This window comes from Erigeron canadensis, chromosome 8 (assembly GCF_010389155.1).
Source record: "Erigeron canadensis isolate Cc75 chromosome 8, C_canadensis_v1, whole genome shotgun sequence".
Classification (NCBI taxonomy): Eukaryota; Viridiplantae; Streptophyta; class Magnoliopsida; order Asterales; family Asteraceae; genus Erigeron; species Erigeron canadensis.
This window is the reverse complement of record NC_057768.1, coordinates 27,853,064-27,997,242: the sequence shown is the minus strand read 5'-3', so window position 1 is coordinate 27,997,242 and position 144,179 is coordinate 27,853,064. Positions and strand designations below refer to the sequence as shown.

General features: G+C 32.5%; 10 protein-coding genes across 17 annotated transcripts in view; 6 read left to right on the top strand and 4 right to left on the bottom strand.

Moving 5' to 3' along the window:
* Positions 1-6,228: 6,228 nt before the first annotated feature.
* LOC122579663 (sterol 3-beta-glucosyltransferase UGT80B1) lies at positions 6,229-15,285 on the top strand. Of its 4 annotated transcripts, none has more exons than XR_006320679.1 (14): positions 6,229-6,662; positions 7,478-7,638; positions 8,029-8,271; positions 9,910-10,021; positions 10,142-10,312; positions 11,099-11,162; positions 12,036-12,093; positions 12,182-12,356; positions 12,521-12,651; positions 13,017-13,119; positions 13,682-13,758; positions 13,913-13,974; positions 14,080-14,229; positions 14,484-14,576. XR_006320679.1 is itself a non-coding variant. In XM_043751878.1 (14 exons), exons 1-14 carry the CDS (start codon positions 6,509-6,511, stop codon positions 14,685-14,687), a joined length of 1,851 nt encoding a protein of 616 aa, XP_043607813.1. In that variant the 5' UTR covers positions 6,238-6,508; the 3' UTR covers positions 14,688-15,285. The 4 variants fall into 4 exon arrangements, 3 of the variants coding, with proteins under 3 accessions (XP_043607813.1, XP_043607815.1, XP_043607814.1); XM_043751878.1 differs by having other exon boundaries at positions 6,238-6,662; positions 13,913-13,960; positions 14,484-15,285; XM_043751879.1 differs by having other exon boundaries at positions 6,601-6,662; positions 7,491-7,638; positions 13,913-13,960; positions 14,484-15,285.
* Positions 15,286-23,606: 8,321 nt separating this feature from the next.
* On the top strand, positions 23,607-24,485 carry LOC122610546. Its single transcript, XM_043783526.1, has one exon. It carries the CDS (start codon positions 23,607-23,609, stop codon positions 24,483-24,485), a length of 879 nt encoding a protein of 292 aa, XP_043639461.1.
* Positions 24,486-47,633: 23,148 nt separating this feature from the next.
* LOC122611142 (cellulose synthase A catalytic subunit 5 [UDP-forming]-like) lies at positions 47,634-54,703 on the top strand. The gene is made up of 14 exons (XM_043784117.1): positions 47,634-47,997; positions 48,442-48,637; positions 48,713-48,933; positions 49,324-49,432; positions 49,528-49,708; positions 49,860-50,126; positions 50,450-50,795; positions 51,040-51,177; positions 51,264-51,389; positions 51,777-51,989; positions 52,067-52,346; positions 52,623-52,819; positions 52,935-53,285; positions 53,803-54,703. The coding sequence occupies exons 1-14, from the start codon at positions 47,917-47,919 to the stop codon at positions 54,382-54,384; spliced, it is 3,288 nt and encodes a 1,095-aa protein (XP_043640052.1). The 5' UTR covers positions 47,634-47,916; the 3' UTR covers positions 54,385-54,703.
* A 10,910-nt stretch (positions 54,704-65,613) lies between these two features.
* LOC122611286 (60S ribosomal protein L3-1) lies at positions 65,614-68,872 on the top strand. The gene is made up of 6 exons (XM_043784288.1): positions 65,614-65,694; positions 65,838-65,934; positions 66,864-66,974; positions 67,054-67,358; positions 67,836-68,245; positions 68,453-68,872. The coding sequence occupies exons 2-6, from the start codon at positions 65,850-65,852 to the stop codon at positions 68,709-68,711; spliced, it is 1,170 nt and encodes a 389-aa protein (XP_043640223.1). The 5' UTR covers positions 65,614-65,694; positions 65,838-65,849; the 3' UTR covers positions 68,712-68,872.
* An 8,039-nt stretch (positions 68,873-76,911) lies between these two features.
* Positions 76,912-82,587, bottom strand: LOC122578170 (somatic embryogenesis receptor kinase 1). Its single transcript, XM_043750073.1, has 11 exons — positions 82,484-82,587; positions 81,470-81,602; positions 81,294-81,365; positions 81,054-81,197; positions 80,857-80,928; positions 80,428-80,499; positions 80,232-80,344; positions 79,470-79,601; positions 78,816-79,157; positions 78,003-78,397; positions 76,912-77,481 (listed from the first exon to the last, which is right to left on the bottom strand). The coding sequence occupies exons 1-11, from the start codon at positions 82,566-82,568 to the stop codon at positions 77,167-77,169; spliced, it is 1,875 nt and encodes a 624-aa protein (XP_043606008.1). The 5' UTR covers positions 82,569-82,587; the 3' UTR covers positions 76,912-77,166.
* Positions 82,588-87,088: 4,501 nt separating this feature from the next.
* Positions 87,089-89,277, top strand: LOC122610545. The gene is made up of 4 exons (XM_043783525.1): positions 87,089-87,724; positions 87,805-88,444; positions 88,536-89,104; positions 89,173-89,277. The coding sequence occupies exons 1-4, from the start codon at positions 87,089-87,091 to the stop codon at positions 89,275-89,277; spliced, it is 1,950 nt and encodes a 649-aa protein (XP_043639460.1).
* An 11,756-nt stretch (positions 89,278-101,033) lies between these two features.
* Positions 101,034-102,303, top strand: LOC122579717 (elicitor peptide 6-like). 2 transcript variants are annotated; one of them, XM_043751940.1, is made up of 2 exons: positions 101,034-101,613; positions 102,084-102,303. In XM_043751940.1, the coding sequence occupies exons 1-2, from the start codon at positions 101,356-101,358 to the stop codon at positions 102,165-102,167; spliced, it is 342 nt and encodes a 113-aa protein (XP_043607875.1). In that variant the 5' UTR covers positions 101,034-101,355; the 3' UTR covers positions 102,168-102,303. The 2 variants fall into 2 exon arrangements, with proteins under 2 accessions (XP_043607875.1, XP_043607876.1); XM_043751941.1 differs by having other exon boundaries at positions 101,069-101,613; positions 102,099-102,303.
* Positions 102,304-102,818: 515 nt separating this feature from the next.
* Positions 102,819-112,989, bottom strand: LOC122611050 (exocyst complex component SEC6). 3 transcript variants are annotated; one of them, XM_043784004.1, is made up of 26 exons: positions 112,909-112,989; positions 112,523-112,664; positions 111,124-111,162; positions 110,907-110,995; positions 110,672-110,762; positions 110,404-110,493; positions 110,221-110,300; positions 109,971-110,063; positions 108,469-108,495; positions 108,228-108,335; positions 107,979-108,114; positions 107,860-107,904; positions 107,710-107,765; positions 107,488-107,596; positions 107,173-107,313; positions 106,895-107,074; positions 106,288-106,371; positions 106,109-106,195; positions 105,943-105,987; positions 105,793-105,871; positions 105,648-105,717; positions 105,427-105,514; positions 105,237-105,326; positions 104,479-104,595; positions 104,330-104,392; positions 102,819-103,184 (listed from the first exon to the last, which is right to left on the bottom strand). In XM_043784004.1, the coding sequence occupies exons 2-26, from the start codon at positions 112,649-112,651 to the stop codon at positions 103,050-103,052; spliced, it is 2,271 nt and encodes a 756-aa protein (XP_043639939.1). In that variant the 5' UTR covers positions 112,652-112,664; positions 112,909-112,989; the 3' UTR covers positions 102,819-103,049. The 3 variants fall into 3 exon arrangements, with proteins under 3 accessions (XP_043639939.1, XP_043639938.1, XP_043639940.1); XM_043784003.1 differs by lacking the exon at positions 112,909-112,989 and adding an exon at positions 112,737-112,835; XM_043784005.1 differs by lacking the exon at positions 112,909-112,989 and adding an exon at positions 112,737-112,834 and having other exon boundaries at positions 112,523-112,657.
* A 16,884-nt stretch (positions 112,990-129,873) lies between these two features.
* LOC122579361 (laccase-15-like) lies at positions 129,874-136,743 on the bottom strand. The gene is made up of 8 exons (XM_043751527.1): positions 136,623-136,743; positions 135,579-136,532; positions 135,352-135,469; positions 131,691-131,876; positions 131,363-131,607; positions 131,112-131,240; positions 130,095-131,036; positions 129,874-130,019 (listed from the first exon to the last, which is right to left on the bottom strand). The coding sequence occupies exons 1-8, from the start codon at positions 136,726-136,728 to the stop codon at positions 129,889-129,891; spliced, it is 2,811 nt and encodes a 936-aa protein (XP_043607462.1). The 5' UTR covers positions 136,729-136,743; the 3' UTR covers positions 129,874-129,888.
* A 3,512-nt stretch (positions 136,744-140,255) lies between these two features.
* Positions 140,256-144,179, bottom strand: part of LOC122578315 (ras-related protein Rab7) — a 7,616-nt gene continuing 3,692 nt past the window's right edge. The window contains exons 7-8 of one of the 2 annotated variants that reach the window (XM_043750248.1): positions 143,295-143,296; positions 140,256-140,700 (exon numbers count right to left, since the gene is read on the bottom strand). In XM_043750248.1, the coding sequence (XP_043606183.1) occupies positions 140,570-140,700; positions 143,295-143,296 (133 nt within the window). In that variant the 3' untranslated portion in view covers positions 140,256-140,569. The remainder of the gene's footprint in view (positions 140,701-143,294; positions 143,297-144,179) is intronic. The other variant, XM_043750249.1, reaches the window with a different exon arrangement.

Here is a 144,179-nt window from a genome sequence, read left to right as displayed (position 1 = left end):
AAATCCGGCGAACCAGTTTTCCGGCGATATATTTTTCTCCGGCGACCCAGTCAGTCCGTTTTTTGTTCTACTCATTTTTCCGGTGAACCAGTTTTCAGACGAGGTAACACTCATTTACCTTTTAAATTGTTGTTTTTATTTTAATATATAATAATGTTATCAAATATTTGTTTGTTATAGAAATTATTAGTTATAGAAAATAAATGTTATATATGTTTGTTAGAAAATATATGTTGAAAAAAAATTTTAGAAAATATGTGTTAGAAAATATTAGTTATAGAAATGTTGTAGTTTAATGTTATAAAATATATGTTTATTATAGAAAATATATGTTAGGAAATATATGTTAAAAAACAAGTGTTAGCAAATATATGTTAGATAGTATTAGTTATAGAAATGTTATAGTATTATAGTTGGAAAATATATGTTTGTTAGTTTGATTGTAAAAACTTTGTAGAATATGATTGTTAGAAAGATTATGTTATTATAGTTAGGAATGATATGATATTTAGAAATTAATTGATTTTTAGGAAAACATTTGTAGTTAGAATTATTGTTTAAAATGTTACTCCGTATATTATTATAGTTAAAAATTAGATGATTGTTAGAAAAATTATGGTTATTGTTATATAACCGGTTACACCAAAAGATGCAGTCAATACACCCAGAACCACACCTGTAACCCAAGTTAATTCGCGAGGTTTTTTAAATCCACCGGTGAGATATACACGAAATACATGTAGGATCATCATTAGGACCATCATACTTGTAGTATTATCTTAGAAAACACTTGTTAGTATGATTGTAATTGTTAGTATAGTTGTTATTAGGTTAGTATTAATGTTAGAAAAGAAGGTTTGAAAAATAAGTACCAAAAATGTGGTCATTTTAGGTATAATAAGTTTGAAAAACAATTTTGTGTCCAAAATATGTTAATTTAATTTGCGCCTTTTTTTTGACATTTATGATTGTTTATATTATTTTATAAATTGTGTATAACTGATGTAGGTTAAAATGGCTGCCCTTCACGGCGGAGATGGTGGCAATGACCCTTCAAATTGGGGGTGGAATCCCGAATGGGGTTGTAGGCGTACGGGTGGTAAGTATATATTAATGTATTAAGCATATAAATATATGGTCTATGTATATATATATTTGTTATTTTTTTTTGTTTTGCAGGTATTAGCACAGGGAGAGTTGCTGCTGCTAACAATGATCTGGAGCGGGAGTTTCAGAATTCGGGACGCCGTATCTCTCTTATGCTGAATAACGATCTTAGTAGGTAGCAGGCCATCGGGGACCACACCAAATGGTACAAGAGCTATTTGGGGACCTATGTCGCTACCGTCCCACATAATTACGAGTCGTGGGATCAAGTGCCCCAGCCCATCAAGGATGGACCTACTGACTGGCTTATGGTATAAAACTTTTTTTTTTTACAATTTAAATACGTCATTAAATTAAAAATATGGTAGATGCTAACTATTACTACAAAATTGCAGAGACAGTTCTACTTGGAACCCTATCTAGATCCCCCAGAAACTCACCCCTTACGAGAGGTCGTGACCAAGATGATTCTTCAGGATGCCCTGAAGATCTACAGGGACAAAAAATAAAAATTCAAGAAGACTTGGTTCACCGACAGGGGTGGGTCACAGAGGCTGGCAGAATTGGAGGGTCAACCGCAGTATGGAATGCCTCCATAGGTCTGGAGTTATCTACTGCGTTACTGGACCAGCGAGCCCTGGATGATTGCTGCCCAAAGAAACACGACTAACAGGCAGCAACAAGATAATATTGTCAGTACTCACGGTCGGCAGTCATACGCTCAGCGTGAATGGCGTTACGCTGTAAGTTATACGTAAATATTTATATCCACATATGTATACATATATCGATAGAGAGATACACATACAAAAATATAACTTTGATTAATGTATATACAGGAAGATAATGATGGGCGACGTGAGGAGCCGCCTGAGTTCTATTTGCGGGCCCACATGAGACGAGATGGGACGGTGCAGAACGCAGTTAGGCCCATTTATGTAAGATCTTGCACAACACTTAAAAAAGATAATTTTTTGTAATTTTCTATTAAGTATAACTAATTGGTAGTTTTTTGTAATTTTTTGTTCATATGGTACATGAGCGGCTTCTTGATACCCACCATAGACTTTCCCAAGTGCCCAATACCTCGCCTACGCAGACATTTGTGGACGCTTTAGGGACCCGATCGGGACATACTCGTGTGGTTGGGCGTGTCGTTAGGGGAACACGTGGACTGAATGTCCCCCTCCCAGAGGATATAGAGCAACATTTCCCAGCCCAGTAGTCACTGTCCTTTAACGTGAGTGATATGTTCGCCCAGGGTAGCCCTTGGAGCCAGTCATCATTCCAGGCCGGGCTTAGCACGTCATTATCCCAGGCTGGGCCTAGCACGTCACGGGCCCTCACACAGCGGTTGGGCACTGATAGTGATAGTGAAAGTGATTAGTTTTTAATTTTTACGAACTTGTTCATTTATGTTTGTATTCATGGTTTAACTGAAGTTCGATTTCCTTTTGTAATCTTGATTTGCGTGATCTGATCATTTGTATTTTTTATGTTTGTATACCTTTGTTGATAAAATAAAATATTATAACAAGAATTATAAAAATATGATCCGAAATCGCCTTATAAAAATACAATGGGTATCAACTTTATAAAAAAAAAATATTATAAAATAAATATATGTACAATTGAAAACTATGAAAAATTAATGATTGTAAACTTGTTTTGGAACAACAAAAACTTGAACATAAAAAATATATACAATAAAAAAATACAGAAACATACAACCTATATACAACATCGAACGAATTTAATCATTTATTACAATAGGAGGCCCAGGTGGTACTCTTGGTATGTTTGCATACATCCAATTTTGATACGCTTGTTCTTGATTCGCGTACATTGATGCTAGTCGACGTGTAGGACCGGTTGCATGGAAATCCCACTCTGGATTCTTGTAAGCCATTGGGTAGTCGCCTGCTAATTTCACTGCAACAAAATGGGTTTCGCCATTTATGAGAGCAATACTTATCGGTTGCTGGAATAACAGTTGATCCAAGCCGTGATGCATCGGGAATACTGTGCGGGGGTCACGTAGGCTTACGCCGTATGACTAGAACATAACCCAAATCCATTGTTGTTCTTTGAGCCCACTCCGTCAATTCTTCAAGGGAACCGAACACCTCATCAGTTTCAAAGTCCCCAGCTTCGCATTCAAATTCACCGTCTGCATCAGGTTGCTCAAACACATTATTCGGCACTTCAATACGTACGTTTTCTGGGTCTGCCCAAATATCCTCCAAACTATCCATCTGAAACAATTCAAGTAAACATCTAGTTCATTAACTATTGATGGTATCCATACTATATATATATTTACACATATGTATAATATCTATATCTATATTCATAATATATATATATATAAACAAACGCCAATATACCAGCAGCTATGAAAACGAAATTGCCAGCGGCTATGAAAACGAAAAAGTAATGTCTGAAAACGAAAGACACAATACGCTTGAAAAGGAAAGATACAATTTGCGTTATGAAAACGACGACTACAAATAGTGTTTGAAAAAGATGATTAGTTATGAAAACGATGATTCATATGTTTGAAATTTTTTTTTGAAAGATACATTGATTCATTATGAAAACGACGACTACATATAGTGTTTGAAAACGATGGGCTGCCATCATTTTATCAAGTATGACACATTTTATCAGTATGGCAAAGAACCATTCCTGAGATGTCAGTCGGTGGGGGGCCCACTATTAGCGGCGACGTCGCCGCATATAGTGGTGACGTGGTAATCGTTTGTAGTCGTTTGTCAGTCATCGTTGAAGGTTGTCGGGGGTCTCACTATTAGCGGCGACGTCGCTGCTAATACCCTAGTCGGGTTGACCGTTGACCTGGTGGTGTTACCCAATGCCTTATATAGTCCGCTTTCTTTAAAAAAAGAAAACAGAATATGAAACGAGTCAAAGTCAAATTCAATGGTTTTTTTTTTTATTCAGGTCTGGGACAAATTTAACAAGTAAAGGCCAAAATCTGGTTTTTCAAGAGTAGTAAGGTGCAGAACAAGTTTAACCAGCTATACAAAGTTTTTCCATAAGTATTAAGGATCGTCGGATCTGGGAGAAATTTAGGGGTGTTTGTTTTCGAATTTTCCAAAATGGGTTGCCACCCAACTCCATCATTATTTTCTCCACCATTTAATCGTTTTTTATAGTCTTATTTTCTTCTTTCTATTCCCATTTATTTTCATCTCAACTATTTCAATTACACATAATTCCTCTGAGATCATAAGTTAATGTGAAAAGGAAAAAGATGAATATAAGTGAAGACTCGGGAGTTGGAATCAAGTTTGCAATCTCGCTAACTCGCCTTCTTCCCTGCGTCATTTTCTTCTACCGTTTAATATGCTTGTATACATCTATATCTATTATCTATTATAATATAATATAATATAATAGTTGTATATATATGTCACCGTTTCTTATTTGTTATTTCTTTACTACTTTACACGCTAAAAACAAAAACAAAAAAGAGAAATGGAAGATAGCCAACGCCGAGTACTGACATCTGAAAGCCTCACCCCGCACGCAGAACCAAGAATGGAAGGACCGGTATGGATAGATGTTCGGCAAAAAATTGCCAGCTCAGATCCGTGGTCAGTGAAGAACACCCATACCGGATGCTCTTATGGGCTTACTCTCATTTTTATTTTTCTATTCAGCTTGTCATTCTATAGTTTTTTTTCTTTAGATCTTGTTCGGGACTTCATTAAAAACATACATCACGAAGTGAAAATTGGTGGCTCGACCTTCAATGATAGAGTATTTTCTTGTGTCTCGGGTAACTATAATTGACACAAGTTTTTTCCAATCATTTTGCAGTCTTAAGGTTCTAAGTCGAATCTATTTTTTTGGTAACTAAATTAAATTATATTGTAATTTCTTGTATCTTGACTGCTAACATCTCGTTGGATGGTCTTTCGATTATGACAAATGACATGAAATACGGATGTGACATGTGTAAACGAGATCAATCTGAATACATAGTTATAATTCCAAATTACTGAATTTGAGTTGAGACTTGGTTATGTCAATAAACGAAATCAAGCTGAATACATAGGTTAGATTAATTCTTGGACGAGTCACGAGACCAAGTTTTTTTCAATAATACACTTGTTCTAAGATGAATAAATTGCCTTTTTTTTTCTTCAATAATCACTTGAAAGTTCGAAAATTAACTTTCATGAACTTCTGTTTATATAGCAAAACTACTTGTCAATGCTATATTGGAATAATTACAAACAACGAACACAAAATATCCAAGTGTCAAACTGTTACTCCAATCACCTTACCAACATAAACATACAATGTGACACTAAAAGATATTGTATTGAGATGATAAGAAAAGGAAAGATATATAATAAATTAATACAAAGAGGTCCACTTTAAGGACAAATAACATCAATTGGTCAAAATTTTATTTATTTATCCATTTACAAATCATAACAACAACCAAATACGGAGTATTAATTTTTGCAGGACTCACATGTTCCTCGATACACACATGAAACATAATCATAACATTTTTCTTTGTATCACACATCATAACCAATCACATTACACAACTACACCTTCTTTCATGATTTTCTTTTCTTTATTAGTAAATAGATTAAATTAATATTAAATTAAGGATAATGATATATATACCTAATCCATATGCCTAAAGATATGCATACTCCATACATCACATGACACATGTTTTCCACTAATTCTCTTTCATTATCTCTACCATTGATCTAGCCACATGGTTTGATCTCCTTTTTAGACCTATCTTTAGACATACAAATTAGTCTCATTAATCATTTTCCTTAAATTAATCTTTCTTGTTAAAGCTAGATTAGTCATATTTTATTTGTTATTATTGCTTATTAAAATAATATTTTGCTAAATTGACGGAGTGGTGGTCTATGAAGTATCTAAATTATTTTGTACTTATATTCTTTTTTCTTCCTAAAGTCCTCTGTTTTTTTCTTGCTGTTTTCCTTTGGTGGGAAAATACTGAAGGAAAAAAATAAAAATAAAGTCTGGGTATTTTAGAATCAAGTTTATTTTGTCATTTTGATACCAAATTAATAAGCTTTTTTCTTTTCTATTTATAATTTTACTCCGTGTGATTCATTTTTCGCAATTTCAGATTCAAAAAAATAAAAAATCTTGAAGTGTCTTGTTGACTTTTTTATTGACTTATATGAATTTCGAGAATTTAGGTAGTATAGAGTAGCAATTTCAAGTGGGGTTTCAATTTCCTTTAAGGGTTTTTCTGGGGTTTACTAATTAAGTGAACAAATTTAGTTTTAGAACTTTTTTTAAATTGGGAATTGAGTAGACCAGTAAGATTTTAGGGATTTTTTTTGTGTTTTTTTGAGGATTGGCAAATGAGATGGATAATGATGTAATTAGTGAGGATTTAAGTAAAGAAGCTAAAAATGAAGAATCTTATGGTGCAAGTACTTCTAATGAGGATGTTTCATCACCTAAAGAGACTTTTAAAGCTAAAGAAGTGAGTTTTAGTGCCCCGCCACATCCTCGAAAAGGTTAGTTTACATAATCTTGTTTTAGCTTGTTGTTTAATAGTGTGCAGACTTGTATAATCATGTTTAATAGCAGTTACTTTTAGCTTGTTGCTTAGTTTTTACCTCGTACGTCGCCCTGAGATTGAGTATCGTTGTTATCGTATAGTTGTATAATCTTGTTTTAAATGAGTCTATCACATGTTTGAGTCATTTGTTTCACTATTATTGCATGGTTGTATGTAGTAGCAAAATAGCTAGAAGGATCATGAAAATGATTATTTATGATCATTTTGTTGTTAGCATATGGTTAATGATATCTATGCTTGCTTGTAATGGGATTTCATAATGCTTGGTCTTTTGATGAAACAAAACTTAAGCAAAAATTGCAAGACTGGGAGATTTGAACAGAACATGCATTGAAATTACAAATTATCTGCCAAAATTGCACATTCTTGCTTGAACGTGGTGTTTTTGTAGAATCGTGTGTAATAACTTTGGTTTGGATGCAACTGCCAGCTACAGTGGCTGGCCATAACAATTCACTTATTTCATATAATGTTTTTTATAAAAATCTTAAAACTTGAAGAAGAAAAACTAGATAGAAGTCTATACAGTTGTTCACATATTATTCTTTTATATGTATTTTCCGTGTGGTTGATGGTTAGACCTTAATTTAATATGCATATTTGTGGTTTTTGTTCGAGTAGTTTTATAAGAGGCCCACTTTACAGTTGATGTTTGTCCCCAAAATAAGTTCCAAAATTTACTATGAAGATATACTAGATGTTTCTAAATAACCCTTATTTTAAAGTCAAACTATTGTTTACTTTTTGAAGTCTTGGATCATAGCATTACGGCACCTGCAAGCGTCCGCAGAAATCTTTTTCCTGAAAATAAGGAGGCTGCATATACTAGATCCATGACTGAGAGGTGGTGGACAAAATCATGGATACCAAAACATGAGCTTAAATTAGATCGATTATCAGAACGTGAAAAGGTAAACATCATATCTAAACGGAGAAGAATTTTTCCTGTTCAGGTTACCGGGGGGAAGGGGGAAGAGGGGGGGGGGGGGGGGTCCTTAGCTCAGATGTAAGGGTCCTAACCGTGGTATCCCCGTGACCGATTCCGAAGCTTTTCCATGGCCACTCTCAAGATGTTTACCTATGTAGGTTTAAAACTTAAGGTCTCTTGTGAGGACATCAGGACGCCTTACCACTAAGCCACCTTCGTAGTGGTTTAACTATTAAATCTAGCATGAACCTATATCTTTTTTTTTTGTGAAATCGTTTCATGTCTTAGTTTTAAGCTTTTCTAATATGTTGTAATTGTATATTTCTGTCTTTTATGAATGTTCTTTTGAATCTTTTCATAATTATATTTTCAGCAAAAGCTTATTGTGGAACTTGTAAAGATTCAAAGTGATGGTACAGTGGAGGTGGATATATCTGACAATGCACCTGTACCTTCAGAGTTGTTTGAATATCAAAGTATGGAAGGGGTTCCCCCTGAAATGGATTTTATTGTTACGGATTCTTACAAAGTGATTCCAAAATTAAAGATTGCAGTGCTTGTTGTTGGAACAAGGGGAGATGTTCAACCTTTTCTTGCCATTTCAAAGAGACTTCAGGTATGTCTTAGCAAACACGTTTACACGCTTTGACCAAAAAAGTGTCTTTTTCCAGAAAAATAAAGTCATTTTTTATTATTTCAAAACTAAAAAGTTGATGTGTTTATATTCCTTATCTAAGGAATATATATTTGCTAATCTCATCTAGAGGTGGTAATTTTAATCAATTTACTCATGATGAGCTAAGTTGAATAATCATTTATCTCTAATGGGTGAAATGGGCAAATTCAAAGATGAATAAGAAGTTGATGCAAAAGAAATGGATCAAATGGGTAAAACCTTTCAAATGCTTTTTTTAATGCATAAAAACCTCCTAAACCATATTATTCAAGAAGTTAGATTATCTTGAAAATAATACATTTTTTATTACGTATATGAGACACTGTTTGATATATTTGGAAATAAGTAAAACACGGACAAAAGGTGTGTCAGGTCAACTGAAGTTGTAAGAAATGTCACCCAATTTGACTCATCGCTCAACCGACCGATTTTGCCACTTCTAAATTTTTGTCTGAGCATGTGTAAAATCATCCGAAACAGTTTTCTTGGACGGCTTTTACATTTTGAATTACATGAAGGCAGTGTATGAGTGTATGACTCATTTCTCAGGTCTTGAGCAGACATATGTGGCCGGTTTGGTACGCATATGTATACTCATAGTCACATAAAATGCGGTACGCTTTGGTACGGGTACGCGGTTCGTGTACGTAATTCGCTATGTTTGACAAATTCGGTACGGAGGGGGTAGGCTCATTTCGGTACGAGTTGGTACGAAACGGTACGGTGTACCATGTATTTGGTACGATGTACCAAAAACATTAGTAAAGAAAACTTATAAATTTCATAAGATAAAGATAAAATAACATAATAAAATCCAAATGAATAACAAAACAACCATAAAGTTTCTATTTTTCCTTTGTCATTGTGAACTCTGTAAAAGGTTAGTATATATAGAAGAAACATATACATGTAAATTTAATTCTGTAACTAATATTAAATAAGTTATTTTGTTAACAAGATACGTATTACACACAAAATATATTGGAAACTTAAAAGATACACTCTTTTTGCCCGCTCAAATAAGTTCTGGAATCTTACTTTGGAAGTTGGGAAGTCAAAACGGTAATGGTTCGCGTACCAGTTCATTTGAGTCGTGTATATTAACTATTTGGTTCGTCGTACCAGTGGGAATGGGTCGCGTTCATTTTACTTTTTGGTTCGTCGTACCACCTGGTTTGGTTCACCGTACCACTAGCGATCGGAACGCTAGCAAATTCCGTTTCGGTACACTTCGTACCAATACGAGATACGCGGACCTATGAGCGTTTTATGTGACTATGTGTATACTCTTGAAAAAGCTGTAACTTGTAACCAAATCAAAGAATTAGTTATTCTAATTCACACACTGATCTTAAGTTGTTAACCTGTTATGATAGTAAATACCCTGAACGGAATTGGAAATCCTGTACGAGACATTTCTCGAATACCAAGATATTTGTATTATAATAACCATCTTTTGGTAGAAAATGGAGCGGCATATTCTTATTTTCCTTAATAGAATCCTTCTTCCGATCAGTTGATATACTGTATTATTTTTCCCTTTCTGACCAGAGTGAGTATATATATGTATATTTACAGGAGTTTGGCCATCATGTTAGGTTGGCAACACATGCAAATTTTCGTTCTTTTGTAGAGTCGGCTGGTGTTGACTTCTATCCTTTGGGCGGCGATCCACGTATATTGGCAGGATGTAAGAGGTCTTTGCGTTAAACAATTTGTACATATATCAGAGCTCGAATTAGAATCATCTTTGTAGTCTGTCCTATGCATATAAAATCCTTATATATAATCCTTTTATATATAATCTTAGATATGGCGAGAAATAAAGGTCTAATTCCATCGGCACCTGGTGAAATATCTGTACAAAGGAAGCAACTAAAGGCGATCATTGAATCTCTTCTTCCCGCATGCACAGGACCAGATTTAAGAAGTGGACAACCTTTTAAAGCTCAGGCAATCATTGCAAATCCTCCTGCCTATGGTGAGTGTATATTGCCTCCTTGAAACTTCTGCTTGTGGTTAAATTCTCAAACCGAGATAAAGACGGTGTCTGGATGTGTCTTTAAACTAGGTTGTGAAATGGTGGGTCAGGTGACATGTGAAAACGAATTTCCGAGTCGGAAGGGGTTGGCAGGATCAGGCCGACTTGCCAAAACTTTGTGTTCATTTCTATAAAAATTTCCATGTATATAACTTATTGAGTTTTTTTAGATAATAGACGAGTAATAATATATCTCCAACCTTTAAGAACCTTATTTTTATGATGACAAGATTATATTTTGCCATGGTTTTGGGCCCTTAACTATAATGTGAAGTGAATTGCCATGTTTCAATTTTTGTATCTTACACCGTTGACAATAACTGAAGTGGACACATTTATTTATAAAGGGGCTAAATTTATCTCTGGCTTTGACCCCCTATTGCGACAAGAATTCTTGATAGTCAGTTTGGAGTGTTTGTAGAAACTGATTATGGTTCTTTGATTATTAATGGTTACAATAACTCGATTTAAAGATAGCAAGAATTTGCAGTTAAAAACTGATTATTGAGATAATTGTACCTTAATTTTCCCCATGTTTATATTTGAGTTACCATATTATCTACTTTGGTCACAAAGTCATGTTGAAAATGCAAATTGAAACACTCCTTGAGTCCTTATCTAGGTTTTGGGATGCTTCAGTCGTTTACAAAAAACTCGTTTATATGTACATATTGAATACTGGAAAAGGTTAGTTATCACATCTTAACATGTTTCTTTGGTCAACAGGGCATGCACATGTAGCTGAAGCTCTTGGTGTACCTCTTCACATGTTCTTCACAATGCCTTGGACGTGAGTCTGGCTTCAATTTTGTTTAGTCTTTTACATATTACGACACTAATTTTTATATTACATATTAGCAATAAACTTGGTTGTTGGTTCCCTTTGAATTCCTATAGTAGTAATTTATTACCAGTGAATTGCTCTTCTAAGTTTGTCATGGCCTCAATTTCCTCCAAGTCAATACTGAATCTACGGCAGACCATTAGAATGGTGTAGGATAATAATACGTTTTGAGCAATAGCTTAACCTACGATTACAATGGGTTATTTCCAAGCTGAATAAGTTTTGTATAAGATCATCATACTATTATAATATTTAAAGGGGGCAGGGCTATTTGGCTTGTAAGTTATCTCAAGTAGAACAAATGGGTCAACAAAAGTATTACATCTAAAGGAACCTCGAGTCAAATGAGTAGGAGCTTACCCAAATTCCATTTTCAGTGCAATCCAATTGTGGTACTGGGGCTAGGGTTCCCTCCATTACCCTTTTTTTTTTAAGTATATTATCTCATTAATGGTAAATCCAAAGATTTAGGTTGTTTCTTAATATTTTTGTTTTGTAGTCATTATTAATGGGTTAATCATCTGTTAAATACTAACAAATGACACACACAAAAAAGAATGTTCTCGGGTCAACCCAATTCTGCCCATTTTAACCTCTTCAAAAAATGTTCACTTTCATTTCAAACTTATTTTGACCCATTAAACACCCCACCCATCTTACCACCTCTAATAATATTATAAGAAAACCCCTTCCCAAAGAAACAAGTTGTACATACAACAGCCAAATAACCTAAATTTATACTGATAAATTGCTAGTAGCTAATACCAAGAACTTATAGGTGGTCTTTTCTTAATTCTTACATATATTCTGTATAGACAGGCCGACGTCCGAGTTTCCTTCCCCATTGGCACGCGTACCTCAAACTGCTGGTTATTGGGTACTTCCTCAAATCTTGCAATAGCAAAGATTTTTTGTGCTGGTTATTAGCAGATTTTGTTTTAACTCTTGATTTTTTTTGTGCGCAGCTCTCATATATAGTTGTAGATCTTCTTGTTTGGTGGGGCATAAGAGGATATATTAACGACTTCAGGAAGAAATTGAATCTTCCTCCAATTGCATACTTTAGCATGTATCGTGGTTCAATATCTCATTTCCCTACCGGCTACATGTGGAGTCCTCATGTTGTCCCCAAACCAAGTGGTAAGACTACATTATAATGCACCAAGCTCAACATCGTACATTTGAGGTCGCAAAATGAGCATGTTGGGTAATGGCTTCAATACGGGACCAAAGTGGGTTTAGGTCAGAGGGGGTGATTTTCAAGATCTTCTTTTCCTGCTTATTTATGTGTGGCTACCATGCAGATTGGGGTCCATTGGTTGATGTTGTTGGTTATTGCTTCTTGAACCTTGGTTCCAAGTATAAACCACCTGAAGAATTCCTCCGGTGGATTGGAAAAGGAACATGCCCCATATATATTGGATTTGGAAGCATGGTATGGAGATTAAATCAGAAATTACCTTAATTTCATGCTACATTTTGCCTTCTTTCAATTTAGATCATTACTGAAGTGTTACTATGTGGAGAACGGAAATTCTGGTACAGTTTGGCTCTTAACGTCAATCTGACCAATCTTCAACTTCATAGATATGATTGCTTGCATCTTTTGGATACTTTCAATGAATTTTAAAAGTCTTCTGATATATATTACATATGAGGCACTCTTGGTATAGTTTTTGACCGTATAAGGCAAAGTTCATATTTTTTTAATAGATATTGATAATGTGATTATATGGGGCCAATGTGTATTACTCAGTTGTTGATATTAAGATAACATAAGATATTACTTGATTTTTTAAGCCTCTTGAAGATTCGGCCAAAACCACAAATATCATTCTGGAGGCTTTGAAAAAAACAGGACAAAGGGGAATAATTGACCGTGGATGGGGAGATCTTGGGACCTGTAAGTTTTTCCTCTACTTTTTATCGCTACATTTTGTCTGCAAAAAGATAAAGTTATATAGGTTCCTAGTAGAAATGGTTAAAGGGAAGTTTGGACGGCAGGAAATGACTGGTTCAGGTTAAAAGGGTTATGTTTTTAATACTGGTAAATTGGGTTGGATCGGGTCAAGTTGGGCTACCCACAAACAGATCCGTTATTCACTTCTTTTGAATTTCACATATAGTTCACGTGCATGATTCACAAATCTGTATTATTACATTAGCATTATCAAATCATACAAGAAGGTTTATTGCATTTGGATGCACTTTTGATGACTTTTGACCCATTCGATGCATTTGACTTGTGTCTTGTATGGTCAAATCTTTTAGCTCAATCTTATTTTCTGGATATAAATAACTAACCCTTTTCACTTCTTTGAACTTCATGTCAACCATCTTGTGGCTTCTAACCTTTTTTGATGTTACAAACTTTGTCATATGTTTGAATGCATACATGATGCGTTAGATTGCTGGACCTCATATATTGTTACTTCTTGACCATTGAATAAAAATTGGGATTGCAGTTCCAAATCTTCCGGATGATGTTTTTCTTCTAGTGGATTGTCCTCATGATTGGCTCTTCCCTCAATGTGCGGCCGTGGTGAGTTAAATTGTCTAAACATACAAGCTGTAATAGTCTCATTTTGTTGGTCCTTAATTATATCATATGAGGAAATCAAGTGATGGCCGTCCCATGTAATGGATGCATGATTGGAATCCTAGTAAATTGAAAATATTATTTTACAATTTTGAAGGTTCATCATGGAGGTGCTGGAACGACTGCAACAGGACTGAGAGCAGGGGTAACATATTATTTGTGTGTTTTCGTTCTGTATATAGATGTGGATGTAGTTTACTATTTTCTTTGAAACATTAATGAGTTTATATTGTTTCTATATACATGTGTGACGTGTAAATGCAGTGTCCTACAACGATTGTTCCGTTCTTTGGAGATCAATATTTTTGGGCTGATAGAATTTATCAAAGAGGATTAGGGCCAAATCCAATCCCAATATCTCAGCTTAACATAGAAGCGCTTTCAGATGCAATAAATTTCATGCTGCAGCCAGATGTAAGTAAACTGATGATTCTTTTATCAGTTGGAAATATCTAATCTCTATAGTTAATTACGTGCTGTATAATTTATTAAATTACCTCATATCGCAATATCTCTTGCACAAGATATAAAATAATTGAATATAGAATTGATTATATAACTTCAGGAGAGGTTAATTTTCTAAAGGAATTTCCATAATTAATACAATCCAACAATTATCACATAATCACATTTAAAAAGACCTGTTTAAAGTTCTTAGATCCTCATAGGTAAAAGCTCGAGCAATGGAATTGGCAAAGATCATAGAGAACGAAGATGGTGTTGCAAATGCAGTCGATACATTTCACCGCCATCTACCACCAGACATGCCATTGTCATCAACTCCACCTATAAAACAAGAAGACGGGGATTCTCCAAACCCATTACAATGGTTGTTTACTCAGATCGGGTTATATTGTGGTTGTGGTACCTAAATTTATCTTGAGATTGTATAGACAATCTACACCCCCATTTTTTTACAACTTCATTCATTTCAAAACCTGGGTATCTTTCGGCATCTCATTCATTTTGTTCATAGATTGAACACCAACGAATAATAAGGTTTATCTTCACGTGGTCATTCATGGCTTGCAACTAGATTCAAGATTTCGAGTTTTTCAGATGTTGGCGTAGGTTATATATATTGCGCATGAATAGTTGTACATTTTGAGTGATTCGATGTATTGTAGAATGTTACATCTTTTCTATGTTTGGCCTTTTTTTTCTTCTTGTGAGTGATATATGTCATATGTTATGTGAGTTACTCGTAGTCTTGTACTATGGATATTATGGCTTGTAGCTTGTAAATTCATGAGCAGCACTGAAAATGAGTCGAACTAAAGTACTCTAAGATTAAGTTGGGTTGGTTTAGATTTCACCTCAGTCTTACGTTTGGCTCACTGTGAGGGTTAAACAAAGCTCAAACCTGATTTGTGAGTAGGTTTAGAGGCTTGAGCAGCTTAACCCGAGTTGAGCTTGTTTAATCTGTATTGTACACGTATTTTTATAGACAGGAAGTATTGATTTACACTGCGATGCAACTTATTTACACGAATAACATGATTATTTAAAATCTTCTATTTTTATTTCTCCATTCAATTCAGCTTAACAATGAAATAGTTGGCAAATATAATGTTCTGAAATCCAATCTTATATTTTTTTCAATGTTAAATCTACATTGTGCTTAACTTGGTTTAAAAAAAATGAAAGATCGATATGAATGTGGCAAGTTTACATGTAAGAATTGCGGGTGCATTTGGTTTACTGTATCGAAAATGAATGACTTTCGTTAACATTAAAAAGTGTTTAGCTGATGATCCCGCGATTACAAATTAGGTCAAATCCATCAATATAGCTATACCTTAAATCCACCAAATATGATGTGTATAGAAACTTATTCTCATTACCACTCCATACATAACGTGATTTAAAATTTGTAACCAAACAATCCTTAAATAGTTAAAATAAAGTACACAATTTAAAGTGTTCATACATGTTTTGTTTTGATTGACCTGGCGGTTGGCTTTACTTGGCAAAGCAATATACTACTTGATTTTGCTCGTGAATCTTGCAGTACGTTCCTGCAGATTACTTAAGTGGAGTGAAACCCAAGTAATGCTTTACATGGGCACCTAATGAATGTACAATATACTGACAATACTGACACTAATTTATTTATGAAATGAGTTTATTTGGGCCTTTGTAGTATGATACGAAATGAGTTTTTATCAAACTTTTTTAAATTTAAGCATTGCCTGCTCCAGTTTACAATCAACATATCATCTTCTCATAAAATGTTCAATAAGATTGTATTATTAAAAATATAAGAGAAATTAAACTAATGAAAATGAAGTAGTGAAAAATGAAAACCATGTATTATATATTGTATAATTTAATAATTAGAATAATTTTTAGGAATGTGAAAGATAACTTATATTATTTTAGATCGAGATAAACGTAGTTAATTATGAACTATGTGTCATTTATAAATTTATATTCATGTAACAATAGTATAAAAGTAACATAATTATCGGGGGCAAGGGTGCAGTTGTCAAAAAGTATCGGCTCTTTTCTTTGGCTTCCGTCGGCTCTTTGGCTTCCTTATAGCATGTGTATCGCCAAACATCAGCAAGTTCCATCGGCTATATAAATCGGCCACATTTTGCCGATCCTTGTGAATGTTGGGAGCGTGCTATGTGGTCGTTTTTTTTTTGTTCTTGTGCCAAAACCAATCCCACCGGAAACCTAATTTTTTTTATTTGGGGGTTTTCGATTTTTGAGGCAAATACTATGATTTTCTTGGCTTCTATTGCCGGAATCCATGCCGGAAACGACTTGTCGATGCTCCTAACGTACAAAACCCTTTTCTGGTGAGATCTAAAACCCCTTTTTGGGGTTTCCGGTGGTCGCCAGCTAGAAACGTTCACTTTTTACGGTCAAATAGTTGTTTGGCAAGGTTGCAGTTAGCTCATTTCATTGGCTCTTTGGCTACTTTTTCGGTGACCCCTTTTTGGGATTTCTGGTTGGTACACGCTTTTCCGGTGACTCTTTTTTAGGGTTTCTGGTTTAATCGGTTGCTACATGTGTTCGGGTGACTCCTTTTTGGGATTTCTGGTTTAATCTGTTTTCCGGAACACACTTTTTGGGTTTCCAGCTAACTGCTGCTGCTTATGCTTGATTATATATATATATATATATATATATATATATCTTATTTACATTGTCGTTAATTGCATGTTTGTGACTAGTTTGGTAGTGTTAACTTAGCGGTAGCGTTGGCGGATTTTTCCTGCCGTCTTTTGTTCCATTAAAGAAATAGCTAGCCGGAAAAGTAGTATTATGCCGGTGATGATATCGTTGAACAATTAGGTTGCCGGTGTTACGTTTATATGGGCGATGATGATACAAAATGTTCGTAAAAATGGGACTCGGATAATCCAAGGCGTATCTTGGCGGGGTAAACCTTCGGGTTGACAGTCATAGCGTCTTCGACTTCCGAATTCCCGACCCTCAAATTCTGAGCCCAAGTATATATTTTATAAAAATAGGTCACTTTTATATTATTTCTGGCAACCTTTAATTTTTCTAGCATTGACATTTTGACATGTTTTTGCTAGTTTTTTTTTTTTCACTACACCATCACTTTTGACAAGTTTTGACTACTTTTTGACAAAAGCACATGGCGACCTTTGATTGGTCGAAAAAGAGCCAAAACCAAGCCAAAGAGCCAAACATCGGCTCTACACCCTTACCCTAGATCAAAGCTTCGAGTAATGTATATTTGGAATATAAATATCACTTTTTACTAGACGTGACCTTATATAATATTAGCACCAACACCAAGCCAATTGGTTTGTTTGTTTTTATATAACGTGAAAAGTGGTGCGATCTCCTATATCTCCTGGAGGTAAAGACCATCAGAGGTGGTCGACCGCATTCATAGTATGAAAGCACGTGACACCCTTTTTTTTTAATTTTAAAATTGCGTTTTTAATTACAGTTATTTCATCATATAATATTATACATTGTTTTAACCGAACTTACACAATCACAAAATAATCATATTAGAAAAAGAAAAAAAAAATCTCACATACATATCAATCTTAAAGATCGAACCCATGAATTTAAACCCAAATGCATCCGTCAGTTATGATGACTCATTTGCAAGCACGTGGCAGTGTACGTGGCACACTTGAAGGGTACACTTTCATATTACTAATAAACATTCTAAATTATATGCTCATGATTAACAGCTAAACATTGCTTTAACTTTGCTAATTACGATGTTACATTACTCTGACTCCCATTTCCAAAAGGTCATCATTGGTATCTTCATTCAAAAGTGTTTTATCTGTAAGTTTGTATAATTTATCTTGTGACACTGGTTTTACATATATCAAATTGTCTTTTACAACATTGTGTTTATAGGTTTAGTAGTTTTACCATAAATAGTTAAAATTTAGTGACAATTGTCTATTTCCAAGTAAAAGAAAAAAAAAAAAGTCTCATGATGCATTAATGATAAGTGACATATACATGACATAAATTTTATCATACAAATGATGTATTTGACAAAACTTGTTTGTAGATAAATTTGTAGTTGGAGCCGTAAATAGAGCTTGTAATTGAAGCTATTGTAGTTTTGTTGTTTTAAAATGTTTTCGATAAAAATAGCTAAAGCTTGTATCTTCTTCTATATATAGAGAGTTATATTCATCAGATATATAAGTAGTTTTGTCTTTAATTTGTATCAAAAAAATGTAGTCCTGTTTTTTTCTTGCCAAAGACATATACATAATGGTCCATATTTTAGTTAACAAACTAACATAAATTTGGTTTACATTTTGCTCTAAAGAAACGAATTTCACTTCATATATAATCAACTTTGGACCATCAATGAAACTTGAAGTTGAATTTTGCATCATTCATTATAAACCGAAATAAGTAAGGTCACACATGTGCCTATCATCAGTTTCCAAGTTCGATCTACACATTTCTAACCTCATTCATTCGATTAATTATTTCCAATTACAAACAAAATCTAAGACGTACAAACGGAGTATCCAACTAAATTTGAAAAAAAAAAAAGTAATTCATACGTTTATTTTTTGTCATGATTCTATAGTTACGTGTTATAAGTATTAGTTGTCATGATTTATAATTGCAATGTTTATATGTTTGGTCAGCTTGTTGTTTTTAGTTTTAGTAGTTGAGACTTTTCCTAGTTTCTGTACTTAAGACAATATACTATTTGTGACTTTGTGTATTGCCTCATTCCCATAATAAAATCTTGACCGCTCGATTAAAAAATAGTACGGTAATTATAATTTGATAATTAACTATTTAAAAATTATATATTGTTGATTGAGATGATATAGATATCATATATGGAAGTACTCACGGAGGATTTGAGCATGTACAATCCGTGTGAGACCCAAAATTTTGTTGGTACAATCATATATATTAATAAACGGAAAAAAATATTATAAAATGTTATATTTACCCTATTGTTATTTTTTTTTTCCCAATTCTTAAGCATATATGTTTAAAACCTAACATAAATAATGTGATTTTTTTAATTACATAGTCCATTTTTTTCATTAAAATTGTCAAGAGTGTTTATTATTATTTTTATTTTTATTTTTTTATTTATCATTATTATCCTTACTTTAAATTTAGTTTATCACTCTAAATAAACACAAAAAGTATGACCAATCATGATTTACGTTTTAGAGATTGTTAAAATATGAGGCATATTTTAGTATAGAACATGGCATTTAAAAACCATGAAACGGCCCTCGTAGTACTTTCAATCAAGATATAGATTGGACTATTGGAGGTCTAGACATGAGATTGGGTTTTGACAAGAACTTGAAATTATGAGGCCCTATAAGCTAAAAACACGATAGTGAAACATAGAACGTTACTCAACAATGACTCCAAGGTCATATATAGATATGATGCGTAAGCTCGGATGTATAACCATGTACTATATTTATATTAATGACTATGACTATTGTTGATTTGATGAAGTTGTGATGGTTTTGTCTAAGGCTTTTGTTATACGATCACGACTTGAGGTCAAGTTTTCCTTTTTATAGAGAATTGTCGGTTTGATATTTGCGGAAAGTAAGGTCGTCACCTATTATAAGCATACTACATACTAATTTTAGCAAGTCATGCATGTTTGATACAATAGCTAATACTTGTATTTATTCATCATAACTTTGTTCTTGTGGGAGCAAAAAAACTTCACTTTATTTGACTTTACTTGAATTCTTATATATATTGCTTCCGCGAACGCAAGTATTATATATGTAAGCGTTACCAAATTTAAGTTTCTGTCTTTTGGTCTTTCATCTAAGTCGACAAATCATTAACAGGTTCAACATCAAAACAAATGCACATGAGGAGTTTATGAGCTGAGTGAGACTAACATTAGTCTTACATGAAACTTGCATATTCCTACGTAAAAGAAGTGCAGCCGTTAATTAGCCCACTTGATAGAGACTCATTCATGCTTCATAAGAAAAACTCCACTGCACGTTCAATCCCTTCCTTGTATGAGTGAATTTTAGATTATTTATGATTATTTAAGAATATGAATAGAACTTTTATCAATAACAAAAAATGTAATTCCTGAGTAATTGATTAAGAAAAATGTTAAACGCAGTCTTTAGAGTTGCACTTAACGTGCATAAAAATTATACTTTCCATATCAAAAGCTTCCCTAGAATTTTATGATAAGTGTACAATTATTTAATACATGAGTTTAATAGGAGGGCTTAGTCATAGGACAAGGTGAACAACCGGCCGAGGTCTGATTTTTTAGATGGCCCATTTTTATATTTTTCTATGTGTATATATAAAAATATATGTTATTAAGTAAGCCCATTACAAGTTTTTACAATTATCTAAAAATTAAACAATCCCCCCGTCCCATATTAAATGTTCAACTTTGACTTATCAAGTCTCCTGCTTTATATCACATGTTAAATGATATAAAAATATATGTTATAGAAGAAACTTTTTGAAGAAACTTTCAAAGTAGCCTTTTGTGAACTTGTGAATGAATGTGTTCACATTTTCTGTTCACATGTGACAAACGACTATATATAAGGTTTTGAAAAAAAATTCTTCGGCAACATATATTTTTATAACGTTTCACATGTGAATGAACAAAAAAAACATGTGATCCAATATAAAATTTAGGAGTTTTCACGGTTTTTACAAAATAAATGATTCTCAAAATAAGGATCCCTATATAGATATATATAAACACATAGGTATAATATAAAGTAGGAATATGGATCATGTTAATCGGACATAACTTAGAAATAGAATTAGGTGTTTTGATTTAAGATTTGATTGCTACAATGGGTCAAGAATGACTTAGTGGATTGGCGATGATAGCGGTTAAGGATGAAATATTAGATAATATAGAAAGGATAAGTATCCTGGAATATAACAAACTTTGGACGAATGTCTATAGTAGGAAATAACTAAAGTTTTGTGTATTGTATGTAAACAACTTTAAAAAATGTTTATTGTATGTAAGAAAACATACGTGGCAACCATATAGAGGTGTCACTTGTCTGATTTTAATTGGTTGAATATATTTTCTTACATACAATAAACATTATTTTTGACTTGTTTACATACAATACACACAACTTTAGTTATTTCCTACTATAGACATCCGTTTAAAGTTTGTTACATTACAAGATACTTAGAATATAGAGAGTTGATCAACCAATTTGCTATAACATTTATCATTGTTTTATATATTAGTTTATACAAATATAATTGTTGCACTTATCCTCTGAGACCTTTTTTTTCTCGACCAAGATACATAAATCTTCAAAAATGGCAATGCACTTTAACTACAGCTTTAAAGGTTGCGTGCGTTACGGTATTTTTGGATGGCATAGAATAAACGTTTTATTATACTACCTCATTTACCAGAAGTGCAAAAGTTATAGATGCTCATTAGTCATTAGATATCATAAACTATCATGGTCTTTGTGTCCTCCATAACCAACTACACTAATCATGGATTCAAACGTTATTTAAAACAAAAACAAAATCATTAATAATGTAATCCTTCAATATAAGTTACCTTCTTTGATTCGCTAAAAGTTAATCTTTATGTCATTCAATCCAATGAAAGCTTAAAAGGAAATTAAGATCAAGCCAATTATCAATCCTAAATCAATCATAGCGAGTGCCCTTTGGAATTTGGCAATTAACACACACCTGAAAAAAGCTAATACACGTATATGGTGTTATCATTTCTTAATAAGAATTTTAAGTTTAGTTCTAATACAACTTATTAAGAGGTACGTCTAATTAATTGCAATTTGATATAAGCTAATTTGACTATGAAATAGATTTTGTGTGAACTTCCTATGTGTTTGTCCTATCAAATCGAAAGAGAGACCCCAAAGAGCCTTCTTTTGACGAGTGAGATAGATCACAATAGTACTATATTAATTTATACTTCATGATTGAGAAATCTTCTTCATTTAAGAAATTCAAATATAATAAAAGAAAAATGACTAATCCTCCTAATAAAATAGTCTAAAAATTCTTTTAACACTCTAAGAAGGTGACATGTGGTATTCATTCATTCTCTTTCCTAATATTGCCCCCTAATTTTTTCACATGTCATTATCCAATAGTTAGGAGGATTTTTAGATTATTTTATTTGGTGATTAATCATTTCTCATAATAAAAAAAATATAGATAAATTACAAAAGGTAATTCTTTTGGAAATAAATGGTCGTATGATTTAACATTTTGGGCAGATACAGAAATTAATGACACCATGCCAGCCAAGCTATCGACAAGATTCATCCCCACTTGTTTTTTCTATATTTTATTTATTGTTGTATTGTATAAAAAATAATAAAAATAATTGAATTATGTTTGTCACCATCTTCTTTAATATATACAACAAATCAAATAAAGAATAAGAAAATTATAATATACTAGTATAAAAAGAAATCTTAGACACTCAATGGCCCATAGTCATACCATGTGGTTTTTACTTCCTCTCTCTCTCATTTCACATGCTTCTTCCTGGATTACTTTTGTTGTTTTTCTTTTATTTTTTCTCATTTTTGTTATTGTTTATTAAATGATGCTTAGAATGGTATATTCTGAATTATGATTATACATGTATTTTCAGTAATACTTTGGTATTGCCTACAAAAGTGAAAACGAAATAAAATTACTTGAGTACCTAATAGCACTCACAACGGGCTCGTTCAAGCTCGTCCATTAGGTGTGCACTCGTCCTTCTTCGTTTTCAGCTCACTTGTTTCCCACAGAGACGGGATGAAAGTTTTTTTTTATTTTCTTTTATAATTAGTCGAAATTTGAATTTGGTAGCCGTTGGGTTCAAACGGTTACATTGACCACCCATGCATGCATTAAAACACCATTGACTAGCTGAAGACCCATCTTCTCCATATATATATATATATATATATGCATTCTCCATATATCTATATCTTCTCAAAAACAACACTCATCTTCGCCATACAAAATGTCTATGAACTTTTAGCAATCAACGAGGTAACGATTTCTTTAACGCGGTGCTTAACTACCCGTCGGCTCCATCTCAAGTATCCCATTTGTCACCTTCAACACCACAATATCCACCCTACATACCATCACTAAACGATTGTCAATACCAACAATGGCTACACTATCAACAATGGCTATCACAACAACAACACCCCTCAACACAACCGCCACCACAAGTCGCACCACAACCACCACCAGCCGCACCACAGCCACCACCAGTCGATGCACCCGAACCTTCCCAACCAAAAAGGAAAGTCAAACGAATGGCGAACCGCAAAAAAAGAGTTGCAGTCGAGCCATCGCTTGACTCGAAGAAAGCTTGGACTGACTTGGAGATAAAGATTTTGATCGAGTGTTGGCTTGATGCGTCTGAGGATCCAGATTTTGGGAATGATCGAACGGGTGACAGTTTCTGGGACACGATGATTGAGAACTACAATGCACAAGTGGAATATCATAGAAATAAGCACCAAATGACGTCCAAATGGAGGAAGATTCGAGCCCAAGTTGCCAAGTTCAATGCCATTTGGTCCAAGTACGATGATAACCGAAGTAGCAGAGAAAACGACACCCAAGTTATGGAAGAGGCGCGAGCCACCTACAAAGCTGAAGTTGGTGTCGCGTTTAACATGTATGAATGTTGGTTACGTTTGAAGGATAAGCCATTGATTCTCGCACCTTTCGGTGTGGATGTTTTGGGTCGTAATATGACAAACAGGAGACCGGGAGTTGGGCTGAGTGATCCGGTTAGTGTTGACAGTGATGAGGATGTTCTCGCCTATGAACCCGTCGATCTTGGAACCGAAAATGAACTCTTCAGGCCTGACCTATTTGCGCGTTCAGCTAAAACAAAGTCTCCACGCACTTCCACCTCTTTCGATGCAGGTTTAGCTCGATCATTGGCATCAGACATCGTCGCCCAACTCGAGAGGCATTGTAAAACCCGACAGGAGATTTTGGAGTCCCAGAGGGAGTCACTAGCTTTCATCCACGAGGAAGAAACGAAACGGACGATGTATTCGACACTTTCTTTCATGGGGACGACCGAGTTGGACGAGGAGGATAAGAGGTTCATCAAGGACGCGAAGAAGAAGCTGATGGCAGAGTATACACCCATCATCCAAGGTCCCGGCTGTGTTTAGTTGTTTTTTTAGTTGGTTTAATATGTTGTTTTAATAACTATTATGTACTGGACTCTATAATATGTGTTGCTTTTAAATTTTTCAGTTTAATGTGTGCTGTAATTTTTTTTCTAAGTTTTTTAAATTTTTATTAATGAAATGTGGTTTTTTTATAATTAATTGAATGGTTTTTCTTGTATTTTACCAAAAAATATATTTATACATACATATATATATATATGGGGATGAGAATATAAGGTTGTTAGGTACTTAATCTTAGATGTCGGACACTCACATATTAATTTTTTAAACCATAAAAATCATGGGGGCCCAGACATTTATTCATTAAACAATAAATAATAAAATATTAGTATGTTAGGGGTTCCACACCTAAGCTTAGGTGTCGGACAACCTTATATTCCCTTTTCCATATATATATATATATATATATTGTATTTTTAAACGTTTAAAAGTAAATAAATGGTGGGTCATAGACTAGCCCTGGCATTGTGGGTGTTTTGAAGGTTTAGTCCTTGGTTATTCTTTGGACTGATGTGGTACTGACAGGGAGTAGTCCTTGGAGAATGAGTGATCAGTGCTGTGAGTGTTGTAAGTCCCCTTTTATAGGATCATCCAATTTAATTAATCGGGTTTTCAAAAAAAGATCCATCAATCACGAACTCCTTATGATTTTACAGATTCATATGAAAAAGCTTGCGATTGATGGGTGATTTTAGAAAAATAAAAAAAGATGCTCGTTTGTTTACAGAAAATGTTTTTAAGTTTTTATTTCTAATTTTATAGAAAATGAAAAGGGTTTTTATTTTCTAGATCACGAATAAAATTTTTGAAAACACATTCTAATTAGAAAACTTGAAAACATGTTATAGATGTAAGGGGAGGGGAAGAATGAAATAGAAAATGAAAATAAAAATGGAAAACAAGAAAAAGATGTTTTCAAGTTTTTTATGAAAAAGTGAAAAACATTGTTTTTTGTTTTCTTGAAAACATTCTTAAAAAACTATGATTAGATCGCGTTTTTTGTTTTTCATGTTTTTCTTGGAAAACAAAAATGGAAAACAAGGAGTGTTTTCCGTAACCAAACGCCCCCGGTAATTTCAAGTATTAGAGACTTTTTGGTCCTTTAAGTGATTTTAACTATTGACATGTCTGCGATTGCAGTTTAAATTAATACTTCTTTTGTATCAAAATTGTTGCTAAGCTACCATTGTAATGTTTTTTCAGATTAATAGCTATCCATTATTGAAAATGGAATAAAAACAAATAGTAAGTTTTCGTTTTATTCTTGATATTAGACTAGATTGGTGCCCGCACAATGCAGCATCGGTAATGGCGACGTTGATGGTGTGGTTATTGACGAAAAAGTAATTTCATTGTTGTCGGATATGTGATGAATTATTACGTGAGATATAAAAGGGGGGATAAAATAGAAATAAGTATGTATTAAAATGGATGATAAATGTGTCATTTCAGATTTTTAAAATTAAGGAGAGGGGGGGAGTTTGTTTTATAAAGAAGTATAAATATAGAATTATAGATATGAGAAAAGTGAGTATGAGGCTGTTATGCATCTAACTTGAGTGAAAAACCTTTTACATACCAATATTTTAAAATATTTTGAATAAATGTTTGGCTCCCATGATTTTTATGGTTTAGAAAAAGGTATGTGAGGGGTTTTTCACCCAACTTAGGTGCCCAACAGCCTCATATTCCTTCCCCCCTATAGATACAGAAAGTAGAGTTAATTTCAAAAATGGTCCTTGTGGTTTTACCAAAAAATCACGTTTCATCCTTTAAATTTCAAAATGACACTGGTAGTCCTTTATACGCGGATAATAGTCACGTTTCGTCCTTTAGTCGACCGTATAAAGGACGAAACGTGACCATCATCCGTTAGATTAAAGGACGAAACGTGACCATCATCCGTTAGATTAAAGGACAAAACGTGACCATTATCCACGTATAAAGGACTATCAGTGTCATTTTGAAGTTTAAAGGATGAAACGTGATTTTTTGGTAAAACCACAAGGACGATTTGTGAAATCAACTCTATAAAGTATTATAAACATATCTATCTATAATCTATAATCTCTTATAAAACATATTGAACTCTCTTATTTTAAGAAATTCAACACTTTTTTATACCCAAAATACCCATATTTCTTAATCCTAATTCTCAAATACACCTAATCTATACTTTTATACTATCTAATAAAAAAACAGCTCTCTCTTTAAAAGTTACATGAGAAAATTATCTAAAATAACATTAATGAATAAATTACGCTGTCAGTCCTTTATCTTTAAAATATCTTCATCAATTACTTTTACATTAATTATCTACACCACTTGAATCCATCTCCACCACCAACAGTCGCTCCCACCATCACACCGTTGTCATCACAATCACTACCGCATTGCGCGGGTACCGTGTTAGTTAAAAAAAATAGATAATATAATAGACGCTGAAAAATTAAATATAAAATTGAATCTGGAATATATTAAGCAAGTTTTGACTGTTTTAATTGCATCCAATAGTTCACATAAAGTAGATTAGTCCAATAGATGCACAAATTCGTATAACTGTATTTATTTGATGTTTATTAAACATATGGTTGGTAAATCATTTATAAAGTAACTAAAATAATATGGGTTGTACCTCGAAGGCTAGAATTCATCAATTGAACAATGATACGGAATTTCCGTATAGTACAACGACTAGATTTTAGACTAGTAGAACGACTAGATTTTAGACTTGTGTGCAACACTAGATATATGACTTACGAAATTATTAATATTAAATTCTTTGATAACAATAAACATAACTAATACAAAAAAGTTAATACATAAAAGGTGAAAATTTGTAATTTTTTTATATTAATCTTGAATGGAATTTATATTGGTTTGAATTTAAGATTCAATTAAAATAATTGTAAATCGACCTTTAATTGTATATAGTGTTGGATTTTGGATAGCTATATGTGGTTCCTATTGTATTTAGAACTAGAGTTCATATTGTGTATTTTCTTTATATTAAATATTTATATTTATAATTTAATTATCTAATCTAGGGGGTGTTTGGGATTACTTATCGAAAAATGATTATACGTTTTCAAAAATCAGAATCAGATAACCAGCTGTAACAAAACGTTCGGTTGAAAAATAATGTTTGGATATGATTATGTTGTTGATATCATAATAATCTAGATAAAGTGTTTGACAAATTCATATACTTTAGAATTAGAATTCAATAACTTCACTCATTTGAACACACTCAAAATGACAAGAAAAAAAAGGACATTAGTTAAATTATATTTCAAAATTAATGTTTGTAATTATGGCTTGCAACAATATATAATTCTATTTTAAAAATCTAAATATGAAAATATTTCTACCATTAAACGAACAAACATAACTCTAATAATTGACCAATCACACATATTCACAAAAAATACTCCATTATTATATAGTATAGAAAAAAAAAAGGTATACAATCGGTTAGATGGATAAATCAAAATGATAATATAATGATGCTAGCAAAAAAAGATATGAGATTTAAAAAAACAATACTTTAATCTAAATCCTTAGTTATTCATACAATTTTCAATAAAAAAACAATCTATTTTATTGAAAAAGTTTGATGTGTAAACGAAATCAATAGAACATTTGGTCAATATAAATTTCGATTAAAAATCAAATTATAATACTAAGAACTATAAATGGCCGCTGAAAAGAGAAATCTATAGAAAGCAAACAAGAATCGGGAAGAGTGGCCGAAGAAGATAAATGTTGGTTTATAATACTCCGTAATAAATGTTTTTGAGGTAAGAAGTTTTGGGTATTGAAGTAAATTATATAGTGGGAAATTAATTTAGATAATCACGTTTCTTTGCAGTAGGAGTGGAGCTGCTTTCAGAAAACTGCTTTTTCATGGCTTTCAAACATAAATAATCGATTTTTAGCATACTTTTTCAAACACTAAAAACTGATTATTTATGATTTCAAAACGCAATAATCTAAAAATTACTCTCAAAACTCAACCACAAACACCCTCCTAATATTATACCTATGGATAGTCGACTTTTCATTTTGTTTATAAAATATTGCCATAAACTTTTAATAGTTTTTAATAACCTAATATTTGTTTTAGGTAAAGTTGTAATTATTGGATAATAGTTATCTAATTTTAATTTAATACTTATAACTTAATATTTATAATTTATGATTGTTTAATAGACTATTAGAGCAATTATGTTTTATTATTATAATAAATTTATATTCGTGTCAAATACACGGATTGTAAGTCTCAACTATTACTAGATGGGTGCTGAAGACACCTCTATGTCGATGGTGAGTGAACTTTGCAACACGATCAATTAATCTGGATGTGACCAGTTTAGATTGATCGTGTACCAGGTTAACTGGAATTAAGTATTAAGGTGACAGAATATTAATACATTGCAATAATATAAATGACGAGTATATAAACTGGTGAGACAATATGTAATTTTCAAGTGTATTTTATTTATTACTTGTTTAAATAAAATACAAGGTTGTTGCGGAACCAAGATAATACAAGAATGTAAATATCCTAACAACCCATGAATTACAATTGATCTAAACTTGGAAATTCTCCTAAACAATCGAAACACTTATAGTTGTGAAATGTTCCTTTTTGCGATTGAGAGAATATTGCACAAGTTCACCAATATTGCAGAATATATGTATTTGCAAAGTTATTGAAAATGCTTGTGCAAGGACCTCTATTTATAGTCGAAGATTGAGCATGGGGATCTCAACTTCGACGTACAGATATGGTTGACAGCACACAAAAGTATTGTTAAAATAATCCTTTGTGTGTGTTAAATAAAGTAAGACAAAAGGTTACTTTATTCAACCACTCTACATCTTTGTATCTTTATCCAAAGACAATATCATTGTCCGGTTAAAAGGATGTAGAGTAAAAAGGTCCTCCTCGTAATCAGTGTAAAGCTTTGTAAGAGCATTTACACTGGAGGATTCTCCAGTTGATTAATCTGGTAGATTGTCAACTGGGCTTCGCTGCCATTGCCAATCTCTATCTTCCATTTGTTGTCTTTGACTTCAACTGGAAGGTCTTCAGATTCTAGTCTTCTGATCTCAACTGGAGGAAGTCATCAGTTGCTAAACCTGTACAATGCAACTGGAGAGCTCCAGTTTAGTTAAAACTGGACCTAACACGGATTGTTTATAACATTTTAAAAATAATATAAATAATTAAATATATAAATTTAAATGTAAGTAAAAACAAATTTATAAAAATATACTTCTTAAACATTGAATACACATATTGTATTTCATCTTTTAAATTATTTTTTTTGTAAGCTATATCTTATATGTTGTATTTTTTTTTATTAATAAAACGATGAAATATTATAAAAAATCTTCTCATGTTGATGGCTAAATATTAATCAAGTATTTAGAGCTAAAATGTATAAATTATTGATGAAAAACAAAAGAAAAATGTATATTTTTAATAGTTTTTAATAACCTAATAATTGTTTTAGGTAGAGTTGTAATTATTGGATTATAATTATCTAATTCTAATTTAACATTTACATATATGGTTAGGGGGTTGTAGTCGACATTTTGTTGCTATAAAATGTTTAATAGTTTTTTAAAAACTTAGGTATAGAATTAGTCATGTAAATATATTATTTTATATTATAAAAGTCAATAAAAATCAAAATTTAAAATAATAATATATTTATACTCCTATCAAATAAACAAATTGTTTATAGCATTTTAAAGATATTATAGATAATTAAAAATTTTATATGTTGAATTTTTTTATATTAATAAAATGATGAAATATTATTAGGAATCTTCTCATGTTGATGACTAAAAGTTGTAATCTGTTTATAACATTTTAAAGATAATATAAATAATTAAATATATAAATTTAAATGTAAGTAAAAAAAAATTTATAAAAATATATTTCTTAAACATTGAATACACATATTGTATTTCATTTTTTAAATTATTTTTTTTTGTAAGCTATATCTTATATGTTGTATTTTTTTATTAAAAAAATGATGAAATATTATAAAAAAATCTTCTCATGTTGATGGCTAAATATTAATCAAGTATTTAGAGCTAAAATTATAAATTATTGATGAAAAACAAAAAAAATTTGTATATTTTTAATAGTTTTTAATAACCTAATAATTGTTTTAAGTAGAGTTGTAACTATTGGATTATAATTATCTAATTCTAATTTAATATTTACATATATGGTTAGGGGGTTGTAGTCGACATTTTGTTGCTATAAAATGTTTAATAGTTTTTTAAAAACTTATCATTTACATTTAGGAATAAAATTAGTCATGCAAATATATTATTTTATATTATAAAAGTCAATAAAAATCAAAATTTAAAATTAGAAAAACTAAAGTTTATTATTGTTTAATAAACTATCAGAGCAACTGTGTTTTAAATAATAATATATTTATACTTCTGTCAGATACACAGATTGTTTATAACATTTTAAAGATATTATAGATAATTAAAATTTTCATATGTTGAATTTTTTTATATTAATAAAATGATGAAATATTATTAGGAATCTTCTCATGTTGATGACTAAAAGTTGTAATAGATATTAATTAAGTATTTATGGCTAAAAAGTGTAAATTATTGACAGAAAACAAAGAAGTATAAATTAGTGAATACTAATATAATAATGTATTTGGATAATGATTATTAGAAATCTTAATTTATTCTAAATGGCTACATAAGCAAAAGTCAATTTGATAAAATCGATCGATGTGATTGGTTAATAAATCATTAGTTCAACTGTCTTCTAGTGTATATATATATATAATAAAGATAAAGATAAGATTTTTATTAAAATGAAATTCGAGATTCATCGAAAACAATTTGGATATATTTTACTCGTCATGTATAAATTCGATATATACAATACAATGTTAACCTTTTTAAAATATTATTATTAAATAGTCAATATTATTATTAAATAGTCAGTGATGACTAATGAGTAGATTAAAAAATAGGAGTTCTATTCATGCAAAACCTACAAATTTGGTGAGATTTAAGGGCTAAATCTCAGCCCTTGGATCAAAATAGATCGATGGTTCCCTTAAAAAAACACGTAGAGGGGTATTTTGATAATTTTGCATATTATCTAACACCTTAATTGTTTCTTTCCAGTTTCGAACACACACAAACACACACAGATCTCTCTCTCTCTCTCTCCACTAGTAGCACCACCACTACTACCACCGTCCTCAGGTCACCATCATGTTTCAATTTATATGGTACAACCATCGTTGCCTCTGTCGTCATCATCTCCATCATTCATCATCAATTAATCTTGAAGCTTACTTTTTGTTGTGTAAATTCTAAATATTCAAATGTAATTTGATAATATGTGATTAGATCTATTTTAACATTTGAACTTGTTAAATTTTATTAGTTATTCAATTGACTTTGTTGTTTGGTACAATATTGCATACAAGGTGTTTGATAAAATGTCTAAACTAAAGTTTCTTATATATGATTTAATATCAAATCACATTTGATTGAGTATTACATAAGGTGTTTGATGAAATGTCTAAATTAATGTTTGATAAAATGATTTAATCAACTTTATGATTCTGAATTAAATTTTTTGGTGTATAGGTTTGTGGATATAAACTGCATTTGTTTTATGGAAATGTATGAGTAACATCAAATTCGATTTGTTATTGTTTACTTTTATGTTCATAATCATATTTGATTATGTATAGAGATTATAAAGATTTTTGTTTTTGTAACTGTTTGTGTAAAATCATATTTGATTTTGTATATAGATTCTATAGATTTGTGTTTTGTAACTTTGTTTTGTAAATCAAATTTGATTTTGTATTGAGGTTTTAGTTTCTTGTGTTCTTATGCCTAGAATCATATTTGATTTTACTCTAACAATGTGAAAATCCTATATATAATGAACTATTCAAAATCAAAAATGATTTTACGCATACATTGTGAAAATCTATTCAAAATCAAAAATGATTTTACGCATACATTGGGGAAAACCTATACAAAATCATATAGGATTTTTTATAACATATTGAGACAAAACCAAATAAGTTCCATACAAAGAAAACCATTTAAAATAAAAAAAAATAATTTTACCTATAGTGTGTCAAAAGCCTATATAAAATCATATATGATTTTATTCATACATCTAGACAAAAAAAGTGAGTTCGGTATCATTAAACATATTCAAATCATATAAGATTTTGTATATGCTTCTCTACAAATAAACTTATTCAAAATTAAAATTGATTTTAAGCATACACAATGAAAAATTTATTCAAAATCATATATAATTTTACGTATAAATTTGAGACAAGGCAAATGAGTTCTATATAAATAAACCTATTTAAAATCAATTTTATGCATACAGTGTAAAAAACTTATGCAAAATCATATATGATTTTATGCATACATTGTCAAGAAAATATACAAAATTATATATGATTTTGTGTAGCACATTGAGTCAAATCAAATGGCTTCCTTAAAAAGAAATTTATTCAAAATCAATTTTGATTTTACTCATAAAGTCTAAAAACTTATTCAAAATCAACTATTTAAAATCAAAAATAATTTTACGCATACATTGGGGAAAAGCTTGTAATACGAGGGGGAAGTGTGATTACGGGGGCCTGCGGCCCGTGCTATAATTTATAGTTTGAAGTCGTAGGGTTAACCTAACGGCTAACCCTACAACTTCAAACCCTAAACTAAAGCTTAATTTCTAATAAAAAACGATTTCACATGTATAATGTTAAAAATTAATGCAAAATCATTTTTGATTTTATGCATACATTTTAGAAAAGTTGCATTTTAAAACCCTAAAAGCTAAACCCTTGGGGGCTAAAAGCTAATCCGATGGGGAAGTGTGATTACGGGGGCCTGCGGCCCGCGCTTTAGTTTAGGGTTTGAAGTCGGCTAACCCTACAACTTCAAACCCTAAACTAAAGATTAATTTCTAATAAAAAAATGATTTTACATTTATAATGTTAAAAAGCAATGCAAAATCATTTTTGATTTTATGCATACATTTTTAAAAAGTTGCATTCTAAAATCCTAAAAGTTAAACCCTTGGGGGCTAAAAGCTAATCCGAGGGGAAGTGTGATTACAGTGGCCTGCGGCCCGCGCTTTAGTTTAGGGCTTGAAGTTATAGGATTAGCCGGCTAACCCTACAACTTCAAACCCTAAACTAAAGCTTTATCACGGGGGCCTTCGGCCCCACGCTTTAGTTTATGGTTTGAAGTGGTAGAGTTAGCCGTACCCTAAACTAAAGCTTAATTTCTAATCAAAAATGATTTCACATGTATAATGTTAAAAATCAATGCAAAATCATTTTTGATTTTATGCATACATTTTTAAAAATTTGCATTCTAAAACCCTAAAAGCTAAACCCTTGGGGCTAAAAGTTAATCCGAGGGGGAAGTGTGATTACAGGGACCTACGGCCCGTGCTTTAATTTATGGTTTGAAATCGTAGGGTTAGCCTACGACTTCAAACCCTAAACTAAAGCTTAGTTGCTAATCAAAAATGATTTCACATGTATAATGTTAAAAATCAATGCAAAGTAATTTTTGATTTTATGCATACATTTTAGAAAAGATGCATTCTGAAAACCTAAAAGCTAAACCCTTGGGGGCTAAAAGCTAATTCGAGGATGAAGTGTGATCATGGGCGCCTTCGGCCCCGCGCTTTAGTTTAGGGTTTGAAGTCGTAAGGTTAGCCGTGGGCTAACCCTATGACTTCAAACCCTATACAAAAGCTTAACTGGTAATCAAATTTGATTTCACATGTATAATGTTAAAAATCTATGCAAAATCATTTTTGATTTTATGCATACATTTTAGAAAAGTTGCATTCTAAAACCCTAAAATCTAAACCCTTGGAGGCTAAAAGCGAATCCGAGGAGGAAGTGTGATCACGGGGGCCTTCGGCCCCGCGCTTTAGTGTAGGGTTTGAAGTCATAAGGTTAGCCTAACGGCTAACCCTCGACCTTCAAATCCTAAACCCTAGAGCGGGATTTAGAAGGGGCGTGGAAAATCAAATTTGATTCGGAGGGGGTGGGACGCATTCTAAAACCCTAAAAAGGACACCCCATTTCGGAGCGGATGAAACTCATTTGTTTTGTCTCATGTGTGCACAAAATCAAATTTGATTTTGTATAGGTTTTTGAAACCGTATGCGTAAAATCAATTTTCATTTTGTGTAGGTTTCTTGGTATGAGTTAAATTTGTTTTGTTTAAATGTATACATAAAATCAAATTTGATTTTGTATAGCTTTTTACACTGTATGCGTAAAATCAATTTTAATATTGAATAGGTTAGTGATACGGAACTCATTTGTTTTGTCTCAATGTGTGCACAAGATCAAATTTTATTTTGTATAGGTTTTTGAAACCGTATGCGTAAAATCAATTTTGCCTTTGTGTAGATTTCTTGCTATGGACTAAATTTGTCTTGTCTAATTGTATGCATAAAATCAAATCTGATTTTGTATAACTTTTTCACACTGTATGCTTAAAATCATTTTTGATTTTGAATAGGTTTTTTTGTATGCAACTCATTTGTTTTGTCTCAATGTGAGCACAAAATCAAATATGATTTTGTATAGGTTTTTGAAACCGTATGGGTAAAATCAAATTTGATTTTGTGTAGGTTTCTTGGTATGGAACTAATTTGTTTTGTCTAAATTATCTATACATAATCAACTTTGATTCTATACATAAAGTTGTAAAAACTGAAATCACTACAAATATCAACACATAATCAAATTTGATTGTAGACATTAGTCATAAACACGGGTAACAATAAACTCAATACAAAATCAACTCTGATTGTACAAACAAAGTTTCAAAATCTCTAAAATCTCTATAGATAATCAAATTTGATTCTAGACATAAAGTTGCAAAAATAGAAATTACTGAAATATCAACACATAATCAAATTTGATTATAGACATATACTCACAAACACACATGTAACTAAAAACTTAATACATAATCAAATTTGATTGCACAAACAAAGTTAAAATACACAAATTTAACAAATTCAAATTTTAGAATAATGTACAATCAAGTATGACTGACTGTACAATAAGTAAATACGTATATAATCAAATTTGATTTAGTACATACATTTTGGTTTAGACATTTCATCAAACACTTTGTGGGCAAAACTCATTATAAAAATTTGAAACAGCAACAACCAAAGATACAACTTCTTATCATATAAAAAATAAGAGAAAAAAAACTACAAATCATGAATAAAAATAGTTTGTTTATCCATTTTTTATATAAAAAACATAAACTACATAAAATATTACTCTAATAACATTTTAAACATCATCTTCCACTTGTTGTTGTTACTAGTGGTTTGAGATGAAGATCCAAATTGTAGTAGTGGTGGTGGTGGTGCCGGCGGCGGTCGGATATGGTGGTGGTGGTCACTGTCCATGGAGGAGAAGAGATGGAGAGAGTGTGTGTTTGTGTGTGTGTGTGTATGTGTGTGTTTGTGTGTGTTTCCATCAGGAGGAGGAAAAGAGAAAAGATTTTTTTTTGTTAATCAAATTTACATATATGACCCCCGTGTTTTTTTAATGAAGGCATAAGTTTCAATCCTAGCCATTGCTTGAGATAATCAAATGGCTATGATTTGGTCTTTAGGTTTCATGAAAAATTAAGGATTCAAATGAACATTTACCTAAAAAATAATATTATAGTCTTTCATTTTACTTTTTTTGGTAATGTTGAATTTTAAATATCAATTATTACTTGTATTACTATAGGTATAGTCTTTTGTATTACTTGTATAATGCGATAAATTAAACAAAAACAATGATATAAATATCAATTTTCATTATTACAAAACAGATGCAAATGTGTAAATGTTTTAATTATGCCTTATTATAGTATAATAATAATAAACCAACTATTCATAGAAGAGTTGACCACCAGCTGCCACTTTCTAAGAATAACTTGGGTTTGAATCTTGCCAGAGGCTGAATTAAATTTAAGTCGTTGAATTACCTTAACACTATCCCTGCTGAGGGTTATGTGGGTACCAATTCGGTACATGGGATCAAACGGTTCCTATCAATCTACCATTTTTTTAGTATAATAATAATAAAATCTTTATAAAAAAAATCATGCAAAATGTGTCATTTTAAAGGGTCATACTCACAGATTTATAAGAAAAAAACATAAGAAACAAATAAATTGTCCAGCGTTATTTTTTGGGAGTTTTAAGCATCAATACCTCAATAGTATATGGAAAAGTTACGATGTAGACAGACCTTACCATTACCTAAGTAAAAAGACTGCTTCCATTTACTATTTAAATAGTAAAAATCGTGAGATGAAGTTTTGGTCAATGTGAGATTATGTCACTTAATTAATATTCTTGCCTTTTGATGTATTCAAACCTTGACAATGTAGAAGTTTAATATTAACGGAGTAATAAACTCAAAACAGTTTTTAGCCGTTTACAACAATGCATATTATTTATATAAGGTGTATATTGTATAAATATATACTTTTTATGGATAGCAAAAAGATTTTATGCATTATTACCCCTTTGATATTATTCGACATAATTTAGTTGTATTTGTTATGAAAAAAACTCATTAATTATTAAAAATAGTAGTCTTAATACTCGTACGATGTACGGTAGCTATATAGATTGTATCATAAAGAAATTCGAATATGTCTCATACATGATTCGTGAGTATGAAATAAATTATTGTTAAGGTAATTGATTATCAAAGCTAAATTATAATATACAGTAATGATAAATATGATGTCTGTTTAGTTAGAATTTTGGATTAACCTTAATTTTTTAAAAGGACATCAAAATCGGAAATTGTAAGCATAGTTGATAATGACAAATAACCTTGTGATTTTTGATCGTAAACTTGAATTTTTGAAGTCTTCAAGTTAATAACTTATCATCAATTTATTATTAATATAAGTAGTAGGAGTTGAAGAATTGAGAAAGAAAAAAAGACAATTTATTAATGAGAACACGATCAATCGAATAAGTTTATAATGTCTTTTGTATTAATAAAGCCAAGTGTTAGAGTTTAATTTTAAATCTAATAAGGAAATTGAATTTATATACAACTAAAAAAGCTAATTTGAATTTATATACAACTAAAAATCTAATTTAAAAATATAAATTAATTAAAAGAAAACGTGTCGATCAAGAATTACGCCACGTGTCGTGTCAAAAATATGTTAATCTTATTTGAGTTTATTGGTAGATATTTTTTTGGTTATTGGTTAAATTATATTTAAATTTAGCTAATGGGTATTATTTAATGGATATATATATATATATCTCATAGACTATTTATATCATTGATTATTGACTATTGACTATTATTAAGTTAATAATAACAAGGCCCACCCTAGTCAAATGATTATAACTAATTAAATTAAATAATTAAAAGTGCTTGTTGAGACGTATTATCGAGTGTTAGTTAAAACATATACTGCAACAAGTGTTTGTTGATACATACACTCCAATTGTTAATTGTTGAATATGAATATGGTTTATTATCAACTATTAGTTAAAGAATATACCACAAAACGTTGTTAAAACATACATTCCAATTGTTATAAATTAATCAATACTATATACAAGTGATGTATCGTGATTAGATAATTTCTTAAATCATTTATAATTATTAGGGTATAAGAAAGACTTGCAACCTAACACCTATATGCATGGTGAATTACACTCCAAACCGCGACAGCTTAATGTTTTTTGATTAATTTAAATATGATCTATTTTGAAGGTTTTTATTAATCCTTAATTTTTTTTTTCTTGATATATTTGGGTTTGGACTGACAAAAATAAATTAAAACCGAAAGGATGTTTTTTTTCACAACATCTATGAGCCAACTGTCGAGTCTCTTACGTTTTCTTCCCAATTAACCAAGCTTTAATTAAACTCACATTTCCTTTAAGTTCTAGCCCAAAACGTTGACACAAAACCAAACTGATGATCAAGATAATCCAACCACAAAAGCTGAAAAACTCGAGTCCCTTCACATTTGAAGGCTTTAAACGACCGCCTGACTGTTAATTTAGCTGGCCTTGTGGCTCCAGAAAGTAATCAGTTACGCCCTCAAGTAACTAAATCAAGATTCCATAAGAGTTATAGTATTAAATAACAAAGTTTGACGCCTGTGATGGAGACGGCCTTATACAGGTTCGATCAGCTATCACCAATATGGCAATATATGTGTTTACCATCAATTTATGAGATTTACCGAATTTTAGTATTAGAGAGGATAAAACTTGCCAACTCCATCGTAAATGAGTCATTCTTCTTCAAGTGTTAGGAAATGATATAAATGAATTCTAAATTGTGAAAACAAGTCTTAAGGTGTACCTTTCTAGTTGTTCATGAATATCTTTTGTCATTGAAGCTTGTCTAAAACTAAAGATTTTTTAATATATGTCTTTACCTAAAGGCATGCCCTTAAGCTATCCCTATTCCCTAATACTATTATTTTATTTTTGTATATAGATGTAAGGATATGTAAGGATGTTTGTACGTTGAAAATAAAACTAAAGGATTTTAAGGATATGTAAAGATTTTAAGAATTTGTAAGGATATGATATGACAGCTTAAGGACGCCTAAAGACGACCTTGACATTGAAGATAGCCTAATGTTAGTACTACACCGGAAAAAGATGTTGAACTCCCCCGTGTGATACACACCACACTTGCGAACACGTTAGTCTCGGTGTGGCTCATCGGCTTGATGTATCGGAAGGATTGTAAAGTCTCATTGAAGAATTTTAATTAGCAAAATAATTGTTTGGAGTGACATTGTACCTCTAAAAGGGCGCCCGTAGGCCTATGTTAATAACTTCAAAAATTATTCATAAACCGTTTTATACATGTTTGTAGAATGTTCTACTTATGTCTCTATGTACAGGCACAATAGTAGCCTACATGGATACATCTACAGGAGGTATTGTTCTCTGTACGTTATATACAACCATTGCTAATTACCATCCATGTATTATTTTGTATTGTCTTCTATTCAGTTATAAAAAAGAGGTTATTATTGCTATTCTATTATTAGTAATAAACACCTTTATATATAATTAAGCATTGACTAAAAGATGTTTTACACAAGCGCAAAAATGGATTTAAATAAATAAAGAAACGCCTTCACTATTTACTACGAATATTATTTAAAGCATGATTGCCTTTATAGACATTGACAATTTTAATATTATTATGATTTGTCTAATTTAAAATAATTGGCTCTAAATTATTTAAGACATGTGATTGCCAAAACTTATAGGATTCCTATACATGCACCGACACAAACAATGTCGTTAAAAAACATATTCAATCCTTTTTTAATGCTACTTAAAAAACTTGCATCACTTTAGTACTCTTGCTATTACCATTATACCCTCCTAGTTTTTATAATCGATGAATCGAGTTTTTCTTTCCACATAGAATTATAAAATGTTGAAATTTTATTATCCTGGTTAATACCCATTAAATTAAAATATTATGTATAGTAAGAATAGAAGTTTTTTAAATGTAACTATCAACTATCATATATGAATTTTTTTTTAAATTTTTTTTTGTTTATTAAGGTATAAATAGTAAAATTAAGATATAATATAACGTGTGCAAAAATGTAATTTCTATGACTTTTGTCAAAAACTTTTTGATATGGATTATTCATGAAAAGAACCCTTCTATCATAGTATCATGTATTATTGAATATTGATGTAACGTTTTCTTTGCTATTTTCTTTTAACAAATTGAAAACACGGGTTAAGATAAGTTGCCTAAAGAATTAAATTGAAAATTGAGGATTTAAAAAGCAATTCTCTTAGGATTCTGTAATTTCTAAGGGTTGTTATTAGTACCTTATATGCACAAAATATAGTACTTTATACATAAAAAATCACTCCTGAATTTTCACATGACAAAATATAAATTTTAATTCAACCAAATAATTTATACCGACAACCCTAAGAGCTATCATTAACAAAACTAAAATTTTTTTTTTTTTCCAAAACAACAACATCCGGTTGAAAATTGAATAAATTTCGAATGCACCATATATGGCAAGTTGTAACTGTTAAAACAAACTCCTATCTTTAACCTCGCAAATAACTCAAGCTCTATAGTATTGTTTAACTAACCTTATTCCATCAAAACCTCAAGATTTCTATTGTTACATACTAAACCTAAACAATAACCTTGCTCCATCTCGTCAATCCAGGGTCAAAAAAAAAGGCGGATATATATACTAATAAATCAAGTTGACGTTCGGTACGTGATACCGTGGCAAATTACATGGTCGAAAGCAAAGTTTATTGAAGTCGCAATTATGGATTTGAAGAAAAAATGATAAAGATTATTTCAAGTTTATTGATGGGGAGGTGTTCAATCGTTACATGAAGTTCGTTATGGATTCGTATGAGAATATTTCTGACATGCTTTTAACGAGTTCGTTATCAATGGGAAGCACGAGATATGTGCCAAACACGGTTGGCTTTGCAGGATTCAATTTTGTTTAACTTTTTTAATTTAGTTATCTCGCTTTTATGTTTTGATCGAAGTATTTGTGTAATATGTTTATCTTTAATTTTAAAAATTAAAAGAAATGTAAATTGTAATGAGATATGAAATGCAATGTGTTATGATAGTACGATAAAATTGTGGTGAGATATAAGTATAAGAACGAGATATGAAAAAATTAAAAATAAACAAAATTTATAAAAAAAATTATTTTGGAATGAGAGATAAGATACAGTATAGTAAATCACCTAATATGTTTTGGTACGAAACCCACTTATGAATTCATTAGACACAAAAGTGGAATGGACAAATAGGTGGGTAGCAATCGACCCCATGTAACATCACATATTATTGTTTGATTGCATATAGAAATGACATTTGATATGATTACATTACAATTTACAAGTAAAACAAAAAGAATTATAAGATTTTGTTAAAATTAATTAAAAGTGTTGATTTCGACATAACGGTAAAATTAAATTACAGCAAGGATCATGATTATAATAATTAATTTGACTCTACTTCTAAATTCTAAACTAGTTTCACATTTAGAAATAAAAGAGTAATAAAATGCAAATAATGTAGATTTGATAATGATAACCAATACGCATGTTTCGTGTTTTAGTAAATAAATTATTTATATATCATAAATTGAGATATGATAACTCGAATATATGTAATAAGAAACACTAATATGCACCAAAATGAATTATCATGAACAATTGGTTTGGTCGAAATGTCGAATTTGTAATTGTGGATTTAAATTCGGTCAAAGATCGGCCACTATACCAAAGGGCGTTGCATAAAGCCGGTGCCGATAATAATCGTAATCTAAGGTAAGTAAAAGCCGAATTGAACATTGAAAAACAAAAATCCAATTGAAAATTTAAATATAAGACACAAATGATGAAGAAAAATAATAATATTAAAAAGTTCAATGATTTTAGTATTTTAAAACCCGAGTTTTTTTAGTTCGGTTGTGTAAGTTCTCGTATGAAAAATCAACAAAAACCAAAGCTATATATAGTGTTTAATTAACTTCCTACATCAATATATATAGATATATTATATTATTACTAGATTTGTTATCTATACGATTTGCGGCAAATTTTAAGATAATAGCAAAGCACATTTATAAGTTAACCAATCTTATATAATATTACATTGACCAATTATACTTGTCTTTAAGCGTAGTAACTTAGTGATTAAGGGACCTGCTTTTATCGGTCAAGTTAAAAACATCTTGAACAACATTAAATTAAAATCAATGGTTAAAATTCAAAATATAACTTTAAATTTTAACCATTGATTATAATTCAATGATCAAGATTTTCTCTGATGGAGAATTTAAGAGAATTCTCATCCGTGATTAAATTACCGGCAATACAATATGTAATAACCTTGTCAGGTTGATTATAAGATCTATACAAATAATATATATAAAACAGTTGTCATTTAATATATATAAAAATTTACTAATAAATATGTTAATAGATCGTAATGTTTGTTTTCAATTAACTTCAAAATAACATAACCATGTTTTATTATCATAACTTAAAATTTTAGCTCATGTAATTACATCTAGCAAAAAATATTTTTATTGGCCACTATTTTCTTATAATATATTTCTATTATTATTATCTTATTTTTATAAAAACTAAATGTATAATAAAATATGTTTAAACTTCATGTATTTTTTTATAAATAATTTATATATATATATTGTAAAGTTAGTTTTGATTCAGACGTGCTAGAAGCAATTTTAACCAACAAATCGCCGGACCTACAACCCCCTTCTCATGGAAAATACCTTAAGATGAAAAACCCAAAACTCGAACCCAAGACTTTAGGAAAAACTCACCTCTGGGGCCTATATAATGGATTTAAAAGATACTCCTGACCAACCCATCTAAATGGAGTTGGTTCTGTACATTAAATAATAACATTATGATTTTATGAAGTTATAAAGAATATTTGGTTGTCATCCAAATTCACTTGTAGTCGTAGTGCAAGTCGTAACCATAAATATCGATAGGCACGAGATTTGCACGTGACGTGATGCATCATGTTTACCATCATCCATATCTATAGTAGAACATTCCAAAGGTAAAAAGTTTTTAAACACTTTTTTTTTCATGTTACCTTATAAATACATTAACTTCAACTTTTATAAAAAGTAATCTACTCCAATGATAGTTTTTTCTAAAGCTTTTTTTAATTAGATAACTTTGATTTGAAAAAAAGCTTTTGCTCGACATAAAAAGCTTTTGCACTCAATGGTGTCAAGCTTTTGAAAAACTTGTATGATCCAAAAAACGTTTTTTTATTAAGCTCCATTGGAGATGCTCTAATGATAACTAGTTTATTTAATATCCATGTTATGGGGCCTCATTTGTCTTGTCAAAATGATTACATTGTGTTTGTTTAATATAAAAGTTTACAAGAAACTAAGGACTAACTTGTAGTAGATTATCTGAGCTAGATTTAATATGGTAATCTTAAATATTATATTTGATAGTTCAAGTGTGTTGTGATTAGACAAAATCCAAATAGTAGTAAGGGTTGTAGGCACAAAAAGGTTGAATGACCTAAAAGAAGAAAATGTGAAAGTCAATAAGCAACCCGTGGTAGATAATCCGAACGGGATAAGATGTGGCAATATCCAAATGGTGGTAGAAATAAAAAATAACATGTAGTAGAAAACTCGAACGTTGTGTGATATAACAAAAACCTCAATATATCAGTTGAGATTTGAAGTGGATGTGATGTAACAAAATCCCAATAGTGGTATGGAGTGTGACATGAACGAATAGCAACTCGTCACGCAGACAAGTTACTATTCATAAAAATGTGTGCAATGAACCAAAAAAAGCCGAAAGAAAAAAACAAAACGAGATGCAATATAACCAAATCATAATAATGATGCGAGAGTCCTTGAATTTAGCCCAACTGGATATTTAATGTCCCCTATGTCGTTCAACAAAATGTTGGTACCTTTGAAATGTATATTGGAAGCACTTGCCAATAAGGTGGGGCATGAAAGTTTTCTCTAGCATTTAGCTGGTTCCTCCAAAACGGTAGTGAAACTTCCATTGCCAGCCATGCCCTCGGATTGACTGTGCTGGTGACGTGATCAATCTCTACGGACGATGAAGAGGCAATGTCGTTAAGTCGATTACTACTGCTGTTAAAAAAAAAATAAAAAATAATGATGCCAAATGTAAGATCAACCAATAGAATAGAAGAGTACCACGTGAACAATAGTATTGATATCCATCATCCTTAATGATATTGTAATGTAATAAAAACCATGAATGCCAAATTGTCAATGGTTTATAGATAGAATGGTAAGATATTTACATTACTATTACTAATAGTAATAAAAACGGAAGTACGGGAGTGCGTGCATCTTTTTTTTATTAGAAATTTAAATCGTATATTAATAAAATATAACGATTTATTTAACAAAAATTCAGGTGATTGAGCTGGTACAACGCGCTGCCTTTGACACGTTTCTAGCGGGTTCGAATCCCGCCCCCTTTTTATTTTCCAAAACAATTTTTTTCTTTCCCTTCCCCATATTAAATCACAGACATCGCTATATAAATATCATGTACAACAAATAAAGAACAAAAATCTTACGGTTTTTTTCAAAAATTATACCAAAACACAATAAATTTAGTTTTTTTGAAATGTAATATTTGTTAAATTTTAAAAAATTCGTTGCGATGTGTTCATTTTATATATGTTTTGTTATAAATTTTATTCAAAACTTAATCAAATCAAAATATTTTAGTTATGATTTGTATAATTTTATGATTTATACGTTTGTGTGTCATTTGTTTTGATGAATTCAAAGACGAGTAAATATTATTTTATTAACGCCGTCCTAATATATATTTGTTTAATTGTTTAAAACGGTTCGATCAATTCCAAAATTACAAGTACGTACGAGGATATTACGATAAAAAAATGTTAAAGAGGTCGATATCAAATTTTACATGTTGTCATATATAATAAACGAAATGTTTCCCAAGGTAATGCGCGGGTCACAAACAAAACACGTTACGTCTCCCGGGGCAACACCCGGAGACAAAACTAGTTTATTCATAAAATTAGAAGTTTAAATTTTGGCTCAAATTTTAGGAATTTGTGAGGTTTTGTTGATAATCAGGCTATATGTATGTTTCAAAAACTGGATTTTGTCTATATTTACGAGTGTATGGGGTTGTTTTATTTACCATTACATTACCTTAAGTAGTCAGACTTTGACCGTTTAAGAAAAAATTTATAACTAATGATTTCCAGTTCAAATAGTTAGGATAAAGTATCTAGTGATTTTGATAATTGAAAAGTGAAGTCCCATATATGAAATATAAAGTTAGGATAAGTTCTATTTCAAGTAGATGATTTTTCTCTTTCATGATGTGCATTGAGTAATTTTGATTTGCTCAATAAAAAAATAAAATAATGTTGATATGTAGATTATGATAGATAATTTTAACTCATTTCTCTATAAACTTTTTAGTGCTCTCATTTCACGTAATCTATTAATTTATTCTTTTAGTTTCATTATTTGATTATATCAAGTGTCATGATATTTTGTTCAAATGAATTTTAGAAGAATAAATTAAATTAGTCATATTTTATTATATATTTTGTAAAAAATTTGAAGAATAACTCCTAAGGATTGTCACTAATATTTTATTAAGTTCCACTATTTGATTATATTAAGTGTCATGATGTTTTGTTAAGATATTTTTTAGAAGAATAAATTAGATTAGTCACATTTTATTATATATTATGTAAAAAATTTGAAAAATAACTCTTAAGAGTTGTCACTAATATTTTATTATATACATAAAAAATAATACTTTCTATATAAATGAATTATACTTTTTTCATAATGAAATATAGGGTAAGGTTAATGTGACAACAAAAACATGAGAGATAACCATGAGAACCACTATTTTCTCTCTCATTTTTTGCCTTTTTGATGTGTTTTTTAATTTCTATTTTTCATTTTTTGATATTTTTTATTTTTCTCTTAACAAAAACTCATTCCAAAAAAATCGTATGAGTTACATGTTGAAAACGTATGAATACGGTATTGGCGTTGCCCTTATCCGTTCTAAAAGAGTTGTCACTGAACGCATATGAGAATGATATGGATTTGATGTGTGACGATCTAAGAGATGGTGTTGGTTGAATACGTTACGAGCATAACCCTTAATTTTAAAGCCTTTGATGGTGTTTAGTGATTCTCACCAATATTTTAGTTATCACTTAATCACTTCTTTGTAATATATATATGTAAATGCATTCAAATAATTTATATATTTCATTTGTATGGTTTGAATAAGTAAGGGTTTTTTTCCATCGAAAATTCGAAATATGCATTTTTGTTTCGAGAAAACTTTTTAACGTGGATCCGGTTTAAACAATATATGTTAGACCTTTCAGCATTGAGGGGGTATTTGTGTTTGCGTTTCTAGAATAGATTATGCGTTTAAAACTACGTTTTGAAAAAGCATGTCCCTGCGTTTTCTTTCTAATTAAACGCAGATAATCACTTATTTTGCCAAACACATTTATCAATTATTTGCATTATACAAATGCAATAATCAGATAATCAATTCAAAACTCAATCACAAACATCCCTGGATCGCAACACGAGATTTTTAATCGAAAATCATATTTAAATTTAAAAACACTATATTTGATAACTGGTAATGGTAATAATTACAATTACAAATTCTTATCTCTAAACATCCGTGTGTGTATACAAAAACCCTCTCTCTCTTTTGACCCCCTCTACCCACATTAAATCCATGCCCCAAAAGTAAAAACTAAAAACCCCACCACCACTATCACCGACACATCCTCGCCACTACCGTCTGCCGGAAAACCACCGAAGGCCACTTCAACATTTCCTAATTATCAAAAAAACCAAAAAACACTCACCATTTTGTTTTAATATAAACCCCACCGACAGTCACTTATCCCAAAAGTGTTCTTAGATTTTACGCAAATTTACTATTATACCCCTTAAAACCCCACCGTACATGGTGGGTCCCATCCTTCCCACCACCACTTACTTCCTCATCTGGGCCCCACTTTCATCAACATTTACAACTCATACTTGTTTACTTTCTCTCTCTAAGTATCACTCTCTCTCATCAAATATATAGAGAGATAGAGATCTGTATGTATATGTATGTGTCCCTTCAATATTACGCGTTGAACTTTCAACCCCCTTTTTGTTTCTCTCTCTAAAACCCAACACATTTTCTCTCTCTACAATATATATAACTTATATATATAATTTTTGTAAAACCCAACTGGGTTCTGTTTTCTCAATCAAGAAAAGTATCCATCATGAATTATTTCTTTTAAAAAATCAAATCTTTTTGTGTTTAATTTTTTTTATTTAAAAAAATCTTTATCTATTTAAATAAAAATAATTAGCTGTTTACATTTCATTTTCATTCGGTAATAATAAAATGTGGGTTTGGTTTATTTGTGTTTGATAAGAAAGTGAGAGAAACATAGAAATAAAAACACACTCTCACAACACACATACATACACACAAGTGTAAAGATATATAGATATAGAAAATTAGAAATAGAGAGAGAGGGTGAGAGATAAGAAAAAAAGCTCTCAACTTTTTTGATGGGCTATTGAAGAAACTTATTTTGTGAAGTGGGTTTTTCCTAATTGTGTGTTTCAACAAGTCTTTTTATGTGTTAACTTAAGTGAAGTTAGTGTGTGTTTCTGTGTATTCATTTGAATAAAAATGGATACAAAGGGAAGACTTGTTGCTGGTTCACATAATAGAAATGAATTTGTTCTTATCAATGCTGATGAAGTTGGCAGAGTAAGTTTCGTTTTTCTGATCTGGGTTTCAAATTCTGTTTCGTTTCATTCATTATTTTCCCAAATCTTGAATTATATGTATATGTATGTATATATGTTTAAAGATTCTTGATTTGCATTTTGTGTAGCTTAATAATTTATAATTGCTTGATTTATTACTGTCGGTGGGTTGATAAAGTTCAAGACTTTATCATTTTGAATAAGAATTACTGTCCATTTGTTAGATTTGAGTGATGTATTACATAATTTGGTGAGATTTGATGGTTTATTAGCTTACTTTTGCATAATTTTGTAATTGTTTGTATTTATGTATTGGATTGTTGAATAAAGTTTATTGCTTTATTGGGATCTATGGGCTAGTTGACTTTAGTTGGGATTTTGGGAGTTTATTTCTTGATCTAAAGTTAATTTTTTAATATAATTTTTAATGATTGTGTAATGATAGGTGACTTCCGTGAAAGAATTAAGTGGGCAGATTTGTCAGATTTGTGGAGATGAGATTGAGATAACAGTTGATGGTGAGCCATTTGTTGCTTGCAATGAATGTGCTTTCCCTATTTGTAGACCTTGTTATGAATATGAAAGAAGAGAGGGTAATCAATCTTGCCCTCAATGCAAAACTCGATACAAACGCATTAAAGGTTAGTTAAAGATCTTTTCTTTTGGGCAAAAAGTTGAGTGATTTGTGTAATTAATAAGTTTGGATCATGGTTTAGGGAGTCCAAGAGTTGATGGTGATGAAGATGAGGAGGGATTCGATGATTTGGACAATGAGTTTGATCTTGCAAACTATTCGAGGAGAGATCACCATGGTGGCTCTGAGGCTGGTCTTATGATCGGTCGTGGTCCATCTAATGCTTCGGGATTTGCTACCCCTTCGGAGGTGGATGGTGCCACTCTTAATCCTGATATCCCCCTTCTTACTTATGGCCAAGAGGTAGTACTACACTGACATTCTTTTTAATTCTAATTCTTTCTATGTCAATAGCAGAGTCATAATATTGTTGAACTTGGATGCTAAAGATTTTAGATAATTACGATTCAGTGTTTTGACTTAAATGGATTTTGATTATCTGAATTTGTCAAATTTTTAAACAATTGATCGATTATCATTTCTCTAAAAAGAATAAGCATATTCATGCATTATCCCCGCAACACATTTTGTTACACTTTATCATCTGAGTGTGATTAATCCATATCAAATAGTCAGTTTCAGAACACAACGGTGTTCGCTCATTAGCTACAACAACTGTCACAAAACCATTGGTCTAATCAATATTTGTGAATATATTTGGTTAGTTAATGTGATCATTTTTGTTTATTATAGGATGATGGGATCTCAGCTGACAAGCATGCTTTGATCATTCCCCCATTTATGAACCGTGCAAAGCGTGTTCATCCTATGCCATTTTCTGATACCGCTTCATCGGTTTCTTGTGAGTATTTGGTTCGGGTCAAAGTTTAAAATTTTAATTGTTAAAATTTTCTTGGATTAGTTTTCACGTGTTTATTGCTGGTTTATATATTGTAGTGCCACCTCGCCCCATGGATCCTAAGAAAGATTTGGCAGTTTATGGGTATGGAACAGTTGCGTGGAAAGATAGAATGGAAGAATGGAGGAAAAGGCAAAATGATAAACTCCAAATGGTAAAGCATGATGGTGGCGGTGGTGGTCATGATGATGGAGAAGTTGATGATCCTGATATGCCCAAGTAGGAGCATCCTTTAAATACCTTTTGTCTTATTTGATCATAATTAATGCTGGTTGTTTTAAACCTGAGTAATGTTAGATTGGATCCTCTTAATGCTTACTTTAGATTGGTTTTATTAGTTTTTTTAATTATCTCTTATGTATGTATATAGGATGGATGAGGGAAGGCAACCACTTTCAAGAAAGTTACCTATATCTTCAAGCAAGATAAATCCATATCGTATGGTCATATTGATTCGTATGGCGATTCTCGGACTCTTCTTTCACTATAGAATTTTGCACCCTGTTAACGATGCATACGCCTTGTGGCTCATATCAGTTATATGTGAGATATGGTTTGCTGTATCATGGATTTTTGACCAATTCCCAAAATGGTTTCCAATTGAGCGTGAAACTTACCTTGATCGATTGTCACTCAGGTGGGTAGTTCCCTATCCTATTTAATTTTATTTCAGAGGCTAAATTGGTAAACAAGCTTATTTTGGTTTTTATTTTGCCTCTAACGGGTCGATCCAAGAACTTTTAAAACTTGCTTAAATTGGAAATGGATTAAAGGGGTAAAAACTCACTCAATAAGTATATGAAAATGCTTAAAGCATTAATCTTTAGTAATTTTGAGAAAACAAAGACAGGTGCTTGTGGTCTGGTCATCGTATTGACCTGTTACTCAATCCTGTCCAATTTGGCACATCTACTTTATCACCGAGTTTCTGTGTATTAATAAAAAATAACTTTGTAATAGGTATGAGAAAGAGGGGAAGCCTTCTGAATTGGCACCTATAGATGTCTATGTGAGTACGGTGGATCCATTGAAAGAGCCCCCACTAATTACCGCCAATACGGTGTTATCTATTCTTGCGGTTGATTATCCCGTGGATAAAGTTGCTTGCTATGTCTCTGATGATGGTGCTGCCATGCTTACATTCGAAGCTCTATCAGAAACATCTGAATTTGCAAGAAAGTGGGTTCCATTTTGCAAAAAGTTTAACATTGAACCACGTGCTCCTGAGTGGTATTTTTCAGAAAAGGTCGATTATCTTAAAGATAAAGTACACCCGTCATTTGTTCGGGAACGCCGTGCTATGAAGGTAAGAACATTTTTACTTTTGAGGTTAACCTATTCATCTTTGAATGATTAATTTTTCATCCATTGTACTTGGATTTTTTTTGAAAAATAAAATCTTTCCTGCAAAAATATGATATTGAAGCATTTATAGCTTTTCACATATTTGCAACAGCAAGTCAAATACAAGTTAAAAAACTTAACAGTTTTGGCCTTTCTCTTTGCTTTAGTGATTGACATATACTTGTTATGAACTATTTGAAATGCAGAGGGAGTACGAAGACTTTAAGGTTAGAATAAATGGGCTTGTGACCATGGCACAAAAGGTTCCAGAAGAGGGATGGACGATGCAGGATGGTACTCCTTGGCCAGGAAATGACGTTAGGGATCATCCTGGAATGATTCAGGTGTGCAGAATTTTTTTGATTATTTATATGAGAATGATTAAATACAAGTTAATGGCCTTATGCTAATATGGGTTGTTTCTAAATAGGTTTTCCTTGGGAACAATGGTGTCCATGACATAGAAGGAAATGAGTTACCACGTCTTGTTTATGTTTCTCGAGAAAAGAGGCCTGGATTTGATCACCACAAAAAAGCTGGTGCCATGAATGCCTTGGTATAAATTTCTTGATTTTTTTAGTTTAAACAGAGAAGGCAGACTGGCAATTTTGACCCATTGACGTTTGAATACGTTGATTCGTGTTATGCTTTAATTTCAGAGGCGTTAAAGGAATAAACTAAAAGTAACTAAAAAGAAATGGGTCGAGAGTTACCCAAACGCTTTGTTATAATCTAGTAATATATATTTTGGTGTCTTATTTTAACATAAATAATTTAGAAGATTTTCCAAGAAGCTGAACCACAAGTGTTCGGCCCAATTTGACCGTTTCAATTAATACCAAAATTACCAGTTGCCCACCTACTGCTAATTTAGCCATCTTTTTTAAGTTCAGTTAGTATACATATTTCATGGGCTGTTTCTAAATTTTCTGTTTTTGTGTAGATTCGAGTTTCAGCTGTTATTTCAAACGCACCTTATATGCTCAATGTCGATTGTGATCACTACATAAACAACAGTAAAGCACTGCGAGAAGCTATGTGCTTCATGATGGACCCTACATCTGGAAAGAAAATTTGTTATGTTCAATTTCCTCAAAGATTTGATGGTATTGATCGTCATGATAGATACTCAAATCGCAATGTGGTGTTCTTCGATGTATGTATCCCTTTGACTTTCTATTCAATCTATGTTGTAACCTTCTTGATGCATTCTAATTTCTGCTTTATATCTAGATTAATATGAAAGGGCTTGATGGAATTCAAGGGCCGATATACGTTGGAACTGGGTGCGTGTTTAGGAGACAAGCATTGTATGGATATGATGCTCCAACCAAGAAGAAAGCCCCTGGGAAAACATGCAATTGCTTGCCCAAATGGTTTTGTTGTTGTTTGTCTTCGAGAAAGAAGAAAGGCAAGGGAAAGTCAAAGGAGAAGTCGTCAAAGAAGAGCAAGAAGAACAAGGATGCACAGACACAAATACATGCATTGGAGAATATTGAAGAGGGAATAGAAGGTAAGTGATGTGTTTAAAGATTTTAAAATATTTACATCTTTAGACCATGGGAATGTATGGGTTATATTTTGGTTATGGGTTTTTTTGTTATCATATCTATCACACTAATTACTTATAAAGTAATTTGGACATAAATGGTCCACTTCTGACTCGTACTAAATCACTTGTTTTGATTCATTGTCCATTTAGCCGATTTTGACAGCCATGTGATCTCTTCTTTATTGTCACGTAAAAATAAAAAATTTGAGATGGCCCTGAAACGAATAATCTTTGCAGGAATAGATAGTGAGAAGTCATCACTCATGCCTCAAATCAAGTTTGAGAAAAAGTTTGGCCAGTCTCCAGTTTTCATCGCTTCAACACTTTTGGAAGATGGCGGTGTTCCCCCTGGAGCAACCTCTGCTTCACTCTTGAAAGAAGCCATCCATGTGATAAGCTGTGGTTATGAAGATAAAACTGAATGGGGAAAAGAGGTATGTGAAAAATCTGTTTGTGATTCATTTGTGTTACTCATTTTCATTTTGTGGTTCCGGTTTATGTAAAATAAATGTCATTTAACATTTTTACTAATTGTTATCTGTGTAATAGGTTGGCTGGATTTATGGTTCGGTCACTGAGGATATTTTAACAGGATTTAAAATGCATTGTCACGGTTGGAGGTCCGTGTATTGCATTCCAAAGAGGCCCGCTTTTAAGGGTTCAGCTCCCATTAATCTTTCAGACCGTCTTCACCAAGTTCTTAGGTGGGCCCTCGGGTCTGTTGAAATCTTGTTGAGTCGACATTGTCCAATCTGGTATGGTTATGGATGTGGGTTGAAGCCATTGGAAAGGTTTTCATATATAAATTCTGTCGTCTACCCGTTGACATCAGTTCCATTGGTTGCATATTGTACTCTTCCAGCCGTGTGTCTACTCACTGGGAAGTTTATTGTTCCCGAGGTAAGAACTTTTGCATTTATGAGTAACATTTTTATAGTCACTATAAATTGTTAAATTCTAAAAATTTATCCAATTTCAGTAATTCATTATAAAATTTATCCAAATTTGGATAATTTTTTGGGTCTTTTTCTTATCATCCGGCTTAATAGAGTTGAGTAGTTTACTGGTTTTAGTAATGATCCTCAAAGTCCAATGACCAAGTTTTCATTGGGATATGTCCTTAAGGCTTAAGCTTATTAACTAATCAATTATGTAACTTAGAGGTGGCAAAATGGGTGGGTTCGGAAACAGGTATATTTGGGTAGGGGCTGACACATGTTGGGTTGACCCAAAAAATTTATCTTAATACTGTATATTTTTTCTTATACGCCAACTTTTTTTGTTTACACCTTGGAGATTATCCACAAGCCAAATCAGCCCATCCATAAGTAAATGGATCAAAATGGCCACATCTAATTTAGGAACAGAACCCCTAATTTGTGCTCTTATGCTCATGGGATTCTTGTATCATTTGCAGATAAGCAATTATGCTAGCATCCTCTTCATGCTCATGTTTTTGTCCATTGCCGTAACAAGTATTTTAGAAATCCAATGGGGAAAGGTTGGCATAGATGACTTGTGGAGAAACGAGCAGTTTTGGGTTATAGGTGGTGTCTCAGCTCATCTTTTCGCCCTTTTCCAAGGTCTCCTAAAAGTGTTAGCCGGAGTCAACACAAACTTCACGGTTACATCAAAAGGAGGAGACGATGGAGAATTTTCGGAACTCTATCTTTTCAAATGGACCACCATCTTGATCCCTCCATTGACCCTCTTGATCTTCAACATTATCGGTGTAGTTGTAGGCATTTCAGATGCCATTAGCAATGGTTACGAAACATGGGGCCCACTTTTCGGTCGATTGTTCTTTGCAATATGGGTGATCTTACATCTTTACCCTTTCCTCAAAGGTATGATGGGAAAACAAAGCAACGTTCCAACTATCCTCATTGTGTGGTCGATCCTCTTGGCCTCAATCTTGTCACTTTTATGGGTGCGTATCAACCCGTTCTTAGACAGAGGTGGAATTGTGTTAGAAGTTTGCGGGTTGGACTGTGACTAAAGAGGATGATTATACAGAAATGAAGAATAGAGAGGCACGCTATGTTACAGGACAGATTCTTGAAATATTTATCAGTGAATGTGTGTAGATAAAAAAAAAAAGGGGTTGGGACCTGATACATTTGAAGATTGATTTTGCAAAGTCTTTTTTTCTCTTTTTTTTTTTGTTTTTAAATCTTTTCATTGATTCTTTTAAATTTGGGTAATTTTTGTGGGTTGTGAGGGATAGACTTCAAGAAATAGATGAATCTGTCTGTAATCCCAGGGAGAACATAAAGTTTAGTAATTTCGTATAATTTAATATTTTTCTTTCAGAATAAGCTACTTGTTCTTGGGTCCTTCAGCTGATATTGAGCTGTGATTTTGTTGGGTTTCATATTCATATGTTAACCAAGCTTTTGGTGTGTTGAAGTTAAACTGAATTCTGATTACATAGAGTATAAGTCAGAAACTCAGAACTACTTTTGTCAAATTTGAATATGGTCAGTCTTGTGATATGAGCATTCATTATGGTTTTTGACAAATAAATTAGAGCTCATCATTCCCTCTAATTTATTTGTTAAATTTCACTATTCGGTTTTTCATTTCCATTACCAGTACTTGTAAATACTTATGGATTTGTGTAGAATACATTTGTCATTCACTCATTTGTATTCTTAGCTTCAAATTCAAGTAATCTGTTAAACAAATTTATAGACCAATTCTAAGCTTGACCTACCAATGTTAACTTGTCATTGCCATACATAACTTACTTTAAAAATATTATAAAAAAATCTACTTTTCTAACTTTTACCTTTTAACATTCAATAATATACACCATATTAATAACTTACACTATTCTCGATTTCTTGTTGCCACCGCCACCCGTCACCACCGCCAATAGTCACCACCACCACTGCCACTACCGCCATTTTCATTACACCACTGCATTATGCGGACATATAATCACCACCAATTTTTGCCGCGACCACCACCAATCTCCGCCGTCGCCACCGCCGTTACCGCCATTCGCCACCATCACCCGTCACCGCCACCACCGCCGCCGCCATTACATCACCACCACCGTCGCCACCTCCATAACAACCGCAACGCGTGGATATCTTCTTTTTTTTGTAACTTTAAAACTCTTACTTCGTATCATATATATATATATATATACTAGTGAAAATACCCGCGCGTTGCGCCGGGGTTTGTGCATGTGATCAAAAGCAAGATTTCGTCGCGTAGGAGCCTTGGTTTGCTAGATTATACATATGGAATGTATGTTTTTAATATATTTACAATGCACGATTAGTCGATCAGAGTGTTGTTTTAGGTAGATTACATAGATGTATGTCTTTTTTGTTAGAGAAAATTTCATTAGATCACCCTGTGGTTTGCTGTTTTATCATTTTTTTACCCTGTCGTTTTTTTTATTATTACTTCACCCTGTGGTGACTTTTTGTATCATTATAAACCCCTCTCTTTAACGAACGTTAGGGTGGCTCCGTTAACCTGATCATGTGCATTGCACATGAGGGCATATTGGTCAATTTACCTCTAAACATTGTCTTCTTCTTTTTAGTTCTCTTTCCAAGATCTAACAACCAAATCAATACATAAAAATCTTCTTATTTTTCTTTCCCAAAACTAACAACCAAATCATCACAAAAAAATACCAAAAAACAATAACTATAAATTTTGAGGCACGTAATGAAATCGACCCTTAGATCTATCTATACTCCCTGATAAAGCAAATTGGCTTTAAGGGAGTAAGAACCTGATAAGTCTATATTACCCCTCATTCTAATATATATTTATATACCCATCTATCTAATTGGACTAAAATACCCTTATGAAATTCCCCTCACTCTACTCTCCCTGCCTTCTTCTTTTTCTCTCCCTCTCTTTAGTTACCGGCGAACCCCCTCCTTACTCTTTCTTCCCTCTCTTTCCTCCTCCGTCATCACCACCTCCATGACACACTCGAAATCAGACCCGCTGCCTCAACATTTCCGCCGCGCCGCCATCATGTCTACCACCATCTGCGCCGAGCCGCTATCACAACCACCACATCTATCATCATCGCTAAGTTGGTTTTTGTCGGTCTCCTTATCAAAGACCAATCACCATCGTCGGCATCATCAACGGAAGCAGGTTTGTGATTTGTTTTCTTTTAGTCTATTTTTTTTATTGACAATAAAAATTCTATTAATTTTTTTCTTTTATTTTTATTTCTAGATTTTTTTAATAAGTTTTTTTCCCCATAATTGGGGGTTTCATGTAATGGGAATTACCGAATCAGTATGTTTGGGGGTTTTTGGGGGTTTTTTTCTGACTGAGTTGAGTAAATTTTTATTCTTTTGGGTTTTGTTTTGTAGTTATCTATATATTATCAATAATGTAGTTATAGATATTATGTATGAAACTCATCTTTATGTTTATATTATGTGCCTTTTAGTCTCAATCACCAGTAACATTTATTTTATTATTTATATAGGATTAGAGGCTTAAAAATGTACCAATGATTTTCGTAAAGATTTTGAACGCTTGAAAATGTATTTGGTCATTTTCTACTAGAAAGTGACAAAGAAAGACTCAACTATAGATTGTTGTATTGGCTATTTACAACTATTAAAGTATCTCCTTATGAACTCAACTCCGTTCCTCAGGATGTTTAATGTAGATAACAGTAATGACAAATCGTCTTCGGACTATGATGAGAGCTTTGTTGATGATCTTTCTGAAGTTGAAGTTGGTCTGGGAGTCAAGTATATGTAAGCAAAATTTTGTGTTAAGTGTACTTTTTTTTAAATATACCGTGGAGTGATGTCGCCCGTTTTGATTCTTGCAATATTAGTTAGTTTATGCACTAACATACATGCCTTAAGCTTATCTAACACCAATTTCAATATAAGAGGTAACCCGTATTGAATATAAGATTTGTCTTGGACCATATGACGGTATGAGCTGAATAATATTAAAGGTGAAACCATTAGTACAATGAAATTTAATCTCTAATGGGTTGATTGTCTCTAATAAACAAAATGAGTTAAATAATGAGTTGAGTTATGCTTATCTGTAACTGTCTATAACTGGTACCTCATTTGCGCCCCCATCACCAACCCATTTGCGCCCCCATCTGCACAATGAACCACTGGTTGGTACACTGATTGCAGTAAGTCTTCCTCTTAACTAGCTTGACATTTTTTGCATCCACATTTTTAAGATTTTGTACTCATGTAGATTTCTTTTGTAGACATCGTGTGATGCATATAAATACCTCAAATCCAAAAAATGAACGTAGTAAGCAGGACATGAACCCTTTACATTGTTACGAAATCTCCTTGAGTTATTCATACTTATTATACGCTCATCTTAATTCAATGACCCTTTTGTGTTCTGCCATACAAAAATAATGACCCTTTCCTGTTTGTTATTTACCGAGAAAAATAGATTGTTCTGATTTTATTGGTAAAATATCTTCATTTTTTTTATTATTTTCGGTGTCAATTTAACCGATATGAATCTTCTAGATTCTTTGCAACTGGTTTAAAATGTAGTGTTTTCTATTCATCTGACTGTCTTAGCGTTGTATTTATTAGTTTGCTGATATTGATGATTACCACTGCCTACTGTTCTTTGTGTTCTAGATATTAAAGCTTGCAAGGATATAATACTCTATATCTTAATAATCTTTCCACATATGTAAAAGTATGATTTCTTTTTTCATGTATTAATCTATGTACGAGTGTATGCTCTTATTCTCATTAATAGGTAAAATCATGTTTGTTCATATTAGTGTGTTCCCTACTATATAAAAGCCATGAGTTAATTTGTATATTCATTCAACCACACGGTACCGTCACACTTATCCACGACTTTAAAAAAGTACCGCTGCAACGCGCGGGTTCCTTTCTAGTATACATTTATATACACATATATATGTATTTCTTTATACATCTTCAATAATCTTCTCCAAACATAATCAATACACATACACACACACACAAAACAAACACTTTTTTAAGATTTAATTTTATGTGTATATAGATCTGATGAAGAGATCTTTCTGAAAATAGATATAAATATTCTATTTTCGAATTTTGTGTATATGAATAAATATAAAGGGAAGCATGAAAATGAAGGTTAGTTTAAAAAGAGACCCAGCAAATTGATAAAAGATGTTGGTCAACATTCATTTGAAAAGGCAAGTTGACATATTAAAAAGGGTTTCTATATGAACGTAAATATCTAGATACATAAATCCAAAATATGCATCAACTTGTCACCCTCTTTTTAATTTCTTTTCTGTTTGAACGAGACCCACCAATAAAAACATGGAGACGAACGCCATTTTCTTTTCTATATGAGATTCACGGTTGCTGATCGGAGCTAATAAAGCGGTGGTGGTGTTGGGTGATGCTGGTGGTGGTGGGGTCGTTGGGATGATGCAAAAGATTGATGGGAGTGGTGGAGATCCTTCACGTTTCTTGATTTGGAAATTGGGGTGTTGTAATTTATTTGTGTTTTGAGAAATGAGTTTGTTCTTGTGAGAGAGAGATATGAGGATGGAACTGGAAATTTTGGTTACTAAGATTTGGAATTTGGGGTGTTGTAATTTACTTGTGTTGTAATTGGATAAAGGAAAAAGGGTTTTGGGGGAGAAGATAGTAAAAAGACTTGAAAATACTTTCATGTGCAATGTACATGCGGGACTTAACGGATCCAAATTAATGGCTGTTAAAGTGAGGGTTTTTAATGAAACAAAATGTCACCACAGGATAAAGTAATAATAAAAAAAATGACAAGGTAAAAAAATAATAAAACAGCAAACCACAGGGTGATCTAATGAAATTTTCTTTTTTGCTGTATTCTAATCAGCTGTCATTCAAAAGCTTGGTGATTTGTATGCCTGTACTAAACTTTTGTGCTTGAGCCCAGCAATGGTGTGGTTTAGACAATACCTGTAATTTGAAGGGAGATACTAGAGATAGAAGTGTAGTGAAAACATTTAATGGAAAATTTAAAAGTAAAATCTGATATATTCTTTTACGGGCCGTTCTTTTTAATACTAATATCATTTGTAGCCATTATTTTCAATGCTTATTGCTTATTTCATTAGTTATGACGATTCAGGTTAAATTAGACTATTAAAGTCAAGTGGCAGTTGACTTACATGTATTTAAACTAATACAATACTAACACATGAATCACTCAATAATATTTTAATTTATACTAGAATGGTGTCCGCGCGTTGCAGCGGCAACGGTCTATAACACGTTAGATGCCGTAACGGTTTATAGTGTTTTTTTTCTGAGATGCGCCAATGCAACATCTAACCGTATCTATCATTCTAAAAATAAACCGCGGATTAGGTGCAAAAAATATTGAAATAATGGAGTGCAAAAACTAACCATGAAAATTTTTTATATATACTAAAAGACAACTAACCTAACCACTTATTAACCAATCATAATTCTCAATTCTCTTAATTGAATTTTAATGATGTCATGAATAAATTATAATATTTTATATTTAACTATGAATAATAATCTAGATAACTATAAATACGTAAAAAAAAAGAGCCTATCTTATTAAATAAACATCGACTTTAGTTGAAACAAGATATATGAACTCAATCTTAAATTATTGATAACAACAAAAAGACTTTCAAAATTATATACTAATTCTTATATTGATAATGTTGTAAAACCCGTGTATTTGATACGAGTTTAAAATCTAGTAACCAATTATATAAAACATACAATTGTAGGGGAAGAGGCCAACGCAAAATAATAATAATAATAATAATAATCAAAGATTAAAATATAATACGAATATAAAAAAGGACATAATTGGTTACTAATTTCGTGAGTTATAAAAAAGTAATTATTGTTTAATCGTTTCGTGATATAATATATGACAATTAAGATGTTTTTTTTCTTATCTATAGCAATACTTTCAGCAATAATTTTAGAGTTGAATGAAGTTTTTTTTCACAATGGGGTTTCTAGGTAATTATGGATATTTTCTTAAAGGGTTATTTTGGAATTTCGGGGATAAGAGATGTGAAGGTAGTATAAATTAGAAGGGTAAACTAGACAATTCAAAGGTAGAGAGTTGAATGGGGGAATGGGTAGTTTATTTATATATAGAGTATAGATATAGATATATATAGAGAGAGAAAAGTGAGTTTGGGGCTGTTATGCATCCAACTTGGGTGAAAAACCCCTCACATAACAATATTTTAATATTTTGAATAAATGTTTGGCCTCCCATGATGTTTATCGTTTAAAAAAATGTATGTAAAGATTTTCACCAAACTTATGTGCCTAACAGCCTCATATTCCATTCTATATATATATATATATATATATATATATATATATATATTGGTAGGTTGATATGAGAATTGAAGAGTAAGTTTGATTATCAAGTGAATTGGTTGGTTAATATTTGTAATGTCATTTTCAAGATGGAATAAAATAAAAACAAGTCCTTATGTAGTAAAAGAAAATGACTATAGTTTTTGGAGAAATGTTAGGTAAAGTATGTAGTACCTATATTAGGTAAAACAGGGGGGATTATGTAAAATTCAAGGAGAGGTTATGTAAAATTCAGGGAGACTATGTATGTTTATCAAATTTAAAGGTTTTATTTGTAACTTTTTTTAAAGTGACACTACCTAAGCTTAGGTAAAGTTTACAGTACGGATCATTTTCCCATAGTTTTTATAAAAATAGATTCATAATGTAATGAACTATTTCAATCCATAAGTATTCCATTTCATCCTTCTTTAGTAGGTGGATATGAGAATTGAAGAATAACTTTGATTACAATGTGAACTTTTTGCTTGTTTTTTGTTATTGTTGATTTGATTTGAAATAAAAAATAATAATAAGAAAATTAAACCTATCATATTAGCCTTACTCAAAATCCATCAATATTGATGAATCTACCCATTTTCACCGTTCATATGTATACAACACTAGAATTGTGTTTGTATGTAAGTGGCAATAGATCATTTTGTTATTAATGGTCTACAGTCTCCTTCATAGGCCGTTGGCTTTGTATGGTGGTCGGTGTTGATGGTGTTAAAATTGAGTGATAAGGTATGATATAAAATAATTTATTTTAACTTTTTCTATTTTATTTAGTTAGATACGTGATTTATTATTCATTATTACAAGTTTTTAAAATTTAGTTGGTAAGAGACAAAAATAATGAATTTAATATAATTCGAGTTTTAACTTGTAAAAACAGTGTTAGAATAGTAGTTCTTAAGATGAAACCGAAAAACTTATTTTTCAAGGTAAATGGTTTTATCCCAAAAACTTTGTTTTGGATTTATTTGAAGTTTGAAAGAAGATTTGCTAGCTAATTAATTACTGTAACACAAAACACATGTTCATTCTTAACGCGTTTGAAAGTCAGTAGTTAGGCCCAGTTAGGATCCGGCTGAATATTGAGTTAAGATCAAACCAAGGCCCAAAGAATAGTTGGTTGATTTAGGTCGCACGGAGTAAGACAACCTTTTACACTCGAACTATGTCCTACATAAGTAATTTCTTAACGAAAATGAAGCTACATACACTTACACTGTATTCTCGAGTTTTCTTTTAAAATAAACGAAAGGGAAAGATTGGATAAGAGAGGAAATGATAGAAAATTAAAATAAAAAAAAATCATTCTCGAATTGAAAGGAAATTAAAAGAAAACAATAGTTAAATATGATAACCTGCCATGTCGAGCACTTCATCCCCAATATCCACATCTTCCCCAGCCTCTCTCTTGTTCTTCTTCATCCCCCACCATCTGCTTTCTCAACCAAAGAAACCTCCATTACACAAAACAATATATCTATACACACACAATCACTAGTATCCACAAAACCCTTTTTAATTTCTAATCTTTTTCACAAACCCACCACCATCACCTCTGCCGGCGGCGGCGGTGGTAGTTTCAGACCCATTTCACTGTTAGCTCATCTCATATCAACAAACCCTAACTTTTTGGATGAAAAAACCCGATGATTAAGATCAAAGAAGGAGTAGAGAGTGAGGAGACAATCATACACACACTTTTCCATCCAAATCAGGCCATTTTTGGCCTGAAAGTTTTTTGATGAAAAAACCTAAACTTTTCCTTCCACTTTATTTTCTTTTGGATGAAAAACTCAAGAATGCAAAAAGGTTAGATTTCTTATCTTTCCCTTTCTTTTCTTTTGAAAAAATAACTCAAGAATGCAGCGTTAAGGATTGAGATCCTATAAAGTTATATCCAACTTTATTAGTAGGTTAAAAATCTTAACTATTGATTTTAATCCAATGGTCAATATGTGAATTTGATAAGTTGAAAACAACTTAGATGATCTCTATCTCACACTTAATACTCGACCCCTTGAGATTATTCTTAATTTTTGTTATGAAGTTTAGTAGTATAAAAATTTAGTAATATATGTTGTCATGATGGTTACTAAACTCTTTACACCATCACCTCTACTGCTATTGTCTTGTTTGGTCAGAGGTTCTTATGGACAGTGGTACCATAAAAAATAAATCTTAAAGGGGACAAAACTAAAAAATTCATGAAAAATAAATATTAAAATGGGACAAAATGTTCAAAACTTATAAGAAATTTTTAAAAATACATGAAAAAATCTAAATTTTGAGGGGAGCATTTGCGCCCCCCCCCCCCACAAATGTGGTACTGCCAATGCTTATGGAAGCAGTCTCTCTATTACTGGATAGAGGCAAGACTGTTAACATCTTACGTTTCTCATTCACCGCTTGCAAAAATTGAGTCTCGTTGTTGTTTATGTTCTCACGATCGACCTAGCAGGTCATTTGTATCTTAGTATAGTAGTCGAACAAACACAGATGAGGCTTGTTTGTGTCAGTTCGTTTTAATCTAAAAAATCACGGAGCTTGATCATGTTCATCCATCTAATTTAACAAACACATGAACATTACAATCATATATTGACAAAGTATAAATAATGCTCATTTTTATTTATATTACTATGTTTATGTTTGTTTACGTAACTCATTATTTTATTACGTTACACACAAAAAGTGAAAAAGAATACATATGAATGAAATTTCCAGCCGCATCAACAAGCAACTTATGGAATTCTCATAAACATAACTCAATGAAGGAAACATATCTTCGTTAGTTAAACTTGAAGAATATAAACAATGTTTGTTCACTAACTTAAATAACATACGCAAATGAACTATTTGTCTAATGGTTCACCGAGTGTTTGGCGAATATTAGGTGTGTTTGTGATCCTGCGTATAGCTATAAACATGCTAGTTTAATATATAAACATCCTTGTGAATTAGTTGACACAATTCTCTATTTCTCTTTATTCGTTATTACTTCAAAACTTTCACCGAGGGTCCGAGTAAATGTGTTAGAAACGATGAAATGGTGCACTCAAGTGACCAAGCTTACAACTTCCAATATGGAGCGAAAACTAAATATCTTTTAAAAATATTTAGAGAGTACTAATTAAAACAATTAACTAATTAAGACACCTTTAAAATTCATATAATTATAATAGTCATATGTCTTTGGATGTTGATAATCTTAAAATGCCCATCATTTTCATTATTTTAAAGATTTGTACTTAAAAGACATATAAAATCTACTTAAAATATCTATAATACCCTTAATGAATTTGATTTAGAACATCTATCGTTATTTCTTAAATAACTACATTATCCCTTTTACATTAACTACTCATACATTAATAACCATACTGGTTGGTGTCGCCACCCGTCATCACCACCACCATCGGAGTCATTACACCACCACATCGCGTGATCATATCACATTATGACTCTAACATATAAGGTCGCGTTTGGTTTACGGAATGTTTTTCGAAAGAATGGAATTTGATGGAATGGAATTTAATGGAATGGAATATGATGGAATGGAATAAAATTCCATCAATGCGTTTGGTTGACAAAATGTAAAAGACACCTTTTTAACATATTCATTAAAATGACTTTTCTATCCTTTCTTTATATAAGTACAGATACAGATCATTTTCTTTTTTGAGTTTTTCCTTCAAATACACTTTCCCTTTTACTCCCTCCATTGCCCCAAACCCTTCTCTCTTTTTTCCGGCCATCACAAGTCGTCGGTGGCTGCCATGCTACGTTGCCGCTACACGACACCCCAATAGTCCAAGATATGTAAGTTTCCCTTTGTATCCATCTTACCCACCTCGTGACAATGTTAAACAGTTGATGACATGCACCATGTCGACGGTAGCTTCTCGCCGGAGTTATTGTTGGTATGTATATACCACTCCCACCTCTTTTCGACATTAGCTTCTCGTCATAGTCACTATGGTATCGTACGGCGTCTCCCAAATAATCTAATCGGAGTACTTGCCGGAATAAACAGTGGTTACATGTGGTGGTGGTGGTTGTATATAGAGGCTAACTAGGTGTAATAAATCGCTTCAACTATCTATGATTGTTAAAGATTAAGATAGAGACAAAAAAAATGTGTGATGGGTGTGTGTAATGTTTTGGTAAAGATGGGTATTATTGTCTTTTGATGATAAGAGAGTCATGGAATTAAAATCCATCAGCATCCCTTAAGGAATATGAATTCCTCTAAATGAAGGAATCTTTCCATTATGTGGAATTTGATTCATTTGAAAATTGCCAACCAAACATGCATAAGGAATGGAATTAGATTACAATTCCATCAAATTCCTCCAGAATTCGCGAACCAAACGCGCCCTAAATATATCTATAACATTTTATAAAGCAAAGTGACTTATTATATTTTAAGAAATTTAAGTAATTCAATCATTTTTACACCAAAAATACCTTTATTAATTCTTTTTATTTTTGGCCCCTTAACAATAATGCGTAAATTACACTATCAATAATTTATCTTTTAAAATATCTTCATTAACCTTTTATATCAATTACATTTACATCAATAATCTACACCAGTTGACGTTGCCTCCATCACTACATCATCACCGCCATGATCACCACCGGATTATGTGAGTACCAGGCTAGTAAGACCTCATATGTATGATTTCAACATTTGTACTCAGCCCACTAACATTTCCTAAGCAAGCAATGAGCCCAACAAAACTGCAAGGTTTTTTTTGTTTTTTGTTTTTAAAAAAAAGAAAGAAAGAAAAAAAACTAGGGGTGTTTTTAACATTCAACATACTCGAGGGTAGTTTTATGCAAAAATAACCGATGTGGTCTATAAATAAAAAGCGCTAGGGTTTTAGTTTGTGTTATTCACTGTGTGTCATAACCATCAGCCGCACAGCAGCCACTCAACACAGGTTTCTCTCATTCTTTCATCTTCACACTTTATCTGTGTATATTTTTCTAAAACCTTAAAAGTAATGACTGTTTTTAAGGATCTGTATTCATATAAAACATGTTTGTTTGATTAACTATTTTTGTTAATTGTTTTATAAAAAAGGTAAAAAGAAAGATGTCGCACAGGAAGTTTGAGCACCCAAGACATGGTTCCCTTGGATTTCTTCCAAGAAAGCGTGCTGCTCGCCACAGAGGCAAAGGTATTATATCTATTTCTATTTCTATATCTATACACACATTTTTATATCATTTGTTTTGTATATATATATATATTAGATTTGGTGATTATCAGTTTCTTGTATAGCTTTGTGTGTTTGTGGTATTTCAGCTTGTAGGTTTATTATTATTATTATTATTATTGTGTGTGTGTGTATATATATATATCACAACAATATAGACTTCATTCACAAAAAATATATTGGGTGTTAGAGAAACTAAAATGAAAATGATGTGTATGTGTTGATTTTTGGTTGTAGTTTAGATTGTTAATATTTGGTTTGTTTTGCAAAAGCTGTTGTTATGGTTGTATGAATGTTATGTATGTTTTTTTTATATGTATTTGTGTTTTGGCTGATAATGATAGAATTAAGTTGATGTATATACTGTATTATAATTAGCTAGTGGTCCAAAATCTCATTTTGGGTTTTTTAAAGCATTTGTTGATTTTTGATTATGGTTTTGATGTAAATTTGTTTGCATTGTTCTGAACTTGTGTTTGTATGCGATTATTCAACCTTTTTTTCAAAGTATTGTCTGTGCAGCTAAAAAGGACTTATAAAAGGTGTATTTTGTTACTTGCCGAATGGTTTGTTTATGTGGTGAGTAGTGACCAATTCGTCACATGTGAATGTCAGTGTGAGGTATACAATATTTTAATATAAGGTTTAGAATAATGGTATTTGTTGCAGTGAAAGGTTGTTTTTAGAATAGTGATTAGGTTGATGTGAAATTTTGTTTTTAGAGTGGTGATTATGCGCTAAAGTTTTTAAAAGATTGTAAGTTGTTACGTGCCCGAAAGGTGCTTTGTGAAGTTACCAATATTTGTCGCATAGTATTTTTTTTTATTATTATTATTAAGATTTAGTTGTATTGTGTAAAGTTACTTAGCCTTTTTGAATGTCTTTTGCAGTGAAGGCCTTCCCCAAGGATGACCCAACTAAGCCTTGCAAGCTTACTGCTTTTTTGGGTTACAAGGCTGGGATGACCCACATTGTCAGAGAAGTCGAGAAGCCTGGATCTAGTAAGCCAGTTATTTGATATGTTTAATCTTCAACGTTTTGGCTTTAATATATTAACTAATGTTTACCTGTGATCTACAGAGCTTCACAAGAAGGAGACATGTGAGGCAGTTACCATCATTGAGACCCCTCCCATGGTGGTTGTTGGTGTCGTGGCTTACGTCAAGACTCCACGTGGTCTTCGATCTTTGAACACTGTCTGGGCTCAACATTTGAGTGAAGACATTAAGAGGAGGTTCTACAAGAACTGGTGCAAGTCCAAGAAGAAGGCATTTGCCAAGTATTCCAAGAAGTTTGAAACTGAAGAGGGCAAGAAGGATATCCAGTCCCAATTGGAGAAAATGAAGAAGTACGGAACAGTTATCAGGGTCTTGGCTCACACCCAGGTAAAAATTCAATGTGATGGTGTCAGTAGTTCAGTCATTTATAAATACTTATCCAGAATCATTTGTGACTTGTATTGACTTATATTTTTTGTGTCTAAGCATAGTGAGATCTAACAATGTTTGACGTCGTGATTCATTTAACTTTTAATTATAGTTTACTGTTTTTTTTTTATATTTATTTTGTAAATAGTTGGATTTTAAATCTTTTGTAACTCAGTTTTTGCAATTTTAAACATCAGGTCAGTTGCTCTTTGTTTACATTTAACTTTAAAGATGAAAAATTTATCCTCTTGTGAATGCAGACTTTAATAATTATCTTAAGAATTGTGATCCATTGATGTTTGCTACCTTTTCTAATATATATACCTATCTTATTAATGTTATTTTAGCTTTTAATATACAAGTTTGTTGTCCAAAAAATATATTTTTGAGATTATACTGGTTAATCTAATTCTAGCTAGCTTATTTTATGCACAGATTAGGAAGATGAAGGGATTGAAACAAAAGAAAGCGCACCTTATGGAGATCCAGGTGAACGGTGGATCAATTGCCCAGAAGGTCGACTTTGCTTATGGCTTCTTTGAGAAGCAGATTCCAATTGATGCTGTTTTCCAGAAGGATGAAATGATTGACATTATTGGTGTAACCAAGGGTAAGGGTTATGAAGGTGTTGTGACACGTTGGGGTGTTACTCGTCTTCCCCGTAAGACTCACAGGGGTCTGCGTAAGGTTGCTTGTATTGGAGCATGGCATCCTGCTAGAGTTTCCTACACTGTTGCCAGAGCTGGTCAGAATGGATACCATCACCGAACTGAAATGAACAAGAAGATCTACAAGCTTGGAAAGACTGGTCAGGAGTCTCACACTGCCCTTACTGAGTTTGACAGGTTTGGAATTTCACATACTTTATGGTTCATATTACTCTCTAATACTACATTTGGTTTTATATTTCTCATTTTTTGGTGAGGCGGGCACTTGTTTTTGTTTTGATACATATGTGAGCTTAGTACTTGAATAGAATGATAATAATGGCGCTTCTAGTCTTAAGATTGTTACTTAATGTTTATTCTGATGTATTATAACGATTTCTGCAGGACTGAGAAGGATATAACTCCAATGGGTGGTTTCCCTCACTATGGTGTGGTGAAGGATGACTACTTGTTGATCAAGGGTTGTTGTGTTGGCCCAAAGAAGAGGGTGGTGACTCTTCGTCAGTCATTGCTTGCTCAGACATCCCGTTTGGCTCTTGAGGACATTAAGCTCAAGTTCATTGATACATCTTCCAAATTTGGGCATGGTCGTTTCCAGACTGCCGATGAGAAGCTCAAGTTTTACAATCGTGTCAAGGCTTGAAAAGGGTAACCAGATGCAAGCGAATTATCGTTATGTTAGCCTAAGTTTGTTTCAAGTACTATTTTATGTTTGAAAAGAATCTAGTTTTGGTTGGAGTTTTGATAATGATCTTGAACATTGATATGTTTTTGTTTTTATATCATCGGCATCTTTGAAACAAATGGTGTTTATGTTATTTCTTTATGTTGCTGGTTGATTTTATTAGGATTTAGTTTGGTATTTGAAAGGTTATATCTTGATAAGTGATGAAGATCCAGTAGGTAGAAACCTTGACAGTTAAATATAAACTTGACATGTATAAGCATTGGTGTTTAAGAATGCCAACACTGTAAACATTGTCTGTCGAATGCATATAAACTTATTATAAGCACAAGTAACAATACGTGCGTGAGTGAAGTGAAGTCCAATATTGATGAATCTGACATCAAAAGCTTAGCATTGCCAAGATCCGACAATGAGCAACTTTTTTGAGTCCAAAAGAGGTCGTACTACTCGATAAAGCTTAGAGCATTTCGTATGGTGCTCTTTAATGTATGAATGATTGTCTGTGAATGACTAATCATGACGGTAAGTATATGTTACTTCCCTTGATACGTTTTAGTAATACTGTTAGATTACCACCATATATCTATAAAGCTTCACGATGTTCAAATGGCGTGTTTGTACAAGTGTTGAGTGTACCAATCTCTTCGATAGCATGGCAGCGAGTTCATACTTTGGTAATCCACTACCACCAGCTACTCTTTATAAATACGTATAAAAATGGAGCTCACTTCGAATCACAACTTCCGACGATGATAGTGATGGTGATGGCAGCGGAGGAAGGAAGATTTCTTTTTTTTTTTTGGGTTGGGTTGGGGTGGGGGGTGGGGTGGGGGGGGGTTCATTTGGTTATAACCCTATATATTTATATAACCCTTTTCACAGGATTTCAAAAGACCCGTAGCACAATTTATCTAACATAATATATATTATAAATAAAAGATAAACAATAATAGCTTGCCTCATATAAGTTGTCATCTACGGTCTTGCATATGATATCGTACAATCACATTCTTAGTTGAAAGTACTTCTCATTATATACCACAAATCAGACAACCATTTATAAAATTTATCACCCATTCGATTACATAGATCTGACTCCGCAAGCTTCGTTGCCAAAAAACATCTTTTAAAGTTGCGGTTGCAACGAGCAAAATTAAAGTTAGCTTTAGTAACCAATAAACCAAAGGAAAAGAACCATGTTTGTGTTCACAAGTACTTATCCAGATTAAGTCTAGAAATTAAATTGTATAATCTGGGAACACTGATGATCTATAAAGTGGCTCTCCAGTAATTCAAATTAGACTTAATCAAAATTTTCAAGGATTTTTCAAGCACAAACTTGTATAGATAAAAGCTTGAAAATCCTTGCATAATTTGTAAACAAATAGGGGGAATTTGTTAGGTTCAGATTTACTGGACTCGCTCCAGACGTGATTGCTGGAGCCCTTTGAAGTTTTTTCCAGAAATTATGTGAAGACTAGTGAACAACTTACTTGTACAGGAATCTGGATTCCACCAGTCAAGATCTTTCCACTGAAGAACATTCTCACTGAAGTCGAAGACTGAAGTCTGAAGAAAGAAGTCTAACAAATAGCGGAGCTCACTGAAAGACTTACCAGATCTCCTGACTGGAGTCCTTGTCAGTATTCTAGACCTTACAAGTCTGAACACTGATTACGAGGAATTGACTTTATGCTTTTACATGCCTTTACTCGGACAATCCATGTGTCCTTTGTTATAAGCCTTACACGCATGTAAAGGTGGTTAGTTAATTAGAAGACAAGTCACTATCATGTGACTTTATTCTTGTACTTTAATCAATGTATTTAAGGAATTAAAGTAATTTCCTTAAATGCATGTAACCATATTTGTACGGCAAAAAGAATATTATATCTATTCTTTTTGCCTATAAATACCAAGTCACTTCCCTCGTCCAAATTTTTGGTGCTTTTGCTCAAATACTCTCGATCTAAACAGTTATACTTCACAACTCTAAGTATTTCGATCAAGGAGTTTATTTAGCAAAATTAGATCACTCTTGTTCCACAACAACCTTGTATTTTGTTTAACATCAATAAATAAAATACACTTGAAAATTACATTGTGTCTCACCATTCATTTTACTTGCTTATCTTTATATTCCTTAAGTATGTATTACTTTATATATATTCTTGCATTTATATTTATTGTAATACTAGTCCAATCTAGTGTTTACTTGACATTTCATACTAGTCCTATCTAGTGATTAACTGACTTGTTGTATTCTAAACTTGTGGGTTAAACCATCGAGTGAGGGACTTCACATTGTTCCACTCTGAAAATATCCATACATTCACAACGCGGAGTCATAAATGATGGTTAACATGTGTTGGCTTAAGATTTTCAAGACGAACTAATGTGGCCATATTTTTTGTTATTGAAGAAAAAGCCACAACGAAGCTCAAACTAAATTAAAAGAAATAATAATAACAATAACATAAGAATTTAATGTTAAAAAATAATAATAATGATTAATTATGTGCAAAGTATATAAAAAAAAAAAACCTTTTGTAGTTGATCGTAGCTTCTTTTTTTGTTGTTGTACGTGAGTTATATTATAGATTACCAATAAAACCGAAAAGTGTAAATTAATTATTTTTAAATTGGGTGAAATTGTAAATTGGTGATGGAAAACCAATAAATGTAAATTAATTATTTTTAAGTGTAAATTGGTGATGGAAAACCAAAAAATATAATTAATTATTTTTAAATTGCGTTAAAGTGTAAATTGGTGATGAAAAATCAAAAAGTGTAAGTTATTTTTTTCTAAAATTTGGTTAAAGTGTAAATTGGTGATGGAAACCAAAAAGTGTAAACTGATTGTTTTAGATTGGGGTTAAAGTGTAAATTGGTGATGAAAAACAAAAAAGTGTAAATTAATATAGATTAATTAGAGGATTAATAAGGATGGAGGATTAGGCTAAAGGAGAGGGATTGTTTTAGATTGGGGTTAAAGTGTAAATTAGTGATGGAAAACCAAAAAGTGTAAATTAATTTAGATTAATATTAAAAAAATATAGGATTAATAAGGATGGAGGATTAAACTAAAGGAGAGAGATTAGGAGTATCAAGTGTACCCTCAACCCCTCTTTTAATTATATTCTAGATGTCTAATATATTAAAACATAACTAATGAAACAATAATACATTTGAACATATACTACACCTTTGAATACTTAGGTTAATAAAAAGAAACTTAATTGAAAAATAATATTTACAAAACAAATCTACATGTGGTAATAATAATAATAATAATAATAATAATAATAATAATAATAATAATAATAATAATAATAATAATAAAAGTACATTAAAAACACAAAAATAAAAAAGATGAAATAATAACTACGCAAAATCTGACATAACGACTAAGGACTAATGCCACGTAGGAGCTAATTTGAAACATAGTTTTAATTAATAACGTAGTCGCACAATTAATATATAAAGTAAATTACACTTTTCGTCCCTGAATTTGGCACGTTTTTCACTTTTGATCCCTAAACTTTAAAAATTACAATTTTGACCCTAAAGTTGGCCAATTTTTTCAATAATCGTCCTTCGGCCTTACGGCGTTAAAAAAGGGCCGTTAACGTACGCACGTGCTAGACACGTGAGGGCACTAATGTCATTTCACCATACACCGAGGGACGAAAAGTGAAAAAATAGCTGTCTGAGGGACGAAAAGTGAAAAAATAGCTACTTTAGGGACGAAAAATAAAAATCATACAAATAAATTTATTCTTCCATTGTTTCTTTTCCGATGGAATTTTACGACTAGACATTTATTTCCGCTTACCCCCACGCCTCTCCAATCACCACCGCCTAATAACCACCAACAACAGTCGCCGCTACCGGCCACCGCCGTCTGTAACCAATACCAGCCACCGCCGTCTATAACCAGCACGAGCCACTGCCACCCACCGCCACCTCTAGCCACCACCGCCTATAATTACCACCAGCCACCGCCACTACAATCAACACCAGCCACCACCGCCTACAATCACCACCAGTCACCGCTGCCTACAATTACCACCAAACACAGCCGTCTACAGTCACCTCCAACCACCGCCGTCTACATTCACCACCAACCAACCGTCGTCGAATCACCACCAAGCAACCGCCGCCACCTAGAATTACCACCATCCACCGTCCCCTTTTCAATTAAAATCAAAATTTAGAAAAGAAAAAAAAAAAGATGACTGACATGTTTGAACTATAATTTGTTTAATTGGTTGTATTTTGAATGCCATGAATTTGAGTAAATGATTTTGTTTGTGGTTTAGATTTGGATTCAAAGTCTAGTTTTTATTAGGTATCATCGGAAAATAAATGTCTAGCCGGAAAATTCCATCGGTAAAAATGATCGGAGAAGATGATCGGAAAAGAAAGAATGGAAGAATAAATTTATTTGTATGATTTTCATTTTTCGTCCCTCAAGTAGCAAATTTTTCACTTTTCGTCCCTCAAGTAGCAAATTTTTCACTTTTCGTCCCTTAAGTAGCTATTTTTTCACTTTTCGTCCCTCGTGTAAGGTGAAATGACATTAGTGCCCTCACGTGTCTAGCACGTGCGTACGTTAACGGGCATTTTTTAACGCCGTAAGGCCAAAGGACAATTATTGAAAAAATTGACCAACTTTAGGGTCAAAATTATAATTTTTAAAGTTTAGGGATCAAAAGTGAAAAACGTGCCAAATTCAGGGACGAAATGTATAATTTACTCTAATATATATACATGTAAAATTGGTTAGTTTAGATAGGCTAGAAGAGACAAAATAATATGAGAAACGCTAAAATGACTAGAATTACAAATACTTTCCTTACTAACTCATGTGGCATATGTGTGGTCTTCCATGTCATCACATATGATTTAAAGTTAATTAACCAAGGTTAATAAAAATAACGACTATTAAAAAACGGTAGATTGATAGAAACCGTTATATCCCATGTACCGAATTGGTACCCACATAACCTCCAACAGGGATAATGTCAAGGTAATTCAACCACTTAAATTCAATTCTGCCTCTGACAAGATTCGAACCCAAGTTGTACCTAGAAAGTGACAGCTGGTGACCAACCTTTCTATGAATAGTTGGTTAAAAATAACGACTATTGTTAGATATATCTTTCTCATTCCCCCATTATGTAATATCACGTGAACATGTCAATCGTAACTTCTTCTTTCCCATTCTGTAATGACTATAACTATTATATTATATTATACATATATATACGGTATGGTATAAACAAGTGATTTGAGCCATCGTTAATTCATATACCCATGGTTAATTAAAGTGAATCGGAAATCTGCAAACACTCATCTTTATATGTAAATAAATGGCTACTTGATAATTGCCTTGCTCGAAAACCTTTATTCCCTGCAATCGTATACTTCAAATCACTATTTGGTAATTCATTCACTTCTTGTAAGATCCATGGTTGGTATCAACCAAGTAAACAATTGTGTAATTTCTTCAAACACATTTCTTCGATCCATCAATAAAACTTCAATATAACAGATTGAATCCTCTTATGATAAGAAATATAATTTCCACTAGTAAAGTACCTATTGCATTAACAAAATATAAAAGAATATTATACTATATAAAATAATTTTTTTTGTTTGTAATAAAAGATTAAGAACTTTAAATAAGCATTTAGTGACCTATTTTAATTAAAAATATTGTAATTATTTTTGACATCATAATTAAAATAAAGACCTTCTAAATAAAGGGTTTAGTGTGCCGAAATGCAACTAATGATGCCCAAAAATTATAGTGTGCACGAACTAACGTTTTTTTTATTGTATGCATAGACTTAGTAAAAAAGTTTAAATCATGTAACTTTTTGTGACTGACCAATAAAAACGTTACACGTGGCTAGGGATGGCAACGGGCGGGGTATGGGTCGGGTTTAGTAAATCCCGGACCCGATTAAAAATACCCGTCCCAAACCCGGACCCGGAACCGGAACCGACGGGTCCCCATTTACTTATTAACCGTCGGGTAACGGATTTCTCACGGGTAATCGGGGATCCGTTAAGAAAAATAATAATACTTTAATGTAGTTTAGTTACTCGATAGTGATTTCAATTCATGTTGCTCAGTTATTCTCTTTACTATCTCAAATTAATATGAATTCTTTATATATTCAATTCATTAGACCATTAAAAAGATGTAATGTAGATATGTCTATCAAGTATTTGATTCTGCACATAACTACATACTGTCATTACATCTTAAATGAACTCTTTTATTAAGTATCGAAGATGAATTTTTAACAGTCAATTTGATACTTATATGGTTATTAAGCATCACAGCTTCCATCTTTTGTAAACAAAGATATTAATTTATGTAATGTAATATATATATGGGTCGGGTATACGGGTTTGGGGTGAGTTTCGAGTATACGGGTCAGGTATGTGGGTTTTCACCTAAAACCGTTCCCGAACCCAGACCCGCAAAAATATTAATACCATCCCCATATCCGGCCCTAGACCCGTATACCCGGACCCGAACCCAGCCCAAAAATGTCGGATATCGGATTTACCCATCGGGTACGGGTTGTTTTGACATCTCTACACCTGACCTGTTCAAAAAAAAGAATTTTCTACGTGGTAGCTCATATGGGCTGCCACGTATACACATTGCATGATTTGAACATTTTTATTAAGTTTATGCATACAATAAAAAAAAGTTAGTTCGTGCACACTATAACTTTTTGGACATAGTTTGTTTTATTACGGCGCACTAAGCCCTTAAATTAAATTGTAGACATGCCACATCACGATTTTCTAAAAATAAGAAAATAATGTTAGGGATATCATCGACTTAATGGAAAAAATTATGTGTATGGATAAAAAATTCTAGTGTAAAAATCACCTCCTTTGGGAATCCATATGTCGATTCTATTAGGACGCGTTTGGTTCATATAATGTTTTTGGAATAAATGGAATCTTTCGAAGGAATTGGAATTTGAAAGAATGGAATTTGACGGAATGTTTTTGATTTTTGGAGAATTCAAGTGACGGAAGGAATCAAATTCCTTCCTCTATCCCTAAGGAATGAAGATTCCATCAAATGATGGAATGTTTACATTTTTACGGAATGAGATTCCTCCTCCTTTAAACAACCAAACGCACTAAGGAATGAAATTGAATTCTAATTCCATCAGATTCCATCAAAATCTGTGAAATAAACGCGACCTTATTTTTAAACAAGTCTATATGAAGCGAAATTTATGGTAAATTACGAATCTCTTGGTGCTGTTAAACCTCGACAACGCCTCGCCATTGAGGGATCATGTCTTATCTTTTTTATCATTGTCGCGGATGTTCACTCGCTCCAAATTACCAACGCACTGGCATACGTATATCATCACAACAAATTTAACTCTTTTTTTTGCCCTTTTTTTTACAACTCCAATGTCTGCAATATATATTTAGTTAACTCATATATTCACATTAGTAAAATAACTTCTTTATGGTAAACTAGTAAATTATATATATACATATATCATGTACAAGTGCCTTTACATTACTCCAAACCGGTTATTGCATCCGAGCATTGCATGTCACCCAAGTTCCATCCAAGCATTTTATCTTGTGTACGTAGCATCTCATTGACCAAGAATAATAATATACAAGAAATGATGCATCGAGTAAACCACACGATGTTCTACAACGGTGCTTCCACACTTTCATGACGTATTGTTGGTCCAAATTTGTGACAAGCTAGGAACATTAAGATTGGCAAGATGTGTCCCATAAGTTGAAGGTGGGTTCAGCCATTCCACATATTCCCGGCCACCATCTCCACAACTTTGTGGCGAATTGTATACATGAATCATTCACGACATCTCTAAAATTAAAGGAAATTTACTTGAACTTTGGCATTCGTGTAGTTTAAGAGTAGCAAGAGACTAGATTGCTCTCCAAAAAAAAAAAAAAAGAGTCTACTTGTCCAATCAGACTCAATATTAAGTTGAATCAGATCTATTGTCCAAGGCAAAACAAAAAGTACATATTTTTCTACTAAACAACTATAATTCCCGCTTGTAATGGTTGCTTTGGTTGGGTTTCACAGTTAAAACAAAATAAGCAACAATGCTATGAAACAATACCAACAATATGAATTTGATTTGAAAGCCTACGCGCGGAAATCTTTCTCCCGCAACAAAAATATAAAGTGACCAAATACTAGGCCTAAGAATCTCCCCGAACCCATTCTAGTCAATGTTTATCGACATAACTATATCCGTGAATCCAAGATATGATCCATAAGCGTTATGGTGGCCACCAGAATACAACTCAAATATACACAAACTTAACCACCATAAAGGCATAAACTAGTATCAAATAACTAACTTTGGATTTACCTTGGACCAGATAACTCAACGGCATGCAAATTCTCAGTAGAATCAAGTATCCAATCAGAATTGGGATGTGGTGCAAGATCCATTTCCTGCCGGAGCACTTCAACTTTCTGCCACTCATCCCATCTTTCAGCCAACCCGTCACCTTCTAGCATCCTCACCACATCTGACATTTTGGGACGGTCCATTGGCGAGCCTTGTGTGCACAGTAATGCAACCTGAATCAGTTGCTCAACTTCCGAATCTATGTAATTGGCTTCTAGATCAGGATCCACAAGCATTTCCACTCTCCGCTCTTTTAAAAGCCCTTTCACCTGAATCACAATCCATGATAAGCACGCTTTGGAAACATTAAAGGATTCACAATATATTTTTTTTGTTTCTTTTTCTTGGTCCTGGTTGACAAAGTCTGATTCGAAGTGAAGGTCTAAATGTGCCTTTTCAAAATACTCAATGCAATTCAAAAATATGAGAATCGAATTATTTACTGCAACAAAGTGACTGAAGCTAAGAATAGATAGGTATTTTTACATTTGCCCTCTTTCTCTCATGCGAAAAAAATGATAAGAAAGTGATTAAAGCAAATCATAGATGATTTGTCTAACCTTCATAAATTAATATTGTTGCAGTCTCTCAAAATCGGATAGTTTTTGGTCATTAAAGAGATCTACAATATTAAATAAATTTTGCAACAAAAATTTGGAACGTTTGGTATAAAAACCAGAATATTTCTGGAATTGAATCCAGTGAAAAGATAAAGAATAAGCCAGAGTGACACGTCGATAAGTCGATTTATATCTTTGAGAAGGGGCATGAGACTTGTTAAATTGCTTACCCAATCAAGTAACATCACATCATCATCATTAGCAAGTCGAGCAAGATCGAACGCCCTTTGACCCGTAATTAATTCCAAGAGCATAATTCCATACCCAAAAACATCAGTTTTTTCAGATGATTTTCCGGTGGACAGGTACTCGGGAGCAATATGGCCGATTGTGCCACGTACAGCGGTAGTAACATGTGTATCTTTGTAATCCATTAACTTGGCCAACCCAAAATCACCAACAACGGCCTCAAACTCCTCATCCAATAGAATATTTGCAGCTTTAACATCACGATGAATGATTTTCGGGTCACAATGATCGTGCAAATAAGAAAGACCTCGGGCTGATCCTAAAGCAATTCGTTTTCGGGTTGGCCAATCCAAAGGTGGCTCATTCGGTGGCCGCTCTGCAAAATGTCAAAAAACTATATTATCCAAGTAGCAACATCAAGGAATTGGATCTAGCTACACCGTACTTATCTTGTCACGTAAAAATTGCAATAACTACGATACTAGACTGACTTCATTACTTTTTAGTGTCAACATCAAAGTAGATTCACAAGCATGCATAAATCGTAATGTAAGTGATAAGTATATACTGAAATCACTACGTTCATCTCCTGAATGTCGCAAACATCAAGATAGAGACTAAATACTACATAAGCAACTCCACATCAAGGTGAATAAAATGTTTACGTGTCACAACAATCCAAGCCAACACAAACCCATTTGACCTGTTGACCCGTCCGCTTGATGCCCTAATTGCAACTTCTAGAAGTAACAATGGTATAATGCAAAGGAGAGGTCAAGGATGATTGACAATACCTCTCAAACAAGAGGCTACACTTCCATTGGCCATGTAGGGATATACAAGCAACCGTTCAGTTGGTGTCATACAAAAGCCCCTTAACCGCAGAAGATTTCTATGCACTGCCATGCTAATCATCTCAACTTCTGTTTGAAACTGGAGCTCCCCACCAGGAGTGCGCTCTTCTTTTAATCGTTTCACAGCAACAAGCGAGCCATCTGCTAGACGTCCCTTGTATACCTTCCCAAATCCACCTCTACCCAGTATGTTTTTATTGCTAAAACTATCTGTTGCAACTTGCAACTCCCTCAAAGAAAACCGTTTTAGTTGTCCCAAATGAACTTCAGGATCTTCTTCAGCTGCATAGACACATTTCAAAGTCACACTGAATATCAACCCACTTCCCTTATTAATGAGTCAATATGGGCTATGTTTTATAATAATTAAAATACAAAACATAAAAGAGAAATCAGTCGAACAGGTTGAAAGTCAACTCAAGTGTATTTTCAATGCATGCAACCTCCTAAATCACTCTCTTCACATTTTCAGATTATTATTGTAATAATAATGATTTGGCAATCATAATTAACCTATGAATTGTTTTCCAAATCGGCTGAGGGGCACATTTTTCCGCCTCTAATTCTAGTGCATGTCCAGGACAAATTACTAACCAGGTACATCAAAGAAAAATTCCTGGGGTTTTCGACGCCGCCACCATGCAAATGCAAGGGCGGGAGCAGCAAAGAGTAGAGCAGCCCCAGCAGCTACCCCTCCAGCTATGGCTCCAGTTTCGCTGTTTCCACCTGATAATATGAAAAAACATAAATGGGATGTTTGGATGTATGTTTTGATATTGAATATTTAGTATTGAATGAATAAAAAACTCAACTGTCATAATGCAGTACATATGACAACAATATATTATCATTTTTTTGTGCTTTTGAGCTTTAACTTGTAGATTTCACTCAATGGTTTTGAGGTTTGCAGATTCTGACTATTCAAGTAACAAATAAAATAAAGAGGTGGGGGAAAAATGATTCGTAACAGCTAGCATCAAACATGTGTAGTGCTTGTTAATGTGTACTTTGATAATGGTAATGTGATATTGGAACCAAGAATCAGAAAATCAGACATAATATAATGTGCTATACAAGACGGCATTTGGATGTAGTTTTACTGCTTGAATTTGTCAGTAATCACTCTTGATGGTGTTAAGCTTGGCAAAATTTGATTATTCAAATAATAGAGATTCAATAAGGGTATATAGGTAATCATATTGTTGCAGCTAGTATTAACTAAATCATTGGTCCCTAATAAAATTGACATATACATAGCAGACACTCGAAAAATCACTTTCAAAATGCATATCCAAAAACCTCTTAAAACTAGTGAGGGGTTCTTATTGTTGAAAGTAATGAAAAGTGAACAAGTACCTGGCAAAGCAATCGGTGGGGGTTGCACAAATGGTGGAGGTGGAGAGAATGGAGGAGATCCGGGGCAGGGGTGTCCCGTAACAGGGCCACAAAGATCTAGGTTGTTGGCAAAACTATGGAAAAATAAATAATATCATCATTATGATCTTGGAACCATAGAGTATACAGATTAAGCCGGATGATTTTATTAGCAAACCTGATGGGTGTAAATAGTGAGAAAGAGCCATTATCAGGAACTGATCCTGAGAGACGGTTATTTGATAGATCCCTGGATGACAAATTGACAATATAGTCATTTGCGTGGTTAAACAATGAGAAACTGCACTAAGTTTGGTCATGGCAACTAGAGATGGCCATTTCAGCCATAATGGGTCAAATGGGTCAGAAATCGCCCAAAGCTGATCTTTAATGCTTAAAAGCTGCTAGATTAATGTTCTAGAAAATATAATTTTTCACTAATGTGATCTTAGTAGGCATATTACACAAACAAATTGCAGAAAAGCTTTAACAAGCATTTCAGGTCAGCCCATATAAACAGATTATCCTATTTGACCACCCCCATTTTGCCACCTATAGTCACGCGAACAATCAAGCAAAAGCTAAATATGAAAAGAATAATACTCACAGCACTTGCAATGACGTGATGTTAGTCAATTGCATAGGGATCGGGCCAGTCAAACTATTATTGTTAAGTCGGCTATCCTTGCACAAAAACACAGCAGTCAAACGATAAAATCATTTTAACATTTCTTGTGTAGTTGTAGGAAAATACTTGATGACAATCACCAAAATATAAAAAGTTAGAGGTCCACGTAAACATACAGGAATCGCAACTTGGATAGCCTCCCCAATGTCACTGGAATGGGTCCAGAGAAACTGTTGAGGTAAAGATCTAAGCTAACTAAGTTTGTCAAATTTCCAAGATCGTTAGGGATCGGTCCAGTTATGTTATTGCTGTACAACTCTCTGTGGAACCAATCAAGAAACAATCATAAGTTCATATAACATAACTAAGCATATATGACCATATCTTCTCTAGCTTGATTCTAGAAAATGACTTACAAGTATTGCAAATTCTTCAGCAGGCCAATCTGTGGGACCAGTGTACCAGAAAGAGCTGCATTTCCTAGATCACTGAAAGTTTAACAACCAAAAGAAGTTCATTAATCTATTTACTACAAGAATGTTATGATTTTCGATGATCGTATTGAAGATAGATAAATGGTACTCAAACTTACACACGAATAACACTATTATCATTGTTACATGTGACATGAAACCAAGTGCAAGGGTTCACAAGGGTCGGATCCCAACTCTGGAGCACACTATTCGGGTCATCTAAATTAGTCCTCAAACTATGCAAAGCATCACCTGTGTAGCCACTATTATTAATAAACCTTAAACATCTTGATATACAACAATTGTATTTAAGACAGTTAAGTACCAAAATAACTGACACATTACCTAACTTTAATCACCTGATTATCATACTTTGGTACCTTCAGATATCATCAGTTAACTATACTAAAGCATACAAGTAAGGGTTTTAACTTTTAAGTACATGCATATCAGCATATGTATTCAATGATAGACCAAAACTTACAATATGTATCCCACTAAATTGTTACTATTGTATGTATCCATTTTCAAATATTGTTATTAATAGTATTTTTTAATAACAGACCACTTTTACAGATGCCACATGGCAACTTATATGGATGGGAAGTCAGTAAAGACACCACCGGATACATATACGATAGCAATAAGGAATTTTTGAAGATTGGATACACTCAACGGAATCGTTCTAAGTTGGAATCATACAATAGACTTTGTATGATTAATAGTGTAATACTAACAAACAAAAAGCAACAAGCTTTATTACCATCTAAATATTAATTCATGAAACTTAACATCAAATATTTATCACATTGTCACAAACATTGTTTAAAAAATAAGTTAACTTTACCAGCTACTAGTCAACAAAATGATACTTAAAATAAGTAATGAAACAATACTATACATACATACATACCACATGTCACATGTGTTATAATTAAACCAAATTATCAAGCAACATTAGACTATATTGATACATTTTGCAACCTAATAGCCCCTAATTTCAAAAATAGTATAATCAAAATCATAACTAAGATTTTAGTAAATTTATAAGAAAACATATACAAATAGCATATATATATACACACACAACATACATATACATACAATACATATATATATACACATAATCCCACCTTCCAAATTTGCATAAATGAGCTTCACCATGATCAAACACACCATAATAAGCCTCATCACACCTTCTTTCTCCATCACATTCATTAATCAGCACTTTTTTCTATATAAGAAAATTATATATAGATATGATATAACAATATAATTGTATATTTTATCACTTCAGATATCTACAACTATCACCACTCAGATCCAAAAAATTATAAACAAAATATAACATTATGGAAAAACACAAATTCCCACAAAAACCCTTATCTCAAAATCTTAAATTTCCTCACAATTCCATCATTTTGAGCCCAAAAAAAAACATTAAAAAAGAGCATAAATTATAAAAATTAAAACTTTATAGCAAAAATAAAATCTGGGTTTTGGTTAACTTTCCATTTGCTGATTTGGGTAAAAAATTTTTTTTATAAATTTTAGTTTTTTTACTACTGCTTGCTGAGTGTGTAATATGAGAGAGAGACAATAATAGAAGAAACTTTTGGGGCGTGTTGCAGTGGATTTGAGAACTGCTTGCCCGAACTGCCCGGTCTGACCGTGACTCTACAGTTGCTAAAACGCTTTACGGTATCTAGCTGCCCCGTAAGTACACGTGTAATTTTATATTAACAAATATTTTTTGTTTGTAAGATACAAGTGTGGGATTCCTTAAACATATGTCCCATCAATCAACAATTTTATTTTGAAGGAAAAAATGAACATACTCCGTAATTTTTGTTTTTTTTGAAAGATCAGTTTTATTAAGATCAATTATTTATTTATTTGAGTAAATTACACTTTTCGTCCTTAAAATTGACACGTTTTTCATTTTTCGGTGATAAAATTATAATTTTGACCTTAAAATTCCTAGATTTTTTCAATCATCGTCCCTTGCCAAGTGTCGTTAAGTTTCAGCCGTTAAGTCGGACACGTGCAACACACGTGAGGGACTGTAACTGTAAAAAATGACAAGTTTAGGAACGAAAACTGAAATTTACTTTTCTGTTGTCATCATCTTCATATTTTCTGGCTGACTTTCGGCGGAAAATTCGCCGAAAAACTTAAAATGCCGATATCTCACTCGTTTCTTTGAATTAGACCACGAAACCACCACCAAACTTCTCAAAGTTAGTTTCCACGCAAATCCTATAACCGAAACGAGATCCAATGAATCGGTTGTCACACCCGAATTCTTTGTACCTCAATCTACTAATCTAACTATCGTAATAACTTAATAACCTAACAATTGACCAGTTATATCGAAAACCTTACGATGAAACTAAGATGTAACTAAATCGCCAAAAATGAAAGGTAACGAATCGCTATGAAACTTGACACAATACTAGATGAATCAATAGTAAACTTGTAACAACTTTCAGAATGAGATTTCGACGTAAGGATTTCATGAACAACGGATTTAAAGTTTCTATACAAAATATAGAACAAGAGCTATAATCAACCAAATGACGAACTGTAAATTGCTTTGAACTTTTATTACATAAACTAAGAATCAGGTGACGATGATCAGAATTTTTGATCTGAAATATTTGAGTTGCAGGGGCTTGTCAGGCCTCCTGGTCCTTTCGTCCCTCTTTGCTTCCTCTTTATATATATTTCTAATTTTTCGATCTTATGTCTTTGCCCCATTGACAAAAACTGAACCCACATGAAGGTCTCTCCCCATTTTGTACTTTTCTTTTTGGTGCAGAGCTTATGGAATCATAAATGAGGCACACCATTGGTGTCTTAGTGAGGAGCACGTACACCTAATTCAACATGGACTTATTTGCGAAAACAGAAATATTGCATTCTTGGAACAAGTTAAATCGTACAGAAATATTGCTCAAAATCCATGTTATGGGTATTTTGAGTTTTCCGGCAAGTGTTGAATCTGAAATCTTTTGGTTAGGATTCGTGCGAAAATTAATTTTGAGAAGTTTGGTGGTGGTTTCGTGGTCTAATTCAAAGAAACGAGTGAGATATCGGCATTTTAAGTTTTCCGGCGAAAGTCAACCGGAGAAGATGATGAAAACAGAAAAGTAAATTTTAGTTTTCGTCCCGAACTTGTCATTTTTTGCAGTTTCAGTCCCTCACATGTGTTGCACGTGTCCGACTTAACGGCTGAAACTTAACGACGTTTGGCGAGGGACGATGATTGAAAAAATCTGCCAACTTTAAGGTCAAAATTGTAATTTTTTCACGTAAGCGACGAAAAGTGAAAAACGTGCCAAATTCAGGGACAGAAAGTGTAATTTACTCTATTTATTTTTAAGTATTTGATTTTTTTTTATACTCCTATATGATTTATTAATTCTCTTTCTCTCTTTTAACCTTCCACGTTTGTCTTTTGACATATACTATATTTATGTCGCGTAATGCGGCAGAGTAGGAGTAGTGGTGCCGTGGTGGTGGCAACAGGTGGCGGAGGTGGTGGCGATAGTGTTGGTAGCGGTGGCATTGACGGTGGTGGAGGCGGCAGTGAGAATAACGATGGTGAAAAATGTAAAAGTAACTTATATTAAAGGTGAAAGTAGTGAAGTTATTTTAAAAACTTAGAGATTTATATTGTAATTTATTTCATTAAGAGTATTATATATATAACAGATAAAGATGATTAAATTAGTGAATATAAGAAGGAAGTATTTTTTGATTTTTTAAACCATGAAAGTTTTTTTTAAAAAAAAAATGCATTTGATTGTTACAAACATAAATAATGACTGAAATTTGTCTTAAAACATTGTAGTAAATCAAATTCAGTATTTCACGATTTTTTTGTTGCAAATTCAGTATTTCAAGTTTTTAGGGAGCATAGATGTCAATAGTTTGAAGAACTCTCCACCATACGTTCTTTACAAAAAAAATTATTTAACTAATAGAAATAGCATTCTTGTCTTCTTTTCCCCAATAACAAATTCTATGTTAACGAAATATCAACCTCTACACATTTTTACTACTTGTTTAACAATATAAGTTAAACTATCTTTTTCTTGTTTACTTAAATAATATGCTAACGAAATGGGCCCCTAAATTTGATCTCGTTTAAGGCCTTAAAAAACCTTAAACCGACAGTGTTGTTGAGGTTTTAAATGAACATAAAAATTAACTAGTAAACAAAAGGTACGATTTACGAGCCTAGGATCAAGAGTTCCGTCATAAGGTTGTATGTTTTAAATCTTTTATTCAAATGAAAATGACCTATGCTTGCATACATGTGCATTTCAGATATTATGTTTTTGTGTTTTATGCTATTTTGAAATTTCATGATTTATGACATATGTGGGCATGAGAAAGTGACAAGAGCATGCGTATAAAGATTATAAATAGCCTAGATACCCAAAAACCATCTTCAATATATGAAAATACCCAACTTTTTTCGAATTCACCAAAAATACCCATAAAATCGCAAGAGCGCAAGGAGGAGTTGCGGATCGCAAGGACTCCTTGCGGATCGCAAGGTTTGTCCTTGCGATCCGCAAGACTGTCTTGCGATCTGCAAGGAGTCTTTGCGATTTTGACTTTTTTTGACTTATGGATAAGATTTTTTGTGAGATTTTCTTGTACTTGTTAGGATAAAAAGTAATCAGGATTTTCATGTACTTTTTTTTACTTAGGAACTAGCAACAACCTTTCACCATAAACAACACCATAATTTTTTTTTCTTTCAATTTGCAAAGTAAAAGGTATGTTTTTCTTAACTATAACTATTTAGTATTTAATTTAGATTTTATTTAGTAATGGAAAGAAACAACGTTTGGATAGATTTGTGTTATGGAGGGTCTTGGGAGAACATAAATGGTAGTTTACAGTATACAAACTCGATCAACCGTTCACTAAAATTGCCCGTTAAAAAATTAACTTACAAAAAGTTAATTTTACATGATGCAAAAAAGTTAAGTTTAGCTCTTGAAAGTGAGGTGAGTCTAACTTATTTGAAAAATGGTAAAGTTTACTTGATAAACGATAATGAAGATGTTGATCGATTCATGAGTTATATTGGTGTTTATGGTGATATTGTTACATTGTGTGTTGAATCTAGAAAAACTGAAATTGGATCTGGAACGGAAAGTAATCAAGTAAGTTCTTCGGCTCCCGTTTATGGCAATGCACAACAAAATAATTACCATAATCAAAATTTCATGGTTTCACAACAATTTAATCACCAACAAATTCTTGATCATTTTCGTAGTCAACCCATTCAAAATCTACAACATTACCAAAATCCACGATCTTTAGATCCAACCCCAAATCAATATTTAGACCCAAATCAATATTTTGATATTAGTCAGTATGATGATCTTAAAGAAGATTCAGATTGGTTTTTTGGTAAAAGTGAACAAGAAGAAACAGTTCATGTCGAGGAACAAGTTATTGATGATGATGATGATGATGATGGTGGTGGTGGTGGTGGTGATGATGATGATGATGATAATGATGGGGAGGATATTGATGTGAAAGAAACTATTGAACACCCATTTTTTAATTCATATAACCCTGAAAAAGATGAAAATGAAGATGATGATGAAGTCGCTGAAAAAGAAGAAGAAGTCCATGAAGAAAAGAAAAACAAAGATTGTGACAAGAGAGCTTGGGATGCTAAAAAAGAGCCACGTGAGTACTATTGGAATATGCCAGAATTACTTCCAATACCTAAAGAAGAACTGATCAAGATACCTGTTGATTGTTACACCAGAGTTGTTCGTATCAAAAAAGGTGATTGTTTTGATACAAAAGAAGACTTGAAGATAGCTCTATATACGAAATGTGTGGAAGATGACTACCAACTAGTTGTTTCAAGATCAGATAAACATCGTTTTGAAACAAAGTGTAAAATTGATCAAAAAGGTTGTACGTGGCGTATGATGTCAAGGAGGGTAAAAAATTGTGAAATGTTTCAAGTCACTACATTCATTGATCAACATACTTGTTCAAGAACCCAACTTTATCCTCACCATAGACAGGCAAACAAAAAGGTGTTGGGTGGATTTTTGGCGGAGTTAATGTTTGTGAAAGGAAGGGTATATAAGGGTCATGAGATTATGACTGACATAAATGCCCGGTTCAAGATTAATATCTCATATTCTCAAGCTTGGAGAGCCAAGTGTTATGCCTTGGAACTGTTGAGGGGGTCACCAGAAGCATCGTTTGCCCAACTTCCAGCTTATTGTCACAATTTAAAGTTGAAAAATCCCGGGTCGGTAACTCATATCAAAACAGATAGAGATGGACGTTTTGAGTTGTTGTTTATCGCCATTGGTGCAGCGGTTAGTAAATCAATATAACTTTTCCACATGTTTTTTACTTTAACTACATGTTCAAATCTAAATGATTTATTATTTTGTAGATACGTTCGTTTGTTTCTTTCTTGCGGCCAGTTATTATAGTTGATGCGGCACATCTAAAAGGTCGATATCTTGGAACGAACTTATTAGCAGTAGGCATGGATGCTAATAATGGGATACTACCAATAACTTATGGGGTTGGCAAATCTGAAACCTCTGATTCGTGGACATGGTTTATGGGGCATCTTAGAGATTGCATGGGTACGGTTAGCAATTTGACAATCATATCCGATAGGGCAAACTTAATTAATATGGCTATTAGAAGGTGTTTTCCAGATGCTTTTCATGGACTTTGTGCTGTTCATTTGTATAAAAATCTAAAATCAAGGTCTCCTGGTATTAAACATCACCAATGGACATACTGGAAAGCGGTGAAAGCTTATCGAGAAGTGGATTTTAATAGGCATATAAATCGTTTGAGACATGTTATGCCCGAGTCTGCCCAAACACTAGAAGCTATTGGGTTTGAAAGATGGTCAAGAGTGCACACTCTTGGAGCAAGCTATGGTTTCATGACATCTAATAGTGCAGAATCAATCAACTCTCTAAGTCGCCATTCAAGGAAATTACCCATAACTATGTTAATGGAGTTTTTCCGCGCATCTCTGCAAGAGTGGTATTATAGGAAAAGAAATGTTGCAGGTATTATTTGTTTAACTTTCTCACTTATTATTATTATTATATATAAATGATAATAGATTTTAATAAGTAAATTACTTCTTTAAATGTACAGAATCATTGGAACGTCGTGTTACACCATGGACCGAAAAAAAGATTGCAAAACGTGTTGTGAAGTCAACTTCTTGGAGAGTTGAACCATGTTCAAACACATTTTTTGAAGTTATAGATCATAATTTGAATGGGCTTGTCGATCTAGATGCAAAGACGTGTACTTGTGGAAAATGGCAAACTTCTAGTTTTCCATGTGGTCATGTTATAAAAGTTGCTCTTCATCTAAACCAAGATGATTCAAGTGTATACACTATGGAGTGTTACACTTCGGAAACATATCGTCAAACGTATGCCGAGATTGTCTATCCCATACCACATCCATCTGAATGGGAGATACCTGATGACTTACAAACAGTTTTGCCACCGGTTATGGACAGAAGACTGCCTGGCCGCCCCAAAAATTGTGATCGTATTCCGTCTAAGGGTGAGGAGAAGAAAAACCCGACTTGTAGTCGTTGTAAGGAATGTGGTCATACAAGGATGACATATGGAGCACTGATGCCATCACAAACATCTTTTCCTCCACCCACAGAATATGGATCTTCGTCAAAATCAAAAGTTCATTCGGCGGCAAGTAAAGGGAAATCGAGATCCCAACCAAAGTCAAAATCGACAAATAACTCCTGGTTCAATAACAGGTTCCTGTGGAAGGGGAGGTACCCGTGGAATGGGAGGTGCCTGTGGAAGGGGAGGCGCCTGTGGAACGGGAGGTGCTTGTGGAACGGGAGGTGCCTCAGAAGTAGGAATAGGTTTTGGCTCACCACATTTAACATGGTTCTCATCATTAGGAGCTTCCTTTTTCTTGTGGCGTCGTCTAAAATATTTTGTTGTGTATGGAGATCTTAATTGTTGTCCAACACGTTTGGGGCGTAAACCCCGTCGTACAGAACAAACAACAAATGCAGATGGTTGATCTGGCTCAGAATAGCAAATGTCATCCATGTCATCCATTTCCTGCAAATACATAAAGTCGAGTACATAAACCAATATCAAAATTAACGTATATTGAATTAAAAATACATAACTAAATGTTGAAATAAACTATACCGCGTCATCTAGCGCCTGTAGAGCAGTGGCATCCGCCTCCAAAGCACAAACCTTCTCTCGCAAAGAACGCACCTCGTCCCGTAATGGTCGTTGTAACACCCCGACTAAGGCGGAAAACTCGGGATGTAAGATAAAGCACACGCGCACATGGATGTTACATAGGTATACTAAATGAGTGCATAAAATAGGCATAAATAGTCGTTTACATAGTCAAACAAGCATAAGAGAAGTCATCCCACACATGTTCAATCGAGCATTCAAATAAAGATAAGATAAGTTCCCACGCAGGGGAAACGGATAGGCATATTGCCAACAATCATAAACAAAAGCATGCAAACTCCAATACCTAGCCTGCAGTCTGCTAAGAGTCCCATGCTACCTGACCTAGCCACGATTAGCTTGAATACTTGAAAGGAATACTTAAACGTGTCAACACAAAGGTTGGTGAGTTCGTAGGTTTGAGTTCATAAACAAGATGTATAAAAACGTTTTATGCCGTCAATAGAATTCGAGAGTAAAGTAGTATAATGTGGCTAGAGGCCAACTTGCACATAAGTAAGTGTTTGTATATAATCGTGCACACACAGTCATCAACATGACCGACAAGTATGTATAAAGCGAGCACACACAATCCTCACCAGGACCGGCTAATATGTATAAGCGAGCACACACAATCCTCAACAGGACCGGCTGATATGTAATAAGCGAGCACACACAATCCTCAACAGGACCGGCTGATATGTAACAAGTAGTCAGATAGCCATAGAGTAGTAAAAGCAGTTACGACATATATAAAAACATATGTAGTATTCCTTTCACCCCAAAACATAAGTAAAGAAAAAGGGACTACGAAGACTCACAGTGATCCGGTACAAGCGTAGTTTACAAGCACAGAGAATGAGCACAGATATAAGTAAGATATATCTATTTGAATCCAAGTATGTCTTGATGTCAACCTAATCACAAGTCATTGAGCATAGATGAATACATGTATTAGTTCTTGTGAGTTGTCCTTGATGAACTGATGATTTGGTCCCTTAAAGATCTTTGAACGTTTTGACTCAAAAGTGTTTGAATGGGCTTTAAGTATGTGAACTGGACTTGAACTGAATGTCTTTGAACTCACACATAAGTACTTATTGTGTTAACGAGTTGAACATGTCTTTAATAATAAATTTTAGCCTTAAGAACTCGTTTTAGTTGTTTATGGAACTCATACTTTAATGATCATGATAGAACATATCCTTAATGTACTCAATTAGGGTTTGCATTATAATTGTTGTTCTAGATCGACTCATGAATTAGCTTGATGTTAATAAGTAGCCCTTAAAGTGTTTAATCGAATGATAATGATGTTATGAACTTGGTTTGGTGTTAAATGATCATGTATGGTGTGTTATAGAATGTGTACATGTTGATTCAAGATTGCACAAGTCATTTTAGGGTCTTTGAGTTGCAAGATTGTCCTAGCTATGGTTTCAAGATCGTCCTAGCTGCTTTGAGTTGCATGATCGTCCTAGCCTTAAACTACAAGATCGTCCTAGCAGACCCTAGTTCAAGATCGTCCTACTGACCCTAGGCTAGGTCAAGATCGTCTCATTGTTTTGATGTAAAAGATCGTCCTAGGTGTCTCTAAGTCTAGATCGTTTCAAGTGTATCAAGGATGCAAGATCGTTTTAGGGCTTAAGAACTCAAGGTCGTCCTAGTATCAACCTAGCCAAGGCCGTCCTAGCTTCCAAGTATGAGGACAAGTATACAAGATCGTTTTATGAATCAAGTGTTTGAGCTAAAACAAATCCAAAGGATCAATTACCCATTAAACGTTCCAATACATCACAACACCACACAAAATCGAACAAAACAAGCTCAAGTACCAAATAAGTTGTCCAGGACGATCTTGAGGACCAAGATCGTCCTACAGAGATCGTCCCTCCTCCACCACAAGCTGAAACAAGGACTTAATCAACACACGAAGATCTAGATCGATTCTGGGACTTGTTAGAACATCAAACTAGTACACATATACATAATAACACTACCCATTAACACTTTTTACGATTTCAAGACCATGTATAACATGAACAAGGTGTGGCACATCAAGAACAAGTTTTCCCTTATTTTCAAAAATGGGTTTTGTAAATTAAAGCATGTTATGACCCAAATTTGTTCACAAAAAGGTTACTAAACACATTTAGACACAAACCCATTAGCTATTAACACGTTTTTCATTCAAAAATTGGACCAAATCATCAAGAACATAAACTTGAAAAAGTACACTTTTAATTTGATTAAAAACTCAAAATTTGTTGTTGTTACTTGAGATTTGATTTCAGAAATGTGTTTTGATTATCACAAGGATGCTAGAAGTACAAATGATTTTGGTTTAACAATCCAAAATCAAAAGATGAATTTTGTGTGTGTGAATAGAGGCTGCAAGTGTGTGTTTTTAGAGAGAGAGAGAAGAAAGGTGGAGAAGAAGGTGAATAGTAGTTTTTCTCTCAAGGGTTTCCATCATTTTCTATATATACCTTTCCCATAATAAATTAACTCAATAAATGCAAGGGCTATTTGTGAACATTTTGGACTAGATCTTTTATAGACTTCAACGTTTACGACTCGAATTCTAGTATTTCCTCGTATTAACTCATAAACTCGTCATTTAATTCAAGATTTAAGATCAAATTGACCTTCATATAAGCGTACCATTAAGTCTAAAGTATATCAAGAACTTTAATAAATTGAACTGTCTAATCGTTCCAATGGCGAATGTACGATTCTAGAAACTTATTTAAAACATTTCTATGACGGTTGTTACAGTCGTAAAGCAATCACCTCTTTCTGTGAAGATTGTAAGTCGTCCCGCAAAGCACGTATCTCAAGGTCAGTAGATGTCGCATGCTTGCCTTGTGGAGAGAGAGGAGGAGAATGCATGCGTGGCATCTTTGCTGGTCTCGTGGGAGATAATGGTGGTGGAGAATTGGGTCGATCACGGTGAAGAAATGATGATGGTGGAGAATTGGGTTGACTATTATGTTGAGAAGGTGGTGATACATCTCGGTGTTGAGGTGGATTTGAACCTTGGACCTGAAATACTGGGAGATCGACGTCATCCGCCCCTTCAAAAAAACGTTTACTAGCTTGCCACCAATCACTCGCTGCCTCACCTTCTGTTGGTATCATTGTGAGTTGTGGCTCGTCCACAATCTATCAACATATAAACAATATATACTAAGTCGCGTTTAAATATTAAGAATGCATATACCAATATAAATAAGTATTTGTATCACTTACATCATCAATCGGCATAATCTCCATCAACTTAGGCAATTTTAGTAGCGTAATTCTATCCCAATTAATTGCTCTCGGTATCACATTTTTCATCTTCTTTGCATACTTACTCATGTGGGGAAACGCTTCATAAATCCAAATCTACAACAAAATTCACATTAATTTTATTAGCTAAATAAATAATATATGCATACATATATAAATACATTGCATGGATACCTTGAATGCCCATATAAAGCCGATAAAAGTGTATTTACGCCCCTCTCCTTCCTTAAGCTTGGCCCGACTACCAGATCGTTGTTCATATACCTTTCGCCAAAGGTATGAACCCCATGGAAACACGTTGAATGCTTCCAAATTTTCGGCCAATGATAACATATCGAGACTAACATTTTGGGTTGATTGTTTTCCAGTAAAGCCAATCTCAACAAGCAGTATAACACATAGTCGAACAAAATCAATATCGCTCAACCTACATGAACGACCTTCCTGCAACACTTTCTCGAAATCAGAGACTTTTAGACCATCACCACCCTTACTGTAGCCCGGAAAAACATTAAACACCCACAATGGGCCGCGGATATTCTGAATATATGGACCGAATGAGTCATGACGCCCGAACCGTAGACCAGTCACTAAGCATTTGTCTAAAAGTAGGTTTTTGTGGGATCAATGAGCCATTTTGTGGGATTTAGTTGTGTTTATTGACCAGCTGCATATTTATTTTGTTGATTAAAAGATGTATATTGGAAATCAACAGCGACTTTAGGCTTCTTTCCTATCTTTGCCAATGCATTTATATTCAGATACATTGCATCTACATGGATAGCTGAATATTCTATGCATTTGTCTTTAATTATGCAGATTCAGAATGGATGGAGTTTCTCCTCCTTTGGCCATTAAGCGAGATCTGCATTATTCCCAACATGGGTGCAAGTATGCGACAAAGTCATACTATTTACACTTGTAAGACCTTTAGTATGCCAATCTTTGTCAGTGTGAGTGTGTGACCTATACAATGATCTAGAGCCAACTCTCTATTTATTTACTTTTTTTTTAATCTTTTCTGACTCAGGAGATAGCTATTAACATTGTAAGTAAATTAGCTATAAATATTACTCTGGGTGTGGCTCACCAATTCGATATTGCCAAAGCAGGTTTTGTACCCTTAAATACTTTTTTAAAGTTGAGATCTTTTCTAGGTGTGTGTGTCAACCATTGACCATATAATTTGGCTCCCATATATATGTGCAGGGGTCTTGGTCCTAACCTAAGAAATGGGGATAATGTAAGATCTTAGTGCTCCTGATGTACATCTCTTATATTATATTTGCATTGAGTAAGAATTCTGAACCAATATGTTAAGTTGGTTCTCTTTTTCCATTATTGTCACGCTAATTATAAATCAATGTCCTCTTGTTTGCTTTGAATGATGCATACAGTCTACAACATGTATCTAGGGGCAGCTCCAAATTTCACTGATGCTACTTATAAAAACTTCCCAAGATTATAATAACCTAACTTTCCAATCTTATTGCAGAGAACAAGGGATCTATATATTCATGAGCTGTTTACCCAATTATTGACTTTGCAAACACTCATACTTCGTGTCCTATGTTGTAAGGTATTATCTATCCTTTACTTCACCTTTTTGGAACTTGGATGGTTGGTTGAAGGGAAAGAGTCTGTTAGCCTGAGTTGGCTATGATAAATTTTGACCTTTTCAGTAATATATTATAATCTCTTAAGAAAATTATGTTGGTTTATGCAACCAGAAGGAGCATCGGCTCATGACTCAAGAATTCATGTAGCACTTTCTATGGTAAGTAACATCGAACTTTGGTGTTGTATATCACATGCTAAATTCCGTTTGTGCATTATTATTTATTGTTTTGTAGGTTCCCTGTGATAGTGTTAAAGTGTTTAAGCCAGTTAGTGATGCTACACTTAATGCAGGACATAATGAAAGTGCATCAACAAATTTGTTGCTTCAAATCATCTACCTCATCTCAGTTGATCTTGGAATGGATGAAACTCAACGTCGAAGTACACAACATGTTAATGATTGGTCTATTGAAGGATCTGTTGTGTTTAACTAATGACTTAGTTTATTCTTCTTGTCTTTCATAGGATACTATAGGGTGTTTTACTTTGAATGCCATGTTTAGGGTGACTCAGATTATTATGCATTGTAGTGATGCTTGGTTTTTAACTTGGAATGTCATTGTTACTTTCGAACTTGGACTAATTTATTGTCATTTTCCTATAAATTTGGTGTCTTTTCTTTCTTTCTTGTGAATTTGGTGTGCTCAATGATATATTGTTTGTAATGTAAAGTTCATAGTTGAAGAAAAGAAAAAAGGAAAAAAAAAACCCACATAAACTGGTACTGATTTGGCGGTAGGAGGAAGGGGGTTCCAACAAAGAGGCGGGTTCTATTGGTCAAGGAGGCGGGTTCTATTATGTTAAAGGGATCCGGTTGTTATTGTAAAGGACTCAGTTGCTTAAGGCGGGTCTTATTAACGCTTAAATAGGACTCCCCTGCATAGGACACGGCTCTAAAGCGGGTTCTATTACACTTTTTAACCGGGACACACCACACATCGTGTAGTAGTGATTTAAGTAAGAAAAAGTTGGTATGAATATAAAATATTTAGTTTGATTTCTGTTATGTTTATGGGAATTACTAGTAGCTTTATATATTACACATTCGTTATAGAATTGACACATTAGAGCCATGTCTGTGTTCTATCAAGATTCAGTCAGTTGTAACAATTTGCAGTAACGACCTGTTAGCTAATAATTAGTACTTGGCTTCATATTTATGTTAATTCAATTGCCAAATCAAAGAACCCCCACAAGTAAAATCATCAGGGGGTTCCTGATCAAATGCTTTGGCCCATATAAATATAAGTTACTTTTAATACCAAAAAGGGTTAGTTCTTTTCAGCAGGCTCTAGATTTTTTAATGAAACAAATACATTCAGATATACATATAGAAAAAGCAATGAAATCCTACCAATTTCGGTCAATCAATCAAATTTATAATAACATGTACATACAGATATACAAATTGAGGGTGATAGATAAGAAGAAAGAAAGAATAGAAACATACCAAACATCAACGATTTGGGGCGGAGGAGAGCGGTGGCGCGCTTGGGTGGTGATGGTGGCGGAAGTCGGTGGTGATTGGTGGTGGACGACGGTGGTGATTTGGGGTGGAAGAGAGTGGTTGGAGGACTGGTAATGGAGGCTTGCGATTTGCGTTTAGGGTTTAGGTTTAAAATAGAACCGGGTTAGAATATACAAATCAACGGGTCGGGTCAAACGCAAGGAAGTATTGCGATCCGCAAGCAATCCTTGCGATCCGCAAGGAGTCCTTGCGATCCGCAACTCCTCCTTGCGGTCTTGCGATTTTATGGGTATTTTTTGTGAATTCGAAAAAGGTTGAGTATTTTCGTATATTGAAGATGGTTTTTGGGTATCTAGGCTATTTTCTCATATAAAGGATTGAATTGATTTCTCCTGTTCAAAGAAAATAAAATACAAACAAAATACATATCTCTTTGGTTGCCGCACATAAAATCCACATCATTCCCATAGGCGTCCGACTTCCAACCTCTTTATAAATGCTCCGAGGTAAGCTACCGAGAAGGGCAAAACCCCCCTGAACGGCGCAACCGTTCGATCTAAGGCTTCACCTGTACCGTATCATAATTTCTGGCAATAGTGCTAGTGGCGATGGTGATGGTGGTGGTGGTGGTGGTGGTGGACAATTGTAAACACATTATGTTAAATTTCATAGTTTGTTTGGTCATTTTTCTAGTTTTCACATTAATTTTAATTTTCAAATCAACCCTTGTGAGACTATCAATATTTCAAATTATTAAATATCTTAAAAGATCGTGGATTCAATTTTCAACGAATGTCTTATAATTGTTAGACCATCTTTAACGCTCGATGTATTTCCAGTGTATTTCATTCAATACGCCGACTTTCCGGCGTGGAGGGTTAATGCATCCGGCGTATTCGTCGGCGTATTCGCCCAAATTGGTGGCTATCGCGCTAAACTATTATAAAATAGTAATATAAGTTTTAATGTTTTTAATATTATGTCTTTTGTTTTGTTTACTACTTCTATCGAATGGAAGAAAGAAAAATCTCAAAGATTTGTGAGTTGCAATTGAGAATTGGGATGTAGAAGACAATGATTCAGATGGCAAGAGGTAAAGCTTTGGTATTTGATATAAGTTTTCTTTTTACCCCATGAACTATTTTAAAATAGTAATATAAGTTTTAATGTTTTTTTACCACTTTATTCTTTAATTTTATCTATGTTATTTATTTATTTATTTTGTGTTTTAATTTTTAATTTTAGTGTTTTTGTGTTTTAGTATAATCTTTTATTATAATTAGTGAAATGTGTTTTTTAGTTTATTAAAATATGTTTTTTATTTGATATAATGTGTTTTAATAATAATAATATAAATTATGATGTGGTACCAATAAAGTGAAAATTCAGTGTGGAGGTTAATGTTAAAGCTGGTTCAGTGTTTGGTGAGTCAGTGTATTGCTGATGTGCCATCAATAAACTGAGTTTCAGTGTGGTGGGTTAAAGATGATCTTATATATTATATGATTGATGATTGATGATTGATATTTAGTTTAGAAATTTCATATATTTGGAATTTCGAACTATATAGTCAGCAGGGGGACCAAGGTTCATTGTTTTAGTTTCTTCCCTTTAATAACGTTTCAAAATCTTAGTCAACAAATGATGCTTTCGAAGAATGATTAGGGGTTTTGGAGTTTGGACAAAGTGTTGATTATAATTGTTCCACTAGCTCGAAAAAGACGTGTACGTCCAAAACACATACAAATGAGTATACACTTTAACACATGGGTCAAAGTCAAACGTTGATGGGTTTTGGACATTCTTGTCTAATGTGTTTGTTGTGATTAAAAAGAGTGTTTAGTAGGAGGGAATCATAAAGAATGAAAATGTAATAAAGAATGGAAATAGTGAGAAAGAGAATGAGTATTTGGAAAGAGAATGGATTCCGTTGTTTGGTACCCACAGAAAATAAATATATATAAAAATAAAATTTTAAATAATAATGCATTTATTACATATAACATTTTAAAAAGAAATTTTTTTTTTCCATTCTCTACAATTACAATTTGTAGAGAATGAAGAGAATGAAATTGATTCTCTCTTCTCCTTTCTCATTCCCTTTCTTCAATGTTAACAAACAAGAGAAGTCTTTCTTATTCCATTTCTCCTCTTTCCATTCCATCATACCAAACATCCATAAAATTCTATTTGCTATTAAGAAAAATGATTTTCATATAAAATTTTTAAAATATTAGCTTATTTTTTTTTAAATCATAAAATTATGACATGTGAATTTCATTCGATTTTTTTTTTTTAATTTTATTTTTTTATATGTCATCATTTTATAGTTAGAAAAGTTATTAAGTTATTGTGTTACTGGGATAAAAAAAATACTACCCCGTAGTTCGGGTTTATTATATTGGGAGTATAATTGGTCTCACGTGCTGTATTTCTCCTTCACTTCCCTTTCTCTTGTTTGTCGCTACAAAATATTCTATTTTACATATGTAAATCACTAAATTGTATGCTGATTGCATTTGGGCCTCCTCCTTGAAACCTCAACCCCCAATGGCCCAATATATATTTTTCCCAAAATAAAAAATCATCCATAGCTACTCACACCTTTTTTTCGAAAAAGAAAAATAAAAACAGCTTAGCTTTTATAACTTATATTATAAAGAGATTATTACATCTGAATGTAACTAACTATGACAAAATGTCTATGTTATGTAAAAATCTTGTAAAATATATATGTTATGTAATCAACTTTCAAATCTCGATTATTGAATTTACATGACCAATAAAAAATTTACACGTGGCAGCTTATATGGTTGCCACATATACCCGGTTACATTCAATAAGCAGGACTATTGAAAGTTCATTATATTACATAGACATTTTGTCATAGTTAGTTACATTTACAGGTAATAATCCCTATTATAAAGTATGAATAAATTCATCATCCTCGGCAGCTTGAGCAGGTTGCTCAATGGCTTGGATAGCCCCTAAAGTAATATCCTAACGTGTACTCAAGAACACAAGAAAATAGTTTTTAAATGGCCTTTTTTTCAATCAAAATTTAGTGTTTTTTTCGTGTTTTTAGGCCATAATTAAACTACAGAGTTAGGTTAAAGGTAAGCCGACTAAGAGGACTAGGAGATGTTTATAATGGCAATGAACTAAAGTTTTAAACATTATATGTTGATAAATTAGTAAGTTGTTTAAATTGTGTAATATAATATACGTGACAACCAATATAAACTGTCATTTGCAAACTTTTATTGGTCAGTTACATGATTTAAACCTTTTTATAAAACTATTAACATACAATATCTAAAATCTTATTTTGTTCTTACTATAAGCAATTTGGTTATAATTAGTTATTTAGTTTTTCATTAACCCCAAAATAAATGGTTTTTACTTTTCTTTTTGCATGGGTCAAACTACTTGGCTACAAAATGTATATGCACGGGGCGAGATGCCAAGAAGAAGAAATTAATTGTATCCTGACACCTCCACTTGGTTAGGTAAAGCCACCTGTCTTCTTACTTTATTTAATTCCCCAAATATAACCCTTTATTCCCTATTCTCTTCTATCCTTTTCTTTATCCATTAACTTTTGCTAAAATATTTTATATATTCTATTCGACTATTCGCTTCGAATAATTGTCCAAGTGATAATAAAAACTTTAAGAAGTTCATACCAATTAAGTAAACATTAGGTCATTTCGATACGAAACTTACAAAAGCGTTACCATTGAGTTTATAATTATCAAAAACTCATTCATCTAAGCTTTACATAATATATGTAAAAATTTATGAAAGCAGTTTACTTTGGATAAATGTTTCGAAATATAGTCAAATCATATGTAGTATACTTAACTAACATTTTGTTTATTTTATGTATTTTACTTCCGATTATTTGATATTCCATGCATATGACCAATCAAAACATGCAGATCGGCAACACAACATTACACGTGACGGTATATGAATGACATATATTACAAAATAGATACAACAATAATAATATTTGAAAGTTAGATATTAAATTAAGTAAAACAAGATTTAGTTGATTACATACAAGTGCCTAGAGTTGTTTTCGGTTTTACTGTAAATTGCGGGTTCAACTCTAGTGATGTGTTGTGGTTTTTTTTTTTTAACTAGTTGTAATTGCTTATGGTCAAAATCTCATAATATAGACTATAGAGTACGTGTAGGAGTTTAAATTGTAGGGTGAAGTGCTCCTGATTATTACCGACGGTGTGGTGGTGCATTTGGGGCGACTGTTGGTGATAGATGCGGTGTCGAATGATGCATATAATTAATGTAAAAATAATTGATATAAAGGGTTAATGGAGATATTATAAAAGATAAAAAGTTAAAATTAATAGCGCAAATTATTTTTTTAAGAGCATTTTAAACAATTTTTTATGTAATTTTCAACAAATGAATATTTTTCTTTATAACTTTTCTTGACTTTTATTGTATAAATAAATATATTTACACGATTAATTCTATACCTAAAGATATATATTATATTTTAAAAACTATTAAAATTTAGTTGAAATAAATGTCGACTACTCTATCCATATGTATATATATTAAAAAAAATTAGAATTAGATAATTATAATATAATAGTTACAACTCTACCTAAAGATAGATATTAAGTTATTAAAAAAATATTAAAAATTTATGGTAATATTTTATGAACAAAATACAAAGTCCTAAATTCAAACCAACATGAACTCCATTTAATATTCATTTTATCTCTCAATAAAAAAAAAGTACAATTTTCTCACTTTATATGTATTAACTTTTTGTATTAATAATGTTCACGGTTAATTGTTATCAAAGCATTTAGCATTAATGATGTCGTAAGTATCGTGTTCAGTGTTGGACACGAGTATGACATCTAGTATATAATATAGTATAGATAGGTATATATTCTCTATTACTCGTAATTCTTTTCAATGAAAGTATCAAATACTTTCTTAAGTAATCTTTGTACAATCACAGCTTTTATGTTGTTTCTCCTGAGATATTAAAAAATGGAATTCGTATTCATTAAATAGTGTGTTGTGTCAAGTTATTTCCCAAGAAGAAAATTTCACCAACCCATGCATTGAATTGAATACTATATAGTACGTCTGTATATTACTCTCATATATGGTGTTTCAAAAAACGTTGCAATCTTTACAATAAATGTTTTGCCACAAATCCAACCTAACCTTTCCATTCAATTCTATTCCCTCAAAAATTAAAAACCAAATTCAATAACATAGTCTAAGTAACAAGAGCCTTTGTCATCTGTAAAAGATAAAAATTAGTTCAAGTCTTATATATATATATATCAAAATATATATAAATATGGTTGAGGAACAAAGTGGAGTTGTGTATGATATTGGATATAGTTATGGTAACCCTTGTAGGTATATGCAACAAGTTTTTAAAAGCTTTTTGAAGTGTTTGGGGTTGGAGAGTCAAGGGGAAAGAGAAGGAAAAGAAAAAGGTGACAGAATTGATGGCGGCAACGGCGACGGTAGTGGTGGTGGTGAAGTGGTGGATGATCCAACTTTAGGTGATCCATCCACCATGGATCCTACTGATGAACCGGCTATATCAACCGTAAGTAACTTTTTTTTTTTTTAGTATTAGACTATTAGTAATATAGCTAGTGAGGAAAATATATATTATGGGGGTGTTTGGCCTAGCTTATTTTGTATGGCTTTTAGCTAGCTAATCTGGCTTGTTTTGAACTATATAAGCTTATTTAGTGTGGTTAACTGCTATTTGATTTAACCGAAAACCGGTTAACCTAGTTATCGGTACGACATTTTTATAAACATAAACGGAAAATAGCGATTATATCTATATTGCCAACTATTTTTCAACCAAAATCTGTAAAAAAAAAAGAAGGTGGAGGTGGGGGGTTAAAAAGTAGTCCTAAATTAGCACCTATCGTGAATTGGATGTTTATATTCTAGTATTCTACCATGTTAAAATTTTTTAAAAAAAGTTTGTCCCTGGAAAAAATATACCCAGAACAGTTTATTAATTAAGAGATATATTTGTTTTTATGGTTGACGTCCAATTAGACATTGTTGGTGCAGAGTATTGCAAGAAGACGTCCTCCACCAAGACCTCCGATTACCTCAGGAGGACCCGGTCAAACCAATTAGTCAAAGTCCGTTTTTTGTTTTGTTTTTCTTGCGAGTATATGTTACGTTTGATCGATTTTATGAAGATTAGGATGTTTATTTGTACTGTAAATTACACGGTTACTACCTTGGTGTAATAATTAATTAGTTTGGCTAAGATCTTCATCATTTATAAGTTCTGCATAACATGCTTTTTTTTTTTTTTTTCAAACTATACATCTCTCTTTTAATATAACCTACATTTGACGGGGCATGTTACAGAAAATAAACAAAATTAACACCTACATTTAATTTAGATCAACAAGGCTTATCGACCATAAGATCCTAGGTTTAGATCTCATAAGTGTATAGATATATAATTGTATCTTGGAGCTTTCCTTTTAGAACATTTAATAGTATCTTACAGCTTTTTTTAGAGCATTAAAATGACATCAGATGATGAATAAAAAAGAAACATGCAAAATGATGTCTACTATTCATTCGAACATGTTCTTGGCCATCTGATATCTTTGCTCAAATGGGTTGTCCAAGTAAACGTGCAAGCCGTTAAAAGTAGCATTGCATTAGGAGTGCAAGCCCTTCACAATCATTTTCAGCGACCCACTTCAACAATGCTCTTAGGCCAACCTAAATTTTATCCGTGATCATAACACAATTTTTTTCGCAAATAAATAATCAAATCATGGATACTCAATTTATGTGCTGCAAAATTCTGTTAATGTAGATTCTATATTGTGTTATCTATACTTGACTAATAAAAACATGACATACCGCCAATGATGGTTTTTCAGATAAATGAAATGTGACCGGAAAAAAAAATTAAAATAAAACATAAGACAATAAATACATACATGACGCCGATATTTGGGAAACGAAATATCATGCGACACCAATCTAAGTGAACTAATGCAATTTTCGCCAGATATTAGTGATCTTTGATGTGTTCAATGACTTCAATTTGGAGAAGACAAAACCTGCCCTTGGAGGATTTCCATCAATGAGTGAATTTTCAAATATTTCCTTGCATTCTTGTACAACCTAGTTTTGGACAAGAAACAAATTAAAGGTCATCAACTCAAAAATTGGACCATCAGTCCATCACAGGCAGAAGTCAAGATCTCGATCTTACACGACGAGCAAAGTTTTTTTATTGGAAATAAACGAAATGCTAATGAAATACAAAATGAATCGTCTTTCAAAATACAAGAAAATGAATCATCATCTAGCAAAGATTTTATGCTGCTCCATTAATTCAACCTCTAGTTCAATAACTAAATCAAGGATATACATATACTTGATTATAAAGCAAAACCAGTAATTCTGAATCCAAAAATGTATTAGGTCTTTTTCTCGTTAAAGTTTGACATTCACTCTCGAACAAAAACATCTATCATATATCTAAGCATAGAAATCACTTTTGTCCAGTTCTGATCAAATTAGCAAAGACTAATGATCCATTCAGAATACAGGGATGAGGGAACAATAATTTAATAAATCAACTACTACTAATGATCCTTAGTAATATTAATTACAATTAGAAGACAATGATGTAACTAATATGGTGAAGGAAATATAAGTACAAGTACATAACCAACATCACTGTGCAATCATGCAATTGGAATGTGTAAAAGAACATTGACATATTTGTCCATATTTAAGACAGTTATAGCATCTAAACGAAATGCAGCCCACAAAGTAGAATGTCACAAAAAAGGTAATCTAACAGACAAAGGCACTACATAATTTCTTGAGAGGGCAACATTGTCTTAACTATGAATGGGATGGATATCAGTTTAACTTTTATCTCTAACGGTCAAGTTGGTAGATTGAAATAAATTTAGGTTAAAAAGAAATAAGTCAAACAGGCTGAAAGTGGTCCAAAGTGTAACTTTCATGTATAGCTGAAATATCATATAACTTTTGTCATCCTACTTGGCACCCATCATCCATAATATATGATCTTTGTCGAAATAAAATAATTAGTCTGGGTCAACTCCACCAAAGACTTGTTTCAATTTCATGCCATACCCAATTGTCCAGTTACCCACACCATTTGCCCCACCCTGTTTGACACCTAAAATCTCTTTCCACACCACCATAGAATTGCCACTAACAAAACAACACCATAAACTTTGAAGTACAGAAGTCAAAGAAAAAAGGTGTGAATTCATTAAGAAACGTACCTCCTTTGCATCCTTTCGCGGTATTCCTTCTCGCAGTCCAACAATTCTCTCAACAACATCAGGCTGCAACATCCATAATAGCAGACTAAGTTAGCTGCTTAAAATCAGCAGACACATTAGCATAGAAACCATCATTGAACTACACTTACAGGGCAATCAGGTTGATGTTCAAGTATATGTGTGTAAACAAGTGTGAAAGTATCCGGGCTCTCGGCTGAAGCAAGCTCTCTTAAATCAATTAGTATCCTGAGTCTGTTCTCAACTTTCTGCAGGTAGGCCAAGACATAAGTCTCTAACTTAACACCAACAAAAATACCTTCTGATGTAAATCAAAAAGATCTGTCTAATGGGGCAAAATCGTTTGGGCAAGTAGGCAATGCAGTGTTGAAAAAAAATCCATTATAAGGCAGCGTAATCGCAGATTACTCACTACAAGGTCAGTGACCGAGGAGAGTTAAGCCGAATAGACCAAAAACATCGGCTTGGTAAAAGAATCGTGAAAAAGTAATTATTGATATGTCCAGGTTATATTAGGCGACCAAAAACAGTCGTTTTCAACACCTTAATTTTTACTAGTGCATCACATATGATTAAAAAACTTATATTAGTATATCACTCAAATGTAAAAATTTAACGTTTTAGAAAGAAAAAGTAAGAATCAATAGGTTTTATCCATGAAAAGTACACTTTCACTGACTTCATTTGAACCATGTCATTGTAAGCCTAATTTTTATTATATCCCTATTCGACCTATTGATAAGTATACCAGTCAAAATTGTTACCATTAACATTGTACAAAGAAATTTATTTGCTTTTTGCAATGTCTTGATAATAGATATCAGAGCAGAATATCTGAAACCTAACTCAGATTCTGGTATATCGGTCATTATCAAGGTAAGTGACTTACATTTACACTTATGTATTCCCTGAAGAAATCCATTAGAACCTCTTCATCGAGTCTCATTCGTTCAATAGTTTCCTCTTTGATGTAAGTTTTCTACAAAACAATGCAATTATCATGTTTACCATGCATCCTACTGCGAGTAAGCTATTGAATTACCTTGACAGAAAGCACAAAAAATCATCATTTATGAAACCTGAGACATAAGATGATCCACATAAACAATGACTGTTTGCTCCAAGCAAGACTCAACAAATCGTCTGAATGATCTTTCTTCGATATACCTGACAAGTTTTGTATCATCACAAAAAAATAAAAAAAGAGTAAGAAAGACTACTTCAGTCACCAATAAAATAATGCAATAGCTACAACATAACCAAAATGTAAAGTTGATGAAACCAAGACTTGAAAACCTACATCTTCACATCTGTGAAGTAATCACCAAAAGTTGCAACTAGGTATTCAGTAACTTGTCCTTCACTCCATTCTGCATATAACATACAAGTAAGCAATAGTTCAAGGCAATATTAAAAAAACAGTTGTATAATAAAGTAGAATTTACCTTTATTGTAAAGTTTTACCAGTAGTTCCTGCACTCCTGGATCATCAAATATGACATTGACGGTTTGATGTACAGCTTCCTAAATCGATTAGAGGTGGTCAATAAACAAGAGTTCTTCATAAGGCAACATATAACATTGATATAACATACCTTTGCAACTTCCAGGAAGCCTTTGCAGGTGTCTTCAAAATTTACCTGTTGCAAAAGGTCAAGACATTAAGTTTGACTAACTAGATATAGAGGCAGCAGATATAATAAGCACAGCATTTATATCAATTATAAAAAAAGAAACTGGCTTTTGGTGTCAAGGTATAACCTGCTCAGCGTAATTTTCTGTAAGGGCTTCAAGAGTGCTAGAAGCTAGCTCCATAGCAAGATCATAGCATCGCAGATTGTTGTTAATCTGTCATTATGAAAAACTAAGAGTGGGTTTCCATAGTTGCCAATTCTGGGAAAATTAATCAGCTTAAAGATGTGGGCATAAAAATTACGAACCATGGCACATATTGGTTCTAAACCAATTTCGGAAGCAGGTTCTTCAAGTCTCTTTTTCTGGGCCGCTTGGAAATCAAACATTACCTAAAGCACAATTTCAACAAGTTGCATCCAGATTCATTCCATAACATGATTCTTATCCATCCGAAGATATAGACATTTCCAAAACATAAAAGGGCAAAGAGACAAAACTGATACTTTTAGGCAAAGGTATTACCTTACTGGCTATTATTTGACAAAGCTAAACAGATTATCTTGATTTTGAAGTCTTAACTATTATTAAAAAATTTAGTCTGAAGGATCAGGTATCACATTTCAGCCCTCTCAAAAAATTTTGCATACTATTGCGATCTACGGCATGTTGAACAAAATTCTAACATGATATATGTATAATGCATATCCTCATTTTTTTGACATATGAGCAATATGGCATCCTGACAATTAGCTACTGCAATGATTTGTCATGCTACCATGACAAAATTATGATGTTGATACACTAAGAGTGGGTTTAAGACCAATGAACAAAGAATAGTTGCCCAGAGCCCCCTAAGACAAAGAATTGCTATTGTTTTGGCATATCTTAAGCAATACTAGTGAAGGTTTATACCTGAATTATGGACAAAGCAATTCTGTACAGCATGATTTCAGTGCTATTTTCTCTAACGATTTGCACTTGTTCTCCAAGAATTCTGAATAAGTCAACAGCGGCTGGAGTGTACAGCTTTCCCTCATCTGTTGATTTTGGTGGCTGTACTTTATCAGCCTCAAGGATATTCAAATACCATTTCTAATGACATTGAAAGTAAAACGCCAAAAAAAGTATCAGTAACATAAGCACTTCTATGATGTAGTAAAATAACAATGATAACACCGTTGCAAGTTTACCCTTGTTGTTGCTTGCATTCTCTCAACATATGAATCCATCAGTGGATCCATTGCACCACTCTCTGAACATACTTGAGCCAGAGCCTCATCAACTCCAAGTGCAATCAGATTATCTTGGTACTCAACTACCCACCCAGTGACCTGATTGAAAAAGAAGAGAAGAAAACGAAATATTAAGATATGCAAAGCCACATACAATGAAAGCATTCATTGAAGTTACAGAAAACTGTATGTGTCGTGACATATCTTCCAATGTCTAAAACAGAAGACAGAGTTTCAAAATTCAAAATAATTACAAATTTCCAAGCACAATACCTTTAAGATTTCAATATTTGTAATATCATTTGCACGATCACTCAACAGTCTTAACCACTGAATGAACCTCTCTGTGTACAGATTCACCATGAGTTGGAATATTTCATATCTACAAAAATAATAGCTTCGTTTATGATCCCTCAAATATATACCCAGCATACTAGTGTAACTTTAAACGAACCAACAGGCTGGAGATCAAATAGTGCAGAAAAATTAAGAAACCTTGGAGGAAAACATGGAGCCACATGATCGTATATATCCCCAAGCTCTTCCCCAATCTGAAATAACACAATAAAATGTTTAGCTTATATAAGGATGGAGCAAGTCAACTTTTTATCTTCCTTTTAACAAACAAAAAATGCACGCACATACCTTTTTCGCCTCCTCTATGGCACCTTTCAAGTTTTCAAACACAAGCTGTCAAAAGAACAAGGCTAAAATCAGATGGCAGAAAACACGATAGAAGATTGCATAATAGGTTGATTAAGTACTTCTGATAGAAGTTTGCTGAATCTTTTTTCAACAGCTTTTGTAATATTTTCATAACATTTATCCTTGTAGCCTTTTCCCTGTTTCGCCTTTTGTGCTGCAAGGTTTTTGGATGAAGCGATTGCAGTAGTAGATTTTCTGCAATTAAGAAGAAAACAACCCGACATTAGGGATGTTGATAAATTAAAAAACATAAAAAACTAGTATGAGGCATAGTGATGTGTAAAATTAATAATATTAGTAATACGTACTTGCCAGCTCTACGGGGATTTGCTACCGACGCCATTGCACCACCTCCTTCGGCCTCAGCTGCTTCTTCTGCAACTTGCTCATCAAGAATCTCTTGCATTTCGACAACCCTAAAAGTATATTAGGTAGCATGAGGTATTTTCGTTTTATTAAAAAAAAGGTTTCCAGTTGAATGAAAATACCATAATTAGAAGAACCATGACCCTTATTAAAAATAATCTTATAGATGTTTGACATACGTACCTCAAAGCACGTACAAGTGTTTGTGGGCTGCAATTAAAACAAGTGATGACACTCGTAAGTAAAAGTTACATATTAGGAAGCAACACATTAAGAAGAAATGAACATTAAAATATAAATTTAGATATTATGGAGAAAGAACTGAGTGTTGTGGAAGGCATATTAGATTTTGATTGGTCTGTAAGTACTTAAAGAAGAACAATAGATATCAAGGCTGTAAATATCAGTTATCGGTTTATTATCGGCAAACCGCTGATAAGCGATAAATAGGATATATCGGGGATATATTGGATACCCTAAAATGTAAAGGAATTTATCTAAAATTTATATATATACTAACAAATAAACAATTTGTAATGCAATACATCAATAATTAGAATATAAAACTATAGGAAAGAAAATAATTACAATTAAAGTTTCGAAATTTAAGTATCTATAGACTATATTCAAAGGGGGAAAACGGTAGTAAAGAAAGTAATTACAATTTACAACTAGAAATTAAAAGATTATTAAAGATTAACTCAAAAATTAAAGAATTAATTAAAAATTAGCTAGAAAAAATTGAATTAAAGAAAGTAATAAACCCTAATATTTGATAAAAACCCAGTTTTTTTTTTTATAAAAATTGGTCAATTTTTTTTGACCGATAAGTGCCGATATTGACCGATAAGAGCCGAGTTTGACCAAAATTTGACCAAAACGATAAATTGCCCGATAAGTCATTTTTCTTATCAGTGAATGGCCGATAACCGATATATCGCCGATATATCGGCCGATAAATCCGGGTATTTACAACACTACATATACTATCCCTGAAGATAAAAAGTTCAAACGCCATTAATATTTAAGATTTAGTCTTGACTAGTGGCATAACTTCATCTAGATTATTTGTAACATATATATATATATAAGCCATGGCACTCAATCATGTACATGTTCAATCACATCTGGGACAATAATTGAAGTGTGTGCCTACCATTTACTGATTGACATAACCTGGGGTTCTAGTGGTATCATCGAACACTCATAAGTTACCATCTCTTATCTCGAGACTTGATGAAAAAATTATCCTTGTTACGCTATCTATGACATCTCCAAAGCTGTATAATGTAATTCACAACCTACTGGCTACTGCTAGTCAACTCAATCCTTACGAAAGAATGGAACTTTAGATGATTACAAGGATTCTAAATTGCATGTGACAATTGATGACTCCACTAAGGATAATACCCGCACATATAACTATTATTCACACCATAGTCCCAACTTAGCACTAACCACTGTCTATATAACAAAAAGAAACAGAACAGATTACACAAAGAGCACATAACATAATATTTGCACATTATTACTTTTATTTGTTCATATGTGGAAAGCAGTAAGCTACAACTGACTATATATCTAAATGAAAATAAGTGGTACCTCGATAGAAGCATTGAATCAGATAGCATAGTAGAAATAAAAGATACACAGGCAATGAAGAATTTAATTGCAAATGAGCATACCTTTCTTTAGAAAGTTCAAAAAAGTTTGAAATATGTGACCATAGGGTTTGCTCAAATGTCTCCCAAGTCCGATCTACTTCTTCAAAATATTCCCTGTGATCATTCACATGCGAAAATTGTCAACCCCAAAACTTACTTAGGCTGTATCTTTGTTCAATAACTTTTACATAGAGTCATCAAAATGAAATGATACAGGAATTCCATCATTTTGATTATGAGCGGCCTTATAAATCAGAGATCCGATCCTGACCTTAGTCTGCCAACCTCATCTTTATGAGATCCTGCTGTAGCTAATGCAAACCTCCTCTTTCCATCGAGGGCTGTTAATCTCTGAATAATTGCAGGTTCGTGAAAGAGCAGATGAACAGTCAAATATCATGTTTGGTACATAAGATCATATTTTGAATATTTTGTGTAGCATTTAACCCCTTACCTCATACGTGTTAATGAGCTCCTTATCGTCACTTAAAGATTCATGGGCCGCGGCAGCTTCCACAGAAATTGACATCATCCCCTCCACATCCTGATAGTGGTACAAATAAGTTAGATTTATGCATTTGCAGTCAAATTACATGCTAGCAGTATCAACATATTCAAGTGTCACAGTATTTACAATCTAATTTCTTAAAGATGGGAAAAAATGAAGAAAAAAAGAAAGAAAGAAAGAAATAGCTCTAACATCAGTCGTTTTATATGCATACCTTCAATGTCGTGTTTAAGTTATTTCGTGCGTTGCTAAGTAGCTTAATCTGGTCATGGTTCTCAATTAACGTTTGGCATTCTAGACATAACCTGGACAAGTGAAGCATTATGAAAAGTCATAAGCCAGCTATAAATATCAAATTTAAGTGAAAGGACTATATGGATAGTCTAAAATTTAAGAGTCATGATGAATCATAAAAATGATTTCAAGTGCCATCAATTGTACATTTGTACCTCTCAATATTAACAAAGTTATCACGGAGGTGGTTTACAGTCTTCTCGGATGAAGCAAGAGCTTTTAGACCAGATTGTGCCTGTTCAACCTGCATACAAAATCCATGATATTGAAATATTATATATAACCGAAAACATCACTTCGTGATCAGCTTATTTACAAGATACCAATCAGAAATGGCAAAAGGACTATAATTAGTACAAAATGAGAAATTACCTGTTCAGCAACCATAGTACTAAGTTGTGCATCATTAGCCTGAAATGTTGAAAGAAAAAAAAATGTCAAAGATAGTATAACATCGTAGGGAAGCAATCTCTCCATCATCAGGTAGGGGTATGACTGCCTATGGTGGGACTGAGTATCATTGTTGTTGATGTATACCATCTTAGGCTCTTGGCTACGTCTTTTCTCTTAATGAAACTTGAACAAGAGTCAGATTCCTAATTCCCAGAGGAAAAACCTCTCGCAAAATGAGTTCATGATCGAATCAGAATCCCATCTAACCTCAAGACAGTCTAAATCGTATTTCTTTATCAATGGACCATACAGACAAGGCCCATGTTCTCAGGAATACAAAGCATTAATTTCTGTCAAATGGCTTAAACGCATCAAAATGTGATTGCACAGACACAATCTACAATGCAACTATTCTAGCTCAAGCTGCCATCAGGCTTAAAGCTTTCGCAGTCATCAATTCTCAATAAGCATAAGAGTAAACAGATTGGCAACACCTATCACACACAGAAGTCAGCATTACACCCCCCCTCTCTGAAACCCACTACAAATCAAGGTATGGTTACACACCCGTCAAACCAAATTTTGGGGCTCACTTATCACACAAATACTACTCAAAACCCATTAAATAAGCACTTGACACTGCCAGCACACAGCAATCCGTCCCCCTTTTTTGTAGCGCGATCGTCACACAGGTACCTCGGTGGGTCGGATCCTCGTCCCGCGCGTCCAGGGCACGGTCATGAGGCTTTCCACACCCCATACCATCCTCTCTAATCACCTAGTAGGATCATATAATGCTAAAAAGTGGAGGCTTTTGCTCAAAATAACCATCAAACCTGAGACTAAATCTACGGCAAGATGTCATGTTTCTCGAAGCATTGACTTCCCGCAAACCGCAAGAAAATGTGATTATACATATACGGAGTAATAAATAAAGGACAATGCACTAAGATTTATATTGAGCAGCACAAACTACAACTAATGAGCATAACCAACTACAACCACAATGTTAAGGAATACGCGACCCTACAATTCTGAAGGGGTTTAAGTGAGGGGTGTGATGCTGACGTAGTTGTGTATAGTTCACTCTAAAAATCGAACCCAGGACTAAATCTATGGCAAGATATACTACACAAACTACAATGCATGAAAGTCATGATGCATAACTCACCCTACACTTAACAAACATTACCAACTACGCCCACATCGTCAAAAACCGCATACTTATTTCTTACAAACAGGAAACTCTAAATCTACAACCTCCAATCACCAAAATTTCACCAAAGCACACCTTTTTCCTCTCAATTTCCAAATACCAAGTTATAAAAATCAAAACTTTACACACAAAAATACCGAATTCAAGAAAAAATAAACCAACCTGTTGCCGGGCAATATAATCGGCTTTAATTGAAGAAATGGACAATAAAAGCTCAGGAAGTGGCAACAGTTTTGCAACCTCACGAACTGCAGATTCCTTTGCTTCAATTCCAAGATCTTCAACCATCATCTTTCCCTAAATCCTAATAATAAAATATTTTTTTATGATTTATATAAAATACCCATTACAAAATTTTAATGGTTATTAGGCATACCTGATAGGTTTCCTGAAGTGGGTTATTTAGATCATAAAACTTTATACGATGATTTTGGCTGAATATGATACAAGTTTTTCTGATCTAATAATATTATTTTAGTTTTATTATATTATTTTTATAATTATAAAGTATATGAATACAAGTAAAGTATAGATATAGGAAAGGTTACCGGAAAAAATATAGAGACAACGGTGGCGCGTATTGGTGTCGATTTTGACTCAGTTATATTATTGATAACACTTTAACGACTTTAACTTGGATATGTAAAAAAAAAAAAAAACTTTTTTTCTTTCATTTTTAATTTTATTTTTATTTGGTCCCTATATTCAAGTTATTTTTCTTTTTAGTTTGATAATATTGTTCTTAATAAGTTAATTTTTATTTGGCTATTATTATCATTTAAATAAACAAATTAACATAAGTGGTGAGAACCCTATCATTAGAGATTTAGCATCGAGAATGCTCATTAAAATAAATTTATGTCCGTTGACTAATCATCCTTATACATAACCATGAGATATAATTTGTCTATATGTCTTAGACAACATTTTGAAACCTATGACATGTGTTTGGGTTAGATTCTCGAATTTAAGAGACATCTGTTCAAGTGTCAAAAACCTGACCTGACCTGACCAAATCCGAAACCCGACAGTGCAACAAAATTAAACATATGATCCCGACCCGTTATCCTATTAAACGGGTCAGCTTCAGATGGGTCTGAAACATGTCAATTGATTACCTAGTAAGGAAAAGAGAAGGAAATGTCAAATGTGTTTAAATATTTTTGATATATATTACATGTAGCAATGATTTGCACATCAAACATAACTAGAAGGATACTCGCGCGTTGTGACGACATCTGTTACAAGCGGCAGTTCAATGATCTGTCACCGGTTGAGTGAAGCGGGTGGTTGTGTAGGTGAGTGTGTGATGGTGAAAACTGTAGATGATGTTTGTGTTTTTTGTTGTGTGTCTGAGATAACGTTAGGTTAGGGGATAAGGGTATTTTGAGACATTCAATGAATTAATGGATAGCGATAGTTATTAGAGTAAGGGCATAATTGGTAATTTAAAGGCTGAAAAGTTTTTTTTTTAAAATGACATTTACGAGTATTAGATGAACTCCTACACTTACCCGTTATTACGAGCATGGTATCCGCGTAATGCGGCGGTCGGCGATGAAGGTGGTGTTATTGCGGCGACGGATGGTAACGGTGGTGGCGACACCAATTGGTGTAGGTAAAGTTATTTGATTTAAAGGGTGTTAGTAGAGATATTTTATAATATAATGAACTAATGATATAATTTAATATTAAGGGTTGATGGTGATTTAATTCAATAAGGTTATTTTAGTCAATTTGCATATCCCATTTTGTGTAAACTTTCAACATGGGGTATAATTTTTATATAGATAGATAGATAGATGGATAGAAGTATAGAAATATAGATATAGAAGTATAGATATCCAAATACAATATTTTATGCACATAATAATCGCTTAAATGATATACACAACACCGGGCTTTTCATATCATTTTCAGAATAAGGAAAAAAAAAGTTTGTCAAAACATTGGTGAAATCCAAATCCTAAAAAATAGGAGCCTGGTTTGGTGACTTTGTGGTGATCATAAAACTTGTGGAACTCAAGGCCAAAATCACCGAATAATGGGCTGATCTCTACCTATCTTTAGTACTATTTAGTTTAATTGTTTAAACACTACTATTTGGATCGATCAATATATAGCATATTAGTACTGAGCTAAACTTAGACTTTAAATCCCAATTTGATTCATCATCAGTATTCCAAAAAGAATCGAAACAGAAATGGATGGGCAGATTGACAATTCTATTAAATATGACAAACCACCATTAGATACCCCCTCCGCCAATCCACGGTATGTTTTGTTACCACTACGTATCCGTGTTCAACTCATCTAATTAAGCTTGATCTACGTACATTTAGATGGTGTCAGGGACGGGGTTAGGGCATTGTAGGCTGTGGCTAAGCTAGCAATTGGCATTAAGGGGTTCGTTTTGCTTGACTGACAAGACCGGATTTAAGAAAATAATGTTGATTCAACCTTTAGATGAAAACTTAAATAAAAAGTTGTGTTAGTTGGAGGGGCTCGACACCCTTTAATTAGTCTCCTACTAGTTATGATGGTAGATCTCAAACAAAGTTTTGATTTGTAAAATCTAATTTTATCTTCGTAAAATAACAAAAAAAAATAAAAATTGATACGTACTTTACCTCCATTCCAATTAACTAGAAAAAGGTTGACACAACATACATTATGTCTGCTTTTGTTCCCCTTCATAATAATGGAAATGTTTGCGATTTGTATTTCAGGTTTTTCATGTACATTGTAGTTTTGCATTTCATGGGTTTTGCATTCATCGCTCTATTATTGGTAGTTCGGGTTCGAATCATAGACCAAAATGAATCTCCTTTCCAAACTAATGGTTTATATATGGTTGTGTCCATTTTAGCATTATGTATCGCTGAACTAGTATATGGGATTTTGTATTTTACACACCGCTACTTACACACCTACATTAGGGATATTCATTACACCATCTTAAAAAGTACTGGTTATTTTGCGGCGATCCTTTCACCTTTCTCGCTGGTCATGGTTTTATTTGTCGCCCCTAAACAAAACTGGATCGGGTATATACTCGTATGTGTAATTTGTGGAGTCGTAGTTGCATTATGCTATTTCGATGTTCAAAAACAAGATAATTGCCCAAACCTTACTATCATTTACATGGGGCTTCTTTTTGCACCTCTCTCGCTTATGTTGGTGTTATTCATTCCCAACAACCTTAATTGGATTCCGATTTTTGTGATACTTCTATTCATTAAGATTGAGGCTGTATATACTATGTATTATGTCGTCATGATGTTACATAATAAAGAAAAGAACAAAACTTTGCAACTTGGAAGCTCATGATCAAGTGATCCAAAAAGATAGCATTCGTGACTCGTGAGGAACAACAAGCGGTATGATTCTTAGGTGTTATGTTTGTCGTCGACTTTTATTAGCAACAAGTTCGTAATCCATGGTGTATTGGAAGTGAAATTGTGAAGTTGATGTGTCATACTATTGCGTTTGGTAACGGGTCAAAATGGTGTTTAATTTTGAGTATGGTATGAACCCGAGCTTGTCGCCACTCCCCACCCAAACACTTTATTTGTCCAATTCAGTTACATGGAGTATATATTATGGTTGCTGGTGTTTGTTTCCTACTATGACTACATATGATTAAGGATTAGTTTCCTGGAATGTAAACTATCTTTGACCGAATGTCTATTGTAGGAAAAAATAAAGTTATGTGTATTGTATGTAAACAACTTGAAAAAATGTTTATTGTATGTAAGAAAACATACGTGGCAACCATATACAGGTGCCACTTGTCAGATTTTAATTGGTTGAAACGAAATTCTTACATACAATAAACATTATTTCAAAGTTGTTTACATACAATACACACAACTTTAGTTATTTCCTATTGTAGACATTCGTTCAAAGTTTTTTACATTTGAGGAAATTAATCTCTATGATTAAAACTTGGAATTAAAGAACTTTTAGCACTGACAATACATACAACTGAGGATGTTAATTAAAGCCGGAAAATGTTAGAGCTATTTACAGACTTACTTAAATCTATTGGTTACCTAAATTCTACATTCAACTACAATAATAAAAAGTATCATTAAAGATTTGTTGGTGTGAGACTGCTTGGTAATTCATAATGCACTACTCCATAGATTAGACATTGTGTCACGTAAAGTGAACCAAGCATATGTAGTGGTATCTGCAGCAAACAATTTAATCATTCATTACACGCACTCGTGATCATTATATTTACTCTAAACAATATACACGTACGGAAAAGACAAACTGAATTACTTGATTTTGGCAATTTTGCAATTGGAGAGAATGACTTACAATAATAGACTGGTTATATGGAAATATTCCATATAGCACCCAGCAAATCCCATTTACAAAAGAGCATATGATTGAAGAGAGTGGCATCTTGTTTACACGTACTTTTTTTTTCCACCATTACTTCTCTCTACACAAGGACAAAAGGAAAAAATTATTATGTCAGTTTATACATATCAGGCCTCTCCCTAAGTTAGAACTAATTTTACTTCTTCCACACCTCTTCTACATCATCTTTTCTCTCTCTTCATCCACATCTTCCACAATCACTCTCTATAACCCCTCTTCCACACCTCTTATTTATTTTATTTTATATTTAAACAAAATATTAATAATTCAACATTTATTTAAAATTAAACATTACAATACATAATTAAAAAAGTACAGTTAATGATTAAAACACGAAATAGATAATAATGCTACGATTACTCATATCCAACACATGACCACCAACCGAAGTTCGGCTTCAGTCCACAAATGCCTCGGCATTTTGAAATGGAATGGTTATGGAATGGTTTTATGGAATGATTTTTTGAAATGGTTTTTTGAAATGTTTATGGAATGGTTTTTTGAAACGGTTTAATGAATGATGTATGGAATGGAGTGTGAAGATAGTATATATAGAAGAGGATTAAAAAAAAAAACAAAGAAACAAGTCGACCGTTGCATATATTTTTAAAAAAAAAAGTTTTTTTTTTGGTTTTTGGCGTTTTGCGGACCAAGCAACTCGTCAACACTCATCGATCGAACGAAACGACTTGAAAGAAGGAACCGTCGACGAGCTCACTCCCTATAGAGTCTTCGTCGATGAAGCGTGGAAAAAGCGGTCGTCGAGTGAGCGGCCTTACTTGCATGATGTCTTCATAAGAGATATACCCTATCAAATACAAGAATATAATTTATTATTATTTTAATTGGCACTCATTCCAAAATGTTCATCACACTTATGTGAGTTTTGACTTTTCTTCGATAATTATGTCAAATATTCGGGGCTAATCTTGCAAAAGAAAAAGGAAATCTTATCTTAATATATATATATATATATATATATATATATATATATATATATATAAAACATCTTAATTTTATCTTAATTTTATCTTAATATATATTATAAGACAGTTGAACAAATGATTTATTAACTAATTAAATCGTTCAATTTAATCAAACTAACTTTCGCTTATGTCATCATTTAGATTAACTATAAATTAAAAATCTTAATAATTATTATCCAAATATATTTTTATATTATTATTTATATTAATTTATAGAAAAAGTCTCATTAATTTACACTCTTTTTTTCAATCAATAATTTACACTTTTTAGCCCTGAATACTTAATTTATATTTATTGTTAGCCATCAACTTGAGAGGATTTTTAAAATTTTTTTTAAAAAGTTACAAAAAGTATTTATATTTAATTTTTTAAAGTTACAATTGTCACTCAAATCAAGAGTCCTAATTGTTATCAAAGAATATGAAAACAATTCTAATTGTTATCTAATTATCATAAGACATGTGATTGATAAAAAACCTATTCGTGTTATGGGCACGCATTATGATCAAATACATATACTTGAATGTCAGGTACAAGATCACAAGTATGTTTATATTTTAATTCTTAAGTATCTTTCATAATAATATCACATTATGAGTACAATTGGTTTCAAAAAATCCTATAATAGAGAAATTATTGTAACATGTGCCTTGTGAAATGACTACGACAAACAATTCCATCAATATGTCTCAGCTAATAATGACAGTGACGAATATGTGATTATTGCACTACAACTTGCAAAATATAAAACTTAAAACAGTATATCTTCAATATTGATAAATGTACGAAAATCTAATATTGATAACATCGTAGTTCTAAAATCTAGTTTTACACTATATTCATTTTATTGAAATATACTATTTTCAAGCAAAAATATGGTAAAAAACTTACAATCAACTTATTTATCTAGCTTTATAAAAAATGCAAAACAAATTAAATGTTAGTGAGTTGGATAATAAACGACAAAATGTAAAAATGTAAGGGGCACATACCATAACTACGCAAGGAAAATAACTCGTCGTGGATTGTACAGTCGAGGCATAATGCCGACCACAAGGGACCTGACGTGCTCTTTCATAGTCAGCAGAACAGAGGACCGTCAGAACAGCAAACAACACAGATGAAATAGAATTTCCAACACATACCGCGAGCTTCCCATTGTTTAGGTATTGTAGCGTTACTACAACCCACAACTCACCAATTTGAAGATGAAATATAACGACTTCAATTCTTCCAGTCTCATACTATCTCCAAATTGATGTTCTGCATTATACAACACATATTTAATTACTACATCTTACAATCAGTCAGCGTAAGTGATCACGTTTACTTACTTTTAATTCCCATTTTTTGGTTTTGAAAACAATATATTAATGTCAAAAGTGTGTGTAAACTTTTATATTTAATTTGTTACATCATTTTTATGGATACTAATTATTAATTTATTTTAGACAAATATCATCGGTTGTAAAATACTTTTAAAATATAATAAAGTGTGCTGATAATAATAAAACTCATGCATACCATCACACATTATCCACTTAAAAATATAGTCTAAATAATAATAATAATAATAATAAATTATAATAATAATAATAATAATAATAATAATAATAAAAGACAGATTATTTTACAGGAAATTTCATTCAAATCAACCCATCTGTAAATGGGTTATAATTATATATATTAATTGCTACCACAACTAAGAGAAAAAAATAATTTTAACTATTGATCTAAACCATTGAAATTCATAATCAAAACAATCTTAACCCTTAAAATTAAAAGTCAACTTTGTTATTTTATATATGGTAACCATTTAAATACTATTTAATCTACACTTTTTGAATCATGTATACTATATACAAATAAGTTACTTACCTACGTACAATTAGCAAATTCTTATGTTTTATATTTTTATATAGAACGACACGTACAAATTACCAACGGATTGAAAATATTTTGAAGTTCAATATTTTAGAGTGAGTCGAGCACTTTAGAATATTGCAAACAACCTTAATGTCTGATATGTATGGTGAACATTTGAGTTTCATGCTAACCGATAGATTATATGTATCATACGAGTGGTGTACCCTTACAATGCAGCGGTGGTGGTAGCGATGGGTGGAGGTGACGGTAACGTGTGGTTACTAATATAAAAGTAATTGATGTAAAATGAGGTAGTGTATTTATTTTAAGGATTAAAGTAAAAGAATGTATATTGTAAATAAATTTCATTAAGAATACTATAGATCTATACCCGGTCGGTGACAGGGTCAACCCACCAACCCATATGACCTGAAGTCAACCCGCCACTATCAATCCATCAAGTCATATGACTTGAAATCAATTCACCTATCCATTTAACCCGTTAACCCAATTTTTTAGGTTGGTAGTTGAGTTTGGGTTTACGCCTTTACGGATTGACATATTTAGATTGAGATTTCAAACTCAATATTGATATCAGGTCGGGTTTGTGTTGGATATTATCAATCCGTCAACCCCAATTAATTATTTTATAACTATACTTATATTTGTTTTAGTTACTATTTTAAATAAAGTTATTTTCCCGTGCATAGAAATTTTAAAGTTGACAGTTGATGAAGTCAACCATCGTCACCCTCACCCGTTTTTCCTGAGTAAAAGTTTATAAGCATCATTTTTAAATCTAAGTTTAAGTCTTTTGACAAATATTCACCATTTTACGCATTTCATGATCCCAATGTACAATTAGTGCTTGGGTAACAAAAGAAACCAATATATGTATCACACATTGAAACTCGACCGAACCAAAAATTCGTCCTGAAATCGTCATAGATTTTTAACCCGCCAACCTAATTTTCTTGGATTGGGTCCGAGTTGGGATCTTAGTTTTTTAAGTCGACCTGTAAACCTGAACATTTAAATTTAATTTAGTTATTAATTAACGTCGACCTATATGACCCAAATCCAACTCATTTAACCTACAACCCCGCCAACGCACTTTACCCAAAAACAACTTAATTGACCTACCAACCCGTCAACCCACTTTACCAAAAAATCAACTCATTTGACCTAAAACAAACTCATTTGATCTGTCAACCCACATGACCTAAAAAAACAAACTAATTGTAATTAATTAGGTTAACTCTGGTCAAGTATAAATTTAGATTTTTGTCTCAAAAATTTTAGTGGTTGGTTCACAACTAACTTTGCGCCATAAATAATGTGTTATTCTATACTTCTATTATTTGCTTTAAAAAAAATATCTCCATTATTTTAAATGGTTATATTCTTTTATCATTTTATAATTATAGATTTATATTTAATTTAATTATTATTCTTTAAAAAGTTGTTATCATGATATTTTATTCATATATAGATAGATAGCCATCAGACAATTCCATAAATATATTGCACACCAAATTTCACTTCAACGTATATATTAAACAGACATTACAACAAAATGGGTTATTTGTCCACACATATTTCTTCACACTTCATTAGAAGTGTGAAGAAATATGTTAATTTATTCACAATTTAAATTGTGTAGAAAAAGTTTATATTTAAAAGTGTGAATAATTTTCAAAAATCATAATTTCTACAAACTTATAAATGTATTAATAAAATGTTAACACTTAGAAGTGTGAACATTTGTCATTGATTTTTACACTTAGAAGTGTGAAAATTAATTTGTAACACCTAATTTTTTCACGCTCCTCTCGCATAAAGAAATTTACCGTTCCTCTCGTGTAAAGAAATTTAATGTTACAAATTGACTTTTTACATTTCTAAATGTGAACATATAAAATAAGTGTGAAAAAACTAAAATTTTTAAATTTTTTTCATATTTATAAATGTGAGCTCTTTATATACCTTTTTAAGTGTGGAAAAGTGAACAAATTTTTTCACGTTTTTTAAAGGTAAATGTCGACAAATGACATATTTGTTGTAGTTAGTATTAAATTAGTATTTATTTAAATACAATCAAATTTTCCATATATTTTAATTGGACTTTATATGAACTCTTTTTATTTCATAGCTAATAAGCAACATAATTTTGGATAACATAAATTTATTATGGATGCATTTTTTTTAACGCCAACTTGATGCACCATAATTATCCACAATTTATTTCTTAATGACTAATTGGTTTTTTAATTATGATGAATGCCTTATTTATATAATTAACTATTAAAGTTGACTTTTAATTTTAATGGTGGAGATTAATTTCTTGGTTTATTTTCAACGGTTTAGATCAAAACATTGTTTACTTTTTTCTCTTTGTAGTGGTAGCCATATATATATATATATAATTTGAGATATCCCATGGTTCTTACCAAAAAATGGTTATCAAAATAAGAAAAATTATATATATATATATATGTTGTTTCTAACCTGGTCAACGACCGGGTATAGATCTAGTTATGCATTTGTTAGGTGAATTGTGGTGATATATAAGAGGTTGGTTGGTAGGTTGTTAGAAGATTGAAATGAATAACAACATTTCCGTTTTAGTTGTATAAACTGCTTAAATTTAGATTGATCAACTATTTAATGAATAGACTGATGCGTATGATGTAGGCTTGTAGCATGAGAAAAGTAATAAAAGTCATGCAACTTTTTGGAAAGTTTAGACATCTTAGCCGAGATGGAAGCATGTTTCTTTATTTCAATGAGAAACCCTCAATATTATAGATACATACATATATATAGTAAAACCTTTATAAATTAATAATGTCGGGACTGAGGTTTTTTATAAATTTATCGAGATATTATTATATCGATAGATTAATAAATTATTAATTTAAAGATGTCCAAACCTTCAAAACTTTCCTTTTTATTTTTCATTTTCAATTTATGTTTGCACATTAACTTGTCAAGTGCATTGTTTTAAATTAAAGATAGTTCAATATACATGATATTAGATTTCTCACTACAAAATGCCCAAGGATAAGTTTTAAAATCACATAAACTATGGCTTCCAAACTAAAAGGTGTAAAGAAATCAATCATGACCAATTAACAAAGAAAACTGTTATACAAGTATAAGAGAGATCATTAAAGGAGTACTCAACAAGATTTGGTGTAGTGGGTTGACAAAACTTTCGATCAGAAAGTTAGTCAAACTACAATATCAAAAACTCTCAAGAGATCATTGGTAACAACACTTTACAACTTTTTGTTACAATACGAGAAGACAATGCCTCAACTTTTAAATGCAATGAGAAAGTTTAAAGATAACTCAATACATATTTCAAGTTCCAAAATAAACTAGTGACTATAGATTCATTTTTTACTAGACAATGTTAGAATTTTGAAATATTTAAGGAATTATTAATTTATAGTTTTATTGGGACTAATATATTTACATTGGGGTTTCAAAAAAATTATTATCTTATTATTTTATTGATTGGGGTTTAATTTTGTACTGGTCCCAAGTTGGGACCGGACAAATTATTAGTTTTATCGAGATTATTAATTTATCGAGTATTAAATTATAGAGGTTCTACTGTAATCATTAACTAACTAATCATGTCATTAAATACTTATTTTTCTTCCTAATCATTAAATATCTCATTAAATAAACTCCATTAATTATCCTTTTTCTCTTTCTAACCATTATTACATAAAATAATTTTTTTTAAAAATTTATTTCATTAACACAATATATATATATATCTTTTAATAAACTTTTTATTTAATAGTTTATATATATTTTTTATCTTTATATATAATTGTGTTAGTGATATTAATAATAAATTTTCTTTTTCCATAAAGATCCAAAAATAACATAAATCATAAAGAAATATTTAAAAAACAATACCAAATACAATAACATTAATATATCTAATATATATATTAAAACTCTTTCATGCAGACAAAGTTGATCATATAAATATAAACGTTGTATATATAGACGAAATAAAAAATTAAAACTTACAAACTAACGCATCTTAGTATATGAGAGTACTTATATTAGGTCCTTTTTTTTATTAACACAATTAATTTTTTCAAAACTTTTAATCACCTATACATACATATGTATATAAATTTCACACCGACAGACTCTTAAATTGGAAGCTTTGGTCTTAGCTTTGTATTCAATCCAATAATTTTTCTCATGACTTATAATAATAATAATAATAATAATAATAATAATAATAAAAACATAGGATTTATATAATTGGATTATTATTTTATCAATATATATAAAGCTATGTAACTAATTTTAATTTTATGTATTAAATGCAATGTTTGAGCATATTTAATATGATGTAATTTAATGTTAATGTTTGATATAAAATTTGTTTAAATAGCAAATTAAAAATATAAATGAACAAAAAATTTGATTAAAAATTAATGCTATAGGGTTTACTTAGTAAATGGGGGTTTCAATAGAATATCCCATTCCAATGGGTATTTTGTAATGTGTTTTTCCATCATAAGATTTTGTATATTGGATATTGAAAAGGGCATAAGAAGTTGCCTTATATCAGGACTCGTCCTTAGAAATATTAATCTTAATTAACGTCACATCATTAAAAAATCATCTAAAGACTAATCCTCTTAAATGCAACCTTATATCATGAATCATTTTTTGGATTCACCTCTTGTTTAATTATACTCTCACAAAATTTAAAAAAATAAAAAAAAAATGCTTAAACAATTCGTCCATGAAGGGATGAGCAGAGAAGGACAAGTCCAACTCCGTTGTCTTATGGAGAACGAGTCCAAAGACAAATGAGGGACAAAGGCATAAGACAGCTTCTAATGATAGTTGAACAGTTAATTTTATCTATTTAGACGCCGTCTCTAATAATAGTCCAATGGTTTTGGATATATGCCTTTCAAGACTCTTTAATATTGTTACCATTGAAGCATCTTTCTAAAGACGTCCTTAGGTTAGATGTTTTTACACAAGGGCATCAATTGCCAGGTAGGTGGCCTAAAGTTAAATAAAAATTGGTTTATTTAAATTTTGTGTAATTGGTAGAAGTTGAAAAAGAATTTACTGAAAATTAAATTAGGATATTTGTGATGTTAGAGATCGATGAAATGTGAGTTTTTAAGATTTCTAAGGATATAATTTGAGAGATAATTTGGAAGTTAAGTACAATATATTTATAGGTTTTAGCAAAATTAAAGTAAAATAAATAAAATCGGAAGTTTTTCTTCACTGAAAATCACCGTGCATCATGAAAATCATCGTGCACCAATTGCTTCGTGAATCTTCGTGCATCAAATTAACCATGACTTAATGGTCAAGATCTTATCATAGTTGTTTTACTTTAATACTTGTTTTACAATACTCAACCCATAGATTTATATTATATTTTACGAGAGATGGTGTTCGCGCGTTGCGGCAGTGAGATGGTAGGGTGATAGGTCAAGTCATATAGTATGATAGCCAAATGCCTTAACCGTACGGGCTTCGCTTTCGGATTTAAAAATTCATCGAGAGTATATCGAATGACATCTCTAATGAAAGAGTATGAAATTTTAAGAACACTCATACTATTTTTATAACTTATCGATATACGGTTTTTGAAATAAAATATTTTGAATGAATTAAAGGAATAAAAAGATTTATAGATGAGAGAGAAAAAAAAACGAATAGTTGAGATTTAAGGTTATTATATGTATGTTAAGTAGAGATGTTTAAATTAGTGAATAAAAAATATAGGTATTTTTGATAGTTCAAATTATCCTTTCTTAAAAAAAAAACACAAAATGCTTTATAAGATAGTATTATAATGAATACGAAATATAAAGTACATAATACCGTTTCGAACAAATTGTAAACCCAAAATTGTATTTGTCATTACCAATGAAAGTTGTCGCAACTCTCTTGTCTCAATAATAATAATATACTCCCTACGTCTTATATTAAGTGTACTAGTTTGACCTTTTGAGTATTTTTCTTTCAACTTTGACCGTAAATATTTTTGTTTATGTTATATAACACTTAATATAACAAATATGAATTGATTGAGTTTTAGATGTATTTTTCATTAATATAACGTTCATCAATTAATACATAACACAAACAAAGATATTTACGGTCAAAGTCGGAAGAAAAAGACTTCACCAGTCAAAATAAGACAATTAAAATGAGACGGATGAAGTATCAAGTTGTATCTAAAGTTTTTGGCTAAGATTATAGGGAGTGAGCGAATGACGTCCTCCAAGTTATCCTCTCTTCGCTACCTAGTCACCCCTAGAGCACTCTGAAAGATGATATGGATGGATTTTTTTATCCCCCATGACCAAATTTGGTCGCCAACTTGGCATATATTCGTCAACTCTTCACACACCTAATGACCAACACTTGTAGGCTGCCATATTGCGTAAGTCCTCTAGGCTTTTTAACTAGTATGCTTCCTACACGTTTATATGACGCCACATGATGTAAGTTGTTAAATATGACCGTGATATACAAGTTTAAAACAACAAAAACAAAAAATGAATAAAGATTATATCGCTTGGATTATTTCACAGTAGTCACTACCAGATTAAACCTACTTGTGGGTATTATACACAAATGATTTAATCTGATCAGATGTGAAATGTACAAGAACAGAACTTGGATATTTTCGTATTGAGAATACAAGAGAAGAAAGAATAGTACATATTTTTGTAAAAAGTTTAGATATATAGATAAAAAGTAGGAAAAGTTGTAACTGTCTACAACTAAAACCGTCCATAGAAACCGTTCCATCCTTTTATCCATATTCCCTTCACAACATTATTTTCCTCTTCTCTTTATGCTGCCAAAGAAATAATGCACATGCCGTCTGACATGTTTTGTCACATTCGACTTATTTACGAGAAACAAATGAAACCATAAGCCATGTACCTTGTTTAAAACAAAGTATATAACTAAAATTTATATAAATATAACCAAATATTATGTATATAAATCGAATAACATTGAATTTTATTATAATTAATCAAACATGCACTCCACATCTCCTAGCTTGTTAATTATAGATAAAATTCACTTGGTCAACGAATCAATCCAATATCACTAAAATCATGTTAGTTATATTAAATAACCAACATAAGTCCTCCATTCAAAGAGTAGACTCACTCCGAATAGTCTAAAGTTTGTCTTTCGAGAAGGCCCAAAACCACGTTATAGCTTAAGATTGTTTTTCTGATTGAAAAAGATAAATTTAGTCTAAATTATTGATTGCTTTGCTGATTGAAAAAGATAAATTTAGTCTAAATTATTGGAAAAAGAGATGTTTGTCAATGTTACTTGTGATAAGTTTGGAAATGACGTTTTTTGTTTCGCCAAAAAGTTATAAAAATAAATATAAGTCTTACGTCTCAAAAATAGTAAAGTGGACATTCAAAATGGGATAGAAATAATAGTACATTGTAGGATTTGTTTTTGCCTAAAACCCTATGTACTATTAAGGTTATCCTTTTTAAATCATCATATTGTTTATTCTCTACTAAATCATTAAAATTTGTCGAATAGTCTCATCTAGAATTGGATTAGAAAGAAAAGACAGGAATTGGATTAGGTCATTTGATTTCCATACCTTGTTGATTGCCACGTGGATCAGACCTAGAGTCCTAAATGAAACAATTTAACAACTTTTGATTACTTGGGATGAAATAAAATAATACCCTAGCCTGGAAGAGAATAAAAATACATGGGGTTATAGAGGAACAACTCATATATATGGAATTGTGACTCAAAGTATTAACTTCAAGGCAGAAACGACATCTTTCCATGTTGATGTGAGTTAGTGAGTACTGGCCTTAAACATTGAATAAGAGCATATATATCACTGGAAAACTTGATGTTTCAATTCTCAATTGCCACTTGAAACTTATATAATAATTGACCCCTTGAGTTTTGAGTAAAAACTTGCACTTGAATACTATTTGATACTTTAACACCACTTGAGAATTCAAGACTATATTGGACATGAAGTTGGCAAATATGTTTGATATTCTATTAGCAAAAGCACAAAGTGAAAATCCATTCCATGTGTCGTTGGAGGGTTTGACATGCATTATTGCAGCATCAAGCTTGAACTTTAGATGGTTTGGGGTCATGCAATGCAAGGTAATTGTATATTGTAAGTTATAGATAATTAGATGTCAGAAATTTGTTAGCGAAAGTTCACATTGTGTATCTAAGCGTTGTCACACATGTATTAATTACACTATTTTATTTTCGAAGGGCTGGATTTGCCGTTACTTTCAGTTACAAATTTGCAGCCTCTTGACCATACCCTCAATCCCTCAAACCCTTTCTCCTAAAATCAAATCATTCTGCTTCAAACTTGTGGCAATCTCGTAATCCAATTTTTATATGCACAACCACTCACTAGATTAATAGATAGTCTATAGTGGTGACAAAATCTTGAAATGTCGTCTGATAAACAACAATTAAAAAGTAGTACATAATTTAGAGGCTACAACCCCAACCATTAATAGATGGATTGGTATTTGAGAGACTTAGATTTTATAGTTTTTGTTTCAAAACCAGATATGAGTAAGATGCTCTGGGCTAGAGAAGGTTTCACCATAAATAATTAGGTTTCCTCCAACATTGGAGTTAGGTATATAAAAAAAAAGCAACTCAAAACGAAATTTAGCGTTAAAAAAAATATAATCCATAGGGATTGATGTGTTTGCAAAAAAAGAGAATCATAAAGTCCTGTTATTGACCCACACCTAGTAAGGTGATATCGGTGTCGCCTTTGTAGATCCGGTCTTAATAGCAAATTTAATTTTACTAATAATACTACCTTTGTAGGGCATTGTTGACCGTGACAGAACTATGATTTGACATTAAGAGGGGTTGGTTTTTTGAATGACAACGAGGGATCGAAGAAAATAATGTTAGAATTAACCTTTATAATGAAAGCTTAAATAACAAGTTATGTTAGTTGGTAGGGGCTGAGCACTCTCTAGCCCCTTCTAGCTCCACTTCTAATTGTAGCTAGATACAAACAGTTTTTGATGTGTAAAATATAATTCTAGTAATCTAGTAAGATTACAAAACTTTTGATACTTTACCTCATACCAATCATAACTGATGAACATGTTTGCAATTTGTGTTTTAGGTTTTTCATTTACATTGTAGTTTTGCATCTCATGGGCTTTTCATTTATCGTTTCATCAATGGTAATCCGGGTTGGAATCATAGTCCAAAACGAATCTCCTTTTGAAACTATTGGTTTATTTATAATTGTGTCCATCATGATACTATTTGATGCTGAACTAGTACCTGAGATTTTGTATCTTACACAACGCCATGAGGGATGTGATTCTCCAATACTACAATATCCGGCAGCCGAGTATTCCAAGTGAAATTGTGAAGGTGATGTGATTATACAATTGGGTTAGGTAACGGGTCAAAATGGTGTTTTTGAGTATTGTATGGGCCCAGTAGGCTTGTCCCCAAACACCTTATTTGTCCAATTTCTTCGTAATAGTGTAACTACTAGATTTAAACAACTAATTAAGGATCACTCTCGCAGCTTTCAACCCATTTGCTTATTAGGTTTGCCATTTAACGAGTTAATCAACATGTATATGTAAATGGGTTGAAATTGACATCTTTATCCAAATGTTTACTGGTCCCAAAAGTTTCTACAGGCTTGCTCTTGCTCATTCTTGTGATTCTACATATAACAAGTCTCTCATTTCCAGTGTCCAGTCCTATGGACTTGGAAATAAATAATTTTTAGTACTGGAAACACCTACAACAGAGGATGTTGAAGGTGTAAATGGTAAGAGCTACTAAGAATGAAAAAAGACCATTATTGTATAGTGTAGTCAGTACCGTCTTCCAAAGGTTCAGGTATTGTCTAGCTTGCCGGCTAAATAAACTGGAAGGTTTTGTTTCATTAACTTGAAATTCGGGGTCGGGTCAATGTACATAAGGGGATAACTGGAGAATGCACATTGTAGAGATTGACCAGAAACACAAAAAGCTTATGGTTAAAACTATTTAGATATTTTCTTGAACTTATTAGTTACTTAAAATCAACATTGAAGTACAATAATCCTTAAAAAAATCACACTAAACAAACATGATTTGGATACATAATTGAATCAACTCTTCATACCTAAAAAAATATCACAGAATATGAGTAATTCTTCTTTTAATCAAGTATCAATTATGAAAGGTGCATGTCATTAGCATGGTGGCATGTGGCGTGGCGGCGGTAGCATATGCTCTTCCGTTCCATTTCCATCCCTAACAATGAATACTGTATTCATTCCCCATGTAAGGTGGCGTTCCAAATGACAATGCATAAACCATACCCCTGTTATAAGATAAATATTAATTATCTGATATTTGTTGTAATTTGAAATAGTGTAAGAAAATGATGTTATCATACCAGGGTTGTGAGCCTTGAACCGGATAGCAGCCCACCCATTTATTGGAACAAGTACAGTGCTCCGAAATGGAGGGTCTACTAGGTTATAATTCAACGGGTCCTTTTTGGCATCGAAGTTGCCAAACCCCCAACCGACGACATAAAAGTTATATCCATGTAAATGCATAGGATGATCAAGCCCTGCAATCAAATTGGTCCCTTGAAAAACCATTTCTATAACGGAATCGTATTCTATCACCCTCACTTCAGTGGCCCGCTTAGGTGTTTGTAGGATCAAGGGTAAATCGTTACCAGTAAAGTTGTAAAATATTGGCGGGACACTAGGAAATCCTGTCCCAAACACGCCATTTATGTGATTATAGTATGCTCTAAGTATGTCGGTTGATGGAGACACAAAACTAATATTGTTCATACTAGCTGCCAATCTAGTACCATTTGGTCCGGCACATGAATTGTTTTGACATGGAAACATGTTTATAGAAACGGTTGAAAAGATTTGCATGTCATACTTGTTTAAAGGGTATTTGAGAGGGTCCAAGATTCTTAGATTACCAAGAAAGTCGAAAGCTGCAGTAGTGTCATTGTAATATGGTAGGGAAGGAAGCAGAGGAGCCGTGATGTTGGAAACAGAACCAGCATTGTCGTATTGGACAATGCCGGTTGTGGTTGTGTTATCAAAAGAAATCTGAGTGCCCGTGGAATATGCTCTAGCTGCCATGTAGTAGCGGCCGCTTGCTTGATTTGCTTCAAACATGCAATCAAGCGTTTGGCCCGGCGAGATTACTACATATTGTTTGGTTAATGGTTTGGTGTAGCTACCATCTGCTCCCACGACGGTCAGTGTATGATTTGCAATGGCAAAAAACAGGACTTCATTCATTGCCGCGTTTACCATACGCAAAAGATACCTTTTCCCCTGTGTCACATTTAACTTGAAGGTATCTGTAGAAAGAAATTTATCAAACAGTTACAAAAAAATTGTCCGAGCATTCAAATATGTGAAATTACTAAACTAACCTTGGCTTGAGCATGGATATAAGTCACCAGGTTGACCATTGATAGTATAGGCATCAGAGTCTCTTGGACCACCTCCTGATGCAACAAATTCCTCAAGCACTTCCATTACATCTTCTTTCCACCACTCACCTTTCAAATTTTGATTAATGGTAAAATCATTGGTAGGTTGGCTTGTAAATACTATTTTGACCTTTATGTTAAATATGAATAGAAGAAGAAGTATTTATGTTAAACTATGTATATATGCACACCTAAGATTACGGGCACTTCCTGATGGGGTTCTGGGAAGGGGTAGATTGAGCCCGACTCTGGTTGCACGACAAGAGCACCATGAACCGTGGCTCTAGACCAGTCACTATGAGCATGCCACCAAATTGTGCCAATTTCCATAGATAATATGATCTTATAGTAAAATGTGTCGCCTGGTTGAATCGGACATTGTGTAATATATTCAGGACCATCTGACCATGGATTCCTTGGTTGCTTTACTCCATGCCTGTGATGTATAAATCATACCATTTTATGATATCCATATACATGAATAAATATTATGAAATCTTTTTTATGAAGGTTAATTACCAATGAAGAGTGATGTTGTATCTTCCATAGTTATGGAGCTTGACATAAATTGTTTCTCCTCTATAAGCATACAGTGTTGGTCCTGGGAATTGCCCGTTCACCGTTAAAATGCTTTTCGTTTCACAAAGGCGCGTGTATGATGCTTCCTTCACCTGCATAATCACATGTATATACAGTATATAAGTTCTAATAAGGTGTACATAATTACATTTTCGACGTAACAATTGCGTCTAAAGAATGACAAGGAATGTGAACTTTTGTTTGTTGACTTGAGAAATAATACATGTACTTACAAAAAAATCATGGTGTCGAACCAATGCATCAGATGAATGAATGAATTTTGTTACATACAAAAGGAATAATAACAAGATTTTGTTTCTTGTTGAAGGCAGCATTATTGTGAAAGGTAAGATGACCACAACACATCTTCAAAAGAATTCGATCATGCGAATTTATACAAGACTTACATATACTTTTGGCAGCGTAAATTCAACAAAGTAATGTGTATTTGTCGATATATTTCATGGTTTCATTAATAATGGTCCTTACTCCTTACTTTTAATAGTTGACTTAGTACACAGTCAAACAATACAAAAATAAATTTGTACGTACGTAGTAACTACTCGTATTAATTTAGACTAATAGTATAAAACATTCGACAAATTAAATGTCTTTGAATTTAAAGTTATAGAAACAATGAAATCACTAATTTGCCCATTGATTTAACAAACAATATAACATCAACTAGTTTGTTAACAATAAAAACACTACTACTACATATATAATTGAAAAGTCAAATTTAAAAGTTAATAGACTTTTGGCTCTTGGCAAAGAAGAACGTACGTCATCAACTCAACTGCCTCTATTAGCTTCAAGTATAATCTTTTAAGTATAGATTTCTGATGGATTTCTTACACATTGCATATGTATATAATTCTAGCCACTGAAAAAGGTTCATCTTACCAAAAAAATGGTCAAACCTTTCAAGTTTTAGATAACGATCAACAAGGTCCAACTAATTAGTTAAGCTAGCTAGGCTTTATAACAAACTATATATATTACCCAAAGGTTCTTTTTTAATAAGCTAGGTTCAAATCGATCATTTCTGATCCGTCATCTGATAACTAAATTAAACTTAATGGCCTCTTCACCAATAAATGGTGTCTGCATTCATAAAAAGTAACCCAGCCGCTTTTTATAGGTTTTGCTTCCTAATATGGTCTTCGACGGTATATAGAGGAGATTGATCAGATGTAGACAGATTATCAAAGGTAGAAAAAGACCTTCAATCTTGCTGATAATAAAGATCGAGTATTTGATCTCTGTCTCCAGAAGTAAGATTTTCAACCACTTGATCCAACCCATTTGGTTTAATTGATCTCGGCATTCATGCATTAGTTGAATGGAATACTTGTTTTCGCAAATAATATTACGGTCGTAATTATAAGTGGTGACACAAGTTTCATGTTATGCTCACATCCTTTAAAAACAAAAACGCACAAAAAAATTTTTGAAAAAAAACATCATTGGATGATCTTTCTAAAAATTCAAAATCAAAAATACTAGTGTTAAAGAAAATTTGTCTTTACACAAGTTCAAACTCTAAATTTTTATGCATTATTATATCGTTCTATAATCAAACTGTTATATTTAATTTATATAAGTGATCATAAATAATGTTACTTGTTACGTAGAGATGACTTCTATGCCTCTTTTGCTATGAAAGTAATTAATTAAGTCATTATGTTATCTGTAAATTTGGAAAATTGTATATTTGTGGAGTTATTTACTCTTACTAATCAAACATAAATAACTAAGCAATAATATTAAAGTTTAAGTTTCGAAGATAGCTATAACTATCGACGAATTGTTTGGCTAGAATTTAACAATAGAATTTGCTTAATCTGTACCCAATTATAAAAATTATCACATCCTCCATTTTTAAAAGTAGTTATAAAAAATTACATATAAAATTACTAAATTACCCTTAATAGACACCCACTATGGAAATAGTTTTTATAAAATATCAAATTTAATTACCCTCAATGAATTAATTTACACCTTAAAACTAGTTTATTTTAATAATTAGCTAATCAGCTCTTCAACCCGGGACGCTATTAAATTTTTAAAACCAAAAAGTCTACACAAATATGTATGTAATTTGTTGTCAATACATTATAATTTGATAAGGAGAAATCAAAATACTTGTAAAGATGAACATTAATATATAAAATCGATTAGGGTGATAAAAAAATTAAAAAGTAACTATCAGAAGTCAATGGTAAATATGAAACTAAAATTAAAGAGTTAGGATACAGTCGGTCAATGGGATTGGTGGTACATTAATAAAGTCTCTGATCTTCGGAGGATCCACCTGGGTTCGAATCTCACTTTTCACATTTGTGATGATGGATTAAATAAAGGATACAGTTGATTATTTTTCATATTAAATAATTAAGATGTGATAGTGGATTAATAGGGGGATTTCGATAGGAATAGGATAAAATGTTGTTAAAAAAAGGATACGGTTGATTATTTTTCATATTAATTAAAAAAAAATTAAGGTTAAAAAAATAATATGAAAAAAAAAATGACATATTGCCTAATATATAAAAAAAGTTTTTTAAAGAAAATAAACTCCATTATGACATCATATATTTTTAAAAATAGTTTAGGAAAAAATGATAGCATGCCACATAAGTAAAAAGCTTCTAATAACAATCTTGTTTTATTTAATATATAATAATAATAATAATAACTACTATAACTATTAACATTTTAAATCCTTATCTTTTAAAAACTTTTCACTATCACAATTACATCAACTTATACCACTTGATACCGTCACCACCACCAATAGTACCATCACCGATACCACTAGACCGTCTTCCCCACCACCACCGTCACATTACGTGGATAACATGTTCATATATGTTCATTTATATATGCGCTTGGCGTTTCCGGTTCTTTTTATGGGGTGTTTGCGCCGTCCCTGCATTTGGGTCATTTGGATCATGATTTGAATAATGTGGTGGCCTTTGTAAAGTGTGTTCCTCGTAACCTGTTCAAGGTTGTGCCAAAAACAACTTGGAATGAAATCATTGGCTCGGTCTTTATGGGTAAGAAGGACTTTTCTTCGTCTCGAGCACTAGAGCATTGTAATTGGCAAAAGTTATTATATCCTTTCTATACTCCTCGAAGTTAAGGTTTCGGGTCTTGTCTAGATTGTGTATCTTGTTGTATATCTAGGCTTTTTTGTATCGTTTATACTTTGTTGACCTCTAGTGTTTTGCTTGTGATCTTTGGTAAATGTATAGTGTATTGTATAAATGTCAATCATGATTCACTTGAGTTAAGAATAATATCGGTGTTATACACGAATTTGATCAAATGTGCTGCACCATGATTTTCGATATAGTGGCTTTAAATAACCATTGTACGAATAAAAAGGTAGACACTTTATAAATACACACACATTATCATTATGATGCACATATATGGCAAAAGAGGTGTACTTTTACCAAATAAACCTGATTTATTGAGATACAAACATCAATCACATATTATAAAAGTACTACTAAGTAACAAAATTTGAATAATTTGTTCTTTAGGATCATGTATGTATCAAGTATGCAAATGTGCCCGAATTTAACAGCGTGGCATGTGACGTGGCGGTGGTAGCATCCGTTCTTCGGGTCGGTTGCCTTCCTTAACAATGAACACTGTTTCCATCCCCCATGTAACATGGCGTTCTAGATGACAATGCAGAAACCATACTCCTGTTTGGAATGTATTGTTAGACAAATATTAATACTATCTATATTTTATTGTACTGAAAATATATACTGTAATTTAAGAAAATCTTATGTATTGATGTATCTTAATTACCAGGGTTGTGAGCCTTGAACCTAATAGCAGCCCATCCATTTATTGGAACAAGAACAGTGTTACGCAACGGCGGGTCTACTTGGTTATAGTTCAACGGGTCCCTACTTTCGTTGAAGTTACCAAACCCCCATCCAACGACATAAAAACTATATCCATGTAAATGCATAGGATGATCAAGCCCTCCAAGCAAACGCGTATTTTGGAAAACTAGTTCTACATTCAGATTATATGCAATCACCCTGACTTCAGTAGCCCTTTCAGGCGTCAATAAAGTCATTGGTAAGTTGGTATCGGTGAAATTGAAATAGTATGGAGGACTGCTTGGAAATCGTGTACCAAATACGCCATAGATATGATAGTAGTAAGCGTCAAGTATGTCAATAGACGGAAGTTGGAAGCTAATATTGTTCATACTGGCCCCTAGTCGTGTACCATTAGGCCCAGCGCACGAATTGTTTTCACAAGGGAATGTGTTAACAGCAATGGTGGAAGTTATTCTTGTGTCGTATGTGTTTAAAGGGAATAAGAGTGGTTCCAAGCTCCTAAGGCTACCAAGAAAGTCATAAGCCGCAGTGGTGTCATTGTAGTTGGGTAGAATAGGGAACAGAGGAGTTGTAGATGAATTAGTTACAGAATCACAATTATATTGAATGATTGCAGTACAAGTGGCGGTGGTGTTATCGATGGGAACACCATTGGCACTAGTATATGCTCTAGCTGCCATGTAGTAACGACCCCCAGGTGTAACTTGGTTTGTTTCTAGCAACAAATCAATTGTCTGCCCGGGGGTGATTACTACATAATCAGTTTTCACGGGCTTTGTGTAGCTAGCATCAGCTCCCACGACAGTTAGTGAATGATTTGCTACGCCGAAAAACATGATTCCATTCATCATTGCATTTACCATACGTAAAAGATATCTTTTCCCGTATGTCACATCTAACTTGAAGGTGTCTGTAGAAACATAACAAAAAATTACAAATAATGTAAGTAAATCTTAAAGTTATGTCTCAGGATTCGGATATGTGAGATTGATAAGCTAACCTTGGCTTGAGCATGGATAAAGGTCGCCGGGTTGACCATTGATGGTGTAAGCATCGGAGTCTCTAGGGCCACCACCTGATGCAACAAATTCTTCAAGTACTTCCATTATATCTTCATTCCACCATTCACCTGAAAAGAATTCGAAGTTAGACACATCAATAGGGTTACATGAGTTGGGTAACGGGTCAAATCTATGCATGGGTAAAGATTATTTGACATTTTGACATATTAACAAATTTTCCTCCTTAATTATTCTTCTAGTTTTTTGCATATATATCAAATACTTATACAAAGAGTACTTTGTAGATACATAGTAAGCAAATCAATCAAAACGATCACTTATCTCTAATGAAAACAAATGATTTTGTAAGTGAATCCTCTAAAATATATATGACATTTTGAAGTCAACCATGTACATACCAAGTATTATGGGCACTTCTTGATAGGGCTGAGGGAAGGGGTAACTCGTGCCATGCTTGTGGTGCAAGACAATAGCACCATGGACCGTGGCTCTCGACCAATCACTATGAGCGTGCCACCAAAGTGTCCCGGTCTCTATTGAAAATATGAGCTTGTAGTTAAATGAATCGCCTGGTTGAATTGGACATTGTGTGATATATTCAGGACCATCTGACCATGGATTCCTTGGTTGCTTTACTCCATGCCTGCATTCAAATACCCGAATTAACTTTATAAAAAGTGTAGTATAGAGAAATAAAATGCTCAGCCTTTTTTATCTATATGAAATCGATCAAAAACTTGAATTGGTTCGATTTTAATTTTTCGCAATCCATGCTCCATTCCCATCAATATCTTGTAAATAACCCTCTTTTAATTGCCTCTAACAGCTTGCTAGAGGACTTGGTAAAATTACATGTTGTAATTAAGTTGAAACAACCAAGTAAAAAAAACACTTTACATACCAATGTATGGTGATGTTGTGACTTCCATAGTTATGAACCTTGACATAAATTGTATCTTGTTCATATGCATATAAAGTCGGTCCAGGAAACTGTCCGTTTACAGTTAAAATGTCCTTTGTTACGCAAAGTCGAGTGTAGGATGTTTCCCTCACCTATATATACAACCAAATAAGTAAGTTTCAAGTAATATATAGTAGAACCTAAAGAAACAAACTACAAGAAATGTTGAGTTGCGTTCCGTTGAACAATATACTAACGAAAAACTTATAGTGTCGAGGCAATGCATCAGAATGAATGAACAACAGCAAGAAGAACAATGACAGGATTCTACTGCTTGAAGGCATTTTAATCAAAAGATGGTGAGACGACATACCAAATCTATAGTCGAAATTAAGTGGATTTATACATGAGTTGCGTGCGTGATTAAGCATGATAAATTCCAAAAGGATATTGACACGGTTCGATCTTTTTACTCCATTTATAAACATTACGTACATACTTGACTTGTTAACCCATCACAAATATAGTATCATGGCATTGAATTGTTTTATCTATTTGGGTAATTAAGTTGAAATTGCTTTTTATTTTAGGTACAAAACCCAACGTGTTATCAACTTACAATCACTTCATGAAATGTCATTACTCCAAGAGATTTATGTAAAAGACTATATATCTGCACGTAACACATTCAATTCAAGTATTATCAATCATCAAATTTAACTTTTAAAGTTTGTAACAATCACTATCTAATATCTATACTTCATTTTGATTAAAAAAAAGTAAAAAAGGAAAAAATTCAGATGACAAGCTAGAGCTTTTACAAGTATAATACCGCCAGTATTGTGCAATACGCATACCCGTATTAGCGTTAGACCATAGTTTGACTGTAATTAATGTAATATCTATATCTATCTATATATTAAAACAGTAGTTAATCGAGCCTTACGAAGCACCTTTCAAAGTCAAAGTTATACTAAAAATTTGTCATGTAGGATTTATCCTATGCGACAACTCTATATTTTATTTGTATATATCTATTTAATTTAAATACATTTGAATTAATTAATTAGGTAAAGATTATATCAAATAAATATTACAATATATTTATTTAAAAAACTTATTAATAACTCCATTCGATATATTTTTAGAATTATATTAAACTTTGATAAGATAGTCTATAAGATATTATGCATTCAAAATCAAGACGTGTTGTTTTATTATTTTTCAATTTATGGTCAAGTCTAAGTATAGTAACTTACTCAATTTTAGACTGTGTCTTATCAATATTGAATCATCATACATTTAAGTCATAAAAGCTTATAATTTTGAAGTTATACGGTTCTAAGTTTTATACTTTGCAAGTTTTAATACAATAATTATAGGTTCGTCACTGTCATTATTAGCCGAGATATATTGATGAAATTGTTTGTCATAGTCATTCCACAAGACACATGCTATAATAATTTCTCTATAATAATTTTTTTTTTTGAAACCAGTTGTACTCATAATGTGATATTATTATGAAAGATAATTAAGAATTAAAATATAACACGCATAGGTTTATTTTCAATCACATGTCCAATGATAATTAGATAGCAATTAGGATTGTATTTTCATATTCTTTGATAACAATTAGGATTCTAGATTTGAGTGACAATTGTAACTTCAAACATTAATACTGCAAAAATAATATATATAAAAAAGGAGAAAATTATGTACCTTTTTGATTGAGAGATAAAATGAATCTTGAATGAAGTTCATATTGATTTGGATTTAATATTCATGTAACTTTCTGTTGTAAATCGTGGTTTGTTTTGTGATCGTTCTATGTTTGTGATTCCTATCGTATTTTGGATAAAGATATTCTATATCGTCATCAATTATTATGTTTGGAATATGTATTTAGAGTTCAAATTGTATTTATATTGAATATTAAACTAAATATTAATATTTATCTTTTATACAGATCTAATCTAATATTTGTTAATAAGTCATTAAATTTCGAAATAATTTTTTGTAGACAATACTTCATATGTCGAAATCTTTTAATTTAATTATATGATTGTAAATTTAAAAAAATTCTCTCAAGTTATGGTTAAAAATAAATATAAATCAAGTATTCGAGGCTAAAAAGTGAAAATTATTGATAAAAACAAAAAAAATATAAATTAATGAGACTTTTTTTTTATAAATTAATATAATATAAATACTAATATAATAATATATTTAGATAATGATTATTAGGATTTTTAATTTATAGTTAATTTAAATGATGACATAAACGATAGTCAATTTGATAAAATTGAACGATTTGATTGATTAATAAGTCATTAATTATATATATTAAGATTAAGATAAGTTGTTTTCTTATTAATATTTATACCGTAATAGTTAGGTTACAAACAACTAATATGTTTTTTTATTTGTATTCGCCTAACCATAAATATAAAGAAGACATTAGTATTATGCTAACTAAACCAAATTTAATTAATTATCAATATCAATATTAATAGTTTTGATAAATTAATTAAACTGCCGCACATCGTGCGGGTAAAAGACCTAATAATTATATAAACACCTCCAATATGCCCCGTATTTAAACTACGCCCCGTATTATGAATCAGTGAATATATATTCCGAGATATGCAATCATCTTATTATAGAATTAACAAATAATTATATTAGCAACATCAACCAAAAAGAACAGGCATACAAAAAAATCATTTAAACACTTCATATTAGACCAACACAAATGGATATGCACTTTCATAGATACATAAACAAATAGCCAATATTGTCTAGCTACAACAAACCAACCTAACATCAATATACAATTCATTAGAACATTGCTAAAATGCAACAAAACCTTCCACAAGGACAAATTATGAAAAATTCAACACTTGGTTTAAGATCTTAATTAATCTCCATCCAACAAGAAACCGAAGACGTTCCTATCTTGTAATAACATAGAAAGACAGAGAGTCTTGAAAGCCATCCTTGCGTATAAAATTGCCAAGGGTGGCATCAGCAACGAGTAGGTAGAATAAGCAACAAACGAGAGTGAGATAAATGCTTCTGTATATTCAGCATATTAACATGCACAACCACCGCGTTGCTCTGTTTCTTGTACAGCCTCAGGCACCCCTTGAAAATATCTGTTCGAAATTTTAGTAAGAACAAATGAAATTTTCATATTATCACAAACTCTTGGGTCTGGATTTGCCTTACTAAGTAGTACCACCCTAAAAACAAAGCAAACAACAAAAGTAACTACAAAACTAACTAAATTCATGATCATACGTTAACCACAAAGGGATTATAACATAATCATCTGCAACAAAATATTACAAATTCGCTGACTGACATTTCCAAGACCCTCGATAATCCCAACAATGCATTAATGGAATCCAACAATGATCAACCCAAGGTGAGGTATCAGTTGAAGGAAGAGGCATGTCAACATAATAGAAGATACAATAAAGTAACATCAAATTAATGATTTCCGCATAAATGCCAACACTCGAAATCAAATATCATACTACACTTGAGGAGTTAATTTTAGTAGATGAATAACAATTACTAAAGTTACCATCAAACGAGTGATCTTTTTCATTCTCATTTTTCAAGAGAAAACGTCATCGGGGAAATAAATGAAGTGAACTTAACATGTCTACCTGTTATAAACAAAACTGTGTAACATGGTGACGGGGTCACCCCTTTGAACTGTCTGGATCCGCCATTGGTCTTAGCTCGTACTCACTAGTCACTACACCTTAATGAGAGTTGAACAAGTACTTCATTGGAAATGAAACTTTTTGGCTGAAAAGGTACTACATTGTAATAATATATCAACAAAATGTGAAACCCACAACTATGCATCTGCTAATGCGATCAGACGATTAATTATATCCTCAAAGAGAAAAGTGAACAATTATGGCCCTTTCACATATACCTCTAGCATGGCTGTCTCCTAAATTTGCATATAACTACATGTATTCTTCTTCGACTTATAACTTATATTACTCATGGATGTGTGATCATCTAACGTTTCTCTTAATCAACATTTCTACTATTACATTTCACCAAGGCTATCTTTTTACCTTTTGAAATGTCATACAATCTGCAGGGTTTCCTTATAGGGAAATATTTAACCTAAACTAAGTAGCATGTAAATTCAAAATGTCTTCAATTTGTGTCCATAGGACATAGAGTTATCTAAAAGAAACTTTTAAAAATTTAGCTAGTCATGACATGTTATTACTATAGTAAAACAGAGCAATAACAAACAGAAAAGATTGCCAAACACACGCAATTATTTATGGAAATAACTAACATAAAACTCCAATTTTTGTTGTACATTCCCTACCCATCTAAGCACGGTATATATATATATATATATATATATATAGACTAACATATCAGTATTCATTAATAACTAGGAATTACAAATATGGCAATTATTGTATCCTAATCTCAATACAATACTACCTAATCATATTAACCTTGGCCACCAAGTTAGTTACTACCTTCCAAGATTATTTATTGGTCAGCCCACTTACGTGTGGGTCACCTACTCACCCAAACATTCCAACAATTATGGCTCTTATAGCAAGAGGTGATATGTGTATGTATGCAGGTCAAATTTATGACAATAACTAAAAGAGAATTTCTCGGCAAATGTTTGCTACATTGGCGTATCAAATTATACTTATATAAACCATGATCTAGTAGAGTTTAGGTGAATACTTAGGAGGTATGGTTGGTAAAACCCTGACTGTTTGATCATGTCATTGATGCATATGGTGTGTTTTTAGCTTCATTAAGTATATTCTAGAGTTGTTACATGCCCTCCTGAAATATTTTTGTGTGGCAGAGTAGCTGACAAATACAACTACTTTACAAAGATATGTTAATAACTGTGATAGAAAACAACTTTTGCATCTCACTGTATTTCTACGTGCACAGCAACAATACCCAATCCAACAATTATGCGGTTGGGAATATTGCGATATGTATTTAGCTCAATATAAGGACTTATAATTATATAGTAAAGATATAGAAAATAGATATAGACTTATATTAACGTCAACATCACTACACTACTGTAAGCTTTAAAATCAAAATCTCTCTCTCTCTCTCTCTCTCTCTCTCTATATATATATATATATAAGGGGGATGAGAATATAAGGTTGTCGGGTTTCTAAGCTTAGGTGTGGAACACCTGCATATTGTTTTTTTAATCCATAAAAATCATGGGGGGGCATGCATTTATTCATTAAACAAGAAATAATAAAATATTAGTATGTGAGGGATTCCACACCTAACTACCTAAGCTTAGGTGCCGGACAGCCTTATATTCCCTTTTCCCTATATATAATGTATATATATATATAGGAAAAAGTTCATGTGAGAACCATTTGAATTGGAGGAACCATGAGAACCTTTATATTATAACTTGGTGTTCATATGTGAATGCTCTATGTGAACATATTCATGCATATATGAACATATCAAGTTATACCTAATATTAACTATGTTCATATCTGAATGGTTCTCAAATGAACCTTACCCTAAATATATATATATATATATATATATATATATATTTCACTTTGAAACCAGCTCTCTTTTAAAAATTTGCGGTTCAGTTTTATGCATAAAAAAAGTGCCAAACTGGGCGGCGCAGTAAGGTTGGGTAATACGTCGGCGGGTAAGGGCCGGTGGTATTAGTTTGAATTTTGTGCGACACATCTACAATAAGATCACTACAAATGCTAACTTAACTTTAAGATCACTACACTATCCTAAGTTAAAACCAAAAGCAACCTACAAATGTGGTTATATCACTTTCAAATGTTATCACTTATGGAAAAGAAAAACTTAGTACTAGATTTGAGTATAAAAGGTAGGAATTAGAAAAGTAGAAACGTATAAATCTTGTATCACTTTCAAACAAAAATTCTTTTTGGTATAAGTAGGAAAACATAGCTAAAATGCACATATGTGGCAAGTTTTCTTATCATCTTATACTCATGAAGCTGCAATACATTTTCGCACATTTACCAGCACAAAGTAAAACCTTTTTTTTCATACACTAAACAAAATTCATGTATTCTTTGTCTGATACCCGCTAAAAACAACTCCTTGGATAATCAGTGACTTCCGAATTAAGATGCCATACAAGAGAAATATGACAACCAATAAAAAGATAAGTGATGCCGATGGTCAAAGGGATATGCATCAGGTGTATCACACAGCCAAGTCAGGGAGTAAATCCCAAGTCCGTATCTAAGTCACATACAATTACGAGTCATCTACCGAGTCTCCTCTTTTTTGGCTTTTTTGACTCAACTCATGACTCATATGAGCAACAATTACAAATGTAGGTACCTCAAACAATCCATTAGGCGAGATATCGATATAGTTACTGGTGAAACAAAACATATTATAGCGCATTTAAGGCCCACAATTTATATTCAAAGATATGTTGGACAAAAGGTACACTTTTATCATAGTTCCATACTTACTGAAGTCTGTCATTTTAAGTTGTAGACCTATATACATTCATTCTTATTGTTCATATGTTCCTATGTATCTACATCACATGCTCTAGTTTCAAAGTTTCCTTAAGAAG

Coding starts and splice junctions, on each gene's coding strand:
- LOC122611050 (XM_043784004.1), bottom strand. CDS start 112,651: ATGATGGTTGAAGATCTTGGAATTGAAGCAAAGGAATCTGCAGTTCGT. Junction 111,163..112,522: donor ATTATATTGCCCGGCAACAG/GTTGGTTTATTT, acceptor TCAACATTTCAG/GCTAATGATGCACAACTTAG. Junction 110,064..110,220: donor GATGAGGTTGGCAGACTAAG/GTCAGGATCGGA, acceptor GAATGATCACAG/GGAATATTTTGAAGAAGTAG.
- LOC122579717 (XM_043751940.1), top strand. CDS start 101,356: ATGGTTGAGGAACAAAGTGGAGTTGTGTATGATATTGGATATAGTTAT. Junction 101,614..102,083: donor ATGAACCGGCTATATCAACC/GTAAGTAACTTT, acceptor ACGTCCAATTAG/ACATTGTTGGTGCAGAGTAT.
- LOC122579663 (XM_043751878.1), top strand. CDS start 6,509: ATGGATAATGATGTAATTAGTGAGGATTTAAGTAAAGAAGCTAAAAAT. Junction 7,639..8,028: donor GATTATCAGAACGTGAAAAG/GTAAACATCATA, acceptor TTATATTTTCAG/CAAAAGCTTATTGTGGAACT. Junction 8,272..9,909: donor CCATTTCAAAGAGACTTCAG/GTATGTCTTAGC, acceptor GTATATTTACAG/GAGTTTGGCCATCATGTTAG.
- LOC122611286 (XM_043784288.1), top strand. CDS start 65,850: ATGTCGCACAGGAAGTTTGAGCACCCAAGACATGGTTCCCTTGGATTT. Junction 67,359..67,835: donor GGGTCTTGGCTCACACCCAG/GTAAAAATTCAA, acceptor TTTTATGCACAG/ATTAGGAAGATGAAGGGATT. Junction 68,246..68,452: donor GCCCTTACTGAGTTTGACAG/GTTTGGAATTTC, acceptor CGATTTCTGCAG/GACTGAGAAGGATATAACTC.
- LOC122610545 (XM_043783525.1), top strand. CDS start 87,089: ATGCCAGAATTACTTCCAATACCTAAAGAAGAACTGATCAAGATACCT. Junction 88,445..88,535: donor TAGGAAAAGAAATGTTGCAG/GTATTATTTGTT, acceptor TTAAATGTACAG/AATCATTGGAACGTCGTGTT. Junction 89,105..89,172: donor AATCAAAAGTTCATTCGGCG/GCAAGTAAAGGG, acceptor GTTCAATAACAG/GTTCCTGTGGAAGGGGAGGT.
- LOC122611142 (XM_043784117.1), top strand. CDS start 47,917: ATGGATACAAAGGGAAGACTTGTTGCTGGTTCACATAATAGAAATGAA. Junction 47,998..48,441: donor ATGCTGATGAAGTTGGCAGA/GTAAGTTTCGTT, acceptor GTGTAATGATAG/GTGACTTCCGTGAAAGAATT. Junction 48,934..49,323: donor TTCTTACTTATGGCCAAGAG/GTAGTACTACAC, acceptor TGTTTATTATAG/GATGATGGGATCTCAGCTGA.
- LOC122579361 (XM_043751527.1), bottom strand. CDS start 136,728: ATGGAAGTACTTGAAGAATTTGTTGCATCAGGTGGTGGCCCTAGAGAC. Junction 135,470..135,578: donor GTTCAAGGCTCACAACCCTG/GTAATTAAGATA, acceptor CATTCCAAACAG/GAGTATGGTTTCTGCATTGT. Junction 131,877..135,351: donor CTACCACCGCCACGTCACAT/GCCACGCTGTTA, acceptor ACACCTTATTAG/AACTTATATACTGTATATAC.
- LOC122610546 (XM_043783526.1), top strand. CDS start 23,607: ATGGCGAACCGCAAAAAAAGAGTTGCAGTCGAGCCATCGCTTGACTCG.
- LOC122578170 (XM_043750073.1), bottom strand. CDS start 82,568: ATGAATGTGATGGAGAAAGAAGGTGTGATGAGGCTTATTATGGTGTGT. Junction 78,398..78,815: donor TGTAGCCTCTTGTTTGAGAG/GTATTGTCAATC, acceptor GACATTTTGCAG/AGCGGCCACCGAATGAGCCA. Junction 77,482..78,002: donor ATGTGATGTTACTTGATTGG/GTAAGCAATTTA, acceptor ATTGTGATTCAG/GTGAAAGGGCTTTTAAAAGA.